The 144179-nt window shown below is 39.6% G+C and overlaps 7 protein-coding genes, 1 long non-coding RNA gene and 1 other non-coding gene across 31 annotated transcripts in view; 7 read left to right on the top strand and 2 right to left on the bottom strand.

Annotated features, from left to right (window-relative positions):
- The window catches only part of LOC131248301 (uncharacterized), a 20533-nt gene extending 19947 nt beyond the window's left edge, over nt 1-586 (top strand). Inside the window, exons 2-3 of one of the 3 annotated variants that reach the window (XR_009172201.1) lie at nt 184-279; nt 374-586. Coding sequence is in view for 2 of the 3 variants with exons in the window: in XM_058248530.1 (XP_058104513.1) it covers nt 1-55 (55 nt within the window). In the remaining variant the exon portion in view is untranslated. Of the gene's footprint in view, nt 137-183 lie in introns of those variants that run through there. The other 2 variants (XM_058248531.1, XM_058248530.1) reach the window with 2 other exon arrangements.
- Nucleotides 587-11399: 10813 nt separating this feature from the next.
- LOC131248299 (uncharacterized) lies at nt 11400-19061 on the top strand. Of its 13 annotated transcripts, none has more exons than XR_009172192.1 (4): nt 11410-11494; nt 11664-11986; nt 15623-15690; nt 15830-16539. XR_009172192.1 is itself a non-coding variant. In XM_058248529.1 (4 exons), the coding sequence occupies exons 1-4, from the start codon at nt 11873-11875 to the stop codon at nt 17974-17976; spliced, it is 333 nt and encodes a 110-aa protein (XP_058104512.1). In that variant the 5' UTR covers nt 11501-11872; the 3' UTR covers nt 17977-19061. The 13 variants fall into 13 exon arrangements, 3 of the variants coding, with proteins under 3 accessions (XP_058104512.1, XP_058104510.1, XP_058104511.1); XR_009172195.1 differs by lacking the exons at nt 11410-11494; nt 15830-16539 and adding exons at nt 16554-16633; nt 17768-19061 and having other exon boundaries at nt 11501-11986; XR_009172196.1 differs by lacking the exons at nt 11410-11494; nt 15830-16539 and adding exons at nt 16554-16633; nt 17551-17761 and having other exon boundaries at nt 11501-11986.
- Nucleotides 19062-39169: 20108 nt separating this feature from the next.
- LOC131248298 (uncharacterized) lies at nt 39170-41976 on the top strand. The gene is made up of 4 exons (XR_009172190.1): nt 39170-40035; nt 41197-41308; nt 41379-41468; nt 41553-41976. It is a non-coding gene; the product is annotated as an uncharacterized LOC131248298 (long non-coding RNA).
- Nucleotides 41977-74237: 32261 nt separating this feature from the next.
- Nucleotides 74238-89734, top strand: LOC131248297 (uncharacterized). Its single transcript, XM_058248526.1, has 5 exons — nt 74238-74419; nt 74531-74626; nt 81732-81835; nt 87206-87342; nt 89385-89734. Exons 1-5 carry the CDS (start codon nt 74360-74362, stop codon nt 89465-89467), a joined length of 480 nt encoding a protein of 159 aa, XP_058104509.1. The 5' UTR covers nt 74238-74359; the 3' UTR covers nt 89468-89734.
- Nucleotides 89735-106846: 17112 nt separating this feature from the next.
- Nucleotides 106847-108607, top strand: LOC131248296 (trihelix transcription factor ASIL2). Its single transcript, XM_058248524.1, has one exon. The coding sequence runs from the start codon at nt 107359-107361 to the stop codon at nt 108331-108333; it is 975 nt and encodes a 324-aa protein (XP_058104507.1). The 5' UTR covers nt 106847-107358; the 3' UTR covers nt 108334-108607.
- Nucleotides 108608-111993: 3386 nt separating this feature from the next.
- On the bottom strand, nt 111994-118075 carry LOC131248295 (vesicle-associated protein 1-1-like). Of its 3 annotated transcripts, none has more exons than XM_058248521.1 (8): nt 117845-118073; nt 117665-117735; nt 117488-117569; nt 116589-116704; nt 116344-116511; nt 116191-116223; nt 114106-114183; nt 111994-112333 (listed from the first exon to the last, which is right to left on the bottom strand). In XM_058248521.1, exons 1-8 carry the CDS (start codon nt 117894-117896, stop codon nt 112226-112228), a joined length of 708 nt encoding a protein of 235 aa, XP_058104504.1. In that variant the 5' UTR covers nt 117897-118073; the 3' UTR covers nt 111994-112225. The 3 variants fall into 3 exon arrangements, with proteins under 3 accessions (XP_058104504.1, XP_058104505.1, XP_058104506.1); XM_058248523.1 differs by lacking the exon at nt 111994-112333 and adding an exon at nt 114272-114376 and having other exon boundaries at nt 117845-118075; XM_058248522.1 differs by lacking the exon at nt 114106-114183 and having other exon boundaries at nt 117845-118074.
- Nucleotides 118076-122490: 4415 nt separating this feature from the next.
- Nucleotides 122491-131541, top strand: LOC131248293 (conserved oligomeric Golgi complex subunit 7). The gene is made up of 10 exons (XM_058248520.1): nt 122491-122872; nt 125799-125888; nt 126021-126140; nt 126252-126353; nt 126539-126795; nt 127841-127986; nt 128507-128705; nt 129006-129690; nt 129930-130262; nt 131030-131541. The coding sequence occupies exons 1-10, from the start codon at nt 122582-122584 to the stop codon at nt 131309-131311; spliced, it is 2505 nt and encodes an 834-aa protein (XP_058104503.1). The 5' UTR covers nt 122491-122581; the 3' UTR covers nt 131312-131541.
- Nucleotides 131542-134180: 2639 nt separating this feature from the next.
- Nucleotides 134181-134253, top strand: TRNAA-AGC (transfer RNA alanine (anticodon AGC)). Its single transcript has one exon. It is a non-coding gene; the product is annotated as a tRNA-Ala (tRNA).
- A 1470-nt stretch (nt 134254-135723) lies between these two features.
- On the bottom strand, nt 135724-143650 carry LOC131248292 (uncharacterized). Of its 7 annotated transcripts, none has more exons than XR_009172187.1 (9): nt 143214-143650; nt 142991-143119; nt 142863-142902; nt 138293-138368; nt 138008-138208; nt 137704-137916; nt 137156-137620; nt 136753-136791; nt 136446-136586 (listed from the first exon to the last, which is right to left on the bottom strand). XR_009172187.1 is itself a non-coding variant. In XM_058248518.1 (8 exons), the coding sequence occupies exons 1-7, from the start codon at nt 143254-143256 to the stop codon at nt 137201-137203; spliced, it is 1122 nt and encodes a 373-aa protein (XP_058104501.1). In that variant the 5' UTR covers nt 143257-143650; the 3' UTR covers nt 135724-135988; nt 137156-137200. The 7 variants fall into 7 exon arrangements, 5 of the variants coding, with proteins under 5 accessions (XP_058104501.1, XP_058104500.1, XP_058104499.1 ...); XR_009172188.1 differs by having other exon boundaries at nt 136446-136479; XM_058248518.1 differs by lacking the exons at nt 136446-136586; nt 136753-136791 and adding an exon at nt 135724-135988.
- Nucleotides 143651-144179: the final 529 nt, after the last annotated feature.

The raw sequence follows: 144179 nt of genomic DNA, 5'->3' as shown, positions 1-144179 counted from the left end.
TTGCCTAGGGTGGGACTCATTTTGTAGGAAGTTCATTAAAAAGAAACAATTGTAATTTCAGTAATGTGGATGCACCTTTGGAGAATCCTAAAACCATGATTGAGGTGTTTTATTGAGAGCATTAGGGTCTCTTCTTTCCCTGCAAGAAGATGAGAACTTGACACAATGTTATACTTGGTGCAGGGACTCTTTTAGATGAGAAGGTTGTTGCAGGTGGCATGTTTGCACAAATGGCTTGTTGGGTTTCAGCCCATCTTTCCATTGGATGTTGTGGATATGGTAAGTCATGTTTTCTGCTCAATCGTATATTGATTATTGCCACAGATGGCCAGTACTGAATGTTTTTCTTCCCCACTGTCATCTTGATCTGAAGGTGGAGATCAGATACTGGAGGAAACTATTTTGTAATATTTTCTTAACAAATGAGTTTTTTTTTTCTTCTTCCTCTACTTCTCCTGTTCATCTTCGACTTTGTCTTTAGAGAGATTTATCAGATGAAATCTTTTGTAACATTTCCACAATACTAGATGTGGAGCATTAAATGTGTTCTATTTTGTAAAGTGAAATTATATGGTAGGATTTGTCAGAGGGTGAGCAGAATGGTGAGGACCACCTGGCTCCCGCTGGGAACGGGCAGGAGATTTTAGAGGCCACCGTGATGTATGGGTTTTATCCACACCGTTCATCCATTTTTCCATATCATTTCAGGATATAAGCCCAAAACTGAGGCAGATCCAAGACACAAGTCGGATCACACAATGGGGATTAAACTCTTACCATTGAAAACTTCTTTGGGGCCACGGAAGTTTTGGATCGAGCTAATATTTGTGTTTTCTCTTCATCCAGGTCTATCTAACTTTATGAATAGGTTGGATGGCAAATAAACATCTTGGTGGGCCCTAGGAAAGTTTCAATGGTGAGAATCATTATCACTGCTGCTTCCTGTGGTGTGGTCCACTTGAGCCTTGGATCTGCCTAAATTTTGGTCCTATCTCATAAAATTCCACAGAAAAATGGATGGACAGTGTGGATAAAACCCATATATCACGGTGGCCACTCAAAGCTCCTGCCCTATCACCGGGCTACAAGTAAAACAGAGACAATGATCAAAGGTCCGAATCTAAGAATATTGTACGTTGAACAGGACAAACTCAAAACTACCTTCAAATACTTCATTCTCTTGTGTTCGACCTGCTAGATGATTAGACCTGGCCAATGGTCTGGGCTAAGCCATTGAATTATTGGCCCTTGCCCGTACTGAACACCTAACCTGGCCCTACAAGGCGGGCCCAGGACAGCTCGACCCGGTGCCAGCCCCAAGTTTGATGCATGGTCCACTCGCTATTCCCCACTGAGATACATTAATTAGTCTGGGTTACTGGACCGCACAATACAGACCATGTACCCACCACACGTGCCAGCATGTAACGTGGGTGCAACATCCAACGTTTGTACATGTTTTCCTAAAAGCATATCTGGTCCGTTCAGCAGTTGGGTCCCAATACATGAACCAGTTAGGTGGATTAGAAAACTTGAGCCAAGTTTTTTAGAGCTTTAGAGCCATACATTTCTTTTGCAAAAGTGTGGCCAGAACGTGTTTGCTTTGTACATCAGCTTTATTGCAATCTTATCATTGTGAAGAAATAAAGATCATTTTCATGTATCACTATCAGAAGGATCCGCTACCCTAGTTGGTAGGCACGTGGAGGCCTGACTTGTGTTATCTAATAGTTATTTGGGACAAACATCTATCAGATCAAATCCGTTCATCTGTAGACATCCCACCCAGGCTACCAATTTGATAAGGCATGGATGCTCCTTAGGAATTGAACCTGAACCCCAAGCCCTACCTAAAATCATAACAATTCCCCAAACTTGATCCAAACCCTAGCTTTAAGTAAAACTTGTGTTATAATGACAACAAACCTCGCATCCGACGTGAACCCATTTAGTAAGTGGGCATTCAATTTCTGCAGATAAACATGGCACATTGGTCCAGGAAGCAGGAGAACGGGAACCTTCTCATGCAGGAATTATCTTCTTCTCCTTGTTCAAGACAAGAAAGGGAATGTCACCTTTGATGACCGGATGCATCTGGGCAACCAAAACGAATTGGATTCAATCACTTTTCCATGAAACCATAAAAAAAGGAAAGTGACATTGTTTTAGCCGATGAAAATAAATTGAAGTGCTACATAGGGAGAGATCATCTTCAGCAAAGAATGACTCAGATGTGCCCAGGAAAACATGTTTCCTCCTTTTTTCATAACCACAAGGAAAAACACATTACACATTACAGAATGGACCAATGTTTTAAAACGTGGACCAGACCAAGACCTGTTTCTTTCAGCCTTTCAGTCAAAAACAGCCCAGCCGGGGTTCTGACCATCCAACCTGTGATATGTACTTAACTAAATATGGAAAATGGTACTCAAAGTGCAGCAAAAGCTGAGGTAGTGAAGCGGCCAGGAGCATGATTTCTAAGGAGATCATTGGTTCGACTTTGCCTAGGTCTAAAAACAGCTGACCAGTTGACCTGCCTGGTCCACTGCCTCACCTGGATGCTTGGACCAGCTAAACTGCGTGGTCAGTACAGATTCTTTCCCAAAACAGGCCTCCAAGTGACCCCCATTATCCTGCTCAGTTCCGGTCTAAACCAGTCCAAATGGCAGCCGGTCCAGTCTGGTTTTTAAAACAAAATGAGAAATATGTACTTTATTTGATGTCAGAAAATGAGTAGGGAAATAAGTATAGAGGGGGAAATGTTGCATCTGCTGTTGGAGTTCATCTGGGTACATGAGCATCTGAATGTTCCCTTAATAAACAGCACATAAATGAATAGGGAGAGCAAATATCACCTTCTTAATGAGAAAACATCAGGTTATCCAAGAAAACACGATCCTCATCCATTTTCCACAAAATCAACACTAAAAAAAATAAAAATAAATAAATAAAGTAACAAATCCAATTTTGTGATGAAAAATGAGTATAGGTATGATATTGTAGCCTTTTCTGTTGGAAAGCATTTGTATACCCAAGAAATCATCGATTTCCATGTTTCCATGACTAACTGTAAAACAAAAGGGGAAACACAGCCGATGATAAAAGAATCTCATGAAACCTGACACAATATGGAAAATCAAGACCTGGGTATCGTTATTTGCATTGGGAAGTAGCAAAAGGGCATCAATTTTATGTGATAAAATGACTTTAGATACTATACACGCTATATTTTTTTGGCAGGCGGAATGCATTCATACCCAAGAAAGCATCAACTCCTCCATTTCTCCAAAAATAAACTCAAAATGATATGGGAAAATGTCCTGGATGCTTGGAGCAGCTAAACTGGGCAGTCTGAACGGATTCTTTCCCAAAACGGGACTCTAGTTTTGGAATGACCAGGCGGTCTAGTGTAGAGAAATAATTACACATGGGAGATGTTACATCTAGTGTTGGAAACCATCTGGATACACCGATAAATATGAATTTATCCATTTGTCCATAACCAATCCCAGGGAAAATCACCTCGCATATGCATGTTCCCCTGAATTAATAGAACATGAATGAATAGGGAGATACAAAATAAAGCCTTCTTCATGAGAACGCGTCAGGGTATCGAAGAAAACACAAACCTCATCCATTTCCCACAAAGTTCACTCTGAAAAGCGCGCACACAAAAAAAAGGCAAACATGAATCCAATTTTCTTCCATCAGAAAGCATTTGGATACCCGAGAAATCATCAATTTTTCCATCTCCATTACTAATTTAAAACGAACACGCAACTGCAGCCGAGGGTGAAGGAATCTCAAGAAACCGGACACTGAGAAAACATGAATTGGGTATTGCTATCTACATTTGAAAGTATCAAAAGGGCATCTTTATAAGCTTTCACAATCAAAATGTTAAATGTCATCACTACCTCTTTTGAATATTTCGGAGTCTTCCGGAAACTTTCAGACATTTCTGAAAATTTCTAGAATTTTCTAGAATCTTTCAGAAACTTATAGAGTTTTCTTGACTATTCCGGAATGTTCCAGACTATGCTAGAATCTTTCGGATTCTCTTAGAATGTTTCAGAATATAATAAAATCTTATAGGATATTTGGAAACTTCTAGAACTCTTTAGAGTTATATTAATTCTAGAATCTACCATAAAACTCTATAAATATGGAGGGAGCCTTATTATGTAAATAATACACATAAACAACAAATAGTGAGTTCAAGAGTGAAAGCAATGTGTCCAAGTATTAAGACTTCAAAAGAGTTTTTCCTTGTGTGTGAGAGTTGTCATTCAAGAGTGATAGTTTGTGAGTGTTGTAAAGCATACCCTTGTTGTATACAAGTATTTGTAATAAATAAAAATTACATTTACTTATCGTGTTCAACTCTTCAATTTGGTATTAGAGCAAGGTTTGGTCGGAATCCGTTTTCTAAGGTGATCGTGCATAGTTCGGAGACTGTGAAGTTTGTTGGCTTGCTTGATAAAAGGAGTGATAACCACACCAAGTCACGATGACGGATCTTGTGAACACAACAAGTGGAATTACGAGGCTTAACAACTACAACTATCAAAGTTAGAGGAGTCACATTAAGTCCTAACTTGAAGGGCAAGACTTGTGGGAGGTTATTAATGGGAATGAGATTATCCCACCTCCTAAGAAAAATGCTTAAGCACTCCGAAAGTGAAAGATTAAGGTCAGGAAGGCAATGTACGTGCTCAAGTCAACCATTAAAGATGAGTTGCTCGGGCGAATCAAGGATGACGACACACCCAAGATGGCATGGGACACCTTTGCATCATTATTTTCAAAAACAAATGATGCTCGACTTCAATATTTAGAGAATGGGTTAATGTTCACCATCTAAGGAGATTGTTCAGAGAAGGAGATAGATTTTGATGAATCACTCAAGCAGTCTAACACAGTCACTGACAAAGTAGTTGCTTCCTCAATAGTGATAGAGACGGGTGAAATAGCCATTGCCGCAGTTTCCAATCAATGAGCTATCAACTACAGTGATGATTGGATCGTTGATTCAGGGTGCTCAAATCACATGACAGGTGATAAGAAGAAACTGTCAAGTTTATCTACCTACAAAGGAGATCGGGTGGTGGTAACAACTAATAATTCAAGGTTGCCGATAACTCACGTAGGCACGACTACTATCACACCTCGATTTAGCCCTAATCAAGTAAAGTTGCAAGATGTTTATCACATACCAGAGATGAAGAAAAACCTGTTGTCAGTATCACAACTGACATCTTCCGGTAATTATGTGGTATTTGGACCAGAGGATGTTAAGGTGTACCGAAACCTTAAACCGTTAGGTACACCTATCATGGAAGGATGACCTTTGAGTCAATTTACGTAATGTCAGCTGAATCGGCTTATGTAGATAAGACTCGAAAAAATAATACTGCAGATCTCTGGCATGCACGTTTAGGGCACGTGAGTTATCATAAGTTGAAGATAATGATGAAGAAGGCTATGCTCAAAGGTCTTCTCCAGCTGAATGTTCGACAGGGTGTCAATATGGCAAAGCACACCAATTGCTATATGAAGAATCAAAGTTTAGAGCTAAAGAACCCTTGGAGCTTATCCACTCAGACGTGTTCAGATGGGTAAAATAGGCATCGGTTAGTGGCATGCGTTACATGGTAACCTTCATTGACGACTTCTCAAGGTAAGTTTGGGTTTACTTCATGAAAGAAAAGTCAGAAACTTTATTAAAATTTAAAGAATTTCGGGAGAAGGTCGAAAGTAAGTTCGATAGAAGGATCCGATGCTTGTGAATAAATAATGGTGGAGAGTATACGTCGAAAGAGTTCTCAAATTATCTAAAGGAGTGTAGAATTCGACGATAATTGACTTGTTCGAGCACTCCACAACAAACGGCGTTGCTGAAAGAAAAAATCGTCACCTTACAGAGATATGTCGAAGCATGCTACATGCTAAGAATGTGCCCAGCCGATTCTGGGCAGAGTACATGCAAACGACAACTTATGTGATCAATAGGCTACCACAGGTAAAACTAGGCTTTGTCTCACCCTTCAAGAAGCTATGGAACATAAAGCCCAAGGTGAGTCACTTCCGAGTCTTCGGATGTGTATGCTATGTGTTTGTGCCTGATCACTTGTGTAGCAAGTTCGATAAGAAGACGATTCGTTGCATCTTTTTGGGTTATAGCAATGAAAAGAAAGGGTGGAAATGTTGCAACCCTGCAACTGGTCGGTGCTACATATCCAGAAATATTGTCTTTGATGAAGCCTCATCATGATGGTCGCCACTGAAGGAGGAGCTGCCAAACTCTCAAGACTTAGAAGATGAACTGCATGAGAAGATGGGGGAGACAAGGGAAAGAGAAGAATCTCCTAGTTCAACTAAGGAGTTGACGCCTACAGCACGAGATGGTGAGCAAGTGCCTAATTTGTTTGGAACACCAGATAAATTGATGAGTCCATGGCAAACTGGAGTACATCAAAGTAGTCCAGAAGAGCTTTGCCCAAGTCAACAGGAGGTTGCGGTAGACAACCTACCACTTAAGAGGACCACTAGATAGAGAAAATCTAACCCAAGATATGTGGATGCTGCCTTAGCAGAAGAAAAGACCGTGAAAGAGCCAACGACATTTGAAGAAGCATCCCAAGACATAAAATGACAGAAGGTGATGGAAGAAGAAATTAAGGCATTGAACCAAAATCAGACTTAGGAACTTGTTCCAAAACCCAAGGATGTGAAGCCGATATCATGCAAATGGGTGTACAAAGTCAAGACTCGCCCCGATGGATCAATAAAAAGGTAGAAAGATCGACTAGTGGCTAGAGGATTCTCACAAGAATATGGGTTGGACTATGATGAGACTTTTACCCAATAGCAAAAATTACAACGGTGCGAGTACTACTAGCACTTACAACGAGCAAATCTAGGAAGCTGTGGCAGATGGATGTGAAAAATGCCTTTTTACATGGAGAAATTGATCGAGATATCTACATGGAGCAGCCAAGTGGTTTCCAAAGTAAAAAGGCATCATGATTACGTCTGCAAACTAAAGAAGGCCTTGTATGGGCTTAAACAAGCACCAAGGGCATGGTATTGCAAGATAGGGAAATTCCTAGTGCAAAGCGGGTTCTCGGTGGCACCTGCGGCCTCTAGTCTCTTTGTAAAATTTCAGGAAGGTAAACTAGCAATAGTACTAGTGTACGTGGATGACTTGATCATCACTGGAGATGATAACGGTGAGATTGAAAGGACAAGAGAGAACTTGTCCATGCGATTCCAAATGAAGGAACTTAGAGAACTGAAGCATTTTCTTGGGCTGGAGATTGACCGAAGCAACAAAGGCATATTCCTCTGTCAGCAGAAGTACGCCAAAGACCTATTAAAGAAATATGGGATGCTCAAATGCAAGCCAATTGCTACACGTATGGAGGCTAACGCTAGGCTATGTTCAGAAGAAGGAAAAGACTTGGAAGATGCAACTATGTGCCGACAAATAGTTGATAGTCTAATCTACGTTACATTATCGCGACCAGATATAGCTTACGTAGTTGGTGTGGTTAGCCGGTTTATGCAAACACCAAAGAAGCCGCATCTTGAAACAGTACGTCAAATACTGAGGTATGTGAAGGGTACAATAGACCTTGGTCTATTGTACAAGAAAGGTGGAGCATGCAAGATAGTTGGGTACTGCGATGCTGACTATGGTGGTGATCATGATACATGACGATCAACTACTGGATACGTATTCAACCTTGGCTTAAGAGCAATCTCTTGGTGTAGCAAGAGACAACTTACAGTAACTTTATCAACCACGGAGGCTGAATACAGAGCAATGGCAATGACAACACAAGAAAGCACATGACTTATGTAGTTAATGAGGGATCTTCATCAACCAGATGATTATCCAATGATATTGCGCTGCGACAATCAATCAGCAATCTGCTTGGCTGAGAATCCAGTGTTTCATGTTAGGACCAAGCATGTGGAGATACACTATCACTTCGTGAGAGAGAAAGTACTTCAAGGAGAAATCGAGATGAGTCATGTGAAGACCGACGACTAAGTTGCAGACATACTCACGAAAGGACTTAGCAATACTAAGTTCACCGAATTCAGAAAGCAACTTGGCGTGATTACCAAGGCAGAATTGTGAGAGTTGGTGCTGAGGGGGAGTGTTAAATGTTATCACCACCTCTCTTGAATATTCCGGAGTCTTCCGGAAACTTCCAGACATTTTTGGAAATTTCTAAAATTTTCTAGAATTTTCCAGAAACTTCTAGAGTTTGATAGAATTTTCTTGACTCTTCTGGAATGTTCCAGACTATGCTAGAACCTTCCAGAATCTCTTAGAATATTCCGGATTATAATAGAACCTTATAAGATATTTAAAAGCTTTTAGAACTCTTTAGAGTTATATTAATTCTAGAATCTTCCATAGCTCTCTATAAATATGAGGAGAGCCTCATTATGTAAATAATATACATAAACAACAAAGAGTGAGTTCAAGAGTGAAAGCAAGGTGTCCAAGTATTAAGACTTCAAAAGAGTTTTTCCTTGTGTGTAAGAGTTGTCATTCAAGAGTGATAGTTTGTGAGTGTTATAAAGCATACCCTTGTTGTGTACAAGTATATGTGATAAATAAAAATTACATTTACTTGTCGTGTTCAACTCTTCACAAAAAGCATTTGTACCCAAGAAAACATCAATTCTTCCTTTTATCTAAAAACAAACTCAAATAAAGCTGTGAAAATGGTAATTTGACATTGCTCACAGCCGACGATAAAACAATATCATGAATACGAGAAACAACACGAAAAATCAGGAACTCAGTATTGTATCTGCACTGGGAAGTAGCAAAGGGGCTTTCTATTTTCCTATAATGAAAACCAACTATAGATATTATACATTATCACCATATCCTCAGTTAGAAAGCATCTGTACCCAACAAGTCAACGTTCTTCCATTTTTCCTCAGCTAATTGCAAAATGAAGAATCCTCAAGAAAACCAGATACAACAGGTAAAAATAGAAAATGGGTATTATTGCCTGCATCAGAAAAGACAGTACAGATACAGAGAAGAAGAGAAATCAATACCTCTAGAAGATAAGAGAATCTCACAAAAACCATAAGCAAACAGTAGAAAACAGGATGTGGGTATTGTTAAAATAATAGTAATAACAAAAGCAATGCAGCAATAAAGATTGACACGTAGAATTTGATACCAGGCCACTGTCAATCCAAAGGCAGAGAGAGAAGGGACCTTCGACTCGGTCAAGGCCTATTTTGACGTCTTGCAGCGCCGAATAGTCATTGTCGGTTTCTGCGACGGCAGTCTGAGCAGCCATGGCTGTTCTTTTCTCTCTTACTGATAGATGAATCGAGGTGAGCGGGGAGCTTAAACTACGCCTCTTTGGAGCGGAGAGCTTAACCTACGCACCCCTGGCGTGTTGGATGGGAATGGTAGTTGAGAGGGTCCGGAGGTTTTGCGGGGAATCAGGAGAGGTTGGTGTTCTCTCTCTTGACGACTGTTAATTAACGGTCTGTCATACTGTATAGGGCTGAAAGTTAGGCAGGTTGGGTTGGGTTGGTGCTCAACCCTAGCCCAACCCAAGGTTCCTATACCTTAACCCTAACCCAACTCAACCCAGGCTCAGGTTGAGAATTCTCAACCTAAGCGGGTTCGGTCGGGTAGATATATGCTAATATTTTCATTATTACATTAGTCTATTATATTTTTAATACAAGTTTTATTTTTTATACCTATAATTTTATTAATTATATATGTAGTTATTTATCATAAAGAACATTTTTTCTAAACAAACGAGCTAAAATACAGGACAATTACTCCTTTAAAAGCCGTATTGTGTATCAAGCAATCTATTTGGGAAAGAGATATCCAGTGTATCTTGTTAGCTTGAGTCATTGGAAATGACGTGGACCATTGAAACCTGACAGCATTGGAATTTCCCGTGCCTTCAACATAAATGACCCGCATTCAATTATAATTAATTTATAAGGAACTTATATATTGGTCGGGTTCGGGATCGATTGGGCAACCCGAGACCTCAACCCGAGTCCAACTCAAGTTTTATGGGGTTAGCATTTGTATGGCCCATGCCCAGGACCAAACCCTGTACATCCTGTACAAGCCCAACCCATTATTGGGTAGGTCACCGGTCTGTTGGGTTGAACCCGCCCAACTTTCAGCCCTAGTACCGTATATACGGAGTAGGGTACCTAGCTTCGGTATTTACATACAGTAATGTTGTCACCTGACATGCACGTGTGGTAAGGTTTGGTGTTCCATGTGTCGCGACTCACGGCCAACATCAGTATATACCGCCCCGTTGTGGCAAGTTTGATGAAGTTATCTGATGATCGGAACCGTTAATTTTGTGTGTGATTCTTTATTAGTCTATTTATGGAAAATTACGCTGAAAGAATGGTTCTAAAAATTGAAAAAAAAAATCAGTGGATCACATTCAACTTGAAAAATCAAAGGCTAAGATCAGTCTCGAAGTTCATTACTGCAAAGTAGTTTATCGATGGTAGCGATGAGAAGATGGATGGTTCTAGAAATCTGTCCAGCCATACACATTAGCCCCAAGAGGCAACGCATGCGGACGATCCTACATCGCGACATTCGCAGAACGAACTTATTTCAGTGGAAGAGAAATTCCAGGTGGGCCATCCTCAGGCGGCAAACACAAATGCACCGCGCGTGCTGACGTGGCATATGCATGCGGGATCTATTTTAGAATGGACGGGCCCAGTCATCAAGGCAGCAAGGTATATAGAATTAGAATCCACGCCGTTGGTTATTAATTTTCTGTCCACTTCTTCGTGTGCGCGTAAAATACTTGTGAATGAACCACACACGTATTTTGGGGCAAGGAGCATTCATCGTCGCTCAACCGGAATCGGATTGTGTACTGAGTTGAAATTAATAAACCACAGGAAAAACGAAACACCACCAAAAAAATGAGGAAAGAATACGGAGTATATAGTTTTTTAGCTACGGATATAAACCGTAGCTATAGCAGATGCTCAAAAGGTCAAATAGACGGTCTTGTAAGGGACTTTTTGAAACCCACCACAACATATGTGTTCTATCTAATCCGTCCATCTGTTTTAACATATAATTTTAGTGTAATAACCTAAAAAATGAGGTATATCGAATGCTCAAGTGGACCACATGGTAGGAAACAGTAGAGATTAAATCACACATGATTTCTATGGTGTGGTCCACTTGGAATTTCAATATATCTTTTGGAATAATTCCTTAAATTTATTTATAAAAATTAATGGACGGAATGGATAAACCATATACGTCATGGTGGGCCCCACGTAGGTACCCAATCCACGCCCAAAATAATTGGGCGCGCGCTCAAATCAATATCCGGCCATCTCTCTCTCTCTCTCTCTCTCTCTCAATCATCCCATTTTCAGAGCCCTGGCATTTTCTCTCCCTCGCTATCTCAACGAACTTGGAAAGGTGAGGGATTTCTCCTTTTCTTTTTATTGATTTCCTTATGTTTTGCGAATCTTCTTTGATTCTCTCGACCGAAGATCTCGATTATCAGAGAAACTCATTCAAACTTTACTCTTCTTTTTCTTTGTTTACATCTGCAAGTGAAATTGCTGATTTTATAAATGGGTTGCAGGTAAAGAAGGGCCTGCACAAGCCCATGAGTAGGGGCTGTAAATGTGTAGTGTTTTTGTGTTGATTCTGTATTGTAATTGGAGTGTTTTTGTGTTGATTCTGCATATGGATTTTGATTGTTAGCATTTTCTGACGATTGTGGATGTGGGTTCATTGGCTCTTGCAGTCGTACGGGCTTTTGCATGGGTGTTGCCTATTTTCAGAGAATCCATGAAAAATGTAAACTTGAAACCTGAAAAGATGCGATCTCTAGCAAAGGCCCTTCCAGATTCTTCAAGGCCCTTTGATGATGGGCTGTATAGAGCACTTGATATCTATTTCAAGGTTCGAATCCATTCATCGATATTTACTGTAGCTTGGATTTGCAACTTGCTTTCCTTTTCACAATGTTTTACCTTAGCAAGTTCTAACTTGCAGAAAATGTCTTGTCGAGCTTGTTTGTTTTTGTGCCATATAGAGATATATCATTAGGTGCTAAATGACTAGTTCCAGATATGCAATGAAATAATCTTGTGCATGTAGCATCACTTCGATAACATTTTTTTTTTTTTTTTAACCCAGATAAATTATATCTTGCATGCCAAAGATTTTCATTTGTTTCAAATATTTAGGGCCCAAAAGGACGTGGGTAGAGGTAGTAAGAAAAGACTTGATGACCTATGGTCCAACTAAAGTTATGGCCCCTGATAGAGTGGAATGGGGCGGGACAGGATTCATTTGGCTTACCCCAATTAGCTGTGAGCCTAGGGTAATGCTTAGAGGAGGATGATGTAATGCAGGGGCATTTTCACACTGGGCTCGAGTGGGTCGCCTGTGAGATGCAGGGGCACACTAGGGGTAGGTGACCCATGCGATTTGGGGCCCACAGGGGAGGTCTCGTGTTCGAGACTCTTTACTAGGGGTGATTAATGCGCATTTCACACCGGGCTCGAGTGGGGTAGCCCGTAGGATGCGGGGACACACTCGGGGTGGGCGGCCCATGTGATTTGGGGCCCACGAAGGGGGTTCGGCCGAGGTCATAAACCCATGAGATGTGGGGCCTGGCTATGAGATAAAAGAATTAATTCGTCATACTCTAACAGTTTGAGCTTTTAAAGCAAGTGGTTGATTGTCCTGCATCAAATTGGTATCAGAGTGAGAGGTCTCGTGTTCGAGACTCCTCACCGGAGGTGATTAATGTAGGAGCATTTTCACACTGGGCTCGAGTGGGGTCGCCTGTGAGATGCAGGGGCACACTCGGGGTAGGTGACCCATGCGATTTGGGGCCCATGGGGGAGGTCTCGTGTTCGAGACTCCTTACCATGGGTGATTAATGCGCACACACCGGGCTCGAGTGGGGTAGCCTGTGGGATGCGGGGACACACTCGGGGTGGGCGGCCCATGTGATTTGGGGCCCACGAAGGGGGTTCGGCCGAGGTCATAAACCCATGAGATGTGGGGCCTGGCTATAAGATAAAAGAATTAATTCGTCATGCTCTAACAGTTCGAGCTTTTAGAGCAAGTGGTTGATTGTCCTGCATCATGATGATGATGATAAATTTGATAACATGTTTCTTTTTATCTCATTTGTTTCAAATATTTAATTATTCTGTTTTTGTGGTTCATAATGATACAAGTTATCATCTTAGTATATGTTGTTTTCTTAACTGTCCAAGGGCACATCCTTTTTTATGAACTTGGAATTCCAAAAACTACAAAGACTGCATTAGGCTGCCCATCTGCAAAATTGATAGCTGGTTGGACATCCATTGCAACAAGGATGTTTATTTGTTCCAGAAAAAAATTGAAACCAGTAGAGCTTTTTCGACCACAAATTGAATGAAAAACAGAATTGACTTGCTTTTCTATCATTATTATTGAAATTCATCCTCCCTTTGATTGTTTCTTTGGACGTCCAAATGGGCCTTAAAATCAGCACTGTGAAACAGATGAATGTTGACAGAAAATGGATGGTTTGACTATATTCATGTCTCCCACATTATTACTTGTTCCTTTTCAGTTCTGAAAGATGCATACAATTCTTATAGTACATGGAACCATTCTGTTGTTACTTCTCCATTGTCAAATGCCGCAAAACCAAAACCTTTTTTCAGAGCATTAGGCAAGATTTTGCTTGAGATTATTTTTAAATGGTTGCAGTGTTGCCTATAGATTCTACGTGTAGTAGGTTTTGGTTTTGAGCATTTGGTGAAGATTATGCATTACATGTTGTTTCTGGTTCTTCAGGGTGCGTTTGGATGCAATTTTAAATTGGATTGCAATTCTGTTGTGTAATAAAGTGGAGATAAATAGATTGTAGTTAGTTTTCCTATCGAGGGTTGAGCTCCTGATTGCAGTCCCGTTCCTCTCAAGTTGGACTCAAATGAAACATGACTGCAAGTTGAGGGCTTCTTTCCCCTTATGAATACTAGAAAACATCATTAGTTTTTCTCATTTCTTCTTGATTAAACTAAATATTTGTTGTAATTCAATTCACTTGATTTTTTAAATTTTTTTAGTTGATTCTGGATAAAGGTTTTGGTTTTCGAAGTTTTCGTGTCGTTGTTCCTGCATATTGTATTTGATTAATTCCACCTCGTTATGACTCGATTGCCTTGATGGGTTTTGGTTTTGCGGCATTTGGCATGGATTCTCCTTGGTGAATTTTGATTCTATTGTGTATATTTTTTTGTTCATAAATAGTCTGGAGTATCTCCTCATTCATTGTGAGTTTGATTCAGCAATATGAGCTGGTTCTTGTGGCTCTCAATTGGTAAGAGAAGGAAACTTCTTTGGCGGCCCACCATGTGGGCTGTTGTGTTGTCGATTTGGAAGGAACAAAATCTTAGGACCTTCAATAACAGATCTGATAAAAGAGACACCGTTTTTCTTAGGGCCAAAGGAGAGTCATTTCTAGGGCGTTGGCACTGAACCTCTTTATGGGTGATGATAGGGTAGATCCTTCACGGGACTTGGTAAATGCGTTGTAAATTCTAGGTATAGTGAGGTTGAGGGATGGCCCCTCACCATCCTTCTCTTTGCTGTGTGCTTCTCTATGGTTGTATCTTTTGCTTATTTTAATAAATTTTCTATGTTACTTTTCAAAAAAAAGAAAGAAAGAAAGAAAGAAAGAAAGAAAGAATCTTTTGGATTCTTATATTGTCGTCTTGAATCTGCAATTGGTTTTTATTTTTGGTGTGTTTTGTTGAGATTCTTAGTTGGGTTTCGTTTAGTGATGTCTTTTATGCTGCTTTTGATTCTTGATTCACTTTGTAGTTATTCTGTTATGGGTATTTGATTCCTTCCACCTAACCTAGATTTGGTCATATTGATGGTTATGGTTATTATTTGGATTTGGTGTGTTTTTAAACTGGTTTTGATTCTTTTGCAGAATTTTGTAATGTTTTGTGTTGATTTAGCAAATGGGTTTGGGGTTCTTGTGGTGTTCCATGTTGATTCTGCAAATGGATTTTTTTTTTTTTTTTTTAAATAAATTATTTTATGATTTTATAAACGTGTATATGATATCATTCTCCGTCCATTGGTTTTCACTGCCTAAGGTTTGGTTTGGGCTGATTTTTGGTCCCAAGGGCTAATGTCAATAAATGTACCTGGTGGATGGGTAGATATGATGTATGCATAGAAGTCTTTCTTTGTGTCCCCTTAACACTACTTGAGGAATTTGGCATGTAACCCAATTTCTATTTGTTCCTTGCTGCAGTACCTTGTTTTGGCATGCAACCCTTTGGCACTTAGCAAACTAGATTTCTGAAAAGACAAATACTAGTAAAGACTTGCAGTTAATCTTTTGTTCAGCTAAGAAAACTGAAAGGGCATTTATTCATCAATTGTTAGGGACTGCCAGTTCCAGCACTAGTAAAGACTTGCAGTTACTCTTTTGCTAATTTATCTTCCCAGATTTTGATCGTATTGGATCTTCCAGTTTCACAATTTAGATAACCATCCTGGTTTTTGGGCCAGGTTATCTACTGTGGGGCCAACTGATTTTCGTATGTTCCACATCCTCATCTGCATGTGAAGATGTACATGTGAGCTAGCAAACATCCGCTTTTTTGTTTTTCCATCTTTAAGTAATTCTAAGTTCTTTTTTGTTATCTTCTCCACATGTTTCATTTACTACAATCTGCAAGCAGGTATTGTATTTATCGGGCTTTTCGTTTCTTTCAGAGCTGTCCCGCATCTATTTCAGAGCTGGTCAGCGAGTGCATGGGGAGCCTATTGGAAGATGTCTGTGGCATGGAGTCTTCTTTGCTGTCATTTGGGGCATATGGAATGAGAAAAATAAGAGAAATTTTCAAGGGAAACAATTCCCAGTCTGTGGCATCCTTAGCAGAATCAATGGAGGCCTACATTGGGCGACAGCCATCCAGCACTTTGGAGGATTCTCAAGGGGGATGATCATGCATAATTGGGAGAAATCTTCCTGAGCCTCTAAATGCCTGTGGGCCATGTGTCGGATGACTTCAGTTTCAGGGCTGTGGTCTCATTCAGGAATTAGAGTCCTGTTTGTTACCGTTTTATCTCAAATTGGGGTTTCTATATAGTTTTCTTTGCTCTTGGAGCCTTGTATGTAGCTGGCTAGGGTAGCAAAGCATGTTGTCTTTTATATTTTCCTATTCAATAAAGGATAGTCACCCATGAAAAAAGCTAAACGCTCAAGATTACCAGGTTTAGCATGTTTAAACTTCAGCCACTAGGGTCGCCTGCCGATTCTTGACTAAATATGTTGCTAACTAATTGTGATTTCCTGTTTGTTAGTGTTTGTTGCCATTTCCTTTTTTATTACTAATTTGATTATTTTCTATTCTTTTTCATACAAAATCTTGGAGTTTGCAACCCAAAATCTATGTTTGGGGGATCAATAGAAATTCAATGAGTTTTCCTTTTGCAGGAAGTTCTTGGGAGATCCGTAAATGGTACAACGTATGCAGGAATCCAGGCCCAAACGACAGGAGCTCCACAGAACCATTGGTTAGTAAGATCCTTCCTGACTAACGTTTCCTCAGGATGTGAATGAAGTAATGATGCATCCTTTTCGTACATGGTGTCATGAATCAGTGATCAAGATCATTGAATGATGGGTCCCAATTGTATGGGGAATTCCTAAAATATTCCACATTCGAGGATCCTAGCGATTTAATCTTTGGCTTTTTTTTTTAAATAAAAAATCTGGACCATGGCTTTTTGTTTTTAATCTGGACCATGGCTTTGTTTTCCTTCATGACCATCTATTTTGTAATCCACTTATTTACGGGTTAGGATCTTCTAATCAGGAAGAATTTGGGAGCAGCCACAACTTTCCTACAGGTGGCAAATACACATTAAATCTGACCCAATGATTGAGCTGGCTGTATCATAAATTAGACAACTCATACCAGACCATATGCTCTTCTTCTTCAAAATTTAATTGGCTAAAAAAAATATGGCTCTCTTAATTAATCTTGCCAATATAGGGTTGTTGCCTATGGTCTGGCATGAGTATATACTTATTGGACATCGAAGTAGCTGACCATGAGCCCTTTTAGCCGTCTTGGCCATTCATTACCATAATTATGTTTGTGATTCATGACCTTAGTTAATTGAACAATCCTGACTTGCACCAACCGCATTGTTTGCTGCAAGGGCACTGGCTCTTCCCTAATCACTAGTTGATTCTAAGGAACTGTGTATAGGATTATCACCGCCCAATCCACTATTTGAAGTCATGGACTTGATGAAAGGATTCACTTTAATATTAACTAGTGTGGCGGTTCTAATACTAATTGGCATAGCGGTTCTATTACTATGATCTGTTGTCGATATATCAATCAGTAATCTTCTTGGTCAAATCAAGTCCAAAATCTGATGTGCAGAGATGTTTGTGATTTACATTTGATTTTTGCATACAGATCAAGGAATGGACCAAAGCACAACATATCAATGATCCAAAGACTAGAACTTTGAATTCATACTCTCTTTGTTTGCTGGTTATCTTCCATTAATAATGGTCTGAGTGGACTGTGGAGCACATAACTCCATAGTTAAATACATGAAACCTTATTGCACTTCACGATATGTACATGGGCTATGTGAAAAACAATTTTTTTACACTTTTCTCGTCTGTAGGTCTGCTTGTGGAGCTCCCTTTATCTTTTATCATTGTAGGACTGTAAATTCCTTGATGAGAGCTGGTTGCCAAAGTTTACAGTCATTGTGGCTCAAAAGACTTCAAGAAAAGGTGGGTGCTAGTAAATTTCTTCTCATTTCTCTGTTTTTGTTATAAGAAACTTAAAGAAATTTTTATGCAGGCACCTTTCCAAACTTCCCTTGGGTGAATGTATGGGATCCTTACAAGCTCTCGGTTATAAGCTCCAATGTTTCCAAAGAAGAAATAGGAGGTGCATAGTGGATTTTTGCAACTATGTTTCTACAACTATGTTTGGCTTAGAAATGTATGAAAAAGCCTGAAATCAGTAGCTTTTTTTGTTTTCTTTAGCAATGGAAAGTGGCATTTAATGGTTTGCTAGTGTCATCCAATCTAGGCGACTGTTTGGGCATGGTCCACTCATGTGATCAATGGTCTAGATTGCTGCACTGTAGTCCACACTGGTAGGAACTCAGGGCTTGAGGACTCTAAACTTATCTGCGAGCTGAAGATATCATATGGTTTTCTGAAAGTTATTTAAGGTACCATTTTGTTTGCTTCTTTTTTTTTTCCTCCTGCTTTTCCTTGTGTCTCAAATCTGTAAATTTTTTGTCCATTATATAACCTTTCATTCTCAGGATGCCTGTAAATGGGGCTAATTGTAAATGATTTACAGGTTGTGTTTGAATGCTGATTTAAGCCTGTAAATGTCTTCTAATCTAGAAGATTCAGCCTAGCAGAATTTTTAATTGTTTCTTTTTTCTTTTTCTTTTTTTCTTTTACTTTGTTAGGCATTGACTGATATTCATAAGAGACTATTGTTCTCTTAAATAGTGATCCTCATTCATGTAGATCATCTTTGAGTCTCTTAGCAAAGTTTAAAAAAAAAAAAAAAAGATTGTTGATTATGAAAGATGAAACTTTCGTCTCACACACACACACACACACACACACACACACACACACATATATTCATGACACACAAGTGCATATTGAGATATTAACTAGCTGACATGATAAAAATCACCTTGGAACAACACAAGGCAGAGCAGACAGCTTTGCCCCTACTACCATTATGACAGTGGCAGCAAGGAGCAGAGAATTGCCCAGATCTTCAATTGCGGGTAATCCCATAGGCCAGACCATCTACAAACACACAAAGCGAAGGACAGAAAGAGCAGACAACCTTCCCCTACTACCATTATGTCAGTAAAAGGGTAGAAAGTTCAGCTCAAACCTGGTTGAACCTTTTACTTTCATTCCGTTCTTTCTTTCTTTCTTTCTTTCTTTTTTTTTTTTTTTGGAGAAAGATTTCATTAATTGAAAGATTTCATTAATTGAAAGATTTCTTTCTTACTTATTTTGAGAAAGATCTCATCTTGTCCTTTGAAACAAATTCTGAATATGCATCTAGTCTAGAAGTGCCCTTAGCTAATAATACGGTTTTCAGAACCAAAACACTATTGGAAGTTAATCTACAGCAACCACCTTAGTTAGCGTATGTTTTTTTCCTGAATAAAGTGTTGACTCATCCTTCTCTCCAAAAAGGCAAAAAGCCTTCTGTGCACAGAATTTGTTTTGCCCATTTCAGGCCACTGGATAGCCAGCATGTGTCACCCTGGTGGGGCCCACATGCACTGATTGTCGAAACTGTCCACCCTCCAGGTGCTTTCATAGATGTGCTACAGTAAGAAAATTCCATGAAATGATGATTGTGATCATCATATCTAGCTTAACATGGACCATTGAAAAGAAATTTTCATTCAACTCCACCAAACAATGGTCTAGATCATGTTATAGTGTGATGATTGGACCAGTCTCCTCAAAATTGAAAGGATGGTTTTGATTTTTGAACCTCACGACATGTTACACATGCTGTTGATCCTAAGTTGTGGCCTTGGCAAAACAAGCTCCTATGCAGTTGTGTGGGATCTGTTTGAATCTATCATGCCTCATGGCATATGGTGCATCGCAGGATATGTTATCTGATGGTGTGCATTGTGATACGAGCTCATGGCCTAAAAGTCAGGCCGGTCCACTCATATGGTAGATCACATGCATATGTTGAATATGGATGGTTGTCATTCTTGTCTATTTAATATCTTTTGAAGTTTGAAATCGAGGAGTGTGTATTAATTAAGTGTTTTGTGTTTAAATGTAAATCAATGCAACCGCTCCATATGGGCTGCTGTTGCTAGTTGGTTCAGGTATTGGTTGCAGATTCCTTTGTTTGGACTGGTTTTAGCTGATGTTGGTTGGAATGGGAAAGTTTTTTGTTTTTTCCTGCTTATGGCTGCTTCCATTGGATTTGGATGAATCTGAATTCAGGTTTTTAGCTGAAGCATTTTCTCTTCAGATCCAAGTGCTAGATAATGAAGTCTTAATGGAGAATCGGAGTTAGAATGTGCTTGGTGTCACCATGTAGTGGTTATTCTCAGAGTTGTGTTCCGGCAAACCTGCTAGCAATTCTGGATGGTTTTGGGTCTGATCCTCTAACTTGCTCTATTTGATCATCGTCCTTTGCTCCTATTATAATTACAACTGGCGATCTTTTGTATTATGAAATTTGTTTATTTAGAAATGTGAATGTAGGTTGCTTTGTATGATTTGATTGCTATTCGTAATATGAATCATGATTTGATTACTATTTGTAATATGAATGCATTGTTTTCTTTCCTGATTGTATTTTATGTACTATTCCTAGCAGCATTAACTAGGAAATGATTGTTTTCTTTCCTGGTACCTATTGTTTTAATGAGACAGATGCCCCACGGAAGTGTCATGCTAGTGGGAAAGATGGTATGTCACCAAAAGTATTAGAAAATGAATTGGATGATAAGTTCAAGGGTGCGTTTGGATGTTCAACCGTACGTACATCTGTCTCCACAATCTCCACCGCAATATCAAAATTTTCGCAACAGTTCCGGCGGAACCCTAAATCCCTAAAATTTCTCAAAAAAATCTCCAAAATCCCACGATTTTTGGCAGATTTGTTGCTGAAATCTCCCTTTCGTAGGAAATCTACTATTTATTTGACAAAAAACAAAAGGAGTTCGAAGTTCTTTCGCCCTTACGGCGCACCACTAGCTATCGATCGTGTGGCCCACCAAATTCAGCTTCCGGATCAGGCAATCTTCTTCCACAGGTACCGAAATCCCCTCTAACATGGATTGAAAGATTTCCCCCTTTTTTTATTTACGATTTTCCGGTAAATATGCCGATACAACATGATAGTATAGCTAATATCGGTGATTTCGCAAAAAAATCATATGGCATGATAAAAAGAATTATGTTTTTTTGATACAATAATATCGGCCGATATAGTATCGATATTAGGAACATATATAACAAACATACTTGAGGTTAGAGAAAAACCGGTCTCAAAATTGTTTCTTTATGCATATTTGAGGTTATAGCATACTTGTTAAGATAACCAACATAATACTCTCCCTATTTTGTAAAATTGGGAGGAATTCTTTTGTGAAAAAATCTTGATAAAGTTCTGATGGAGAGCTGGTTACGGATAATTTTATGGCTAAGATGGACTAAAAAGGTCTGGTCGGATATGTAAGGAACATACATCTCAGTGGCCCCAAAGTTAGGGATCCACCCAGACCGCGGCCAGTCCCGATGGGGTTAGTACGTAATCCGCGTCATCGTGAATGGGTTTACTTAAAAAAAACCACCAGCAGTTTATACATTCATATATTCACGTATGTCACACGACTCACACCTGGTGTTTGTCACTTTTCTTTCTCATATTCACGTATTTCACACCTGATGAGTGGTAGGTTTACACAGGGCACGTTGCTCCCATGACACCTGAGAAAAGATGGCATGTTTGCATGTTTTTGGCACCTGAGCAAAGATTGCATGTTTGCATGTTTTTGGCACCTGAGCAAAGATTGCATGTTTGCATGGCAACATCATCTGAAATGACTGAGCAAAGATTGCATATATGGGCTCTTGGCCACGTTATGTTTCTTGGACAACCATAGGGGAAGCAGACTGTGCTTCTTGGCTGGATTCGTGATTAGTACAAACGAGGGATTGATGTTTGTGGTTTTTGGATTTCAATGGGATGTTGTACGGTGGGAACGGGGGTTTAGGAAAAACGATTGTATGATGGGAATGGGAGGTTTAGGAAAACTAGGAATCGGTAGAGAGGAATTACAGAGAGGAGTGATAGAAGCTAAGGCCTCAGGTGAGGCCGGTGAGGCCTCAGGTGAGATGCATGTGTGAAACCGCTGTTCTTCAGGTGGGAGTGGCCTCATGCAACCTGATCTCGTTGGAGAGATACATAAAGATCGTCCAAAGGCACTCATCGGAGAAGGACCGACCCATCGAGCCAGGCCTCCAACCCCTCAAGATCCTGCAGCCACTGCAAAGCCAACATCGCCAGCATCCGCACCAACTCCTCAAGATCCCGCGGCCACAGTGCCAGCATCCGCACCAACACCTCAAGATCGAATGACAGAAGCTAATCAGATGATGGCTCAGGTGAGGCCTCAGGTGAGATGCATGTGTGAAACTGCTGTTCTTCAAGTGGGAGTGGCCTCACACAACCTGATCTCCCAATCTCGTTGGAGAGAAACATCAAGATCGTCTGATCATGCTAAAGCCACTCATCGGAAAAGCAGCGACCTGTCGGTGTGGCAAAGCCAACATCTGACAATCCATCCCCACCAACCCTGTAAAAATTTCCAACATTTTCACGTCTTTCTTTCTCTCTCATCCGTCCATGATGGGCCACCATGATCTGTTTAAAAAAAATCCAAGCCTTTGGCAGGTCGGGGCCATCGTTATATTTGTCAGGAATCCACTCCGTCCATCCGTTTTGTGACCTAATTTTGGGAGATTAGACCAAAATTGAACAGGATCCAAGACTCAAGTGGGCTGTATAAAAAGGGTTTTAATGGTAGACGTTTCATCCCCCAAGTGGGCTGTATAAAAAGGGTTTTAATGGTAGACATTCCATCCCCCACTGCTTTTTGCAGTGTGGTCGACTTGATAGTTAGATCTGTCTTAAAGCCTTAATACGAGCTCCACAAATGGTGATCAGACTCACAAAACTTGCTGACGTCAATACAGCCGATATATAGCTGGTGTGAGGTACACCAGCCAATCCGCTCCTGGGTTTTGCTTCTCCTCTTGGTGGGCCCCACGTTGGTCATAACCCTGGGGTGGGCCATCTTCCAAAGTGAATATTCCGAGGCCACGGCTTTTGCTTTTGGGCCACACGAGCGAAGGTCATGGACCAGATGCGCCATTGGTTCGATCCAGTTCATGTGTGCTTAGTGAGCCATTGACGGTGCTGTCTGATCTGAACCCGATGGCTCGACCATGGACTCTGGAGCTGGACCCCACTCCAGAGGATGAAAGGTGTTTTTTTGTTACCCTTTTGACCAGAGCCGAGATCATTGACTTCTTTACTCAGTAAGTAAATAAATGGCGTGACTTGTGAGTTTGACTACGTTGACTGTAGTGTTTTTCAAGAACGCGACGACGCACGTGCTAGCTCACATGCATACTAAGTTGACTGTAGTGTTTTTTAAGAATGCAACGCCCCTAGCTCACATGCGTGTGTGAAACTCACATGCTGTGAAACCGCTGTTCTTCAGGTGTGAGTGGCCTCACGCAAGACGGTGCGGCCCTTGAAATGGGACCCACCGTGATATATGTATTTTTTATCCACACCCTTCATCTCTTTTTTTTTTTTTCTTTTTCTTTTTTTTTTTTCTGTTGATTTTAGGGCATTTAACAAAAAACAAAGCTGATCCAATTCTCAGATGGACCGTACTAAAGGAAACAGTGGTGATTGATCATTAAAAACTTTTAATTGGCCACAAAAGTTTGGTATAAAGATGATATTTGTTTTTTAACTTCAATTAGCTTTGTGTGACCTTATAAAAAAGTATTACTACAATGAGATCTAGGAAGTTTTGAATGGTGGGGTGTTTAATCACCACTGTTTCCTATGATATGGTACACCTGAGTTTTGGATGTATCTATTTTTGAACTGGAAAAAAAGATGGACAGCGAGATATAGACATACATCAAGACTGGTCAGCAGTAACGGCTGCATTGTCTTCGATGAGGCCGGGCCTCACCTAATGCGCTCCCCCTTGAGTAACTCAAGCATACTAAGTAAACTCTGTGGGGTCCACAGTGATTTATATATTTTATCCACTCCTTCCATCCATTTTATCATATAATTTTAGGGCTTAAACCCAAAAATGAAGCATATCCAAATCTCAAATGAACCACACCGGGAGAAACAGTGTGAATTGAAAGTCTACTATTGAAAAATTCTTGGGGGCCACAGAAGTTTTGGATCAAGCTTATATTTTTATTTTCCCTTCATCCATATCCGTATGGTCTGAGGATCATCACATGCCATCGAATATATGTCATTCGCCGTGCATTTGAGCTTACCTGGAACCCAACATGACGTTATTGTGGAATCTAAACCGTTCATCAGGTGCAATGCCTCATTTTCACAGTACATTCTATAAGTAAGGCTGATTTATATCTCAGGTAGGCCACACATCAAGGGACGTAGTAAAATCATGTCTAAAACCTCTGAATTTATGTGGTGTGGCCTACTTGAGTTTTTGAAATGAGCTGATTTTGGGAGTGTACGGTCATCCTGTTTGGGGCATGTTTGATAAATGAATTTAATCTTTCACATACTCATACAAAATTACTCGTATTAATAAAAGCATACCCTATAAATATATTTTATACATACCAATTTTTAGTTCACTCCAATATCTTAGTTGGCCTAAATACATCAACTCTCGGATAATAGAAATCATAGTATGTGTTGTAATCTCATAATGCTAAAATAAATAGTAAATCATTAAGTGTGAAAAAAGATATATATGAAACAACTACCAAATGAACTACTTGCGGTTTATAAGTTGTTATGTCACATAAATTTCATGAATAGATCCTGTTATGCTATGTAGCATGAATGGGCATACAGTCAACATGATACACTAACAAACATGTTGTCTAGTTAGGAATAATGTAATATGGGTGGTTAATAAAAAATTGCACAATTGTTATGTTAGTTGGGACGAGAGAAGTCAAGGTTTTGTTATGTTAGTTGGGACGAGAGAAGTCAAGGTTTGAAGAACAAAGGGCAAGGTGTCTTAATGATATGAGGATCATCACATGCCATCGAATATATGCCATTCGCCGTGCGTTTGAGCTTACGTGGAACCCAACACGATCTTATCGTGGAATCTAAACCGTTCATCAGGTGCAATGCCTCATTTTCACATTACATTCTATAAGTAAGTTTGATTTATATCTCAGGTGGGCCACACATGAAGGGACATTGGAAAATCATGTCTAAAACCTCTAAATTTATGTGGTGTGGCCTACCTGAGTTTTTTAAATGAGCTGATTTTGAGAGTGTACCGTCATCCTGTTGGGGCACGTTTGATATATATATATATATATATATATATATGTGTGTGTGTGTGTGTGTGTGTGTGTGTGTGTGTGTGTGTGTGGACGGTCCCGATCATCAGACTATCTCTGCATGTGGACCAAACTTTGTGTGGCATGAAGATGAGGGTGAGTCAAGTTGGTATGACGGAGAGTCACGGAGGCGAGTTCCTCTACAACTGTGTGTAATCAGTTGACGTGGCTCACCTTAGTTTTTGAGTGATTCTATCTGGTTTGTAGCATCTTTTGAATGGATTGGATTGCGTATACAGATTTATGGTGTGCCCCACGCACACAATTTGGCAGGTTTTAATTGTGGCCGTCCACTCCCCATCTCAACTTTTCCTTGTGGTACGACTCGACTATACTTTTGATCGACCTGATTTTTAGGTTAGTGGGGTGTACCAGAAGGGCCGCACCTTATGGATGGAGTGGATTTGGGATCTGCATTTCAGAAGACCCCTCTCACGTAGTTGTAGATGAGCTTATTCTACTGTAGGTGTAATGGGTTTGCTGCACACGTGGCTATCTGGGACCGGCTTGCAGACTGGAAGCGGATTGGCTGATGTACCACACACCAGCTATACAGCTGATGTAGGTACGTGTCGTGCGAAGACGAGATAAAAAAACACTTAGGTGGGTCATACCATGTGTAATGGTGCAAAATCATCCCTAAAACCTCTTAAGTTAACGTGGTGTGGCCCCGTAAGGATTCGAATATTCTGATTTCAGAAGAATCCATTCATCCTTATGCGGCACATTAGATGAGTGTATATTGTATATCATCCTAGAGTCATGGATGTGCTTTCAAATCTAAAATCCTTTGATTATTTATTATAGGGGACAGTCTTCCATGACATGCAAGAAAGAGTCTGTTTGGTTATCCAAACATGCCAAAAACGCTAACCACGACTCTTACCTCATTAAAATAAAGAAGAAAAATTCCTATATGGTTTACTAGCTCATTAGTGCACCTTATAAATTTGAACCCTATTTTATTTTAAAATTCAGATCCTAGGTATGCTACATTGTTGATGTTGTCAGCATTGTTGCATTAAATACCGGTCGAGATAATGTATCCCAATAACATTACAATAAACATATTTTTTTAATTTCTGTCTGTAGCAAACAAAATATTCAGAATTCTTTATTTTATACACTAAATTGTGGCTGATTAGGTAATGATCTAACTTACAAATTTACACTAGGGTCGAGCTATGTGGGGTCCACTGTGATGTGTGCATGTCCTGTTCACGTGGTGTGCTGCCGCAACTTCACTATAGAACTTGAAAACTTCTGTACATCTGAGACACCTGTTGCCGGAAACGGATTGGCTACTCCCCCTGCCAGTAGCCCGGTTGCTGGTGGTCAGTGCTCTGTGGGATCCACCATAATGTATGTGTTTCATACATGCCGTTCATCCATTTTTAAAGATCATTTAAGGGCATAATACTAAAAATGAGATGAAAATAAACTTCAGGTGGATCACACCACAGGAAAACAATAGTGATTGGATATCCACCATTAAAATCATTCTAAGGTCCACTGTACTGTTTATTTGACATCCAATCTGTTGACTAGGTCATACAGACCTATATGAAGGGAAAAAACAAAGATAAGCTTGAGCTTCCGATGGGGATGATTTTAGGCCCTGTTACCTAGCATTGAAGTTTGCACTTGGACGGACTGGATCTGATGAAAACGTCAGGGTGGACCCACCGAGGTCGACACTACCATAAGTTACAGAACGTTGCACTTGTGGAAATTTTCCTATTAAAATATGGAGATGAACATGGCTTATATAATTCCTCATCACATATGGAAAGTCAAATTCGATCTTCATTTGTTTCAAAAGAGGAATCATATCATCCGCAGGATATCTTCCGGTTGAGTTTCTACAAGTGGGGCCCATGTCTCAGTGATCTGGACCATTGATATGATGGTTCCACATTGGATAGGGATGCAACCTAATTACACATGTGGATCTCTGTCCATTAGGTGTGCACGGGCTGCCATGCAAACATCACACCGATTTGATAAATGTTAACCATTTGATCAATGGTTTTTAAAATGAACGGTTAAGATTGTTTAGTTTCAATAAAAATTGATCCAACTTTTTGTTAAGGCCAATCGTGAATTGCTTTTGATTCTAAAGTATCACTTTTGTAAGGCCATTAATGGATTGGAAATAGGATTGCCGTAGAAAATGAGGCCATATCAAGGATGGATTGGATCATCCGATCAGAGCGGTTTTTGCATGGTACGCCGTGAGTTGTGTTCCGGACTAAATGGACCGTTCAGATTAATAGATTGGACTGTCCATGTGACGGATGCAACTAGGAGTACTGTAACTTATGCTTTGCGAGCGCTGGAGCATTTCAAACTTATGGGTGCCCCGTCGCGTGAATTTCAAAGGTTATACGAATGATTTTACACGTTTTCCTGTGGCGTGGCACTCGAGTCTTGGATGATCTTAAGTTTTGGGATCGACGGTGAAAATAAAGCCATATTACTGATGGACGGAGTAGATCTGATGCACGTTTCCCCATATTCCGTGCGGGTGAAGCTAGATGAATTTGTACAAGTGAGAAACTGGCGACTTGATGAGCCGGTTGTCGGTTTCTCGTGAACTAATCCCACTAAGTGGCGGTTGGACAGCTAAGTCACGGAAGTAGGATTGGGTGGTTACACCATCAGCACCCTGCAAGGCGGCATTGTGTGCTGTGGTGCCCATTATGATCCATGTGTTTTATCTCAATCATCATGTGGATCCCATCATTGGATTTTATAATCGTGACCCATTTTTAGGACTTTGGATTTTGGCTATTATCATTATTAAGAACATAATGAACGGTTTAGATTGCATTAATTAGTTGTTATTTTTGTTACTTCGTCTCTAAATAATAGCGTGCGCATATGGCGTGACTTTTGAGATATAGAGTTTTCTTATAAAGAGGCAATCCCTTGTAAGCTTTTTCTCATTGAAGATTATGAATAAAATTTTGTATTTTCCCGCTTTTCTAATTCTCTGACTTGAGGAACTCATCCCAAATCGCCCCCACTTTCTACCTTCAATATTCATCATCTTCCACAGCCATCCCAAAATCAAATTCACCCCCTTTTGCAACTGATCCTTCCTCTACAACAGATTTGCAGAATCAGGCCCTCCAGGAGGGCTGAAACTTCGGCGAGGCACCGTGCACAGACCGGACGTCTGATTGACTTGAGATTTGGTGTGTGGGTGGCCCACCCCTAGCCGACCAAACCCAAGGTGTCCTTTTTTGGATTCATGGGCCCCACACACGTACGGGCAAGATCCCACGCACGTGCGTCATGGCCAGATTGTTGTCCACATGTGTGGACTATTTTAAGGTTCTCTTTTTCCTCTAATCCTCTCCTTTCTCGCCTCAAATCCCTAACCTTAATACTAGATAATCCTAAATTTCAAGTTTTATTCCACTTTTGTAAACCCTAGATTTTTCCGATTTGACACATGGTGAATCCCTTGGATTCGAGAATAATCCTTTACATGTGTGGATAGATCTACTCTCCTTTGAGTATTGTTTGGTTTATAATTTTTAATTGATTCAGCCCTAACATGTGTATGCTTGGACCCTTGTAGATTCTCTTTGTTGAATGCTTGACCTTATGTGGGATGTGGAATTTTTTGTGATTGCTTCTAAATTAGTATGATATAAAGCCTGAGATTTTGCGTATCATATTTAATTTTCATGTCCTATCATCAATCATGCTAAACTAGACTTTGTGCAATGTTGATGGATGCCTTATTATAAAAAAACTAGCTTTGTAAGAGAAGTCACCATGATTCCCAAATCACGTAACTGAATTTTCACTCATAGTAACTCTACTACACCATGAGCCATAGCCCTGCACTCTGCATCTGCTATAGACTTAGCCACTATAGTCCGTTTCTTGTTTCTCCACATGACCAAGTTTCCTCCCACAATAGTACAATATCTTGTAGCTGACCGTCACTCATCTGTATCACCAACCCAATCTGCATCAAGATAGGCTTTTATGTGGAGATGACCATGATTTGCAAATAAGAGGCCCTCCTTAGGAGATGTCTTCAAATACCCCATGATTCTTTTAATAGCCTCCGGGTGAGGAACTTGTGGTGCTTGCATAAACTGATTCACCACACTTACTACATATGCTATATCAAGTCGAGTAAGAGATAAAGTAATCTGCCAACCAATCTTTGATGCATCTCTTTATTAGGTAACAACTCCCCTCACTTAGGCTCAGTTTATGATTCAATTGGAGAGTCTAACTAGAGGTGTACACGAGTTGATCCAAGTCGAGCTTTGCCCAGCTCAGCTCGACTCGGCTCGGCTCGGCTCGATCCTCGAGCTCGACTGGCCAGGTCGACTCGGTTTGGTTAGCAGCTCGGGCCAGTGCGAGCCGAGTTCAAGCCAAGATCGAGCTGAGTTTGCTTGTGCAGCATTTTCATAAACACATGGACTGCACCTTCAAAATCTCACTATATGTAAAACAACAGCAGTGGTTTTTATAGGTATTTCATCAAACACCTTGTAAGCAACATAAAAATCAAGAAAAAAAAGGGTATTTGTTTCATGTACATACCTTCCTTGCCACTAGCCACACTTCCTTGAGTCATTTCATCAAATACTTGGTGAGCAACATCATTGTCGAGCGCTAGAGAATGACGAGAAGTTTGGTTTGGATTACGACTGAGAGGATTTGGGTGAATGGGTTAGGGTTGGGCGAAAGGGGGAGAGTCGACTCGAGACGATTTGGGCGCTGGCCATTGGGGTTAGGGCAAACAGGTAATGGGGTAAGGGTTTTTTTTTTTATATAAAAAAACTATATATACTTGACTCAAAAATCGAACCCGAGTCGATTCGAAGCCAAACCGAGTCGAGTCGAGCTCAATACTGAGTCGAGTCGAGTCGAGCTAGGTATAGCTCGGACTCGACTCGAAATGTTCCGAGCTCATTAAAACTGGCTCGACTCGGCTCGAACACAGTTTCGATCCGAGTTGAGTCGAGCTTTTCCAAGTCGATCCGAGCGAGCTAACGAGCTAACTCGACTCGTGTACACCCCTAAGTTTGAGGTCCGCGGGTCAAGAACTTAGCTTGCTAGTGCCCTTTAATAGATCTAAGGTGTATTATCTGTTTGAGATAAATACACCTTTATTTGATTGAGCCACATCTATACCAAAAAATACTGAAAATTTCTTAGATCCTTGATCTCAAATTCTTTCGCCAAAAAATTCATTCAAGTCTTTAATTTCTTGCTATCACAATATCATCCACATAAACAATCAACACTGTTGTCAATTGTCCCCATCTCTTTACAAAGAAAGTGTAATCGACATGACTCTGGGCATAAGCAATCCTCTTCATTGCCTAACTGCATCTCTTGAACAAAGTCTGGGGAGATTGTTTAAGACTATAAATAGAATTCCTTGAGTGGAAAACATTCCCTTCATTGTTGGGAAACTTGAAACCAGGTGGAGGAGCCATGTACACTTTCTCCTTCAAGTCTCTATGGAGATGCATATCCAGTAAAAAGGTTATCATTGTTAAATTTATTTTCCTTGGATACTCACAGACACAAGGAGGTTATCATTGTTACAATTCTCTTTTCCTCTCTCTTCATAACTCTCTTTTCTCTTGTTATTTATTCTTCTCTCTCATACCAAGCATAAGATGAGGGTAGGTGCTATGACCGGAAGATTGGAAGAGGAAAAGAAGAGAGAGCGACAGCAAGATGAGAGAAAAATGAAAAGAGAAAATGAGAAGTTAGGGCCGACTGCCCTGATTTCATTATTTTATGAAAAGCTTATAACAAAATTACGAATAAGCCCCTTACATTCCTTTTATTATAGTTAGGCCCTTATAAACTATATCTCAATACCTGCATTTCTCAGTTTCTTCTTAATAAAATTTACTTTGTTGCTTATGGTTCTGAATGACGGAATCGACTGCTATATAGGCCCCCCGGAAAAATGATACAATATGACGTCGCATATTGGAATTGGGGCCATATCGACCTGTATTGGCCTATATCGGTCAAAAAAAAATTTTTGAAGCAAAAAAATACGTAAAATTATCAGAAAAATAGGAAAAATAAGATATTCAAGAATATATATATATATATATATATATATATATATATATATATATATATATATATATATATATATATATATATATATATATATATATATATATATAGTGTGTTTTGACCCCATATTCAATGGTGTATGAAATCATTCTTTGATGAGAATGTTGTCAATCGATTTGACTTGTTGAAGGTCAACTAAATGGGTCCTAATCCTAATTGAACACAAATTAAACACGATTTGGTGAACAATGGCCCCTAACATTGGAAATACAACAAAAAGAAGATGAAAATATAAAAAAGAAAGTGAAGGTTTATCATTCTTTCCGATTTTCCCATAATGGTCCACTTCACTTCGATTTGTCGAATCTCATTCAAATCATTTGTTTTGATCCCGAAATAAGTCTAGATCTAACCGGAAATGAGCTTTTAAGATTCTTCCATGGTTTAAATAAAAAGAAAAAGTGGAGACATAAGTGAATTTTTAGAAACAAACAAAAAAAAAAAAACAAATTTGGGGTTTTATGGGTGTATTGGCACTGTATCGGCATTGATATGGTCCAACCGATTCTGATACGGCCAATACAGCCCCATATTACATATCATATCGAGCCGATACGGACATGATACACCCGTATTGGCTAATACGATACCGATTTTCAGAACCATGTTTTTTTTTTTTTTTTTTTCTTTTCCCCGAAGGGTAACACAATTTGTATTATAAGAAGGGGCAAAAAAACAAGAGAAATGGGAAAAACAAAAAACATTGGTAGGGCTGCTGAGATAGCAAACCAACTAGAAGCCAAGAAACAAAAGATTACATCCTTTTAGCTTGTCTACACTACACGCCCATTCAATAATGAACTGATTGACTCTGCGAACTAGGGATAGAGCTGAATGCGATTCATTTCTAAAACATCTGCTATTTCTCTCTTCCCAAACAGTCCACTAGACCGCCAGAAGGGCTAATCTCCAGATAGGGGTTCTTTGAGAGCCGATGCGGACGTCGTGCCAAGCTTTCAGAACCATGTTGTTGCTTTAAAAAAAGAAAAGAAGGAACCGAAACCCAAGCTGATTATTTGGCAGCCAAATGTTGCCTTGAAGTACTCTCAAAGCTCCTGTTCAAGTCCATGAGTCATTGGTTCTGCCTAACTGCAACCTCAAAGATCAATTTGAATCAGTAAACTGATTTTTGTTCTTGGATTTTTGTCACATACGCAAATTGTTTTATTGACAGAACTCCACTAACTAGTAACTTCAGTGAGCCACTTAAGTTTCTCAATGGTTACATTCAGTAACCACATATTTCTACACTTATGTACTTCTGATGGACCAACATGTTGTGTTTTTTAGAATAAAAAATAAATTTTAAAAATAAAAGTTATTTTTAGAAAGTAAATAAATATATTAATTATTTAAACTTTTCATAAATAGTGTGTATAGCCAGTCGGTAAGAGAAAGGGTTTTTGCTTATGCAACCAGGGTTCAAATCTCCTCAAGGACGGTGCGAAGCACCGTCTGTGCGCGCGGGTGGCGTGGGCTGTAGGGCTGCTTGGGCGCTTTCTGGCGCTTTATTAGGCGCACTTCACACGTTCGCATCGTCGCAAGGAGCAATAAGAGCCTTAGTCTTTTTGGCACACGATTCAATTTTTTGGGCCATGGTACCCTGATGTTTTATTACCTTTTTTGCTAATTGAGAGTAATTGTGACATGATTGTACACGTGGCACCTATGCTATGTGTCGCTTATGTGGATATAGTTTTTCCTGTTGGATAACTGCTCCTGTCTGAATGGATACAGAAATAGCTGTCATATGACATAAAGTCATATCCTTTCATGGAAAGGCAATTATTTGCTGTGAATGAGTATGAATTTCTTGAATAGGCTCTTTAGCACCTCTTCAGGAAGAAATCCATGACCCTTCAGTTGATATAAATCCTGGATACTATAATCCAGAAGTACAGATTCTAAATTCTTAACATTATATCATCTTCTGTGCAATTACTCTCGATCTAATCTCTTACTGAGTTTTTTCTAAACATCTTAAGGCATATCGGTGTCAAAACTAGAGATCTGTTCAACACTTAAATGTGCAAATTTTCGTATTGAAAGTTGGATTGAGAGTTTATTGTATCCTGAAGACAATTTGCAGATTTCCTTCGTTTGCACTTGCTGGAATTTCCAGAAAAAGGGTAGCAAATCTGTCTTGAGAAATCGACTATTCAAGTCGAGCCTTGAACCCGATAGATCTGATCGTTTTCTTCTATCCTCCGTTGTGTATTGGTTTTCTAACATTCAAGACAGATTTTAACTATAGTCACAATGGAGGCAATTCATTCCATTCAAGTTATGAATCAAGACTTTGTACAACTGGATTGTTTCGACGGTCAATTCTTCTCAAGATGGCAGCAGAAGATGCTTTTCTTTCTTACAACTCTGAAGTTATCTTACATCCTAGATGATGATCTGCCTTCTCTGACCGAGCCAAAAGACGATGACTCAGAACAAATGAAGACAGAACAAAAGAAAAGGAAGGAAGACGATTTTCTATGCAAAGGTCATATCTTAAACGCCCTCTCTAATTCCATCTATAACTCATACCGTAAAATATCCTCTACTAAAGATCTGTGGACAAAATTAGATGAAAAATATAAAACTGAAGAGATCAGTACTCAGAAATTTCTAATCGACAAATATGTCCACTTCAAGTTTAAAAATGATTAGCCAATTTTCTCCCAAGTAACCGAACTACAGAACTTGGTTGATGAATTGAAGATTGGTGGTATAGATCTTCCTGAAGAATTCTTAGTTGGTGTAGTAATTACAAAATTACCCTCATCATGGTTTGATTATAAAAAGAAACTGAAACATGATAAGAGGAAGTACAATCTTGAAGGACTTCAACGACATCTTTGTATAGAAGAAGAGTTCAGAAATCGAGACAAGAAAGAAAGTGTTTCAGAAAATCATTCCAAAGCAAATATAGTAGAAGATGACAAGCCAAAAATTCAGAACTCCAAATCTATTCCCCCAAAGAAAGATACAGAGTTTAAGAAAAAAGTAAAGAAAAAGGGCAAGTGTCACTTATACAATAAATCAGGACACTACATAAAGGAATGTCGACATAGGAAGAAGCAACTGAAAGCTCAGGCTAACATGACAGAAGACCAACTTGTAATATCCGATGGTGAATGGTGGCTAGATACTAGTGCAACCATTCACATATCGAAGGACCGAAACATCTTCAAGACCTATGAAGGTATTACAACTGGACAAGAAGTGAATATGGGTAATAACGTTCGTGCGAACGTTGTTGGAAAAAGAACAGTCGAGCTTCAGTTTACATCAAGCAAAAGACTGACACTAACAAATGTATTGCATGTACCTGACATGTCTAAAAATCTAGTGTCAGGCGATCTTCTCAATAAGAGAGGATTCAAAATAGTGATTGAGTCTGATAAGTTGGTTATCATCAAGAATGGTATGTTTGTTGGTAAAGGATATTCATGTAATGGTATGATTAAACTAAATATTAATAATAATAATGATGTTTCCGTTTATATAGTGGATTCAATATCTTTATAGCATGCTAGACTAGGTCATGTTAATTATCATTCAATAAAAAGAATGATGATCCTGGAACTTATACCAAAATATGAAATACAACAAGAAGGAAAATGTGATTTGTGTGCCCATTCTAAAATAACCAGAAAACCATTTGGGATTGGCATGAGAAAATCACAACCCTTGGAGTTAATTTATTCCGATATCTGTGATTTAAATAATACCTTAACTTATGGAGAAAAAAGGTATTTTATCACATTTATCGATGACTTCATTAGATTTTTCTATGTATACTTGATAAAATCTAAAGATGAAGCCTTTGAAAAGTTTAAGCTTTATAAGACCGAAGTGAAAAATCAGTTGAATATAAAGATTAAAGCCCTCAGAAGTGATAAAGGGGGTGAGTACTCTTTTAATGAATTCAACGAATTTTGTGAATCAAATGGTATAATCCATAAATTTACGGCACCTTACACACCTCAGCAAAATGGCCTAACGGAACGCAAAAATAGGACATTAGTTGAGATGATTAACTGTATGATATTAAATTCTGGATTACCACTGAATTTGTGGGGGGAAGCATTGTTAACAGTAAACCGTATTCTAAATGCTATCCCACACAAGAAATTAGATATCTCCCCATATGGATTATAGAAAAAGAAGAAACCATATCTTCATTACTTCAAAGTGTGGGGAAGTATAACAGAAGTCAGGATTATTGATTCTAAGAGAGTAAAGTTAGGTCCTAGAGGAATTAAGTGTGCTTTTGTGGGTTATGGGATTCATAGTCCTGTATATAGATTCCTGGTTCTAAAACAAACTTCTTTTGCTGACAAAAACATGATTATAGAGTCTAGGGATGCTATATTTTTTGAAAATACAGTATACAAAGACTATATGAATAATCATACAAAAAGGCATGTTGATGAAAATATAATAAAACCAATGAATGAAGAGCCTAACAACTTTCATGATAAATCTAATGCTCATCCAGAAGGAAATGAACCGAGGAGATCGAAAAGGGCAAGAAAAGAAACATCTTTTGGCCCAGATTTCTATATGTTCCTTATAGAAGGCAATAGAAATAAAATACGCAAGGAGATTACTCTACCACTAAGTATTGAAAGTGATCCATCAACGCTTAGTGAAGCTCTCTCATCTCCTGATGCACATTTTTGGAGGGAAGCCATAGATGATGAAATGGATTTCATAGTCTCAAATAACACTTGGTGTTTGGCCGATCTTCCTCCAGATTCAAAGCCTATAGGATATAAGTAAATTTTTTAAAAAAAGTTCAATCCTGATGGAACAATAAATAAGTTTAAAGCTTGATTGGTAGCTAAAGGATTTAGACAAAAGGAATGTATCGATTTTTTCGATACATATGCTCCTGTTGCTCGAATATCTACCATTGGGACTTTAATTGCTCTTGCAGCAATTCACCACCTAGTAATCCATCAAATGGATGTCAAAATGGCATTCTTAAATGGTAATCTAGATAAGGAAGTCTATATGCAACAACCTAAAGGGTTTGTTCAACCCGGGTAAGAGAAGAAAGTGTGTAAACTGGTCAAATCTCTCTATGGGCTCAAGCAAGCTCCTAAACAATGGCATGAGAAGTTTGATCAAGTAGTACAATCTAATGGTTTTAGAGTAAATCAAGCAGATAAGTGCATATATAATAAATGTCAAATCATTATCTGCCTATACTTAGTTGATATGCTAATATTTGGACCAAATGAGGACCGTGTGAAAGAAACTAAAAAGTTTCTAAGTACCAACTTCAACATGAAGGATATGGGCAAAGCCTTGTAATATTAGGTATTAATATTTATAATCTTAATGATGGAATAGCCTTAACACAATCTCATTACCTAGAGAAAGTGTTAAAGAAGTTTAATCATTATGATAATAAACCGGTTTCAACCCCATTTGATCAAAGTATTAAATTGATTAAAAATACTGGTAGATGTAAAGCACAACAAGAATATGCGAGTGCTATTGGGAGTTTAATGTATGCAATGAATTGCACTAGACCCGATATAACATTCACAGTAGGAATGCTAAGCAGGTATACCAGTAATCCAAGACAAGTACACTGGAATGCGATTTCGAGAGTTTTAAAGTATCTAAGAGGAACCATAGACTATGAACTGCATTATAAATCATATCCCGTTGTACTTGAAGGCGACAGCGATGCAAGCTGGAATGCAGATAGCATAGAATCTAAATCTACAAGTGGCTGGATATTCACTCTTGGAGGAGGAGCAATATCATGGATATCTAAGAAACAAACGTGCATATCTCACTCTATAATGGAAAGTGAGTTTATTACACTTGGTGCTACTTGTAAAGAAGGTGAATGGCTAAGATACCTACTGTTGGAAATCCCGTATTGGCCAAAACCTACTCCTGCCATTTGTATCTTTTGTGATAGTCAGGCTACTCTTTGCCGTGCAATGAGTAAGACTTATAATGGTAAGTCTAGAAATGTAGGTCTAAGGCATAATTTTGTTAAATGATTGCTCAGAGATGGAATAATCACAGTGGAATATGTTAAATTCATCATGAACTTAGTAGATCCCTTAATAAAAGGTTTATCAAGAGATCAAATAAGAAGAACCACTAAAGGAATGAGACTAAGATCCATAAAGATGTAACTTTCACTCTTGATGGTAAACCTACCTATGTTTTGAAATATAGGCTAGGTTCAAAGAAACAAACAAGTCAAGTAAGTGACTGAAATATACACTAGAAAAAGAAATTTTGAGCCTCATTCCTAAAAGTCTAGTGTTTGATTTCTGTATTTCATTAGAGGCTGAGTACTAACTCTTAATAGATCTATAAGCAGACTTTGCTGAGATGAAGCAGAATCATCTTTGATAGATCTACCTATATGAGTAGAGGAGTGAGGCCGCTTTTGAAGAGATTGGGATCGTCTCTAGAATACTCATGAAATAAGGATACGCACAAGGCCAGAAATGTGCAAACTTTTAGATCTCCAGTTATATATGAATAGATGTGTGTTATGTGTCCGGTAAGTCATATAAGGTCCTTAGTTCAAGACTAATGGGTCACTAAGTACCTGACATAACTTTGATACATATACACTAAAGTAAAGGTTCAAATCCAAAAGATACATTTACTTATGCACCTATTTATATTGATATGTCATTCGTTCTAGAATCTGATTTTATTTTTGAAATTGTGGGGGATTGTTGTGTTTTTTAGAATAAAAAATAAATTTCAAAAATAAAAGTTATTTTTAGAAAGTAAATAAATATATTAATTATATAAACTTTCCATAAATAATGTGTATAGTCAGTCGGTAAGAGAAGGGGTTTTTGCTTATGCAACCAGGGTTCAAATCTCCTCGAGGACGGTGCGCGCGTGGGCTGTAGGGCTAATTGAGCGCTTTTTGGTGCTTTATTAGGCGCACTTCGCATCATCACAAGGAGCAAGGAGCATTAAGAGCTTTAGTCTTTTTGGCACATGGTTCAATTTTTTGGGTCATGGTACCCTGATGTTTTATTACCTTTTTTGCTAATTGAGAGTAATTGTGACATGATTGTAAATGTGGCACCTATACCATGTGTCGCTTATGTGGATACATTTTTTCCTGTTGGATAACTGCTCCTATCTGAATGGGTACAGAAATAACTGCCATATGACATAGAGTCATGTCCTTTCATGGAAAGGCAATTATTAGCTGTGAATGGGTATGGATTTCTTGAAGAGGCTCTTTAGCACCTCTTTAGGAAGAAATTCATGACCCTTCAGTTGATATAAATCCTGGATACTATAATCCAGAAGCATAGACTCTTAATTCTTAACATCATATCATCTTCTGTGCAATTACTCTCGATCTAATCTCTTATTGAGTTTTTTCTAAACATCTAAAGGCATATCAGTGTCAAAACTAGAGATCTATTCAACACTTAAATGTGCAAATTTTCCTGTTGAAAATTGGATTGAGAGTTCATTGTATCCTGAAGACAATTTACAAATTTCCTTCGTTTGCACTTGCTGGAATTTTCAGAAAAAAGGCGACAAATCTGTCTCGAGAAATCGACTTCAAGTCGAGCCTTGAACATGATAGATCTGACCGTTTTTCACCTATCCCTCCATTGTGTATTAGTTTTCTAACATCATCTGCACGTGAAGATGTACAAGTGAGCTAGCAAACATCCGCTTTTTTTGATTTTCCATCTTTAAGTAATTCTAAGTTCTTTTCTGTTATCTTCTCCACATGTTTCATTTACTACCATCTGCAAGCGGGTATTGTATTTATCAAGCCTTTCGTTTCTTTCTGAGCTGTCCCGCATCTATTTCGGAGCTGGTCAGTGAGTGCATGGGGAGCCCATTGGAAGATGTCTGTGGCATGGAGTCTTCTTTGCTGTCATTTGGGGCATATGGAATGAGAAAAATAAGAGAAATTTTCAAGGGAAACAATTCCCAGTCTGTGGCATCCTTAGCAGAATCAATGGAGGCCTAGATTGGGCGACAGCCATCCAGCACTTTGGAGGATTCTCAAGGGGGATGATCATGCATAATTGGGAGAAATCTTCCTGTGCCTCTAAATGCCTGTGGGCCATGTGTCGGATGAGTTCAGTTTCACGGCTGTGGTCTCATTCAGGAATTAGAGTCCTGTTTGTTACCGTTTTATCTCAAATCGGGGTTTCTATATAGTTTTCTTTGCTCTTGGAGCCTCGTATGTAGTTGGCTAGGGTAGCAAAGCATGTTGTCTTTTATATTTTCCTATTCAATAAAGGATCGTCACCCATGAAAAAAGCTAAACACTCAAGATTACCAGGTTTAGCATGTTTAAACTTCAGCCACTAGAGTCGCCTGGCGATTCTTGACTAAATATGTTGCTAACTAATTGCGATTTCCTGTTTGTTAGTGTTTGTTGCCATTTCCTTTTTTATTCCTATTTTGATTATTTTCTATTCTTTTTCATACAAAATCTTGGAGTTTGCAACCCAAAATCTATGTTTGGGGGATCAATAGAAATTCAATGAGTTTTCCTTTTGCAGGAAGTTCTTGGGAGATCCGTAAATGGTACAACGTATGCAGGAATCCAGGCCCAAACGACAGGAGCTCCACAGAACCATTGGTAAGTAAGATCCTTCCTGACTAACGTTTCCTCAGGATGTGAATGAGGTAATGATGCATCCTTTTCGTACATGGTGTCATGAATCAGTGATCAAGATCATTGAATGATGGGTCCCAATTGTATGGGGAATTCCTAAAATATTCCACATTCGAGGATCCTAGCGATTTAATCTTTGGCTTTTTTTTTTTTTGTTTTTGTTTTTTTTTTTTTTGTATATAAAAAATCGGGACCATGGCTTTTTGTTTTTAATCTGGACCATGGCTTTGTTTTCCTTCATGACCATCTATTTTGTAATCCACTTATTTACGGGTTAGGATCTTCTAATCAGGGAGAATTTGGGAGCAGCCACAACTTTCCTACCAGTGGCAAATACACATTAAATCTGACCCAATGATTGAGCTGGCTGTATCATAAATTAGACAAGTCATACCAGACCATATGCTCTTCTTCTTCAACATTCAATTGGCTAAAAAAAATATGGCTCTCTTAATTAATCTCGCCAATATAGGGTTGTTGCCTATGGTCTGGTATGAGTATATACTTATTGGACCTCGAAGTAGCTGACCATGAGCCCTTTTAGCCGTCTTGGCCATTCATTACCATAATTATGTTTGTGATTTATGACCTTAGTTAATTGAACAATCCTGACTTGCACCAACTGCATTGTTTGCTGCAAGGGCACTGGCTCTTCCCTAATCACTAGTTGATTCTAAGGAACTGTGTATAGGATTATCACCGCCCAATCCACTATTTGAAGTCATGGACTTGATGAAAGGATTCGCTTTAATATTAACTAGTGTGGCGGTTCTAATACTAAATTGGCATAGCGGTTCTATTACTATGATCTGTTGTCAATATCTCAATCAGTAATCTTCTTGGTCAAATCAAGTCCAAAATCTGATGTGCATAGATGTTTGTGATTTACATTTGATTTTTGCATACAGATCAAGGAATGGACCAAAGCACAACATATCAATGATCCAAAGACTAGAACTTTGAATTCATATTCTCTTTGTTTGCTGGTTATCTTCCATTAATAATGGTCTGAGTGGACTGTGGAGCACATAACTCCATAGTTAAATACGTGAAACCTTATTGCACTTCACGATATGTACATGGGCTATGTGAAAAACAATTTTTTTACACTTTTCTCATCTGTAGGTCTGCTTGTGGAGCTCCCTTTATCTTTTATCATTGTAGGACTGTAAATTCCTTGATGAGAGCTGGTCGCCAAAGTTTACAGTCATTGTGGCTCAAAAGACTTCAAGAAAAGGTGGGTGCTAGTAAATTTCTTCTCATTTCTCTGTTTTTGTTATGAGAAACTTAAAGAAATTTTTATGCAGGCAGCTTTCCAAACTTCCCTTGGGTGAATGTATGGGATCCTTACAAGCTCTCGGTTATAAGCTCCAATGTTTCCGAAGAAGAAATAGGAGGTGCATAGTGGAATTTTGCAACTATGTTTGGTTTAGAAATGTATGAAAAAGCCTGAAATCAGTAGCTTTTTTTGTTTTCTTTAGCAATGGAAAGTGGCATTTAATGGTTTGCTAGTGTCATCCAATCTAGGCGACTGTTTGGGCATGGTCCACTCATATGATCAATGGTCTAGATTGCTGCACTGTAGTCCACACTGGTAGGAACTCAGGGCTTGAGGACTCTAAACTTATCTGCGAGCTGAAGATATCATATGGTTTTCTGAAAGTTATTTAAGGTACCATTTTGTTTGCTTTTTTTTTTTTTTCCTCCTGCTTTTCCTTGTGTCTCAAATCTGTAAATTTTTTGTCCATTATATAACCTTTCATTCTCAGGATGCCTGTAAATGGGGCTAATTGTAAATGATTTACAGGTTGTGTTTGAGTGCTGATTTAAGCCCGTAAATGTCTTCTAATCTAGAAGATTCAGCCTAGCAGAATTTTTAATTGTTTCTTTTTTCTTTTTCTTTTTTTCTTTTACTTTGTTAGTCATTGACTGATATTCATAAGAGACTATTGTTCTCTTAAATAGTGATCCTCATTCATGTAGATCATCTTTGAGTCTCTTAGCAAAGTAAAAAAAAAAAGATTGTTGATTATGAAAGATGAAACTTTCGTCTCACACACTCACACACACACACACACACATATTCTCATGACACACAAGTGCATATTGAGATATTAACTAGCTGAGATGATAAAAATCACCTTTGAACAACACATGGCAGAGCAGACAGCTTTGCCCCTACTACCATTATGACAGTGGCAGCAAGGAGCAGAGAATTGCCCAGATCTTCAACTGCGGGTAATCCCTTAGGCCAGACCATCTACAAACACACAAAGGGAAGGACAGAAAGAGCAGACAACCTTCCCCTACTGTCAGTAAAAGGGTAGAAAGTTCAGCTCAAACTTGGTTGAACCTTTTACTTTCATTCTGTTCTTTCTTTCTTTCTTTCTTTCTTTCTTTTTTTTTTTGGAGAAAGATTTTATTAATTGAAAGATTTCTTTCTTACTTATTTTGAGAAAGATCTCATCTTGTCCTTTGAAACAAATTCTGAATATGCATATAGTCTAGAAGTTCCCTTAGCTAATAATACGGTTTTCAGAACCAAAACACTATTGGAAGTTAATCTAGAGCAACCACCTTAGTTAGCGTATTTTTTTTTCCTGAATAAAGTGTTGACTCATCCTTCTCTCCAAAAAGGCAAAAAGCCTTCTGTGCACAGAATTTGTTTTTCCCATTTCAGGCCATTGGATAGCCAGCATGTGTCACCCTGGTGGGGCCCACATGCACTGATGGTCGAAACTGTCCACCCTCCAGGTGCTTTCATAGATGTGCTACAGTAAGAAAATTCCATGAAATGATGATTGTGATCATCATATCTAGCTTAACATGGACCATTGAAAAGAAATTTTCATTGAACTCCACCAAACAATGGTCTAGATCATGTTATAGTGTGATGATTGGACCAGTCTCAAAATTGGAAGGATGGTTTTGATTTTTGAACCTCACTACGTGTTACACATGCTGTTGATCCTAAGTTGTGGCCTTGGCAAAACAAGCTCCTATGCAGTTGTGTGGGATCTGTTTGAATCTATCATGCCTCATACCATATGGTGCATCGCAGGATATGTTATCTGATGGTGTGCATTGTGATACGAGCTCATGGCCTAAAAGTCAGGCCGGTCCACTCATATGGTAGATCACATGCATATGTTGAATATGGATGGTTGTCATTCTTGTCTATTTAATATCTTTTGAAGTTTGAAATCGAGGAGTGTGTATTAATTAAGTGTTTTGTGTTTAAATGTAAATCAGTGCAACTGCTCCATATGGGCTGCTGTTGCTAGTTGGTCCAGGTATTGGTTGCAGATTCCTTTGTTTGGACTGGTTTTAGCTGATGTTGGTTGGAATGGGAAAGTTTTTTCCTGCTAATGTTTTTTCCTGCTTATGGTTCCAGCTGGAACCATAAGCAGCTGCTTATGGTTCCAGCTGCTTCCATTGGATTTGGATGAATCTGAATTCAGGTTTTTAGCTGAAGCATTTTCTCTTCAGATCCAAGTGCTAGATAATGAAGTCTTAATGGAGAATCGGAGTTAGAATGTGCTTGGTGTCGCCATGTAGTGGTTATTCTCAGAGTTGTGTTCCGGCAAACCTGCTAGCAATTCTGGATGGTTTTGGGTCTGATCTTCTAACTTGCTCTATTTGATCATCATTCTCTGCTCCTATTATAATTACAACTGGCGATCTGTTGTATTATGAAATTTGTTTATTTAGAAATGTGAATGTAGGTTGCTTTGTATGATTTGATTGCTATTCGTAATATGAATCATGATTTGATTACTATTTGTAATATGAATGCATTGTTTTTTTCCTGATTGTATTTTATGTACTATTCCTAGCAGCATTAACTCTATTAGCTTAGATTAGTTGATCAATCATACTTGCAATGGTAATAGACACTATTATTATAAGTTTTAAAAAACATTAGCTACAAATATTCGCCGTAGATTTTGTCCTTAAAACCGTAGGTATTTCTAACTTAGTATTTTGCTACGGATTTCGTCTTTATGCTCAGATAGTTTTTTGCCAATTGCACGATTAGGCTACGGATTCTAACAGTAGAAATAGATGTTTAGCTACGGTTTTTATAGCCTTTGCCCCTTTTTCTAGTGGTGAAAATTTTAGATGGTTCAAATTTAATAGTAGAAATCAAAAGGTTAAGATCACTGCTTGTTGTACCCTATTTTCGATTGTTCCTAAAATGGTTATTGTGAGATCGACATGGATTATTTCACTGGAAAAATATAGCATGCAAAAAAATTTATGAAAATATTATTGGTAAAAATGAACCGACCCCAAGGCAACCAGTGTAAGAGAATTTCTTCGTTCCCAAGGAGACAGCCCAGTGTAATTGACTGAGCACGACCTCCACGAGCAGGTTAACGACCTAACCTCAAGCAGAGAGTCCATCTGTGCTGAGCTCTCGAATTGCTGTACGGATCAATCTGACCTGCATATCAATAGTGGAGTTGACTCCAAGCGAACACCCAGCTTTGGAAGACCTTCGTCGAGACAGATTCGGACCCCAGACCTAGGGCTCAGCCTCAATTGCTCGAGCTTGGCTATCTGTCTTGATCTTCTCAAGGTCCGATCACTCAATCTTATTGTGAAGATTGTTTCAAGATCTCTGCCGAGGATCTCAAAAGACAGTCGTGATACGTGCCTACCAAGTAGGGAACTCTCCGTCTACGTAACTCCTTTCATCCCACCTAATCCTATTTAACATTGTGAGCCAAACACCTCCCAAGGATCCAACCCATCCATCAAGCACATTGCCCCTAGTTTTGCCTTGATCAAAAAACTAGGCTGATTCAATAATGAGCTACCTAATAAAATTATACCTAAAAACTTTTTAACTTAACATGGTATGGGCCACCTGAGTTTTAAGTACTATGGTTTCAGGTTAATTCTTTCATCTAATGAGGTACGTATAATAAATGAGCCATAAGATGAAACTTTAGTATGAAGATTTTATTATTTTATTATTATTTTTATTTTTTAAGTAAGGACAATACTAGAATAATATCATTAACATAAATAAGAATCATGATGAAGGTAGTTCCATCGTAGTGAGTGGAAAGAGAATAATATTCTACTAAATATTAGTGATATCCAGTGTTTGAAATATCGGTATGGTGCAATGTATTGCACTCTTGGGATACAGATACATATCGGTTATCACAGGGGATATATCGTTTGTATCGCATAATTTATCGTACTTTTTGGGAAACGTGAGAAAACATTAAGAAAATGATTGAATTTTTCAATGAAGCTTCAAAGATGGTTAAAAAAAGACTTTAATACACACTTTGAAATTATAATATCTCAAAACAAAAGTGCACACAATAGGTTTCTTTGTATAGGGTCATAAGTCATGCATTGTCTGGTTGAACCAAAACAACTATATTCAACTATAATGCATAACATTTATAAATGTATCAAAACACGTATGAAAACACAACTAAGTGGACCCCACCACAGAAAACAGTGAGGATAGTGATGTCGACCATTGAAACCTTCCTAGGGCATCCATGATATTTATTTGACACCGAACTTGTTCATAAGTTCACACAAACCTGGACGAGCTTTCAAAATGGATGGATAGTGTGGATGTAAGGCACATCCCCTACAGTGGCCCCCAATTGTTAGGGATGCACCAAGTGGGATGCAAGTTGCTTACTTATGCCAGGGGTTGCGTATTGCTACTGCCATCAGCGAGGTGGCTATTGGATAATGCTTTGTGAGCTCCACCGTGATATCCATTTTATCTGCATGGCCCATCTATTTTTTCAGGTCACCCCATTAATGGGATACAAAACTCAAGTGAGCCCACCAGGGGATAGAGTGGAGTTTCAATGACCACTGTTTTAACTTTCGGATGGCCATGAAAGTTTCGTATCAAGCTTAAGTTTTTTTTTCATTTTTTCACTTCCCGGTGGAAATGACCTTATAAACTGCTTGGATGGCATATAAACATCAAGGTGGAGCCCACAAAGATTTCAACAGTATAAAACTGTGTGTAGTTTTCCTTTTCCTATGGCCGTCTTGAAATGGTCTCACGTACTAAAACAATATGTACAAACGAATAGATGGTGTGGATTTTTCAGAAACATCACGGTGGCCACGTAGCATCCCAGCATGGGCATTCACAGGCAAATCTGCGTCCCGCCGCAAATTTTGCGCCCAACGCTCTACGGAACCAACATGTGCGTCGGACCCTGACCGTGGCCCTCATAATTATGTATGTGTTATATCCACACCGTCCATCCATTTAGAGAGATCGTTTTAGGGCCTTAACCAAAGGATAAGGCCAATCCAAATTCAAATGGAGCCTACCACAGATAACAGAGGGGGCAATGATGCTATTGTTGAAACTTGAAACCACTTTTAAAGGGTCCACCATGATGTTTATTTGAGATCCAACCTGTTCATAAGTTCATAAAAACATGGGCAAAGGTAAAACACAAAAATCAGCTTGATCGAAAACTTCTGTGGCCCTCACAACTTTTTTAACGGTGGGAGTTCAATTCCCATTGTTTTGTGTGGTAGGGTCCACTTGAGCTTGGATTTGATCTATTGTTTGTCTCATGACCTAAAATAATCTCTTCAAATGGATGGACAGAATGGATATATAATACATACATCTATGTGGGCCACACTGTAAGGGCCACACCGTCTTTAGTTCAGCGAAGTCGTACCCAACCTATTTCCATTATTTGAATGGGCGTGGATCATGTGTTACGCTGGTAACGGCTGACCGGGTGTTACCTTACTGAAGCCTGTAGGGCCCACCTTTGATGATAGTTTGTATATCCCCTCCGTCTATTTGTTTTTCCAGATCATTTTAGACGTTTTACCAAAAATTAAATACATCTAAATCTCAGGTGGACCACACCAGATGAAACAGTGATGATCGAACGTTCACCGTTGAAAATATATTAATGCTTGCTTTAAGTAGATTCGTAATGTCTATTTGTCATCCAACCCGTTAATAAGGTCAATAATAACCGGATGAAGGGAATATACAAAGATTAGCTTAAACCAAAACTTTCCTTGCCTATAAAATATTTTTAACGGTCATTCAACACTTTTTCTGGTGTGGTCCATCAAGATTTTCATCTTCTTAATTTTTGTGTTAACGTCCTTAAAGGATATGGAAAAATGGATGGACGGTTTGGATAAAACATATACATCAAGGTGGACCCCACAAGCCCGTAATACACCAACCGCACGTACGTCTGTCTCCACCATCTCCACCGCAATATCAAAAATGGCTTCCGAAGCCATTTTCGCAACAGTTCCGGTGGAACTTTAAATCCCTAAAATTTCTCAAAAAAAAATCTCCCAAATCCCACTATTTTTGGCAGATTTGTTGCCGAAATCTCCCTTTCGTAGGAAATCTACTATTTATTCGACAAAAAACAAAAGGAGTTCGAAGTTCGGTAAATATGCCGATACAACATGATAATATAGCTAATATCGGTGATTTCGCAAAAAAATCATACCGCACGATAAAAAGAATTATGTTTTTTTGATACGATAATATCGGCCGATATAGTATCGATATTAGGAACATATATAACAAACATACTTAGGTTTGAGAAAAACCGGTCTCGAACTTGTTTCTTTATGCATATTCGAGGTTATAGCATACTTGTTAAGATAACCAACATAATACTCTCCCTATTTTGTAAAATTGGGAGGAATTCTTAAGTGAAAAAAATCTTGATAAAGTTCTGATGTAGAGCTGGTTACGGATAATTTCATGGCTAAGATGGACTAAAAAGGTCTGATCGGATATGTAAGGAACATACATCTCAGTGGCCCCAAAGTTAGGAATCCACCCAGACCGCGGACAGTCCCGATGGGGTTAGTACGTAATCCGCGTCATCGTGAATGGGTTTACTTAAAAAAAACCACCAGCGGTTTATACATTCATATATTCACGTATGTCACACGACTCACACCTGGTTTTTGTCACTTTTCTTTCTTATATTCACGTATTTCACACCTGATGAGTGGTAGGTTTACACAGGGCACGTTGCTCCCATGACACCTGAGCAAAGATGGCATGTTTGCATGTTTTTGGCACCTGAGCAAAGATTGCATGTTTGCATGTTTTTGGCACCGGAGCAAAGATTGCATGTTTTTGGCGTGGCAACATCATCTGAAATGACTGAGCAAAAATTGCATGTATTGTTGGTTGCAGAATCAAAATGTGGTTCTTTGGTGGGTTCTTGGCCAGGTTGTGTTTCTTGGACAACCATGGGGAAGCAGACTGTGCTTCTTGGCTGGATTCGTGATTAGTACAAATGAGGGATTGATGTTTGTGGTTTTTGGATTTCAATGGGATGTTGTACGATGAGAACGGGGTTTAGGAAAACCGATTGTATGATGGGAACGGGGGGTTTAGGAAAACTAGGAATCGGTGGAGAGGAATTACAGAGAGGGGTGATAGATGCTAATCAGATGATGGCTAAGGTGAGGCAGGTGAGGCCTCAGGTGATGAAGATAGTCCAACTCCGTCGAGCCACGCCTCCAACCCCTCAAGATCCCGCAGCCACGGTGCCAGCATCCGCTGGTCTCACGCAACCCGATCTCGTTGGAGAGATACATCAAGATTGTCTGACCATGCTAAAGCCACTTATCGCCTGGCAAAGCCAACATCCGACGATCCATCCCCACCAACCCTGTAAAAATTTCCAACATTTTCCTCCCTTTCTCTCTCATCCGTCCATGATGGGCCACCATGATCTGTTTAAAAAAATCCAAGCCTTTGGTAGGTCGGGCCCACCGTGATATTTGTCATGAATCCAATCCGTACATCCGTTTTGTAAGCTAATTTTAGGAGATTAGACCAAAATTGAACAGGATCCAAGACTCAAGTGGGCTGTATAAAAAGGGTTTTAACGGTAGACGTTCAATCCCCCACTGCTTTTTGCAGTGTGGTCGACCTATCTTATTTTTCGTATCAAGTCTTAATACGAGCTCCACAAATGGTGATCAGACCCACAAAACTTGCTGACGTCAATACAGCGGCTATATAGCTGGTGTGAGGTACACCAGCCAATCGGCTTCCGGGTTTTGCTTCTCCTCTTGGTGGGCCCCACGTTGGTCATAACCCCTGGGGTGGGCCATCTTCCAAAGTGAATATTCCGAAGCCACGGCTTTTGCTTTTGGGCCACACGCGCGAAGGTCATGGACCAGATGCGCCATTGGTTCGATCCAGTTCACGTGTGCTTAGTGAGCCATCGACGGTGCTGTCTGATCTGAACCCGATGGCTCGACCATGGACTCTGGAGCTGGACCCCACTCCAGAGGATGAAAGGTGTTTTTGGTTACCCTTTGACCAGGGCCGAGATCATTGACTTCTTCACTCAGTAAGTCAATAAATGGCGTGAGTTGTGAGTTTTACTACGTTGTTTTTTAAGAACGCAACGCCCCTAGCTCACATGGATGTGTGAAACTCACATGCTGTGAAACCGCTGTTCTTCAGGTGTGATGTTCTTCAGGTGTGAGTGGCCTCACGCAAGACGGTGCGGTCCTTAAAATGGGACCCACCGTGATATATGTATTTTTTATCCACACCCTTCATCTTTTTTCTTTTTTTTTTCTTTTTCTTTTTTTTCTGTTGATTTTAGGGCATTTAACAAAAAACAAAGCTGATCCAATTCTCAGATGGACCGTACTAAAGGAAACAGTGGTGATTGATCATTAAAAACTTTTAATTGGCCATATTTGTTTTTTAACTTTAATTAGCTTTGTGTGACCTTATAAAAAAGTATTACTACAATGAGATCTAGGAAGTTTTGAATGGTGGGGTGTTTAATCACCACTGTTTCCTATGGTATGGTACACCTGAGTTTTGGATATATTTATTTTTTGAACTGGAAAAAAAGATGGACAGCGGGATATAGACATACATCAAGACTGGTCAGCAGTAACGGCTGCATTGTCTTCGATGAGGCCGGGCCGCACATAATGCGCTCCCCCTTGAGTAACTCAAGCATACTGAGTAAACTCTGTAGGGTCCACCGTGATTTATATATTTTTATCCACTCCTTCCATCCATTTTATCATATAATTTTAGGGTTTAAACCCAAAAATGAAGCATATCCAAATCTCAAATGAACCACGCTGCGAGAAATAGTGTAAATTGAAAGTCTACTATTGAAAAATTCATGGGGGGCCACAGAAGTTTTGGATCAAGCTTATATTTTTATTTTCCCTTCATCCATATCCGTATGGTCTGAGGATCATCATATGCCGTCGAATATATGTCATTCGCCGTGTGGAACCCAACATGATGTTATTGTGGAATCTAAACCGTTCATCAGGTGCAATGCCCCATTTTCACAGTACATTGTATAAGTAAGGCTGATTTATATCTCAGGTGGGCCACACATCAAGGGACGTAGTAAAATTATGTCTAAAACCTCTGATTTTATGTGGTGTGGCCTACTTGAGTTTTTGAAATGAGCTGATTTTGGGAGTGTACGGTCATCCTGTTGGGGCATGTTTGATAAATGAATTTAATCTCTCACATACACTTATACAAAATTACTCGAATTAATAAAAGCATACCATGTAAATATATTTTATACATACCAATTTTTAGTTCACTCCAATATCTTAGTTGGCCTAAATACATCAACTCTCGGATAATAGAAATCATGGTATGTGTTGTAATCTCAAAATGGTAAAATAAATTGTAAATCATTAAGTGTGAAAAAAGATATATATGAAACAACTACTAAATGACCTACTTGTGTAGTTTATAAGTTGTTATGTCACATAATTTTCATGAATATAGCCTGTTATGCTATGTAGCATGAATGGGCATACAGTCAGCATGATACACTAACAAATATGTTGTCTAGTTAGGAATAATGTAATATGGGTGGTTAATAAAAAACTGCACAATTGTTATGTGAATTGGGACGAGAGAAGTCAAGGTTTGAAGAACAAAGCATAATACATACATCTCTGCGGTACATGCGGCAAGGTGTCTTAATGATATGAGGATCATTACATCCATCGAATATATGCCATTCGCCGTGCATTCGAGCTTATGTGGAACCCAACACAACGTTATCGTGGAATCTAAACCGTTCATCAGGTGCCTCATTTTCACATTACATTCTATAAGTAAGCCTGATTTATATCTCAGGTGGGCCACACATGAAGGGACATTGTAAAATCATGTCTAAAACCTCTAAATTTATGTGGTGTGGCCTGCCTGAGTTTTTTAAATGAGCTGATTTTGGGAGTGTACCGTTATCCTGTTGGAGCACGTTTGATATATATATATATATATATATATATATATATATATATATATATCGACGGTCCCGATCATCAGACTATCTCTGCATGTGGACCAAACTTTGTGTGGCATGAAGATGAGGGTGAGTCAAGTTGGGATGACGGAGAGTCACGGAGGCGAGTTCCTCTACAACTGTGTGTAGATTATACTAGGAACCTGTAAAATCAGTTGATGTGGCTCACCTTAGTTTTTGAGTGATTCTATCTGGTTCGTAGCATCTTTTGAATGGATTGCGTATACAGATTTATGGTGTGCCCCACGCACACAATTTGGCAGGTTTTAATTGTGGCCGTCCACCCCCCATCTCAACTTTTCCTTGTGGTACGACTCGACTATACTTTTGATCGACCTGATTTTTAGGTTCATTGGGTGTACCAGAAGGGGCGCACCTTATGGATGGAGTGGATTTGGGATCTGCATTTCAGTGGACCCCACTCACGTAGTTGTAGATGAGCTTAATCCACTGTAGGTGTAATGGGTTTGCTGCACACGTGGCTATCTGGGACCGGCTTGCAGACTGGAAGGGGATTGGCTGGTGTACCACACACCAGCTATACAGCTGATGTAGGTACGTGTTGTGCAAAGACGAGATAAACAAAACTTAGGTGTGACATACCATGGGTAATGGTGTAAAATCATCCCTAAAACCTCTTAAGCTAGCGTGGTGTGGCCCTATGAGGATTCGAATATTCTGATTTTAGGAGAATCCATTCATCCTTCTGCGGCACATTAGATGAGTGTATATTGGATATCATTCTAAAGTCATGGAAGAGCTTTCAAATTTAAAATCCTTTAATTACTTATTATAAAAGGGGACAGTCTTCTATGGCGTGCAAGAAAGAGTCTGTTTGGTTGTCCAAACATGCCAGAAACGCTAACCACGACTCTTACCTCATTAAAATAAAGAAGAAAAATTCCTATTTGGTTTACTAGCTCATTGGTGCACCTTATAAGTTTGAACCCTTTTTTATTTTAAAATTCAGATCCTCGGTGTACTACATTACTGCTGTTGTTAGCATTGTTGTATTAAATACATATCGTGATAATGTAGCCCAATAACATTGCGGCAAACAGATTTTTTCTGCCTGTGATAAACAAAAGATTCAGAATTCTTTATTTTATATACTAAATTGTGGTTGATTAGGTAGCGATGCAAACGTTCAGGTGGACCCACGGAGGTCGACACTACCATAAGTTACGGAACGTTGCACTTGTGGAAAATTTCCTATTAAAATATATGGAGATGAACATGGCGTATATAATTCCTTATAGCATATGGAAAGTCAAATTCGATCTTTATTTGTTTCAAAAGAGGAATCATATCATCCGCATGATATCTTCCGGTTGAGTTTCTACAAGTGGGGCCCATGTCCCAGTGATCCGGACCATTGATCTGATGGTTCCACACTGGATAGGTATGCCACCTAATTACACATGTGGATCTCCGTCCAATAGGTGTGCACGGGCTGCCATGCAACATCACACCTATCTGATAAATGTTAACCATTTGATCAGTGGTTTTTAAAATGAACGGTTAAGATTGTTTAGTTTCAAGCAACAATTGATCCAACTTTTTGGTAAGGCCAATCGTGAGTTGCTTTTGATTCTAAAGTATCACTTTTGTAAGGCCATTAATGGATTGGAAATACGATTGCCGTAGAAATTAAGGCCAAATCAAGGATGGATTGGATCATCCTATCAGAGAGATTTTTTCAAGGTACCCTATGAATTGTGTTCCGGACTAAATGGACCGTTCGGATTAATAGATTGGACTGTCCATGTGAACCGATGCAACTAAGAGTACTGTAACTTATAGTGCTTTGAGAGCACTGGAGCATTTCCAAACTTAATGGGTGCTCCGTCACGTGAATTTCAAAGGTTATACGAATGATTTTGAACGTTTTCCTGTGGCGTGGCACTCGAGTCCTAGATGGTCCTAAGTTTTGGGATCGACGGTGAAAATAAGGCCGCATTACTGATGGACGGAGTAGATCTGATGCACGTTCCCCCAGGTTCCGTGCGGGTGAAGCTAGATGAGTTTGTTCACGTGAGAAACCGGCGACTTGATGAGCCGGTTATCGGTTTCTCGTAAACTTATCCTACCAAGTGGCGCTTGGAGAGCAAAGTCACGGAAGTGGTATTGGGTGGTGACACCATCAGCACCCTGCTAGGCGGCGTTGGGTGCTGTGGGGCCTACCGTGATGCATGTGTTTTATCCACTCCATCCATCCGTTTTTCCGGATCATTTTAGGGCAAAAGACAAAAAATTAATTAGATCAAAAGCTCAAGTGGACTACACTAGAAACAGTCGTGATTGAACCCTCAACATTAAAAACTTCTTAACGGCCACAAAAGTTTTGAACCAAGCTGATATTTGTGATTTTCCTTCATCCACGTCCGTGTGACCTTATCAATAGGTTGGATGGCAAATAAACACTGTGGTGGGCTCTATCAAGGTTTCAACGGTGGTGCCATTATCCTCGCTGTTTTCTATGGTGTGATCTACTTGATCTTTGGAACTACTTCATTTTTTTTTTGAGTCTCACTGTTTTCTATGGTGTGATCCACTTGATCTTAGGATCTTCTTCATTTTTTTTTGGGCCATGCCCTAAAATGAGCTGGAAAACGGATGGACGGCATAGATATAAAACAGGTACATCATGTGGGCTGGTCACCACCCAATCCTCTTCCCACAGTCAAACCGCCAACTGAAAAGGACGAGGGTTGCGTCGTGACCCCGCCACTACGGACCTCTGTGGTGCCCTGACGTGGTCTGACTTGACTGACCTACATGCCCCCAACGGAAACGGATTGGCTACTCCCCCTGACACCGGCCAATGGCTGATGGTCGGTGCTCTGTGGGGCCCACCATGATATTTATGTTTCATCCATTCCGTCCATATATTTTTATGGATCATTTTATGATATGAGATCAAAAATGAGTTATATTACAATCTCAATTGGACCACATTACAGGAAACATTGTTGAATGAGCGTTGACCATTAAAAACATTTTGGGAGCCATAAAAGTTTTGGATCAAGCTGATTTTTGTTTTTTCCCTTCATCTGGGCCTGTATGACCTAATCAACAGATTGGATGTCAAATAAACATACAGTGGGCCTCAGGAGTATTTTAATGGTGGATATCCAATTACTATTGTTTTCATGTGGTGTGGTCCACCTGAGATTTATATACCCTAATTTTTGGGATAGAGCCCTAAAATTATCTTTGAAAATGAATCAACAGAATGGATGAAACACATACATCATAGTGGGGCCCACAGAGCACCGACCACCAGCCCAGGGCTGGTGTCAAGGGGAGTAGCCTATCCGTTCCCGCCCCCAACATGGTTAGGCAAAGCATTTTTGAAAGGGGAGCTGCTTCGGTGGATCGAGGATCCACCGAGGCAGGTGAAATTCCTGAGGGTGGGGCCCTCCTTGATGTATGTTCTTTGCATCTACGCCGTCCAATTGTTTTGACAGCTCATTTTAGAGGAAGAACTCAAAAATGAAGCAGATCCAAATCTTAGTTGGACCATTCCATAGAAAACAGTGGTGATCGACCATTAAAAACTTTTCTGGGGCCATACAAATGTTGGATCAAGCTGATATTTGTGTCGATCCTTCTTCCAGGTCTTTGACACTTTATCAAAAAATTAGATGGCAAATAAACATTTTGGTGGCCCCAAGAAGTTTTTAATGGTGGGGATTCAATTTCCATTGTTTCTTGTGGTGTGGTCCAACCTAAGATTTGAATTTCCTTCATTTTTTGAATGATGCTCTAAAATAACCTGTCAAAACGTATGAACAGCTTGGATGTAAGGGACATAAATCAAGATGGGCCCTACAGGTAACGAGCCACCCACCTATGTGTATCCGGCAATCCGCCGAACCCATGCCCGTTTGAAATTTTGTTAGGTCGAGTGCGTACTCTAGTGAACCAAAATGGAATTGCATCCAGTAAGATCCACCGTGGACTATGGCAAAGGAATATGGCATCAATCCTTCACTCAAAACAGTCTTATTAATGGCCAGAAAATGGGTAAAAATAGGCAACGGCCCACATTAAACGGGTAAAAGTCCATTCACGAGATGGGTATAACTGTCCAAGTGGGGTCATTTTCGAGCCACATATCATAGTCAGTGAGGCTTAATAAATGGACGATATGGAATTCACGAATTTCTATACCAGATATGTGAGAGAGGACTCATTTTCTACTTTTGATGCTGGATAGAAAGCGACTTTTAACAACACCAACAATAAAAGTAATAAGATTCAACGATCGGTGATGCCTTGCTTAGGAATAAGATGCATGAGCCATCAACATCCGATTCATGAGGATGAGACGTCTAACCTACCATAATCCTGTCATCTCAGGAGAAAACCTTTTGTTTCATGGGACCCACGTTATAGATGATATCCTACAAAAGGTATGGACGGACGGAAACGGACTGGCTACTACCCCTGCCACCAGCCCGATGGCTGATGGTCGGTGCTCTGTGGGCCCCAACATGATGTATGTGTTTCATCCATTCCGTTCATCCATTTTTATAGATCATTTTAGGGCTCATTCCAAAAAATGAGAGGATATAAATCTCATGTGGACCACACCACAGGAAAACAATAGTGATTAGATATCCACCGTTAAAATCCTCCGAAGGCCCACTGTACTGTTTATTTGACATCCAATCTGTTGATTAGGTCATACAGACCCAGATGAAACTTTTATGGCCCCCAAAAAGTTTTTAATGGTCGACATTCATTCAACGCTGTTTCCTGTAATGTGGTCCACTTGAGATTGTGATATACCTCATTTTTGGTCTCATACCATAAAATGATCTAGAAAAATAGATGAACGGCATGGATGTAACACATACATCATGGTGAGGCCCACAGAATACCGACCACCAGCCATTGGCTGGTGGCAGGGGGATTAGCCAATCCGTTTCCTGGACAGACAACTATGATGGAGCCCATGTACAAAAACGATGGATGGACACCGTTCATCTTTTTCATACAAGTTATCAGGAATACCTGATTGCTAAACAGCTTAAGCTCTGACCAAATGAACTAATGTAGTGGGTCCCACTCCCAGTTCTAGTTGGGTAGGTTAGGTCCATCAACTTGGACCTGACTATAATATGGTCTAGTTGGGTCCGGTAAAGTCTAGTAGCTTGGATCTAACTAAATAGGGTCTAGCTGGGCCTGGGTTCAGGACAAGTCTATCAACTCGGACCTGGTTAAAATATGGGTGAATCAAGTTGATCAGTAGATTTAGTTTTAATATTAATATTATATATTAAATATGTATTAATTATTCAAATGAAGGAGGTTGCTTAAGGCTCATGCAAGAGAACCCATTTACACGCAAGCACGTGTGTGTTGAAGTAATAAATGTGTAGAATAGACCAACATAGCGCATCGGAAGGGGATGTGAAAAGAGGATGAAAATGTTTCATGAAGTCAAGTGAGATGTTATAAAACTATGATGACCCATTGTTAAAATATTTTGATTTCATAGTTCATGTTTACGGATTTCAAATGAGGGTGTCAATTATGAGAAAGGAATGTATGAGACACTCAATTCTATTTTATAGGATTTACATTATTTGAAATTTTAGCTTTAAAATAAATAAATGAATAAAGATGAAGTGTATATGATATATGAGTAGTATACAAGAAGAGTAATGCAGACTATGACACTCTATAAAAGGAAAAAAATAATCAGTACTCTTAAATATTTAAATCTACTTTACAAAATATTTGACTGCAAGATTCCCCAATCGAATCGAATATGAGGGTGAGGAAAGAAAACCCTAATACTTTTTTTAAATTATTATTAAAGATGATGTTTTAATCCGTGCTCTACTCCTAAGACCTTCTCACATGAAGCTTGAGAGAGTATTGATCTTTAAAAAAAAAAAAAAAAAAGAACATTTTACCATTTTCTCTAAAACACTTTCACTTAATGTTCAAGGCTTATGTTGCTGTTTATTGGAAATGAGGGAGAGGGGCACTCATAGTGGGAGGTGATAGGGCTTTAGTTATTTTAGAATAAATAAAGGGTAAAGTGACGTGTGGCATGTTTTAATTGGCTCTTAGGTGCCCTTAAACATATTCCACTTTCCCAATAATTAATTGAGATGATAAGACTTATAATTTAGGTGAGATAAAACTGAGAAAATGATATAATAACTAAGTCATTACTAGAAGCGGAAATCTTTAGCCAAATCTTAATTCTTATTAATTGCCCATTAATTATATGGATACTTGGCAAAGAGGAGACGATTTTGAATTTTCGCTACCACCAAATGGGGAGCCGATTAGGTAAGACCCGGATCCACCTGGTGGGTGGGACGCCAGTTGTGGGGCCCAACATGATGTGTGTGACTACCTTCAAACCGTCCATCTGCATTGAAAGTTCATTTTAGGGCATGATCCAAAAAATAAGCAATTCCAAATCCCAATTCGGGTCATAGTATAGGAAATGGTGGTGATTGACAACTAAAAACTTCTTATGAGCCACAAAATTTTTGGATGGAGATGATATTTGCATAGTATCTTCATCTAGATATTTGTGACCTTATCAACTGGGTTGGATGACAAATAAACATTCTCAGAATCCATCAAGTTTTTAATGGTGGGGATTCAATCATAACTATTTCTTGTGGTGTGATCCACCTAAGATTTGATTCAGCTTCATTTTTTTGGATCATTCCGTAAAATGAGCTTACAAAATGGTTGGACAGTGTGGATTTAGGACACATACATCACTGTCAGAGGTCCCACCCACCTCGGTGGATATGGGGTCTCACTCAATCCAATCCCTACGAAATGGCCAATTTAACCCCATTTCTTTAATGTGGATGGCTCGAATTAGGCTCTAGGTCGATCGCTTTGGATTGTATTGGATTGAGAGTAGTTTGGATGAGTTATGGTGTTTACAATGTGTAATTAATCTATCAATAGAGGGCCCACCCAAGTAATTGATCTCATTTAACTACCCATCAAGACTCAAACCTACATCCAAAGACCCGATGGATATTCAACCCATCAGTCACATGAACCGGACCAGAAAGGACTTGGACCTAACAAGGCTCAAACCCAATTAACGTGGATACTATAGGACCCGAACCGAACCGGTTGACAACCCTAACTACTTGATAGCCTTAAGGGCCAGGTTAGGTGAGGATTCAGGCGTCAATTACAGAATCAAAAGAAAGAGTCAATGGAATTTTAGATGAGGTTTTGGTCTAAACATATACAGATAATGAGAAAGACAGGGGCGGCTCTCTTCTTATTACAATATTTCAAACACACATTAAACATATATATATTTTTATCTTATAATTTTATAATTTTATATTTGAAGAAGCAAGATCTCAATTTCTTCAACCAGCAATTCCACAACGGAAAGAGAGAGAGAGAGAAGTCTCTATAAATACCGAAATGAAAGGAGAGATGTATTGACGAAACGATGGCTGGGATGACAAAACAGGCACTCAGATTGGCTGAAAATCTAACACTTCCCACTGTAAGTTTTCTCTTTATTCATCTCTTTCTTTTCACTTTGGGTGCGTTTGGATGCAAATCGTGTTCTGAAAATCTTTAGTTTGTTTTCTTTAATGAACTGAAGAATTGATGATCGGTTTTGGGGTTTCGAGGGCTGTTTCTTCTGCTGTTTGGGAGTTTCTCATGGGATGATCCTGTGCAATTAGGTGGAATTTAATTACGGTGCAAATGAGTTGGTTTTGGAGATCTGGACTGTTCGAGACATTGATCTTGACCACTCATGTAGTCGGGCCAACTCTTCTTGGCTCACTATTTAAAAATCATGCTGATTGGATTATCATAAGGGGGGGAAACTAGCCGTCCTCTTTTATAGCCTTCAGTTTTTCGGTCCATTGATCAGATGGTTGGGATATTCGTACCGAAGTCAGAAACATTAGCAATCCAAGGCAGTATCCACCATATGGACAGTGATTCTGGATTAATTTGGTCATTTGTGTGGTAACTTATCTGCACCGTGCATTTTACAAGCCAGCGATCGAATGGTTAGGATCGTCTTATCAATGTGTTTTTGGCATGGTGGCCCACCGTGATGTTTTATTTTCCATCCCACCTCTTCATAGGGTCACACAGGCTTGGATGAAGGGAAAACACTAATATAAATTTGATCCGAATTTCCAAGGCCCTGAGAAGTTTTCAACGGTGAGCGTTCAATCCCTACTGTTTTCTGTAGCGTGGTCAGCTTAAGCTTTGGAACTGCATCGTTTTTGAGCTTAGATCTGAAAATATCTGGCAAAACAGATGAACGGCGTGGATAAAACACAGACATCACGGTGGGCCCCACAAAGCTTTTGCCACGTCGTGCCATAGGAATGTAATGTAAGTATCCCTGTGGCGTGTTCCACAGGCAATCCGCTTCCGTCGACTAGGTCTAGGGTGTATAAAGACTAATATGCCCCTGAAAATTCTATTACGCATGTGGGTACTTTTGGATTCTGCCCAAAATGCCCTGACCGGTTGGATTGCTGAATGAAATTCTATTTATGCCGTTTATTACCAAAATGCCCCTATCTGTTGTTGCAGCCATTTTCAATCGAGAAATTATTCAAGACCCGATGCTTCCGTTCGCCAATAGTAGTTTCCTAGTGAACCAGTTCGCACAAGTGGGGTCCATGGTTTTGGTGATCCAGGCCGTTGATCTGATGGGCTCCGCCGTGCAAATTCTCAGATAGGAAATTTTTAACACTTTGATGAGTGACACAAAAGTGGTCCAAAAAAAGAAATATATTTAACGGCTAGGATCTTCGAATGTGGAAAAGTTTGAGGATCCACAAGCCAAGGAGGGCCCCTTATGGTTTAACAAAACCATGGCCCAAGCTTTTATTTTTCTTTTTTGAATTATTTTATTCTTCTTAGACGGGCTAGATTTATATATTTACGCATGCCTGGAATTTGTTTTGATGCATCGCAGGTTCAAGTGATTGTTATGACCGCTAATATGAGTTGCAATCATTGCCGCCAACGAGCTTCTCTCATGATGTCCAAGATGAACGGTGAGGATTTCATCTCCACAGATACAACATTTGTACATATCATGCAGTTGCGATGACGCCTTTAGTCAATCGCGGTGAACCCATGCGAACTCTTTGCGACTCACCACCGCTGTGAGTGTCGCTGGGAGTCCGTGAATCCAGATCATCCATCTGGTGGACCCTACCATGGATGGCCCTACAGTATACAGACCGAACTGGTTGGCGTTCCTAACTGGATCCGATGATGTCGTTTTTTTATCATGGCCGTCAACATTGGAAAATCTACCGGATGGATGATCTGGACCACACGTACGGTGGTGATTCTGGATGAACCAAGCCAGGTCCATCGATAGACCCGAAAACTCTTATGACTCCGAGCGATAATCAGTGATATCATGACCGCCTTTCTCTTGAGCCATCTCGTCACAGAACGCGTTTCGGGGGTGACGCATCAATTAGAGCCGTCCATCTGGTTTACTGCATTGCGAACGGCAAATCTTTCAAAATACGCATTCGTCAGGTGATCCTAGCCATCTGATCAGCGGCCATCAAAGCCACGATGGTAAACAAAAATAGTAAACAGCAGCATTCACAGATGGACAGCTCTGTTTCATGCATCAGCCTGACACGTGTACTGTAGAGAAGTGGACGGCTCCGTTTCATGCATCAGCCTACCACGGGTCAGCTTGCACGGTAGCTTTAGCCCATCGTCCCGGATACAAGTTCTGACCCAGAAGATAAGTAGCCGGGCCCAGGCCCGCCCCGATTTCAACATGCCTGACCCGAGCCCTCATGTTAGGCCTCCACCTGATTTTAAAATTTTAACGCCCTTGGGACCATTATTTCAGTCCTGGGGAACGATCACATCCGTTCAAACGCACAGTAATTACAAGCCTATGATCTCTGTGGGGCCCACCGTGAGCTGTGATTTCCATTCAACCCGTCCATTACATATCTCTGTTAAGCATAGACCGCAAAATACATCCTGATCCACAACTTAGCTGGGCCACATCAAGGAAAGTAGGGTAGATTGGTGAGGGTGACGCTGGCCATACAATGCTCCAGATGGAATGTGGGGTCCACCGTGTTGATTACATATTATCTTACCCAGTCAACAGGTATGATCTGCCGAGAAGAAGGGACCCACCAAAACTCAGGTGGACCACACCACATTAATAGATAGGATTTAGGCATGATTGTACATTTCTCCTTGTAGTGTGCCCCACTTGAATTTTTGACGAGGATGGTTCTTGGACGTATGTTTGAACATGAGAAAGAGCACCACATGCACGGTTTGGATTCCATATAAACATCACAGGTGGGGTCCACACAGCTTTAAAGTATGGATGTATGTAATCATTACTCACCGCTCCTAAAAAAATAAAAAAGTGCAGTTCCAAACGCTGCGTTATTTTGCTAACTACGTTTTTACCGTTGATGTATGGCAGGATTGCTTGATTTTGAGGTGGATGTCCCGAACAAAGAAGTAATCATGAGGGGGGTCGTGGATTTAAAGAAAAGGAAATCCTGCGTGGAATTTTCGGAATCCATGAAGAACAGGAAAAAGTTTACGTGTTTTTCATGCTTTAGTTCATAGTTTTTTTTTTTTTTTTTTACATTGTATTTTCCGCTCCGATCTCTAGATTCTGTAGTGTACATGTGGCATGTGTATGATGATTTGAGGTGTATGTACGGTGGATTCCTTCTTGGGTGGGCTATGGCGCAACCACCTCATTGATTGGATGAGCCCGATCATCTGATGGGTGGTACAATATATGATTGTCAGGGGTAAGATTGATAGAGGTTCATGTTTGTAAGGCCGTGAAGATTTACTAATAATAATAATAATAATAATAATAATAATAAATATTTTATTTTATTTTTATTTTGTATTTATTTTAAATTAATCTTATCTTCTATCTTAAATCATATACTTTAAATATATCTCTAACCTTCCTCGCATTCAAACACTTAGTCGTAAAAAAAATTCTAGTCAAATTTAAATATTAACAAAAAAGTTACCTGCAATAACTAAGAAAGAAAGAAAGAGAATTTTATAGTGCTTAGATTAGGTATGTATATCATCATTTTTTTAGGTTTTTTTTATATATATTTAATATAATTTGATTCGGTGTATGCAATGAACGGTGTGGATTCGTCACACGTTCATTGTATTGAATTATGGGTAGATGCTATTTAAAGGTGAGGGGAATTTAAAATTATGAATTGTAGTTGGTGTCTATCTGATAAAATTAGATTAGATCTATACGGATCATATAATCTCTAAGGCCAAAATATACAAGGGCCCTAATATTTAGATCAATCTAACCATCAGATGGGCCACATTAGTTAGATCTAGAAATGTTTAATAAAAGAATCTTAGATATTTTGCGCAAGTGTTGGTATCCCTTGGCATAAAAGGTCGAGATGAGCCATTGGTGTATGTGTGGTTAGATCTACACCATTCATCTAATGCGTAGAAGCAAAACATGACAGGACCTCAAAAATCTGAACGATCTAACCATCCGATAGGCCACCCTAATCAAGTAATTTACATTTAATTTTATAATCTTAAAAAAGAAATAAAAGATAGAATAGAAATTTTAATTATTTGATTATTTTGGATTTAGCCATGTAAGATGTTAATCAAAGGTGGGCCCCCACCATGTAATACAACTAAATAAATAATAATATCGTTAATATATTTGATAGGACCTCGGAATTCAAATTAACCTAATTATATTGCAGAGTTAATACTACCAAATTCAGGTGGGTAACCCAATTTGTCTCATAATTCATTAAAATTAAAATAAATCTTTTGTGATTGTTAGATTGATTTACTATTTGGGTATTTTAATATGATAATTGTATGCTAAATTCATATGTGAATATTCTGATCAAGACAACTATGCTAAATATGAAAAATATGCATTTATATATCATCCATCATTCATTGCATTGCATAATGCATGGTCGATTATAGAGTTCCTCATTGGAAGAAATGTCGATCCTGGTAGAGCGTTACTAGATGCGGGTTATGCCCACGCCTACCGAAAGGTGGAAGTCTACCCAACGGGTGGATGCGGGTTGACGACCTCCAACTCAAGCAGATGAATAATCATCCTATCTAATGCATTTATACATCATTTTACATTTATATCATTGTATATGTATTTTTTATATTATTTTAATTGTTACGATTATGAACTATGCTGGGTTATATCACTAAGCTTGCCCAGCTTACATCTTTATTGATGGAAAAACCATATAAAGGAGCCATTAGCAGATGATGTGGTGCAAGAACCGGAAGGATCTACCATACCTGAACACGACCTATGTGAAACGTGTCCATGCTTATTTAAAGATGAAGTGGCAGCATTAGATCATTTCTAATTATGTGGTTTATTTTTTAGCATTTTGAGACTTTAAGAAATTATTTAGATTTATTTCTTTGAAACAATGTTAATAATATGGAATAAACATTATTATAGTATAATGATATAATAAATGAATGATTTTAAAGTTTATTTTATTTTAAGGGTCATCAAAAAAAAAATATATATATGATTGAAATTATGGTGGATCTTATATGAAATGTAATTATCAGATGCAATTAAACCGATTAAAGAATTAAGTTAGTACAATTTGTGTATGGGGTATAAACCGAAACTCAGGTCTAAGGGTGCACACTCTATACCCGGATTTTGGGGCCTGACTAGAGCTGTACACGAGTCGAGTCGAGTCGAGTATCGCCCTACTCGTACTCGGCTCTTAACGCCCGAGTGCTGCTCGTACTCGGCTCTACTCGGCCGACGAGCAAGGACTCCCTACTCGTACTCTACTCGCCCGAGTACAAGTCGAGTCAAGTCTGAGTTTTCGAGGTGAGTTCGAGTACGAGCAGAAATCGAGTCGAGTAGAGTGCGAGTTTTCGAGGCGAGTTCGACTTAATTGGAATTCGAAGTTAAACTAAACAATAAAAGATATAAAATGCACATAATTTATGATTAAAAAACTTCGATAATTACATTAACATATTTACATTACATTGTTCACTTCAAAATGACAATTTATAACTAATAACCTCTATAAGAGGAGTGTCTTCCTGTATTGTCATCTGATCCATCGGAACTGCTATCTATTTTTTCATATACAAATTGGTTCACTTCCTCTGAGTCAGAAGGCGAAGAGATTTTTCCTTCATGCTCTTTTACACTTTGAACTAGATTTTTCAAACTTGCTTTATGTGAAGAATTGTATGTAGTACCCAATGCCCTATAAAATTCACCAAGACGAGTCAGGAATTTGAATCTGTTACTCTTTTTCTTCTTCCTGTTTATTATACTCGAGTAACTCGACCCTGCTTCAACATCGTATTGTCTTTGACTCGAATATCACTGAAGTCTATAAACATCTTCCATACTGCGTTTTAAGGCGAGTTGGAATTATTCTTCCTCCAAACCTTTTAATCTGGCTTCCTCCTCTGCATCTTCTGTAGAAAGTTTGAATAGAGTGAAAGGTTTTCTATTCGAATCTAACAGAGCTTGAAAAAGAATTTAGACATCCTTAAGGGCATTGGGGCATGATTTTGCATCACCACCTCGACATGACAAGTGTAAGCGAAAGCGATTAGTCTTGTTTACAAACTTTGCGCCACACAAACCACACTTAATATTTATTTTTCCAGACCTTGGCGGTGATTCAACTAGAGAAGCATAGTCCCAAATGTTTGTCGATGGCTCAGATGACGACATATCTATATTCAATTTTTAATTAAAAAAACAGAATATTGATAAATAAATTGAACTTGATATAGGAACGAAAAAAGCAATATAAATGTATCAAAAGTCAAAAATAAAAGCAAATGAACAGGCATATGTAAATAAATATCAAAGATTAAAAGTTTTCCAAACCACATTTCAAAAGGACCAACACTTTCGTGTTTGCAATTGCAGTGAAATAATATTACAGATCATTCAACATTCAACCAAAAAAAATTGCAAAACTGAAAATAATTACTGATCTGTAGGTAGAGACTCGTCACGAATCTCAATCTCCTCTTCTTCATCATCATCATCATTCATATCTCCTCCCCATATTGGGTGCAATCAATCTTGCGTACAAATCAACGCTTCAACTATATTTGGCGAAAGTGAGCTTCGATACTTACTCACAACCCTGCTCCCTGTATTGAATGCGGATTCTGATGCCACTGTTGAAATTGGTATATATAATATGTCCCGTGCCATCATAGATAATGTAGGGTATTTTGATTCACTAACCCTCATCTTCTACTATTCCAACACATCAAATTCGGATCGCAATACGATTGGCTCCTTGAGGTACATTTCTAACTCTGATTCTTTAGTATCAACTCTCATTCGTGCTTGTGTCAAGTCTGATATGTATTCATTTAGCATATCCGGATTACCATGTACAAAAATATCCGCATCTCTAATTTCTTCAACACCCCCTGCAGGTAAAGTATTAACATACGATTTGTACAAATCTTCAAGGGCTTGACGAACCTTAGACGTTTCTGCTGCCGCTCTTTCAGTAGGATAAAGCTTCATGAAAATAAAGCTAACCAACCCCATATTACAACGAGAATCAAGAATAACTGCCAAGGACATCAACAAATGATATTCGTCCCAGTATTTATCGAACTTCGTCTTCATACCAACTGTCATCTGGCGTATGAAATCTGGACCCGCACTGGCATTTTTCTGTAGAGCATTCTTAATCTTCCAAAGAGACGGAAGAAACAGATTCGCGGTTGGATACTGATTCCTAGAAAAAATCTTCGTGCAATCATATAAAACTTTGAGAAATGTGTAAACTTGTTTTGCTTTGGCCTAATCATCTGTGCTCGGCAATCAAGAATACATTCTGTCACGTGCAACGTATTCAGGAAATATAAGCTGTAATTCCATTGCCACATCTAACATTTCATAGGTTGAGTTCCAACGTGTACAGATATCCAACTTCAACGTTTTTTTAGATGGCACATTGAAACGTTGGATGATATCATTCCATACACTCGATCTCAATGGCAACCCCCTTATATATTTCATACTTTCTCTTATGTTCTCTATAATGTTGTCAATTGCTTTCAGCTCTTCTTGTACAATCAAATTTACAATATGGGTATAACATCTGACCTGGAATATTTTTCCTTCAAAAAATAAATTTCCTGTAGCCCTGAACTGGTTACGTAAGCATAAAATGACACTGTCATTTGCTGAAGCATTGTCTAAAGTTATTGCTGAAATTTGCTTCTCAATGCCCCAGCCTTCTAGACAACTATAGATGCAATATGAAATAAGTAAACCAGTATGTGAAGGAGGAAGGTGTTTGAAGTTCAAAATTCTCTTGCATAGTTTTCAATCTTTATCAACATAGTGAGCGGTTAATGAAATGTATCCTTTTCTTTGATTAGACGCCGTCCATAAATCAGAAGTCAAAGGTATTCTGGTCACTGAAGCCAAAACTTCTTTCAGTTTCATCTTCTGCTTTGCGTACATCTTCATGCTTTCTCTCTGCACTGTGACGCGGGAGACATTCTCGGCCCGAAGGTTAAGGAATTGACAGAAAGCCCTAAATCCTTTACTTTCAATCATTCTGAAAGGTTTTTCTTCCAAAATCACTAATCTAGCAAATCACTCATTCAACTTCTCCTTGTTAAACTTATAAGTGGACACTATGCCTTGGGAGTCGTCCCCTTCTGACTTCGTAAATGACAGCGTCTGTTGGTCGGGAGGAGGGAGTCTTGCTTTCTTAGGACACGTCTTCAAATGTCTAATTAAATGTGTCGTAGATCCTCCTGGAATCTTGCTGAATAACCCTTTGCAGTGATTACATTTTATCTTCTGTACACCGTTAACTGTCACATCTTCAAAATCATCCCACACTGCTGATCTCTTCTTCTTCCATTTGCACACGGTTGACGTGTCTGTGTCTCCTTCTACTATTAGAGGAGATGTGGCCAATGCACCCATTCAAGGGGTATTTGGGCTTTCGTCTTGATTAACCATCTATAAAATAAAGTTCTCAATATGTTATACGGATATACCTAGGGTCCTAGATGGCTAAACCGCTAGACGGGCATAATTACTTAACTGTCTAAATCAGTCACCCATTCAAAGTTAGATAGATTGTAATGCCTCATTTTTCAATTTAAATGCTACGCTGAAATTCCGGCAGCATCTCCCCTTATCTCTCCAGAATATATTAATCTTGTATTTGATTCCCATGTCAATCATCAACACAAAGTATGGACATTTGACGACGGAAATAAATACATGAAATATATCCAGAGAGAAAAAGAAGAGACGAAACCAGAACAGGCATATGGATTTAAATTGGAATAAATGAAGACATTACAATCTATCTAACCCTGAATTGTCCAAAAAAGGACAATTTGAGAATTTCTATGCATCGAAGAACACACTGAATATATGTCTAACAACATAGAAATCCTCAAATGGGCAACTGATTATCTTATACTACAAGTCTACAACTAAAACAATACAAATAATTCATATCTATGCAAACAAAGGAGCATGCTGAAATTGACATTTATCATCTAGCTAACTAATAATAAAATGTAAAATGAAAAACCAAAGGCATCTTAAAGTGGTAGCATTCAACACTAACAAAGTAACAAGTAAACTGTCATTTATAAAGTAAATTAAGAAACATGGAAAACATAACTATTTTAAGGCATGATATCAAGGGAAAATACAAATAGTGATTGCCCTTTTATTCCTTAAAAAACCTAAGACCCAGCTTAATAGATGGCTAAAAATGAATCCATCTCATTTTATTTAATAGTAATAACGCATTAGAGATATGAATATTTAATACATAATTAGTTTAATAACCCATGATGGGAAACACTTTGTGAAAAACTCAGCCCTATTCACTTATTAAGTAGATCACATTTAAAGATCTTTATAAACAAAAGCTACTCTGACTTTGATAGGCCCACCATGATATTAATTGAAGACCCACGATAGGCTTAGAAACAAATAAACAAACAAAATGATGACTTGTAATTCAGGTGGGCCACACTAAAGTAAATAATTGGGAGTGAGATGTTCACCTTTGATTAAACAATTTCTAACATATATTAAACAATTTATATATTAACATATCAGGTTAATCCCAAAACTATATTTTGACCATAGAGGATCAAATTGAATATTTTGACCTGGGCCCACATGGCCAATTTGAGACCGAGGGTAGGCTAGGAATTTTGATGGCTAGCTAGCTTGAAGCCATTAAGATCCATCTAGATCTTCAACTCCCATCACCTTTGATTGGGTTCATGTTAGTTGGCTACTTTGTAAGTGTCACATGGGACTTATTTACTACAGCCATGTGAAATCTCTCACCCCACCTGACAAATGATGTACACATTAGGTCTGTCAAGCTCACCCAAATGCTTACTTTTCTTCCGACAACATGTGATGACCCAAACCGCCCATTTAGAACAACTAAATAAAGTTGGTATATAAATAAAAATCTCATTAATTAGACATGTTCATACAATGTTTCTTAGGATCAGTGTTCCATAAATGCAATTTCTAACTCACCCTTGTAGGATGATCTTCAATCACTTACAAGCATTTCAAGCGCCTAATCTACTATTAGGAGTCATGGTTTGGTGATCCAAAATGTTAATATGGTGGGACTTACAATGGATGGTCCATGCACAAAAATTTCCAAGAGTGTTTGGTCATTTTCTTAGTTTAATGGCTCTTTTGTCAGCGTGGATTTGAAATCATGCAGAATAGGGGTGGATCTTATGGTTTGTGTCGAATCGAGCCCATTTGAAATCATGATCTTTTGAAAGATTTGGATCACAAATCCCTCCAATTCTTTGTTTCTAAATGACCAAAAAACAGTATATTTGTCGCCAAAAATACATTGGATTCCATGCTTCCAAATAAGCCTTAAGTAGTTCTTCATTGATGGTTGTGGACGGATATCATGATTTTTACATCCAGAAGATGTGCCTAGGCTGTTGGCAGTATACAATAAGATGATTCAGCCCAAAGGTTGTATAGCTTGTTTAATTGATTTTCACTTTGTACACTGCAGGTTTAGTAATCCAACTAATATAACTTGGTTGAAAAATCCTAGCTATAGAATATTTACATTTCATGTGTAAATGGAAACTGAACTTAGCAATTCACTATAATATCAAGAGAAAACACAAATATCAGGTTAATTTTAAACTATATTAACAATTTCTAACATATATTAGCAATAAAAAATTAAAAAAATCAACCCCACCCCTTACCGGGCGAGCAGAAGAGGGACGACCGGCAGCTGAGCCTGGCAGGGACGAGCTGCGGCACCGGACGAGTGGCAGGGCGGAGTTCCGTCACCGGACAGGGGCACCGGACAGGCCGTAGGGACGAGCGGCACCGCCGGATAGGGGATAGGGGCAAGTGAGAAAGAGAGAGAGAGAGAGAGGGAAGAAGAGGGACGGCCGGACGGGCGCTGGGGGAGAGAGAGAGAGAGAGAGAGAGAGAGAGAGAGAGTTTTTTTTTTTTCGAACGCTGGCTAGGAGGGAAGGGTTTGGGCACTGCTTGAAAAGGACGGGTGGGGCCGTGGGGGTAGGGTTTGGGCGTTGCTGGAAAATGACGGGTGGGTAGGGTTTTTTTTTCAGGCGGACTTATATACACAGGTATGAGTCGAGTATGAGTCGAGTACTTCTAGACTCGTACTCTACTCGTAATCTAAACGAGTCGTGGAAACCCGCTCGTACTCGGCTCTAACTCAGACGAGTCGAGTACGAGTCGAGTATTTCGAGTCGAGTCGAGCGAGTACTCGAGCCTTAGTCTGCTCGTGTATAGCTCTAGGCGTGACAATGTCCAATAAAGCCATGTCATTTTATTTATTTTTAAATGAAGATTGAATAAAGCCAAAGTTATATATGAATGTATTAATACAATTTGCTTTTGATTTTTTGACTGCACAAGCAGAGTCATCTATACGTTGGTATTATGGGCCCTACTATGAGTGGGTATATGCATGATATAAAGCTCTCTCAAGCAAGATTTTAATACTTAGTGACTGACCCGTTAGGTCTTGACTCACAGGCTCTTTTTAAATCATAAGAACTTTTTTGAATTCACGAGTAAATGAAAAAATATTCTAAGAAATTGGTTTATTAAATGATTCATTCTCATAAAAAACGAGTTTAATCTCTTTCAATAATTCTAAACAAACTCTATAAACATAATCAAAGAAATCTAATTAAGTTAGAAAATAAATTTAGAAGATCATGCAAATTTTCCGCGTTTATTGACCTATTGTCCACCGGTTTGGTGGACAGGTCAAAATAGTAAAAAAGTTTTTAGAGATTTAAACTAAAAATTCTATGATTTCCGACTTGTTAATCAAATTTATTGATATGTCAAATTGAATTTGGACCTGTCGACAAGATTTGTTAACCTGTCTAAACTGACAGAAATCAACCAACAAATGATCTAGAATTTCATATAAAATTTTGACCCATCAATCAAATTTGTCGACCAATTGAACTATGCTGAGTGTGGTCAATTCTTCTTAACTTCTTTTCTTTGGTCCATCTTATCCATGAACGAGCCTGTGAGCTATTTTACATTATGAACTCGAATCCCACTATAACAAATCCCTATTGAATCAGGAGATCTCCTTTACACCACCGCCTCTCCTTACCTATAAATGGGAGCCCCTTCTCTAGCTTTAAATTTTTTATTTGACCAAACCCAGATTCTTTACCTAACTTAGGCACGTGAGATTTCAAAAAATATTTTTACATTGAGAATTCAATCATCTCGGTGGGCCTCATGGAACTTGAACATTGAATGTATTGATCGTTCCCTATTCAATGATGCTTAATGGAAAAATCGACATTTTTCAAGGCAATTTTCCAGAATCTCCCCCATTAGATATTCTACCCTACGAATGAAATCTCTGATGCAATTAACGGCCCAGCTTATTAGAGTCTCCATAAGATGATCCAATCCATTAGATCTTCGTGGATATGGTCCATTCCTTCTGTCCCAAAAGATCGATTGGGTGGATCCCTAAACCAAGGTTACTCGCAGGCCAAAAACGTGAGTATAATGTGCATATCCTCAGGTCAACAACCTTATTACCCCCTTGCTTTGTACGGTGACAATCCTTGAATGGCAGCCTTCAAATCCACCTTCAACAATAGAAATAGAGTCCACGATATTCAAATGGGGGAGATTTTTTAGAGAGTGGTTCATCCACAGTGGGCCGGGCAGATTAATGATCTAGATCATTATAGGAATTATGGCTAATGTTTAGCAATCTGGACTACCAGAGATCCCTACATGGACCATTTCAATTTTTTAAGAGGAAGCAATGGGCCAGGACAGGCTCATGGCCTAAGCTAGCCTAGCTCAACATGGGGCTACCACAAAGGCTTGAACTCAAGCCCAGAAAAAAAGGCTGGTTGTGCTGGGGCCCTGGGCTTACTTGAAAATTAATAAGTTCATATTTCCCATCAGAATTTCTAATCTATCCATTGGTTGAGTAGGCTACACGTGTATAAAGAGATAGAGACTTTTAGGCCATGTTTGGATACACAGGCATAAGTTAGCTTTTTTCTTAACAACATCAAATCAGCCACTTGTGCTACAAAATTAATTTTATAAATTGTTGTTGAATATTTTAATATTATTTGAATCTTTAAGAGTACAAAAGATATTTTTTGTGATATGTATGTTAACTGAATGTCTAGAAGAAATAGAATTGAATAAGATAAGAGATTAGAGTTGAGATCGGGGCGATACGGGAGAAAGATTAGAATAGAATAATTAGATGATGTGAAGGGATAAGAAACTAGACAAAAATAAAAATAGCTGTTATTTATCTACTTTTCTTGGAATTGTATTGCATTCCATTATATGAGCATTTCAATAAAGTTTCAATTAAACAATAATAATTATAGAAGAGTAGCTGAAATTTTAAAATAAATAATTAAAAGCATAAAATTGAATTAAAAATGGTATTCTTAAATTCAATTGATAATTGAAGATTGAAATTTGAATGAGACCTCATCGTCTTGCTTTTGCTAAAAACCATTTGTCCCTACCGAGAGAGAGAGAGAGAGAGAGAGAGAGAGAGAGAGAGAGAGAGAGAGGGCTCTTTTTTCATAATGCATATGGTGAGTCCTGAGAAACATTAACTTCAATAATGTCCTCATCGTCGGGCCATCTCGATGTGTGTTGTAAATCCACGTTACCCATCCCTTCTATGAATTCATTTTTGGACGTACCAAAAAATAAAACAAATCTAAATATCATGTAGTCCACACCACAGGAAATAATGGTGATTGAACACCCACCAATTATAATTTCCTAGGGCCATCATCTAAAACTTCCTAGGATCCACCATGATGTTTATTTGCCATCCAACTGGCAAAATGAACTTGGATGAAGGGAATAGAAAAATAATAGCTTAAACCTTCTTAACGGTAAGCATTCAATCACTATTGTTTTTTACGGTGTGGTACTCTCAAGAACATAATCATCTTTATTTTTTCTTAAAATGAGATGGCAAGGCAAATGGACAGTGTAGATATATGCTCAGCCCAGCGAGCCCAACTTAGCTTTGGACTAGGCTGGACCTATTAGCTTGTATAGGCAGGGTTTGGGCTTAAAACCATAAGGCTTAGGCTCAAGTCATCTTAGGGCCCGTTTGGCCAATCGGATTGGAAGTTAAATCCCGGGATTGACCGGGCGTGCCAAACAGAGTCGGTGATCTGATCCCTATCCCATGGATCTTAAGACAATACTCTGACAACACCATCATTACCTTTAGGGCGCGTTTGACCGGGCGCTGGATATAGGATAAAGACGTTTTACGAGGGTTATACTGTTTATATCCCATTCCCTTTTCTGTTTGGGATGGCGGGATAAAAACCATTCCACCGCACCCTCGTAAACAGCGCCTAGATTCCACCAATCCCAAGACATAGGTTTTCACCGCTATGTAGGGCCCACCAAGATATCAATGAGATATCTACTCCCTCCATCATTTTCACCTGCCTACATTCAGTCATGAAGTTGTTTTGAGGCAGCTATGAAGCTGTGAGTGAGACACACCATGAGAAGCAATGGAGATGCAAACCCATCCATTTGTGACCATCTAAACACCCTATCCAAACACCCTGCTGGATATCTCATGGGCTATCCCAAACCTATGAGATCAACAGACAAACACTGACATGACCATCATTACCTTAAAAACCATTCCATCCCACCTAATCTCATGGGATCGGCCCGGCCAAACACATCCTTAAGTCCCATCCAATCCACCCTAAATCGGTTCAAATTTGCGTGGGACGTGTTTGGTTCGAGGGATTGGAAGGGATGGGAAGGTTTAATCCGGGGATTGGCCGGGCGTGCCAAACAGACTGGATATAGCAATCCGGGAATAGAGCAATCCCATGGATCTCAAGACAATCCACTGACAATACCATCATTGCCTAGAAATCCATGCCATCCACCCTAGTGCCATTCAATCCCTTCCCATCCACCCGGCCAAAAGGGCCCTTAGCGCTAGACAGCCTGACCTTGGTTCCACATGTACGTCTCATATTCCGCAATTGTACAACTCACTCATCGTGAATGCAGATGGACGGCGTGGATACAACATCACCGTCCGTCTCTAGCGAGATCCTGGTGGGGTAGTACCCAATCCGCGCCCTTCCCCCGACTCAGCCGAACAGAAAATGAGTAAAAGCCCGGGTCGAGTACATGTAATTACGAACCCGAGTATATTAGATCTCAAGGATCCCAAAACCTCTTTCCTCTTCTTCCCTCAAACACCCTCCTAAAACCCTCGCAAGGGAGAAGCTAGCTGCAGCAGAGCCCAAGAGAGAAAGACAGAGAGAGAATGGGATGGAAAGCAGCGCAGAAGCTGATTCAGAACTGGAGGATCCTCAGAGGAGATAACGTATTCGAAGACTCTCTCTCTCTCCACCTCTGTTTTCATTTTCTCTCTTTGTAATTACATTCATTGATTTTTCCCCCACTTTTTTTATTTTTTATTTTTCCTTAAAAAAAGGTGATGATAATAAGGGGCAAAGACAAAGGAGAGACGGGTGTCATCAAGCGCGTCATTCGCACTCAGAATCGTGTCATCGTTGAAGGCAAAAATCTGGTATCTCCCCACCTTTTTCTTCCCTTTCCCATTTTCCATTTCTCATCTCTTCTCCCCATTTTCTTTGATTTTATTACAAGTAACTTCCATTTCTCAATTACCAAAATAACGCATTTCTTTTTTCCTGTTCTCCTTTTCGTTTGCATCGTGAAAACAAACGGGAGGTAAACGAGTTGGGTCCCAATGGGTCCGGCACCATGTTTGCGATCTTAAGCCTGGAACCAGCCAGGTACCCATCTGGTCGTTGGATCTTTGGCCATAGCAACAAATCTCCTTCTCGGGATATTAGTAGGAAAATCTTGCCGAAAATGAAGATATTTATTGTGAATTAATAAATAATTAAACATATGTGGTTATATAACAAATTCCTTAATGTTTTACCATTTTTCAAGTTAATATCATGGTGAAAGCACTATATTTTAAAATGTATTGATAGTTTGGAAATACATTAATGAAACTAGACCAAGGAAGACACTAATTGCAATAAAATTCAACGTACCATATTGAAGTTTGAATCACAAAGAGAAAAGAATGCAATGACCATGAGCAAGCTCAACAACCCTCTAGTCTTATACTAGATATCACTTCCCCCCTTTTAACAACTATTGTAGAGAAACAAGAGAATTTGCTCAAGAAAATATCATTCAACTGTACCTTATTCCATTGGCCTAAGCCTTATTTATAATGAGGGCTTACGATCTTCAATAAGATCTATGGAATCTAAAAATAGGATTCCTGGCTAGCCAAGATCTGTAAAATAAGAAAAGCTATTAAATAAGCAGGCATTCAAATAAGAAAGTACTTAAATAAGAAAAATACAAGATTACTTATTTTCTAAGAGAAAGATATGAAAGAAAAGGAAATTAGAGATACACTAAAAAGGGAAAGTGGGTATTTTTCTTTTCCACATGTGTGAGCATTCGCGTGTGGGATGTGGGGCGATTGCATTAATTCCCCCTGGCTTGGAAAAACTCGACTTCGTCAAGTTAATGGTAATGTACTCCTCATATAGCTCTGGGTTCATATGCTAGAAATCATTTGTTGAGATGCATGTGTTGTCGGATCTCGGTCGACCCTTCCATTTGATAAGAAACTTTTGATATCCTCCTTGGCTTGTGGAAATTATTTGATCATCCAACACATCTTCAATGATTCCTTTGAGCTGGCGTAGCACTTCAGTTGTTTGGATAGATTGTTCTTCCGTGCTCTCATCTTCATGATGTCCTAGATAAATTGTGAGATCTACGACATTAAAAATAAGATGATCTTCATTTTGGGTGGAAGATTGATTAGTTATGCATTATCTTCTAGCTTCTTCAAAATAAGATAAGGACCTGCCTTTTTGGACTGGAGCTTTATATATTTGCCTTCTAGAAACATCTCAGGCTTGAGCTGCACCATAATTCTATCTTCTTCTTGAAATTGTGCAAAACGTCGTTGAACATTTGCATCCCCCTTGTAATTTTCATTACTAAGCGTGATCTTGCACATGACTCCTTCATGTATCTCCTTAATATATTTTGTAAAAGCTTCGATGTCCTGGCTTGATTGAGTCACAATAGGAAGTGAGACTAAATTAATATGTTGTCGAGGTCGCATGCCTATTGCAATTTCGAAATGAGAGTCCCATAGAGCGGTTCACAGAACTGTTATAAGCAAACTCAACTTATGGTAACACGATGTCCCATGAGTTAATATGATTACCATCCAAACATTAAAGTAGATTCCCAAGATTGTAGTTGATGGCTTCAGTTTGCCTATTTGTTTACAAATTATAAGCACTTGAGAACTTTAATTAGTTCCCATCTTAAACTACAAGATGTGCTAAAAGTAACTTATAAACTTAACATCACGATTAGATACAGTTGTTTTGGGTACATCATGTAAACGAACCACCTCTTTGAAGAAACATTGGTAATTTGTAGAGCATTTGACATTTTCTTACAATGAATGAAATGGGCCATCTTCGAGAACCTTTGCTTAGTTGGCACACTCGACATTGACAAACAATGATTCCGACATCTTTCTTTAAACCTGGCCAATAGAAACAGTCCTCAATTAGAATTGTTGTTTTATCACCACTAAAGTGACCACTTAGGCCGCTTGACCGAAGTTCCCATACAACAAGCTCTCGCAAGGAATCTTTAGGAAGACAACCTCATATCACAGAGTATGTACCCATCGTGCAAGTAGAATCATGGGTATTTGGTGCTTGAGCTAGCGGTGAGTATTACCATCCCAAAATCATAATCTACTACATAGCCTCTTTTAAACTTCTCAAACCAAACAATGGAGACCGATAAGGTATATAATGAATGTGATTTTCGGTTGAGGGTGTCCACTACCTCATTTTCAATACATGTCCGACATTTTAAGTTGAATGTGAACTCCTGGATACAAGCACTCCACTTAGTGTGCTTTGCGCTCAACTTCTTCTAAGAACTCAAATAATGTAACACCTTGTAATTAGAATAGAGCACAAACTCCTGACGAATGAGGTAATGACGGCAATGTTCCAAAGCTTGCACAATAGCACAAAACTCCATCTCTTATGTAGAATACTTCTTTTGTGCCTCATCGACTTCTTCTTCTTCTTCTTCTTTTTTTTTTTTTTTTTTTTTTTTCTGCTGAAGAAGGCCATTGGATGTCCTTCTTTGCTAAGGGCACCTCCTGTGCCTATGCAAGATGCATCACAAGTCACTGCAAACACCTTTCCAAAATTAAGAAGCCTAAGAACTAGAGCTTCCATCATTTTTCTATTGACTTATTGAAATGCATTTGTTGCTACTTTGGTCCACTCAAATGAACCAACCTTCATACAATTTGTAATGGGCGCCATGATGGAACTACAGTTTTGAACAAACCTTCGATAAAATGCCACTAGCCCATGAAGACCGTAAACCTCATGAATGTTTGTGGCACTAGGCAATCGATAATGGCCCTTATATTTTCAGAATCAGTCTTCACACCTATTGAAATGATGAAACCTAGAAAGACCACACTGGAGCTCATAAAGGTACATTTCTTCAAATTGATGTAGACTTCCTTGTGGCGTAATACTTTCATTACTTGGCAAAGATGACAAATGATCTTCACGTCGAGCGGCTATAGACGAGGATGCCATTGAAGTACACGACATCAAACTTGCTTATGAATGGCCATAGAGCTTGTAGCATCACCCGCGTGAATGTACTATGTGCATTTTTCAAGCTAAAAAGCATGACTAGCCACTCACATCATTTATCTTAAAAGCAATTTTTCCATTCATCTCCAGGATGAATCCTTATATGGTGATATCCGCTTCCTAAATCGATCTTCAAAAAGATTGTAGCATTCGCCATCATGTCTGGCATGTCATCTAGGCATGGAATGAAAAAAGGTACTTTACCATTGTTTTGTTGATGGCGCAATTGTCAACACACATCTGCCAACTGCCCTTTTTTTTTTGTCAACAATGTTGGCACAACACATCGGCTGAGGCTAGCACGAATGAAACCCTTAGTTAGCAATTCTTCCACTTGTTGATAAAGTTATGCATACTCTATCAAGTTCATTTAATATGCCGAAAGATTTGGTAATGGCACCTTAGGTATCAAATCAATCGCGTGCTGAATGTCATGCATGGGTGGAAGCTCATTTAGTAGCTCATTAGGGACCAAACTCTAAAATTGGGACAAAATATCCTAAATCTCAGGTGGTTAAACAACAACATCATCAGCTGGATCGGTCTTATATTCTACCAAAGCATACATGATTCCCCACTCACTACTTTCCTTCATGAATCTGGCCATACTCAACGCTGTTGAAGTCGGCTTTGCCTCTTCGAGTTTGTCATCCTTTATAGGGTTAAGGGTAATGGGCTTCCCTTTGTACATAAAGTTGTATGTGTTCTTGTAGCCTTTATGAGCTATATCTCTGTCGTTTATCCATGGCTGCCCCAATAATATATGTATAACTTTCATTATAATGATTTCACTCCAAAGTGATTCTTCGTAACGACCTAGGGAGAAGTTTACTAAGCACCTCTTTTTCACCAGGATGAACATGTCATTCACCCACACAATCTTGTATGGCTTAGGCTTCTTGTGAGGTTCTAGCTTTAACTTGTTCACCATGCTTTGTGAGGCCACATTTATACTACTGCTTCTGTCAATAATGACCTTGACAACCTCTCCACCACATAATACTTGTGTATGGAAGATATTGGTTCTTAACTAGTTTTCTTGGCCGTCCTCTTTTAGGGTCATTGGAATCCTTCTGACTAATCAACGATAACTTATTTTCATTAAGGCCATCTAGGACTTCCTCAAGTTTTTGCACATCATCTTTTGGGTTGCTTTCATGTTTGCCTTCCACTTGATCTGAATAAAGTTTTCTTTGCACCATTCACTATCTTGCCCCTTGCAAAACTGGAGATTGTGAGTGGAACGTTCAGTCCTGTAGTGTTCATGACCACCACACTTGAAGCAAGTGTTGATCGACCTTCCCTAAGTTGCTGCAAAAGACTTTCCCTCTGACCAGTTTTGTGATCCCAAGGAAAGTTCCTGCGGGATGCGACTGGTTACAGATGCGCTGTGGTGCTACCAGTAGTGGGATGGGTGGATGCATGGCCCCCGGCTTGAGGATTACCTTGTCTTATCACTAACTCCCGCTTTTGCACTTTTCGGGCCGTTTGATACGCTTCGTCTGCACTTGTGGGAGTTTTCTGCTCTCATTACTAGTCCCAAGCCTGGATAAAGGAGGGTTGTGTCAGGTTGGTAGCTGGTGTCAACCTAATGCCATTACTCCCATCATGCATCGAAGAATATAATTGAATAGGCTACAACATCCCCCCCTTTTCTTCTTCCCGTATGTTTACTCTTGATTCCCAGCTCTCAGTTTTTTGTTGGGTTTACCCTACATTGCTGATCTCTCCACTCACAGCCATCTTTTCTCTCAGTTAGCTGTCACTCGCCTAGAGGTGATCTACTATCCCCTTTGAGATGCAATCATGTGGGTTGCAGGATGACTCTCTTCCGGTAAATTAATCTCAGATCCTAGCACCTGGAGTTGATTTTCACATGAATGCACTTGGGATGGACAGTCCTCTAAAGGATAGTTGTGTCCAGAGATACTATTTTCCAATCACTCAGGTCATGGAGATGTTGGTGATGCTTCTAGTTTTAATGCATGTCAAAGTTGTGCCGCAGATATCTTCCAGCAATTCGTGGAAAGGCCAGCTGGTGGAGCTTGGAGCCTACCACAGTAATTTTGGAGCAGATAAGTGGATCATGTTCAATCTCGGAGCATGAATGTTCAGCTTGCTGCTGCTTATGCTAATCATCATAGGCCAAATGATGGGGCTTCGGCTGCAGATAAGCGGGATAAGAGAGAGTTTGTTCGCTTTTGTTTGTCTTTGCAATTGAATGGGCTGCAGTAGGATGCATCTTTACTTTTGTACAGCTGGACCTGTGCTACTCCTCCCTTGTTCTCTGTCTCGTCAGGCTGTCATCGGCAAACAATTAAGAGGGAGTGTTGTAGATGTCTTCAGTGCAGGAAATCCAATAGCAACAGAGAGGGTCCCTGCTAGTGCTGTTGCTGCAGATGCTATGAAAGGAGGGCAGGCTGGTTAATTTTAGATCCATGATGGTACTACTCAATCTGCCTCTGGCCTCTGATATTCAAAGTCACTGGTATTAGTGTTGAATTGGCTGTCAGGCAGCTTTGGCTATGTAGTCAAGTGGGCTATTTGAGATTATCATCTAATGCTCAAGGGCAGCCGTTTATCGACCATTGCTGCATTTTTAGGAAGACTATTGATGAGCAGGGCTTTTGGTTTCCATATATGGTATTACAACATTAGATGAAAAAAGAAAATTTCTAGAAGGTTGAATGCCTAAGAAGAGAAAAGAATATTCATGTGGAATGATGGGCTGACATCGTAGGTGGCTTTGGGAGAATACTTGATGCCCTAGCAAAGGGGGAGGAATGGATAGTTGCCACTATTGGATGGTAAAGAGATGTGTGCACCAACTCCTGGTGCTTAATGTGTTGGCAAAGTCTTCTTCCTATATCTTTTATAGTCCACTCTCGTAAATTGGGTAATGTTGCCGATTATGTTCCATGAAAAGTTAATATTCTTATTTTGGCCAGCTCTTGCTTATTCTCTTTCTAGCAAAAGGGCCTGTTTGGATGTCACTCATTCCACATATTGAACTGGTGGCATATCCAATAGTACCTGAAGCATGAAACCCCCCATGTTCTCCATGCCAGATCAAGCGATCCAGATTATGGGTCATAAGCGATCCACATCACTATTTTTAGTGACCCGAATTATGGCTCTATATTCTTACTATTAGTTAAGTCAACGTGCATTTATATTTACAATGTGGAGATTTATTTAGTTAGTTATAATATAACACTAGTTGGGATAATGGGATAAGGCTAACCCTTCAAAATAATAATAATGGGATAAGGCTTAGGTGATGATAATGCGTTATAATATCACACTAAGCAGCTGGGTGTGTAATAATAACATTCATCATTCACAGATAAATTGCAAATATGTAAAGCTATATTACATACACAATGAATGTATTGGAGTGGCGGACCAGATCCTACCCCTAATGTACCAGGTATTGGAGGAAGTAGCATACCGCATACCTGTTCCGTACAACATACCAAAGTGACCTGGGATCCAGGTAACCATGGGCATATAATCTTGTCCATGGATTGTGAGAGGAGAATGTTTGAGTGGACAGGAAAACATTAGCAGAAAGATCTGCCATCTTGTTCTGCGTGCATTTTCTGCCTCACCTCATAGATGGGACAAAGTTAATGCAATCTAGCCTAAGAATCAGGTAGTTGCTGATGGTTCAATCCAAATAAGTCCTAAAGATTTCATGGTGTTTGCATCTCATGACATACATACTTTGTGGAATTTTTAGTATTTGTTTTCATCCAACTATTGAACTAAATGACTTCCAGATATCTTTGTTGGATTTTACTCATGATGGAAGCATTCATTTTAGCAAAAGAATCTCTCATTTTGTTTGCCTCTGATTGTACTCTTGAGATGGAAGATCGAAGATGTAGCGGAAATGAAATGTAAGTTATTTCTGTACAGGTGAAGAAACACATCAAGCAAGGACAGGGTCACGAAGGTGGAATTTTTTCCGTGGAAGCCCCTCTTCATGTTTCGAACGTTCAAGTGCTTGACCCAGTCACGGGGTATGCATATTTCTTTTTGTGTCTCTGTGCGCATGCGCGTGTGCATGCATCTGTGTGTGTGTGTGTGTGTGTGTGTGTGTGGGCGCGCCCATGCATGTGTGTGTATGATGGGAGCTACCCATAAAGCCAAGCTCTGTGGACCCCATCACGACTGTGCATATGTTCAGCCCCCTCTAGGTTATGAGATGTCTTAAAAAACAGCTGTAGCTGGAACTCAGGAGGGCCACACCTTTAGGAACTATGTGAAATTATACCCAAAACATCTAAAATCACTTGGTGAGGCCCACCTGAGTTTTGGAATGGCTTGAAATTTCGTGTGCATCCCACATCCAAGTGGGATGCACACTATGGAGAGGATCGGGTCAGCCACCCTAGGTTATGGGATGTCCCAAAAATCACCCGTATCTAGAACTCAGGAGGGTCCAAGGTGTTCTGTAACGGTAACGGTGGCCGTAATGGCCACCACTGTTACCTTTACGATATGGGGCATAACGGTTGTTACGACCCAAAAACGGCTATTACAGTCTCTCTCTCTCTCTCTCTCTCTCTCTCTCTCTCTCTCTCTCTCTCTCTCTCTCTCTCTTTTTAATTTATTGAAAAAACCCCCGAAAAAATTATATCTGCCCCGTAATGTTGATTAAAAAGTATGAAAAACTTGTATATGCCTTGTAATAGACCATTACGGGGCTATTATGGCCTTTCTAGGGGACGTAACGTGCTGTTAACGGCAATTACAGGTCATTTTTTTTCCATAACGGCTGTTACGGCCGTTACAACCTCGTAATGTGTAATGGTTGCCACCGTTACCTTTACGTAATGGCCTTTATGGCCCCGTAACGGCCTTTACGGCACACCATGGGAGGGTCACACCATCTGGAATTGTGTGAAATCTTGCCTAAAACATCTAAAATCACTTGGTGGGCCCAGTTTTGGAATGGCTTGAATTTTGTGACCCCTCATTCTGGTGGGATACATGCAATGGATGGAATAGATGTCTAAACCATCTCACAGTGGGCTCCACGAACAATTAAGTTTTAATTGGTGTGCATCTACTCTTAACTATCCCATACGGTGTGTGTGGCCACCTAAGTTATGGATTGGCCCGATTTTTTAGCTGCATTTGATGTGTGGGGTGGATGAGACGCATCACAGTGAGGCCCACAGCCACAAAGCTCGACCTTATAGGAAACTCCCATGAGGTCCACCTCATAGTGCATGTTCCCAGGTGTGTATCTGTGTGTTTTGCTGACACCCCCACCTTCATCGTAACATCAGCAGCATCCTCTATGCTTTTAAGTGACACTTGAAGTGTCCAATCATTGATTCGGGCTGTGTCATTGATGCAATTGGGGGCAACCCATGGTGAAAGAATCACGCTGATCAGATGATTATAAGACCCACACCCAAGTTCCATAGCTTTGCATCTGCTATCCCAATCACGATTTTCCTAACCCCAGAGGTAAAGGAAAGGTCCTTCCCTTTCTGAACTGGTTGTCGTCAAGGAGGGATTGAAACCCCCGACACCCATGGTTCGTGGCCATGTACTCTAATCCTCTTATCTATGGGCCTCACCTTGTCTCCACTAGATATGTTCCCAAGAGAACCCTAAAGGAGGAACTTCTCCTCTCCTCAGCCATTTTGGGTTAAGAAAATATTAAAGCACGTTTCTCTCTATAAGATTGGTGCGTTCCGAGGACTGAAGTGCGAGAGAAGGGATGCCATAATTGAGTTTGTGAATGAGATGACCTTTTCATTTTTTCTTTCATTAGTAATAAGAATAAGAGGTGTTAAACTGTTTATCACCCTTTGAATGTGGCCAATTTGTTACAATTGTCAATCTTTTATGAGCTATAGATCCCACAGTTAGAATCATCAAACCAAAGTGCCACTTTGGAATCATAAGCAATACAATGTTGGATCTATCAAATAGATGTTCCAAGATGATGTTTGGACCTATGTTGTTTCTCTACTCTATCTTGAGTCCTTGACCATCCATTTTCCATGCTATGGTCGTGTGTTTAGGATCATCTGATCCGTGTGATTTTTTCACCATGGTTTGCTTGCAATTGTATGAATGACTGAATGGCCCAAATCAATGAGTAGACACTTTGCATGTCACTTAAAAGCATTGGGGACATTGCTAACCCTACGAACTGGTTCTCATGAGAATCCTTTGTGAAGTCCTCCCACATGATGTGTATATACAATCCAGGTCATATAGGACCTTCAAAAGGATCGGACAAAAAATCAGGCTATTTTGCAACTCAGGTGGGTCCTAGTGAAATCAAGGGTGGGTGTCCCTTCCCACTTTGTTTCCCTCTCTATGGACCACCTGCATTTTGGATCGGGCTGATTTCTGGGCCCAGAGGATGCATCTGATGGACAGATTGGATGTCATTAACACATCACGTAGGGTGAGCTCTCGAATGGCTCTCATGAGAACTGGTTCGTAGGAGTCTATGCATGTGTATGTGTGTGTACACACATTTCAATGTAATTCCTTATTCTTCTTTTTTTCCTTATATTAGCCTATCTATCATGAAAGGTAAAAAAGGGTACAATAAACCGGTTTTGATTGTCCTCTCAATTGAAGTCCTGTTCCTCCCCATGTAGAAAAGGAATAATAAATAAATCAAATTATGGGAAGCTTTGTGAAGTGCTTCATTAGAAGATTATATATATATATGGGAAATGGTACTATGAGGTTGACCTCATGGGAACTTCCCATGAGGTTGAGCTGTGTGGGTGTGTGTATATATATGTGTGTGTGTGTGTGTGTGTGTGTGTGTGTAGAGTGGTGGTCTCCTGCGCACCGTACCGTAGATGCCTTTGTGCGCACCTAGGCTGACTCACTTAGATGGGTAGGGCTGGGTAGGATGAGGTGTGCCTCACCATGATAAGTTCATGAAATATATTCCAATCATTTGGTTTGTAATATAAATTTAGCAGTAAGGGTAATAAAACAGGAATATTTGTGATTCAGGTGAGCCACACTTTGAGAAACAGTGGGAGAGTGAATGCCTATTGTCGAATCTTTATAGGGCATACCATGATATGTACATGAAATCCACTCCAACCATTAGCTGATTCGTGAAAATGCATGTAGAGGGGGAAAAAAATTTAGGCCCATGGGTGATTTATGTGGGCCACACCAAGTGAAAACGTTTGGATGGTGGGTGCCCCTGTGCACTGTTCTACTCATAGTACCCGCCTGGATTAGGGATTTGGGTGACTTCACATACTCATCACGACACCCCCCTCGATGTGGATTGCCTGCTAATGGACATGGATTGCTAGTTGGTGGTCATGGCCCCAAAATAACGTATTTATTTTATCCAAGCTGTCCATCTATTCTATCGTCTCATTTTACAACATTAGCTAAAAACTGAGCCAGATCCAAATGTTTGCTGGACTGCACCACATGAAAACAACGGTGATTGAACGCCCAACATTAAAAACTTCTTAGGTCGACTGTATTGATTAAGTTATACAAACCTGGATGAAGAGAAAACACAAATATCAGCTTTAGAAACTTGTAAGGCCTCCAGGAAAATTTTTAATGGGGGTCATTTAATCACCACCTTTTCCAGTGGTGTGGTCCACTTGAGAATTGGATCTTTCTCATGTTTGGGGTCATGCCCTAAAATGATATGAAAAAAGGGATGAACGGTGGGTAAAGTATACATATATTATAGTGGGGCCCACATTATGCTTCTAGCACCTACCGGCAGAAGTTTATGCTGGCAGGCCGTTTGGTCAACATGCAGAGATGAGTGGGAAAACTTAGGGAGGGGTGGGGGTGGCCTAATGTGATGTGTAAGTGAAATCCACTCCAAACATATGGCGTGTGATGACAATTTGGTAATAGGGCTCAAACATCATCCACATTTATAGCGGAAACAGTGAAGGGGATGCCTGCCATCTAAACTGTTTCACTCAGTGTGGTCCACATAAATCACTTATGGGCATAAAATTTGGTTCACATGTATGGATCTTCACTGGGTGGATACTGGTTGGAGTAGATTTCACATAAACATCATGGTAGGCCCAGTACAAATTCAATGGTAGTTATTCCCTTCTCCATTGTTTCCTTTGTTTGGCACACCTAAATCATGAATCTAACTGATTGATGAGCCTCATGGCTAATTTTAGCCTGTCCGACAATAATGGGCGGAGTGGATTCCATGAATACAATATGATGGAGCACACCCCGGCTCTACCCTCTAAGCAAGTCTGCCTTGGTGCGCATGGAAGTCTCTTGCCCTTTTTTTAAATTTTTCTTTTTTTATATGTGTATATATAAATATATATATATATATATATATATATATATATATATATATATATATATATATATATATGGGAAATGGTACTATGAGGTTGACCTCATGGGAACTTCCCAAGAGATCGAGCTATGTGGGCCCCACCGTGATAGGTGTCAAACATCTACCCCATTAGTCAGATGCACCACTCCTTGATGGGCCACGGACTTAAAAATCAAGTCAGTCCATGACTTGGGTGGGCCACACCACATACAACAGTTGAGAGGGGTTACCCTCCCATTAAAGCATTCATAATAATTTATTGGGCCCACTGAGATGTGGTTCACAAATCCAGGCCATCCATTGTGCGTGTCCCACTTGGATGAGGGGTCAGACCAAGTTTCAGCCACACCCAAAACTCAGGTGGGCCCACCAAGTGTTTTTATATGTTTTAGGCATGTCTTCACATGGTTTTAAATGGCATGGCTCACTTGAGTTCCGTATACGGCTGATTTTGGGGATATCCCATAACCTAAAGGGGACCCATCAAATGCACAGTGTTGATATTCGACACACATCACGGTGGGGCCCACACAGCTCGACCTTATAGAACCATTTCCCTATATATATATATATATATATATATATATATATATATATATAAGGTCTCAATTCCAACCGGTTGGACCACAAGTGACAATCCACCCATTGGATAACATCCAACTTTTCACATGCGTGCAACATCCAATCTGTTCAATAGTTTCTGCATCATGAGAATCACCTCTTGTAAAAATCAGTCACATCCAGTCCTCAAGTGGACCACATTTGTATTTTCTTATTTATCAATGGGTATAAATTGTTTTCCATGATATAGTCCACCTGATGAGTGGATGGGACTGAATTTTGCACAAGATGATCCCCATGGTTGGTTCAACCCATTGGAAGGGCTGATATCACATGCACAGACTGGAAGTGATTTGTTGGGTGGACTGTAAATTGTGGTCCAACTGGTTGACACACACACACACAAGACTGTTAATGGAGCTTTTCTCCTCTTGTATGCATTGTTTGTCTGAAAAGAACTGTAGCTGATTTTTCTCTCATGCAGGAAGCCTTGCAAAGTTGGAATCAGATACTTGGAAGATGGAACTAAAGTAAGAATTTCTAGAGGGATAGGAACATCGGGATCCATAATTCCTCGTCCTGAGATCTTAAAAATAAGGAAAGCCCCAAGGCCTACTATAGGTATTTAGTTAACTGTCTAAAGGCTTTCAGTACACATGACTTATGATATAATGCTATTTCTTCTTTCTACAGTAGTTGTCTTTGATATGTTTATATAATTTATCAGTTTACTTATGTGGTGTATAATCAGTCTTAATGGGATAATAGTAAACGTATGGAGGATTGCAGCTGATGCTGATTAACATTAACATGTGAAAGTAGATATGGTTTTAGTTTGTTTGTTAGCTATTCTTTCACTATTTGATTGTATGTATAACTTGATTGTTGTCTCATAATGCACAATTTTCGATGCTGTCTACTGAGTATTAACCCTTATCTGGGAGGCTTTTTTTTTTTTAAAAATGTTGAAAAGTGATATTTATTGAAAAGATTAAACATGCAAGGCAGGTCTACCAAACTAAGCAAGCTATAACATGTACGAAATTTTGGGTATAAAATGCCATATTTTCTGACTATTGAACCGAGCACTGAAATTTTCTAATTTATCTACCAGTGTTTGCTTCCAGTGACTGTTTGTGATCAGACTGACCATGAGAAGAGAAAGGATGTACTCCATGTCTTGACATTTGGAAAACTGCCACCAAAGGAGGGAACTCGCTAGCATAATGATAGCATTTGTAGCATCAAGTCAGTATCATTGCATAGCATTGCATATGTCACTTCCTACGGAACCTTTATTTTGTTCCACAAAACAAAAAATCTTTACCTTGATCTCATTTATGTTCCTAAAATTCCCCATAAGTGGATCACGTTGGTTGCTGAGGCGGAAAAGGTAACGAAAAAGCTGTGGGAAATGGAAGTCCTCAACGATTCTCTCAAACTCAACATTGATGGGAGTTTGAGTGAAGCCCATGGCCGTTGCACAGGTTGTTTCGGAAGGGTTAAAATTTTTTGAGTAAAAACATCTCATGGTCTATTTATTGAAGACAGCTCTCTACAAGTCGTCAAAGAAGAGTCTCGAGTCCATGGCATTTCTTGAGTATTGTCAATGAGACTTCAACCTTGTCTGGTAATCTTAGAGGGTTTGTGCAGTCATATCTTGATTTGAATATCTCTGCAAAAGGAGCTGTAAGACCCAACCTTGTATTGGGCGACCTCTGCTCCTATTGTAGAATGTGTCTTTCTCACAATGCAATCGTTGAATCACCACAAATCTACTCCCAACATGGGTGCACAGTCATCCCGTCAATAGGTTGTTCATCTTCTGTTATTGTTGTTTTTGTTAATGTTAGGCATTGAAGTTTCCATATACTAAATCGTATGGTACTGATAAGCTGGCTATGTAAATTATACACTATTTAATCGCTAATTGAAGTTTTAATTCACTTACCAAGGGTAGGGCCTTAGGAACGATTGTTTTTCTTATTATTATTTTGGAAAGATGAAATTTTATTAGGCAGAGCCAAAAAATAATAATAATAATAATACAGCACCCAACCCCCAAAGGAGGGAAACCCAGACTAGGACAAAGGGGTGCTAGGAATGATTGTTGAGACAAGGTTTCTCAAGCTGACCCCGAACAGTTGAGATAAGGCTATCAAGTTGGCAGTGGTGGCCACCACAAATCAATCTTGTAGCACCATATGATTCTGATCAAGTTAGGCTGAATAAAGGGTAGGATGAGTCTCGTCTTCAATTTGACCAACGTCACGACTACCGACCTTGTCTCCATGACTCAATTTTAATTTGGCCCTGCTTTAGCAAGCCGGGCTCAACTTGTGAATGATTCGGTGCTAAAATGGGGCTTATCATCTTCAATTTGTCTGGAAGACCGTTATGTGAATTGGTGATATGTATGATATAAACATCATTTATGCTAGTATGTGTTTTCTTCTTGAAGCATGCTCCTGTACTGTTCCACAAGCCTTATTCAAATTCATTTCATGCAGAAGCAGCTCCTCTTTAGTGAGGGAAGACAATGGATAAGAATGTTTTATGGAACACATACATATACTGCTTTTCTGTTCATAATTATGTGGTTCAGTAAATAATCTTGTAAATGGGCACACGAGAAATGAGTATGCGTGCTTTGCTTTGTGCAGTTGGCCCAAAAGACACACCAATGGAAGTCGTATTGGAAAGGACGTATGACGCAAAAGCTGGAAAGGGCATGCCGGAACTTTAGATGTGCTCTGCGGGAACTTCAAGATCTGTGGTGTGCTGGACTGATTTCACGGGAATGGCAGTAGCAGTTCGTCCATCCATGGAAGGACTATGGGATTTTGATTTCCCTTTTTGCCAAATGGTAATTGTGTTATTAGAACTATGGCATCAGCAGGCATAATTCCTACTGTCTGGTAGTTGTGCTGTTTCATTCCATCACTTCTTTGATACAATGGATGGTTCACACACATCATCATTTTCGAAATGTTGGAGACTTGTCCACCGTGTAGATGGGCATGAATCCTGACCAAGGTGTTCCGTGTCTGTTACAATACATCCGTAGATGCCAATACGTATAGGTAACGGTCATGACCATTACGCGATACAGGGGTGAAATGGGGTGATTGGTTTTTTGGGACTGTATCAGCCATTACAGCGCAACCCGAATAACAGAAAAAAAAAATGACCACTTTTTTTTTTTTCCTATTTAAACCAATTTTTTTCCCTCATTTTTTCGCTTTTCTCATTCCAAAAAAACTCTCCTAGATCATTTTACAACAAATTATGACCACCCTTACTATATTTTTAAAGATTAAAACCATAAATTGAAGTGATTTGAGCAAATAGAAGCTCCAAGGGCCTTTTTTTTTTCTTCGAAAAATTGAAAAATAGTCTTTTTTTCTGATTTAAGTTCTAATGCTTGATTGTGATTGTGATGTGTAAATATTAGAGATATATAATAATGTTCACAAGTTCACTAAACAAGCTGATACAACACTATCACCAAAGAGTGGACTGTTATTAAATTATAAACATGTTCAAAACAAAAAATGAATACATATTTGGAATATTTACATTATTACAAATTTTAAAAATATTTTTTCATAATTTTTTAAGCAAGACGAAAAATTTTCAACTGTTACAGAGGGTCACAGTTACGCCCCAGTTACAGCCAATACCCGCATCAGTAATGGTCACCATTACGGCCACTCTTACCAATACAGATTACCTTAATCCCAACCTTTCAAATCATTGATCTAATCTTTTTTAGATCTTTAGCCCAAATATTGCAGAAATTGGATGACTGTAGCCTTCCTATTTTGAAGGTCGAAATGGTGGATTAATTAGTTCTCCATTTGATGATCACAGCCATTAGGATGGCCTAATCAATGCTTTTTTTCAAGCTACAATCAATCTGCTAGTGTCTTTCAATAATGTATGACCTGGGCTGTTGTACACATATGCCATGTGCACTGTGGATGAGGTGCCACCAATCCGAAAATGGTGGGGAGCAAGAACAAATCTTTCAATATAGAGGTTTTCCAGGATACATGAGGACGAACTGCTGTAGGATACATAGGGACTTTAGCCTCTGGATCTGGGGTCATATTTCGATGATCCGAACCGTTTATATAGTTGGCGTCACCTTGAATTGGGAATACCCAAAAGAATAAAATCTCTTAGCGTGGACGGTTCCTTAATCTTTGCATAACCAAAGGGTTGAAATGCTTCAATCTTAGAGATTTCTTAGGCATACTCCATCCACCTTGGGTTCCATCAAATTAACGGTTTGGATCATTGAAAAGGACCAGTCCTTATGGGAGGAAGACCTTTGCTAAGCCCACGTGTGTAAACCCCATGAAATGTGCCATCAGGGCATGTAGTACAAGATCCAATCCATCGATCATGGGGGTCCCAGTATGTTGATGTATGGACGCAAGAATCAGGCCGACACACGTAAAGGTGGGCCACTGTTTCTAAGCTCATAGCCCACCTGATGAGTGTACCTACCTGATTTTTGGGTGAGAACATCTTCATGGTTGGACATGCCTAATAAGCTAGTGATTGTTGAAGAGACTTGGTCAGCTGATGGGTCATGGGACCCAATCTGACTAGCAGACCAGGATCCAAAATTTAGACCCATGGTGTATGTCTGGGTCCAGAAGTTCAATCCGAATGATTAAATGGGCAGTTCTGTGTCCTCCAAAAATGAACCCTACTCAACTTGACATGGACCCAATTTTTAAATGTATCCAATTTGGGTCATGCTAAAATGCACCCAGACTCGTCTAGACCGGACCGACTTCAGACCTAAGAACATGTACTTTAGATTATATGTTTTTATTTTTCAAATCTCGAAAATTATACTAATTGAACTACTCTACCATTCACTTTTATCTGTTGTATCAAGGCCTTAGCCTTTTTTAAATCTTATTATTATTAAAATTGATACCACAGCCTTATAAGATAGTTTGGAATATTATTTGTGTAAAAACTGATGGTAGTTTTTACAACCCACACTCAGACCCATCACACCTACCAGACCCAACCTATGTTATAAACAGTTAGGTTTGGATGCCTTTGGAACCGGACCCTACCCATTAAATTATGGCTTGGCTATTTTTTATTTGGACGCTAACGAGTCCCGATCTGAATTTTAATGGGTTGTGTAGGGCCAAAATTCTAACCCTACTCTTAAATTGGTTGGGTCAACCTGATCTAACCCATTTTCACTAATCATCCAAGAGTTTCATTTGGGCCCCAATATAAACAAGGCCAGAACTAAAATTGGAATAGAAAGCCTACGATATATATGAGACGGCAATCGAAATTCAAGTGAAAGAAGACCTAAGATCGATGGCTGGAACTTTTAATCTTGAGATTTTTGGGGGCATCGTTCATCCAGTGGGCCCAACAGACAAACGGTATGGATTACTGAAACATGGGTCCCACTTGTACACCATCAAAACTGGTGTAGCTGTCCACATCCTTGAATCAAGGTCCCGTAGTTTCCCTGAACCGCTGTACGTCTGGACAAGTATCATGTGAAAGGAAAAACTTCGAAATATCTTTGAGTAATTCAAATTAAAGCATCCGAATTATGGGCCTTTGTTCAATTTTTCCATAAACCAAAAAATATGTTTATTTGATTATCTGACTGGTGGGTTGGCGGCCATCATCCGACGTCAAAACTGAGAATTATCCAACAATCGTAATATATAAGTAGTTTGCATAGTGACTATATCACTTATGTCCCATCTTTCATGATTTGATGTGGCAGGATTTGATTAGACCAGGTGAACACGCTCCCATAAATAAATGCCGTGAAGTGGATAGAGATTACCTGCCACCCTAATCATGCAATAAGAAGCTAAGTGATGTTTGTGAAATCCTCCATTTATCCATTTTGGCAGCTAGAACATGATGCCAAAAATGATAGTTCCAAACTCAAGTTGGTGAGAGTAGGTATGGTGCTCCTTGAAACCTTCACATGGTCTACCTTGATGTTTATGTACCATCCAAACCGTTCATAAAGTCATTTCCATTGGGATTAATTGAAAACTAAAAATTTAGCCTGATCAAAAACCTATGTGGTAGGGTTTGGATTTACTTATTTTTCGTTAATGTTCTAATGTGAGTTGGAAAAATGGACGGATGAATTTCATACAAACATCACGGTGGGACCCACTTAGCTTCTTACTACTGGGTTAGGGTCGCAGGCAATCTCATATGCCAAACAAATTTCAGCAGGGCCCACATATTCGGTCACCAGTCACCGGCTCTTATTTCAACAAACACTGTGCCTGAACCACATGGGCAACATTGTTTCGATGAATCTGATGGGAGTGGATTAGGTGTTACTCCGTTTTAACACTTTAGTGGGTGTTACCCTGACCGTGTGGGGCCCACCTTAATGAATTTGATGTATATCTGTGCCGTCCATCTGTTTTTACATCTCATTTTAGTATGTAATCCCAAACCTTAACTAGATCCAATTCTTAGGTGGACCACACTATTGGAAACAGTGATACATGATCATTAAAATTTTTTTGTGGGCCACAGAAGTTTTTGGATCAAGCTGATTTATGTATTTTTCCTTCATCCATGTCTGTTTGACATTATCAACAGGTTGGATTGCAAATAGACATTACGAAAACCTTAATATGTGCACTTTGAAACTTTTTAATGATGGAGCAATCAATCAACCCTGTTTCTTGTGGCGTGGTCCACCTAAATTTAGATCTATTTAATTTTTGGAACCACGTTCTAAAATGGGCTGGAGAAAAGGATGGACGGAGTGGATATACAACAAATCATCAATGTGGGCTCAAGGTAAGGGTATCACCTAATCCGCCTCCGAATCTAATACCGGACTGACTTGAGCACGGTACGGCCCTAACCATGGGGCCCACCTTGATATATGTAATCTGCATCCGCCCTATCCATCCGTTTCTTCATATCATTTTAGGACATTTATCCCAAAAAGAAGCAGATCCAATTATCAGGTGGACCATTAATGGGCTACAAAAGTTTAGGATCAAGCTTATATTTATTTATTTATTAAACATTATAAGACATTCAATAACCACGGTTTCCTATGGTATGGTGCAGCTGATTATTGAATCTGCTTCATTTTTGGCATAATACCTTAAAATAATACGTAGAAACAGATGTACGGTGTAGATACAGAATACATACATCAAGGTGGACCCCACGGTAAGGGTCGCAACGTCTTGGGTGAGGCCGGGGACATACCTAATCCGCTCCCAGTTGGTATGTGTACAGTTTTTTAATGCCTGCGTATCATGCACGGCCAGAGCAAGAAATTCACTCCTGCTAGATTCTAGAAGGAACCATAAGACACCACACAAGATCCTCGTGCTTTGTACAAATGGGGTCTGTGGATCTGTTATCCAGAATGTTAGTTTACTGGGATGAAAAATCTCTGTAACAGAACAATCCCAACTCTTCTTTTGCTAGCCTGAAAACAGACGGTTGAGAAGAGAATACATCAGTGATTGGATGGAGAAGGTCATATATTGAATGGCTAAGATCGTCAGGAGGAGTTTTGAAATGGCCACCGCCAGCCGTTGGATCATGCATCGATGGACCATACAACTACAAAGTCCAAACTGAAGGCACATGATACTGGCGTATCATCAGTTCAAGGTTGCGTAATGCTTTCATTTTGGTGGGAATGCTTTCGTACCGTCCGAGTGTTTGGTTGTTCCTTCTCACGCGCTTTGTAATTGTACACGTGGAAACCATGTAACTGAAAATAAACCGTCCAATATGAGGGCCCCACTTGGATTTGAGGGCTCGTTAAAAAAAAGTACTAGTTTCCTAAATGGTAGACGGAAATGTAATGAACGGTTTGGATGAAAACCAACAAACAGACTTTCATTGATCAGAGGTCAGGACACTCCTATAGATGTAATCTCATGGTTATGACCTATCCTCGGTGTGGCCCACGAACTGAACGGTTCATAGGTACATATATACCACATCAGTATGTACAATTTCTCAGTGCATGCGTATGAACCCTCCGACGCTGCTTTGTCTCGATGGCAGACTGTGGCTTTTACCGCCACCCACCCGCCGTCGGACGCAATCGTGGTCCATGCGTCGGACCGTACCCTGTACAACAATGGTTAGGATGGGCTTTAACAAGAGCTACCCTTGTGTGAATGGAATATATCAACGGCTCAGATTTCCTTATAGGTACGGCTTTTTCCAACTGCGGCCCATCTGCATGAGATCCCACCAGCGTCGAGTCAGTATCAGTACGGCCCCATATACGGTGCTGAATGACGACCACTAAAGCTTGTTCATCGCGATGAACCATATACCTCTGGAAAACGAGGTGCACGGAAATTCCGCTCATATCATCACGCATCCTGAGCGTGACGGAGATGACGTCGCAAACAGGAAACGCGGAAGGAGAGTAAATCGATGGCGCTGGAATGTACGAACATACGTACGCATGCAAACAGATACTGCACACGTGGCATATATTACCTCAATCTGAACCGTACAAACAGTGGACCGAACTATATTTCACTGGTTCGAAACGAGGGAACGGAATCGATAATCCTAATCATCTGTCGGATGCCATCAAATAGAAAAGTAAAATGTAAAAATTCAACGGTCAAAATTTAACAGAATGATTCCAGTCGTTGGTGATTATTATCTCATCTTGGATGTACTTCCAAATCTAAGAAAATCCTACAGTTTTCATTAATGAAACTTTCTGAAACTGTTCAGCGGTGATGTGCAGGCGTACTGATGGTCATGCTCTGGCAGGGCATCAATGCTTTTTCTCAACGCGGAAAAGGGTTGCAGACGTAGATGGCAGGAAAAGAGCAGGGCGTCGCAGTTAGCCGATCGGAGTCGTTCCTGGCTTTCCGAGCCGATTAGCCATCTGAATTTCCGCCCCTTCTCGCAGATCTCTATGCACCACATACCGGCGCCGCACGTCCCTTCTTGGCAAGCATGTGAGATATCTGGATCGTTTATCGGGTCCACTATAAATTATATGCCGTCCCCAACAAGTCGAGCTGATATTCTGGTACGGTCGTTGTGCATGTGGGAGCCACCCTGTTGAAGCTAACGGACGCTGATTGCGTCATGTGATACACGCCACCGACCATGGTTGTGGGCGGCGCGGATTGAGTACTACCCCCGCCAGCACGGAGCTAGAGACGTCAGCAAGTCCTGTGGGTCCGTAAAAAAATAACACTGATCCAAAGATCAAGTGGACCACACTAAAAAAATACATCATTTTCGGGCCATGTAACTTAAATTCCTCAACCAGTCAAAATAAAGCGCCCACACGCGTGTACAAGACAGTTCAGGTACAGCTCACCGTATACGCTCGCGAGAACGGATTGGCTACTCCCCCTGCCACTAGCCCCGTGGTTGGTGGTCGGTGCTCTGTAGGCCCCACCATGATGTACATGCTTCATCCATACTGTTCATTCATTTTTTTAAAGATTATTTTAAGGATTCATCCCAAAAATTATAGGAATATAAATTTCAGGTACACCACACCACAGGAAAATAGTATTGACGCCATTAAAATACTCCTAAGGTCCACTGTACTGTTTATTTGACATCCAGTCTGTCAATTAAGTCATACAGACCCAGATGAAGGGAAAAAACAAAGATCAGCTTCATCCAAAACTTTTATGGCCCTCAAAAGGTTTTTAATGGTTAAAATTCATTTAACATGGTTTCTTATAATGTGGTCCACTTGAGATTGTTATATAACTTATTTTTTGTCTCATTTAATAAAATGATCTATAAAAATAGATGGACGGAATGGATGAAACACATACATCATTTTGGGGCCCACATAGCACCGAACACCAGCCATTAGCCCGTGGCAGGGTGAGTATCCAATCCGTTTCCCGCTATATCGCTGATGTGCGGTACACCAGCCAATCCGCTTCCAGAGACGGGCGGTCCCCCAGGTAAGGAATGGGATTGGCTACGCCCCCTGCCACCAGCCAATGGCTAGTGATCAGTTCTCGGTGGCCTCCATCATGATGTATGTGTTTAATTACCCTGTTTATATATTTTTCTAGATCATTTTATGCTATGAGAACAAAAATGAAGTACATCCAAATCTCATTACAGGAAACAGTGTTAAATGAACATTCACCATTAAAACCTTTTTAATGGCCATAGAAGTTTTAGAACAAGCTTATCTTTATTTTTTCCCTTCATATACGTCTGTATGACCTAATCAACAGATTGAATGTCAAATAAACAGTACAGTAGGCCTTAGGAGGATTTTAATGGTGGATATCCAATCACTACTGTTTTCCTGTGCTGTGGTCCAACTGAGATTTTTATCCCTCTCATTTTTTCCGATCAAGCCCTAAAATGATCTCTAAACATAGATGAACCACATGGATTAAACACATGCATCATGGTGGGCCAACAGAGCGCTGATCACAGCCACTGAGCTGGTGGCAGGGGGAGTAGCCAATCCGTTTCCACCTGCAAGGAGTTCTATGGGGCCACTGTGATGTATATTTATTATACACGCCGTTCATTCATCTTGAATGATCATTTTATGGCATTATCCCAAGATGTATAGTAAAAGCTCAAGTGGACCACACTATAGGAAGCAGTGGGGATTGAATACTTACCATTGGAAACTTCTTAGGGCCACGGTGGTAGTACCCAATTACCGTGGTAGTGTGGTGACGTGGCTAAGTCATGTGACCCTACCGTAATCCATGTGTTATATCTGGAGGTGGATTACGTCCGACCTTGGTCTCACCCTTAAGCCTACGGCTGGATATGCATGGGGCTACTGTGGTGTATCTGTATATCCAAGCAGTCCATTTCTTTTCTAAAGTCAATTAATATACAGGCCACCGTGATGCATGTGTTTATCGATGTCATCTTAAGTTATAGACAAGGGGCAGATCCAACGCTCTAGCGGACCACACAGAGATGACTCTTGAATTTAATGCAGCTTGCATTTATTGCAATCCAAGCTTAATATCTGGTGCGGTCCAGTAGAGTGTTGGATCTACTTGTGCGTTTTTTTTTTTTTTAAACCATTCCTCGACAAAATATTAGAAAAGGGATGTACAGCGTGGACAAACAGATACATCATGGTGATCCCCCATGTAGATTCGGTGAGACACTTAAAGGTCGGACACAGTCCACTTCCTTCAACCCCACTGCTTTCCATGTTGTGGTCCACTTTAGCTTCCGCATATGCCTTGTATTTTTTTTTTTCTCACACCCTAAAATAATCTCACAAAATGGATATATAGTATGTGTGTGCACACACACACACAGTATGGTGGCCCCATGGAACTTGACCACATCAACATACCATTGAGGTGGGTGGTAGGTGCCAAGTGGACCACACCACAAAAAAGTAATGGGAATTGAACACCCACCATGGGAAATTTCTACATGAACATGCATTCAAATAGAGAAATTAAAGGTAACAAGCAAAGGCGCATAATTCTCAAGCTGTAAAAATTCAAGATGTTACATGTTATTAGCTTCGAGTTGGCTGATGATATATGAAAATCCCTTGAACTTCAACATATTACTAGATCTCAGTCTCAAATTAAGGTCATTCTGTATCTATAACTTCAAACACTGTAAAAAGGAATGTTACCTGTGATGGATCTCTTTCATTATGCTAATACCATTGCGGATAACCTAACATCAATTGGTTATCTGGTCCTAAAGAAGGATCTTGTTCTTTACATCCTTTGAACTCTCCCCAAGGAATATGGTGCTCTTTATATTCTACCTCCAAGTGACTCCATCACACTCAATAAACTCCATGCTCTCCTTTTTAAGTTAAGAATTCGGTATTGAAACTCAAAATGAATAGATTGCTTCTATTAAATCTCAAACAATGACGTTCTTCACAACCAACAATCAAGAAGGTTATCGTGGCCATGGTGAATTTTCTTCCATCAATTGAGGTCGTGGACATGGTTGTGATGAACCGGCTATCACAAATTCCAACAACTCCAATATATTCAATACTACACATTCACCTTGCTAGATTTGCAACAAGTTAAATCACTTCACATGAGATTATTTTTATTTAATAGATTATTTCTACTAAGGACATCATCATCTAGCTAAATTAATCATCATGGCAGCCTGTCATTAGTCCCCATCCACATGGTACATTGACTCCAGGGCCATTAATCATTCTAAAATGATTAACAAATTTATTTATACAATACAAATATCAAGAAGGTAGTCATATTTTGATGGGCAATGGTATGACACTTCGATTACTCATTTTGACTTTTTCATTCTTACCTCGCGAACTTATAACTTTAAAGTTAATAATGTCTTGCATGTACTCCAAATGTCCACTAACATCCTTTTTGTTCACCACTTTTGTAAGGATGATAATTGTTCTTTTATTTTTATTGATTCTTCTTATTTATTTATTTATTTATATCAAGGAAAACATCTCGAGGAAGGTGATCTTGGACAAGCAAAGTAAAAGTAGCCTTTATTCATTCCATATTAGCAAAAATCATTTTTTTCGACCGAGCCTTAAAATGATCTATAAACATAGATGAACCGCATGGATGAAACACATACATCATGGTGGGGCCCACGGAGCACCGACCACAGCCACCGGGCTGGTGGCAGGGGGAGTAGCCTATCCGTTTCCACTTGCAAGGAGTTCTATGGGGCCACTGTGATGTATATTTATTAAACACGCCGTTCATTCATTTTGAATGATCATTTGATGGCATTATCCCAAAAAAGATGCATAGTGAAAGCTTAAGTGGACCACACTATAGGAAGCAGTGGGAATTGAATACTTACCATTGAAAACTTCTTAGGGCCACGGTAGTAGTACCCAATTACCGTGGTAGTGCAGTGACGTGGCTAACTCATGTGGCCCTACCGTAATCTATGTGTTATATCCAGAAGTGGATTACGTCCGACCTTGGTCTCACCTTAAGCCTACGGCTGGATATGTATGGGGCTACTGTGGTGTATCTGTATATCCAAGGAGTCCTTATCTTTTCTAAAATCAATTAATATAGAGGCCACCGATGTATGTGTTTATCCATGTAATGTTAAGTTATAGGCCAAGGGGTAGATCCAACGCTCTAGCGGACCACACAGAGATGACACTTGAATTTAATGCAGCTTGCATTTATTGCAATCCAAGCTTAATATCTGGTCTGGTCCGGTAGAGCGTTGGATCTACATTTTTTTTTTTTAACCATGCCTTGGCAAAATATTAGAAAAGGGATGCACAGTGTGGACAAAAAGATACATCACGGTGATCTCCGTGTAGATTTGGTGAGACATTTAAAAGGTCGAACACAATCTACTTCCTTCAACCCCACTGCTTTCCATGTTATTGTCCACTTTAGCTTTTGCATATGCCTTGTATTTTTTTTTCTCACACCTTAAAATAATCTCACAAAATGTATAAATAGTGTGTGTACGTACACACACACACATTATGGTGCCCCATAGAACTTGACCACATCAACATACCATTGAGGTGGGTGGTGGGTGCCAAGTGGACCACCCCACAAAAAAGTAATGGGAATTGAACACCCACCATGGAAAATTTTTACATGAACATGTTTTCAAATAGAGAAATCAAAAGGTAACTAGTAAAGACGTAGAGTTCTCAAGTTGGTAAAATTTCAAGATGTTACATGTTGTTAGCCTCAAGTTGGTTGATGATATAAGAAAATCCCTTGAACTTCAATATATTACTAGATCTCAGTCTCAAAAGGCCATTCTCTATCGATAACTTCAAACACTAGAAAAAGGAATGTTACCTGTGATGGATCTCTTTCATTATGCTAATACCATTGCGGATAAGCTAACATCAATTGGTTATCTGGTCCTAACGAAGGATCTTGTTCTTTACATCCTTTGAACTCTCCCCAAGGAATATGGTGCTCTTTATATTCTACCTCCAAGTGACTCCACCACACTCAATAAACTCCATGCTCTCCTTTTAAGTTAAGAATTCGGTATTAAAACTCAAAATGAATAGATTGCTTCTATTAGATCTCTAAGAATGACGATCTTCACAACCAACAACTAAGAAGGTTATCGTGGCCATGGTGAATTTTCTTCCATCAATTGAGGTCGTGGACGTGGTTGTAATGAACCGGCTATCACAAATTCCAACAACTCCAATAAATTCAATACTACACATTCACCTTGCTAGATTTGCAACAAGTTAAATCACTTCACGTGAGATTGTTTTTATTTAATAGATTATTTCTACTAAGGACATCATCATCTAGCTAAATTAGTCATCATGGCAGCCTCTCATTAGTCCCCATCCACATGGTACATTGACTTCAGGGCCATTAATCATTCTAAAATGTTTGACAAATTTATTTATACAATAAAATATCAAGAAGGTAGTCATATTTTGACAGGCAATGGTATGACACTTCGATTACTCATCCTGACTTTTTCATTCTTACCTCACGAACTTATAACTTTATAGTTAGTAATGTCTTGCATGTATTCCAAATGTCCACTAACATACTTTTTGTTCACCATTTTTGTAAGGATGATAATTGTTCTTTTATTTTTATTGATTCTTCTTTTCTATTTATTTATTTATGTCAAGGAAAATATCTCGAGGAAGGTGATCTTGGACAGGCAAAGTAAAAGTAGCCTTTATTCACTATGTATTAGTAAAAATCACAAAGTAATAATTTTTTAAAAAAAAAACTTCTATGGTTTCTCTCTTCACTATTCATCTCTCCACTAACATTCAGTATTATCAATATGGACATCTCTCGCATGATGTTATGAGCCACAATTTTTTATTTGCCTTTAAGGCTCATATTCAAGTATCTCTTAGTGCTAAAGCTGTTAATGCACCCATTTATGTACCTTATTTGTCAATCACATGAGACCTTGTGTTATGTAGTCGGTTAAGCCCTTGCAAGCTGAAAATCGAAGACACAAGTGAAGGTGAAGTATCAAGGAACAAAATACAGGTAAAACGTGGTGCCTTGTGACCCTAACCCTTGACCCAAAATAACTTAAACCTTTAGATGATCTTAAACCCAATACGTAAAACCATTATTGATAATCCTTTAAGCCATAAGAGTCTAAATTGACCACCCTTAGATTAGATTTAGAGGTCCATTGTTGCTGAGAAAACTGCACAATGTCAACAACCTTCGGTCTGACCGAAAACTATTAAAACAGGATAGCATGCTAGGGCAGAATTTCGGATAATTCGGTTACAACCAAGTACCACCTTCGGTCTCACCGAAGACTACTTTCGATGTAATCAAAAGTGCCCAAATCTGTCCAACGGATTTCCTGTCTAATTCGGTTTGATCGAAATTCAAATTCAGTGCGACCGAACATAACTCGGTGTGATCAAACATGCACTCAGTACGACCGAAAACTAACTATTATAGATCTGTTGGAGACTTTTTCTTATAAATCTAGCAACTGGATCTTTATGAAAATGAGAGCTTTACCAAACCTCATAGGCTCTATCACAATGAGATCCACACTCTCTTCTTAGTGATTCTTCACTCTAATGATCATTCTAAGCTCTTATATAAGAAAACCATAATCTCAAACCCTATTTAGAGTTTACACACCATTTTTCTTGGCAATCCAAATGTCTATCAACATCTAAAATGTTCATAAAGTATAATCTTTAAAAAAATTTATTAGTTGTAAGAGATTCTACCCAACCTTCCATCACTTTGGTCACCGTATTAGAGCATCACATGCAAGTTGTTTGATCTTGGAGCTGAAATTTAGCGAAACATCAACAATATGATCGAAGGAGCAAATGGGAGTTGATTGAAGCACGAGAGAGCATCAATTAAGCGACTCAAGAAAGCACTATAAAAGAGGCTCAATCTGATAAGTGATCATATGTAAGAGTCTATATACATTGCTTCATTGTGTAGAATTGTGGTAAGAGTTTAAATTGTCAAACTCAATTAGATTCTTGTGTAGGACACTGACTCTTGTATAGGGCGCATAAATCAAAGTCCTTGTGTAAGTCACCAGACACGGGTGTGTACGTGTTAGTCTACATGGGAGTCTCTGATGCGTGTAAACGTAGATCCTTAAATTAGTGCTAAGGTTGTTGGTTAGCTTATAGAAAATCAATTAAAGCCTCTTGCGGGAGCATTCGACAGGAGTATACATCAGCAAATTTTTGTGTATGACCGAGGTTTGAGGAGAGTCTATAGAAAATCATGTAAAGTCTCTTGTGGGAGCCAATCCTTTTGTAGGATTGTAAAAGTTAGAGATGAAACTGATTTAGAACCTCCGATATTGAAATCCAATACACTCATTGGTTGAGTGCATCCATCAGGAGTGGAGTAGGGAAACTGAATTACTACACATGCTTGTGTTTGAGATTGTTATTTAAGCAGTTGTTTAATTATGCTTATTTGGTGAATATTTAATTATATATATGCATGATTAGATGAATTCTGTGTGTTAATAGTTAACACATCCCACACACACATGTACACTATCATATTTATAAACTAGTTACTTAATTGTTATATTCTTCATAATCTATGTGATTGGACCTTTTAATGGCTTGGAAGCCTCAGAGTTAATTGTTTTACTTAATTTAAATTGCACATTAGTTTAAGTATACAATTGTATTTAAAAGATATAATTTTTATTTGGTCCAAAGTAATCCCCCCACCCACCCCCCACCCAAGGACAATCATCATTCTTTTGCTCTGCCAAGATTCTACATGTAGTCGTAGTTTTCATTTCATGAAATTTCAAGAGCATTTCTTGCTATTAATCATTTAAGCAAATGTAATGTTATTTAAAGCTAGAAGCATACAAGAGAAGTCATTTGTACCAAACTATATCCAAGTATAATTGTTATGGTTTAATTTACATTTATACCTCACACCTCCTCATTTTTTGTTTCCCGCCTACCACATACCGCCCCTTTCTCCTTTCCAATTATTGAGACCACATCTATCCTTATGCCTAATAACCCACCCCCACCCAAGGCTCTTGCCCCAATGCACTAGGGCAAAGGATGATATCTTGAAACCCAAAGCTTTAATTCATCACTAAGTACCTGTTCCCTGAAGCTCTCCGAGTACCTTTACATCATCAAAGCCTACTAGGTATACCTAGGCCATGAAATCCTTGATTGTTATGCAGCCAAGGCTCTTGAATTTGATGCCCTATAACGACAATAAACATGGACCTCAGTCCCTCCTAGGTCTGGACAAAATGTGGTGGGTGGCAAGTGAATTATAAGGTGAAAAAACGTTCTTATGGCATTATTGACTGCTATGAAGTACGTCTTATTGCTAAAGGCTTCCATCAACAACACGAGGTTGACAGTGGCAATACCTTTATCCCTATTGTCAAGCATACTACAAGTAGGCTAGTACTCTTCGTCGCCTTTCGTATGGGTAACCCATTTGGCAGTTTGATATTTAGAATGCATTTTTGCATGGGGTCCTTACAAAGGAAGTTTATATGGAGCAACCCTAAAGTTTTGTGAATCCATCTTATGCCCATCATGTGTTTAGACTCAACAAAGTCTTCTATAAGCTTGGCAAGATACACGTGAGTGATATCTTCGGCTCACTATCTTCAAGGCCTTAGCATTGTAGCCTCCACTGCAAATACCTCTCATTTTGTTTGGCACTCAACTGAAGAATTAACTATTTTTCTCATATATGTAGATAATATTGTTCTTACTAATAATCACTAGGAGGCCATTTCCATACTCCTAACTGATCTCAGTCAACTTTTCACAATGAAAGATTTAGACCTACTTTATTATTTTCTTAGTAATGAATGTATTGTTCTTCGCCAAATATTGTCCTCACCCTATCCAAGTACATTCAAGACATCCTACATCGCATGAATATACGGGGTGCAAAACATTTATGCTCTCCGCTTATTTTGGGCTATAAATTTTCCAAGCACAATAGTGACCCCTTTGTCTAATCTTCACAAATATTGGAGTGTCATGGAAGCTCTAAATATATTACCTTAACAAGACCAGACATTACTTCTGTTGTTAACAAAGTATGTCAGTTCATACATGCTCCTCATTCGGCAAACTGGTTGGCAGACAAATGTATCATTTGCTTTCTCAAGGGCACCATCTCGCATGGCATCCGATTTCGCCAAAGACCCACTTAACATCATAACTTATCCTGATGTTGATGAGGCCGGGGATCTTGATGAACAAGGTTCCACCTCGAGGTTTGTGATTTTTTTTTCCACAACTTGATCTTGAGGATTGTTAAGAAACAACCCACCATTTCACCCTCTAATACTAAATCCGAGCATCGTTGACTTACCCTAATAACTATTGAGTTGTTTTGGATTTACATGGTGTTCTATGATTTAACAATTTTTTTTAAAAGATCCACATCTTCTCTAATGTGACAATATCAATGCCATTTGTCTCGCCTATAACCTGACTTATCAAGCGCGCACCAAGTATGTTGAGGTGGATTATCACCTCATCAGAGAAAATGTTACTTGAGTGATCTTATTGTCTGCTTTATCGACACAATTAATCAAGTGGCTAACATCTTCACTAAAGGCTTAAGTACTATTGGGTTTCACCTATTACAAGACAAGCTTCACGTCGCCAAATGACCATTTAGCTTGTAGGAGTATGTTAACATGTCTTTACTATCTGCTCTACTATTATTTCCAGACAGATAGAAAGATGGTCACGTGAATTTAAATTTTATTCAAAATTTAAAACTTTGTTGTAACTAACAACTATTTTAAGTACACATTTGTATCCAAACTCTACAAGAGCTTGTTTGGTTTTTCAATTACAACAGTAAATGGTTGTAAATGGGTAATGATCATTCACTTTAATTATGTGGTCACATCACTTACATGTAATTGTAATGATGACTTTGCATTGTTTTATAGTTTGATTTTCCAATTACATCATTAAATTGTTGTGGCTATAATGATGATTTTGCATTGTTTTACAGTTTGATTTTCCAATTACATCATTAAATTGTTGTAAATGGGTAATGATTGTTTACTCTTGTAATTATATGATCACATCACTTGCATTTAATTGGAACAAAGATTTTACATTGTTTTCACCCGGGGAATGGCTGTAACAATTGTAGGCTTTTACGGCATAAAAATTGTAGTGATTATAATATTCTTTACCAACCTTTACAAGTGTTTTTGACACTTAATTTAGGAGTTATAAATCCTGCGTTTTTCTTTCTTTCTTTTTTACACACACTCACACCCGCACACGTAGGCACTCACACCACAATCGGGTTTCACTACGATGGGTACTCCCATGACCTCATGTTAGTCTACTACCAAGTCATGAGTAAAGACCCCGTTTAAACAAATACTTAGAAGTAATAGTGATTGATTATTTACTTTAAAAACCAAACAAGCTCTGAATGACAATAGGTCCATGAAATTCAAAAAAGAATTGGCTTTTCATACACCAAATGGCTCTTTAGGCCCAACCATGTAAATGCCTTATTTGATGTGGGTCGGATAGGTCCAAAGATAGGTTCCAAACCCATTCGAACCAGGGTCCCGAAAGACCGAACACAATCAGCCCGGGAGATGTAGGAACTAACCCGGACCTAACCCAGGCAACGGTTCATAAAACGCGTCAAAATAGTGAACCGCTAGGATCTTTCAATCTGCTATTTTTCTGGATCACGGTCTACTGAGACCGGGCCCACGACGTGCACACAACATTCTCCATTCTGAACCCACATCTCAACTAAGAGGTACTTTGATACTCAAGCAGACTGTGATGGATGATACACAGGCAGTTGGAAATTACTAAAAAAATTACACACGTGAACTACAAGTAATTTAAAATAAACCGTCCAAATTAAGAATACTATCTTAGATGTATCATGCCAAAAAAACTACTCTTATTTGGTTATTTAATTTCTAAGTTGTTGGATATTATTTCACGACTAAAAATGAAAAAGACCCAACGGTCTTATCTAAAAGAATAAGTGTCCATAAAGCAGAGACTAGGATTGTGTAAATAATTTTATTTTTATAGTTTAACTTTGAGTGATTGGATTAAAAAGTTCAGTCAATTGAGTTTAATTAATTCTTTGCCACACGTATCATTTCTAAGTGCCTGCATATCAAGTGCCATACGCAGCAAGAGTATCAAATAATTATCCGTTCTAATCAGCTTAGCTTGGCTGAAGCCGCTAAGCCAAAACGAAATGCTCCCTGTATGAGGAAGTACTCAGGCCAGAAAACCGACCTGCAAGAAGCCGGCATCTATGCCACCGTGCCGGTACCAGTTTCCTCACCCGCCAATGTCAACTGGCCACGTAGCAAATCGCACCTCGTCTTCCCTCCACGTGTCCATTCCACTCCCGGATATAAACGGGAGCCGTCAAACGCCCGGTCTCCGTCAAACACCCAAAATAATAAAATAATCAGGCGTCAAAACGCCCGTCAAGATTCTCCGGTCGGCAAACCTCCCAATACCTTCATCGTCCTTCCATTCCCCCCAAAACCCATCTGCCTTCTCTCTCTCTCTCTCCCCTCCCATCCTCCTCCATTTCCGTCCATCACCGTTAGAAATTCCGTCAGCTCTGTTATCACGCCATCCCAATGTCCCCAAACCCGATGGAGGAAGAGGAAGAGGAAGAGGAATCCGAACCCGAATCGTCTGACAACGAAGAGATCCAATCCCACCCTAACGGCCGTCTAACGGCATCGTCACAGCCAGTAACGGTAGCTGCCCCGCCCTACCACCAGCAGCAGCACCACCACCATCAAACCCTAACCCTAGCTCTTCCCATTCAAAATCCTTCTAGGGCTCCGGCGGCCACGAGCGGCCGTGAGGACTGCTGGAGCGAGGGCGCCACCGGCATGCTAATTGACGCCTGGGGCGAACGATACCTGGAGCTGAGCCGGGGAAACCTCAAGCAGAAGCACTGGAAGGATGTAGCGGACATCGTCAGCAGCCGCGACGACTACACCAAGCCCCTGAAGACCGATGTCCAATGCAAGAACCGCATCGACACCGTTAAAAAGAAGTACAAGATCGAGAAGGCCAAGATCGCCTCTGGCTCGGGCCCCAGCAAGTGGGTCTTCTTCACCAAGCTCGACCGCCTCATCGGCGGTCCGCCTCGCAAGCCAAACACCGCCGCGGCGCCCATGCCCACCACGCCCACAATCCCGATCTCCGTGTCGAAGCCAGCCATTGGAATTCCCGTCCAGCGGCCCCCACTGCAGCAGCAGATGCCGGGGTCCTCCAATTCCGCCGGGCCGGATTCATCTGACAGCTTCCCGCCCGTGACCGTGAATGGGAAGAAGCGGCGGATCGAGAGGGGCTCGGCTCAGGCCCGGGCGGGTAATTCTGTTAGGGAGCTGACGCGGGCTGTCCTGGAATTTGGGGAGGTTTATGAGCGCGTGGAGCGGTCTAAGCTGCAGCAGGTGATGGAGATGGAACAGCAGCGGATGGTGTTTGCCAAGGAGCTGGAATTACAAAGGATGCAGTTCTTTATGAAGACGCAGTTGGAGCTCGCCCAGATGAAGCATGGGAGGACTGGGATTAGTAATAACAGTAATAACACAGGTTAGGGATTTTTATGCTTTTCTTTTGATTTTATTTTATTTTTTTCCTAGTTAGAGACAGCTGGGAGAGGATCTGATGCTGTTATTGTTAATACCCAGATGAGATTTTTAATGAAAATCTCTGTTGGATGGATAAAGATCTGTTTTTTTTTTTTTTTTTTTTTTGGTGAAATGGGGGTTTTTAGATTCAGAACAGAAGATGGTAACAGTGCCGGATTGGATTAATGTATGATTAGTTTGGGTTCCTTTCTTATAATTAATAGAAAGGGTTAGATATTGATCTTGTGGGAGGATGCGTTTGGATGCACTATCGAATTGAATTTTTAGTTACAATTGGAAATAACCAAATTGAGATCTCCTTGGCATTCATTTAGAGGATTTGAGCTCCAAATTGATTTGCTTTGCCTTCAAGTTGGACTTGAATTAAATGTAGTTGCAATTTGAGGGTTACTCCCTCATTTTGAATGCTGGTGAACACTGATTAAACTGGATTTTCACAAAGCCCTAAGGCCTGTTTGGGTGCCACTTAAACATGAAATGTGAGTTCATCTCTTGGATGCAATTTGTGTGCTACTTCCTCATTTTTATACTGGGGAGCATTGATTAAACTGAATTTTTGCAGAGCCTTAGGGCTCGATTGAACGCCAACTTCTGCAAAAGGGGTTCTCCCACAAAAGCAAGTCCGGATTGACTTTGTTGGTCGATTTTCTGAAAACTTAGCATCTATTTCGATGGGTGGGAGATCAAATGGGGTTTGTGAAGGTGCATCCAAACGCTCAACGGGTTTGGCTCAAAATGGTGCTTAGGTATCTAACTGGCCCTTAAAGTCCTATTTGGGTTCCACTTAAAAAATGAGTTCATCTCATTTTACTTAATTGTAATTGTGTATTAGAGTTAATATTTCTTTTTTGGTAAGGATTAAAAATAGCCTTGATAACCAACAATTGTGATCTCCACTACATAATTAATATTAACTAAAATGGGAGGAGCTCGTTTTTTAAGTGAAACCCAAATGAACAGTTGGCTGGAATGGAGAGATCTTGGAAATAAGGAATTTTCCTTTTAAAGCAGTTCCAGAGTAGTTTGGAGATTTAATCCGAAATTAGAGTTTATAGAATGAGAGGAACTGATTTTTAAGTTAACCGCCAGCATCCTCATTGATTCATTTTGGAACTCTCTCTCTCTGTCTCTCTCTGTCTCTCTCTCCATCGCTCCCATGCTTGGTCCCATGCTTATTTTAATGTACAGTTTGAATGAAGAGACCTTGAGGTCAAGGAGGAATTTTCCTTGTAAAACAGTTCTACAGTAGTTTGGAGATTTAAGAGTACACAAAACACAGCATCCAATCCATGAAAGCAGTGACCCCATCTTACGGAGGTCATCACTATAAATGGTAAAAAGCATCCATAGCCTAATAAGGAGATTAGTAATGTACCTTGCAGCTGTGTTAATATGGAAGGTGGGCCCACCCATCGTATGACATGCCAGTGATTGTTCATCATTTAGGGCGATTGGTTTCTGACTGACTGAGGTTTCTGACTAACTCAACAAAGACATGTATAAGGACCGTGTTTGCTGCTGTATCGATCCAAACATCATCTCCCTGTTGCAGAAGAGAGCGGATGGAATTGTAGAGCTGTGGTGAAATGGATTTCTTCCAATTTGGCAATGTCCTCATCTTTTTCCATCTTTGTTGTAAGAAATGAGAATTGGAGCCGGCTCCCATCTCCATCTTCAGAGTAACATAATCCTGGAGTTGTATGGATTATGGAAATGTTAACAGCCTAAATTCATGACTGTCATCACAATTTTTAGTAATGGCTGAGATGTCGTAAGGGAAGTGCATTGGGAAGGAAAGAATGAAACTATCAAACCTGTTTTTGAATTTATTATTATTATTTTTTTCCATCTATCAACGGTTTTTCAACCACAGTTGGCATGAATCTTAATAAAAACAAGCTGAGGGCTGCCCAAGAAAACTAGCCGTTACAACCTAATCCTTCTCACATGCATCACACATGTGCCACATGTGAATGTGCCATAAGCGAGACTGTCCATCTTCAAGCACCCAACAATGTCCACATGCGCCAACATGTAATGTTCAACTGACATGTGGTGGCGCTCTGAAACTTCTGTCGACCAGCATTTTGCACATGCCACTAGCAAACAGCAGTTAATGCTGCAGAATAAATCCATTCAGACGACCAGCATTTTGCACATGCCACTAGCAAACAGCAGTTAATGCTGCAGAATAAATCCATTCAGACAGGCTTAGGCCGAACAAACGTGTTCAGATTAGCTTAAACCAAGTAGAGCTTTGATGGCTGTTTTATTTTAACCGTCCATGTGCGTATCACCAATTAGATGATTAAGATGTTGACCATGCATTCTGGGGGCCTACTTTGAACCGTTCTAGTCACCGTACACAGGCAAGATGTGCTGTGGCAGTTGAGGCAAGCCACAAATCTCGGCAAGATGTTCAGCGGCAATCAAGGCAAGCTAGAAATTCGGTGGCATGGCAGGCTACCAAACCAATCTCAATCTCACACCTACTAGTGGGTCTGACACCTTGTGATCATTTCTCTAAAAATGGGTTCCACTAATTGGACCAACCGCCTGCAAAAACTCCAAAAATAAGGCCGATTGGAAGTTCATAGCCGTCCAGTCCAATTCAATCTCTCATTTTGGGACAGTCACATGTGGAGCAACAGCCATTAAGCATTCTATTTTTGGACGATCACATGGTTAGAAATTGCCCATCTGCTGCGAAATTTTATCCACTGACCCATCCATGAGGTGGTCTATCTATCAGTTGTGCAATCCAGACCGCACAGATTTGGTAACCATGTGGGTGGCATGAGTTGCTAGCATTTGCTAAATGGGGATGCAAAGATACACCAATCCACCATCACAATACACAGCAGGGCCCACCTGCATGCAGGTCGGACCAACCGTACAGAGAGAATGAAAGTGCATATACTCTGTTTTCCTGTGAGATAAATCATAACCCCATGGTTCGTGGCATGGCCCCCATGTTTGGCACAAACAACCTACCCCCTATTGAGAATTACATCAATTGAATCGAAGCTAACAATAACAGAAGTCGAAAATGATTACACATGTTCCAGTGTTTATGGATTGCCATACGTTTGAACTTCTTTGGGGTCCACCATGATGCTTTTGAAGAATCCAAACCCAGAATCAGGTGCGCCGCTTCATGTTTGCCATGCATCCAAAAGCTGGACTGATGCAGAACTAGGTGCATCCCAAAAACTAGGTGATCCAAACCACACCACAGGAAACATGGTAAAATCATGCCAAAAAGCTCCAAATTCACATGCTGTAGCCCAGCTGAGTTCTGGACGGGCTGATATTCGGTGTCCCGTCATTCTTGATGGCATATATAGATCAGGTTGGACCCCACACAATTTTGAAGTTTCTATGGCCAGGTGCCCCCCTCCCATTGTACCATGTACCCACCTGAGTCTTGAGTTCTGCAGCTAACATGGGGTGTCACATCTGATGGTCAGTTTGGATAGAATAAAAACGATACAGTGGACCCCACAAAGTGAATGTATGGCAACTCCCATACAACCGAACACATATGATCATTCCACATCCCAAGTAAGAGCGATAGATATTTAAAAAGAGGAAAGAAAGAGGAAAGAAAAAAGTGGGAACAAAGTTACTAGAATGGGCCCTTGACAAAGCAGGCATTACACATACAAGCTTTTTGCTTAACAATTACAAAGTCTCAAACCCCTTGAAATGTCTTCTCTATCTGTGCAAAGACTCCCAACACAACAAATAACCATGATCATCATTTTCTTCTTTCTTGGTGTGGGAGTGATTAGAGAACGGAAAAAAAAACAAGTAGGAAAACATCCAAACTGGCGATTCATGTCCTGAAAAGATACCCGAAGAGGAAGCCTACCAAGCCAATAAGCATCACATACAGGAAGGAGAAACCGCCACGTCTCTTATTGCCTTCTCGCCTCAAAAGTTCCTAAACAAAGTAGTCACAGAACAATAAACAACGTTTTTCTTCGAAGAGGAAAAAGAAGTCCATGGGAATACGATTGGGAAGTGCATTTGTACTACCTGTGTATGAATATGCAAGCCTGTGTGCGAATGGTTATATTTTTTGGGCCATGAGTGGCTTCATTCTGTAGGGTGAACTGTTCTGCCATCTAAACAACCCACTCCCATTTCTCACGTTCTTTTGATGGATTAAGGGTGCACAGGCATTGGCCCAAATGGTCTCGCTTGGAGCCAGTTTGACAGACTTTCACCCTTCCGCTCAATGTGCAAATAGAGTTTTCACATTTTCCAAATAAAATGCAATTTTCCAATTAAGGTATCTGCCATTTTTTTGTTACCAAAAAAGAACAGGATGATGATGATGTAACTGTTTTCAGTTGTTTTCACAGTCTAGTATGAGCCCTTTTCACATTTTGGCCCTTGATAGAGTGGAATGGCGGAATAGGATTCACGTAGTCAACTCCAATTAATTGAGATAAGGCTTATGATGATGATGATGATGATGACAATGGAAAAGTACTGCCATTTGGTTACCAAAAAAAGGGCGTGCAATTTGGCTACCCAAAAAAAACGCATTTGCCATTTGTGACCTTCTAATGGGAACCTAAAGTAGCTTCAGCAGTGTTGTTTTACTATCCGAGTATATCAGTTTGATTCTAGGGAACACAAATAGTCTTCTCAGAGACAAAAAAGTAATGAAAAAGGGCGGTCTTAAGCATCTGTGAGAAATTCAAAGTACCCAGCAAAGTAGCTTTTCATATTTTTTATACGGGAAATATCTAAGCTATCTGCTTTAATAAGTATTGATGATTACCACTAAGTGCTGTCGCCTAGTAAGGATAGTGTCATGTTTCTTTAGTTTATGTGCCATAAAAGAGAAACTCAGCATGAGGATAGTTGTATATGGCGCCAAACTATGAGGTGTCGCACTGTAAGCAATAGCAATTACATCATGAGCAGTTGTACTGGATCATCATCATCATCATCTTAGCTTTATCCAACTAATTGGGGTCTGCTACATGAATCATTTTCTGCCATTCCACTCAATCAAGGGCAGCAGATGTACTGGATGGATGTAGAAATACCGAACTCTCAGCGTCGGCCACAAGTTTAAGAACCACTTTTTCAACTTCGTGATTTTTATTTTATTTTTTGAAAGGTGAGAAACACACACACTACCACCCCACACGCATGGGTTCTCAAACCCTTGACCTCGGATATGAAACAAACAATAGGATAGAAGCCAATACATATGATAAAAGACACAGCAGAACAAAGCAGAGTATAGTAACTAAAAGTCCCATTAAGAACCAAACAGTCAATATGGTAAAAATAATATAATCCCCCAGTCTTCGTTTTGTATGGTTCACTTTTTTTCCTTAATGAAATCCTCTTTGTTTGCTTATCCAAAAAAAAAAAAAAAAAAACCCCAACATGGTATAAATAATATAGTCCAAAAACAGCTTCCAAGAATATAAAGCATGAGAACTGACAACCTACAGGCAACAGTACCCACCTTGTGGTACTGTACCATTTTTCCACCAATATGCCAATTGGTCGATGTCCTACACAAGTGGCAGGTTGGCAGAAAAATTGGTATGGTACCACAAGTTGTGGTACCGTGTTGGTAGGTGTTCAGTTCCCATAAAGCACAACCTCCATTCAGTCATTTACTTAATCAATGGGTTGTCCATAAATATAAAAAATTTCATGAGGAATTGGGAAAAACTTCCTCACCAGTTCCTGACAAAGTTTATTATTCACTCGAATGGCAGAATTTTTCTCATCTGTAAGGCTTGAAATCACAGCCTTCACCTGGAAAGGAACTTTAAATATTATATTTCTTTACAATACAATGTACCGGATATGCATCAAACACTCAATTTTAAAACAGAATGCTCACAGATAACTATCCTGAATGAACCATATATGTAGAAAAGTGTATCAAGAAGTTCATGTGCACAAACACAGAGAATCTGGTCCCAGTAGAATTACAAGTAGCCCTTTTCTAAAGGACAAACAATAAAACAGTAAGTGAAGATCAACAAAGCAGAAAGACAACTGAAAATGCAAAACACACAGATAGACACGAATTCAACTCTCTCAAACAAGATGCAATCAATATTCAATGTCATTGGATAAAACTACCTTTGCAGCTATCAAGACATTGCCGTTCTGAAAATTTGAACAGGTTTCAGTAGTTATTGCAACAGTTCGGCATTTTGCACCAACAACTGCAGCATCTTTTTACAATTATGAATAACTCAGAAACTCAAAATATAAAAACTGAAAATTTTCACATCTGTCTGCTGTTAAAAAGTGGAGCAATTAGAAAGGTCGCCCTCTGAGATTAATTTAGGGCGATGATAGTTAGCAAGCAAAAGAAATGTATGAAATGAAATATGCATGATGGTTCTTCATAATTTCAACATAGTTTCATTAAACATAAACAAATGATGCTAACAAAAAGCAATATTATGATGCTAAGAAAATGGAATACAGTCAAACCTTCTTACTGCCTCTTAGGCAGAAACAAAAAAGTGCCAAATGCATTGAATACTAAGGCACAACATGTGTATATTGTTAATTGTCTTCATCATACCCATGCTAGGCACTCCATGGTCAAGAAATGTCACATTCACAGGATGAGCATAGCTAAAATGAGGATGTTGAGATAGATGAGTTGCAAGACAAGGATTTAGTTAGAAATAAAGGCATCGAGGGAATTGGGAGTAGCACCAATAGGTAATAAGATGAGGAAAAGTAGACTAAGATGGTATGGTCATGTGAAACAGAGACCAAGAATTGTGACAGTTAGGAGTGGGAGGCTCTAAAAGGGCAAGGGGAAAGCCCAAAATGTCGTGGGTGGAGGTAGTAAGAAAAGACTTTATGACCCATCATCTGACTAAAGTTATGGCCCTTGATAGAGTGGAATGGCAGAGCAGGATTCGTGTAGCCAACCCCAATTAATTGGGAATGGGGATAAGGCTTAGATGATGATGATGAATCCAGGAATCCAGTTTTAAGACTCAAACTACAACCTTAGAAAAATGTGTAGAGACTGAAGAATGAAAAGCCCAATAAGTTGTATTTGATCTACACTATAGCATATTCAGGGTAGGGTTTCTAATGACTAGACTAAACCAATGGAAAACTTAGTTGCTTTAAAACACATCATCTTTCCACTCTTCGTAGCTTTCCACAAAAGACAAAACATACCAATGACTATTTCAGGTCCACACTTGGCTAACCAGTACCACATTCAATACAAGTTTCATGATTCACAACTAGAAAAAATGCCTATCCAATAAAAGAGAGTATTAATCTGAAACTCGCATGTCAATTGGAGGGAAAATGGATATGGTAAGGAACAAACAACCTTATAAGTGCACTTCTCCGAGTTGCAACATGTGCAGTCCATGAATCACTTGAGTATGTAACCTCGCATAAAGACTTACATCCTAACTAGGAGGATGTTTCTTTGTCCATGAAAGATGTTGCCCATAGATAATTGTTCTCAATTTTCAAAGGTACTAAAGCTTTCAAATACCAAAGACCAAGTTAAACTAAGTTGCTTAACCAAACATGTAATGGGCCTGGCCCATTTGAATACACCTGGCATGTTAGGCCCAACAGTTATAGTTCAAATTTTGGGCCTGAAACCTCTCGTGGCTCAACAAATGTGTATCCTAACGTACAAGGTCAAGCAAATGTCCACTGTCATGCAGTCACAATTTCACATCAGGTCATCACATGCTTATAGTTATACACTCATAATTCATGATTATTTAAACCTTTCTCCTGAAATCCAACAAAACTAACCTCTGAAGATTTGTCTTGAGGCTCAAGTGAAACCTACAACCATAATACATGAGCATGTGAGCAAGGATTTTTTAAACTAAAATATTAATACAAATATAAATAAATAAATAATATCTTTGGAATCAAGTAAACCGGGACACCTCAAACACTCACATGAGAAAAATCCAAAGCATTTGAATTCCTGTTATCCAATGAAGAAGCCCTAGGTGGTGATGAATCTTCATCGGATCCTTCCATAACTGGTGAGGGCAGTTGTAGTGGAGCAACGTAAACGACTCTTAATTTGCACTCCTCAACAAGATTCCCTGACTCCTTGTTAAACTATTAGAAAAAAAATGACCTAAGTTAAAACCAAAGCCATCCAATTCTCAAATATGAGCGTGCACTCTAAATACTACCATTTCTGGTGTAATGTCCTTTGCAATCATGCCTGGATTTGCAACAACACTCTGAAGGAGAAACTTGTCTTTGCATCGCATGTCAGGGGGCGCCTCTCGTTGCCCTTGCATCACAACTGTTTTTTTTTTTTTTGGAGAAAAAAGATACAGAATTAGGAACGAGGGTTTATACATGTGTTCACCTCAATTCACTGCATTGTGTGAACTCATCACATTACACGTTGCATGCATGCACAACCCAGACCATCCAAATCATGGGTCCCATTGAGATACAGCATGGCCTAAAAAAGAACATACTGATTCAACTATTTTTAACACTGATTTGTCGGAATTGAATAGGCAGTTGAAAATGAAATTGTCAGTCGTCTAAATTTGATGGGCAAAATTATATGCCTAGGATCATCCAATCAGTCATTTCTAATCTATGCTCCATCAGTGATGGGGTCCGCAATTTTTCAGGTCTAGATTGGCACGCACGTACACCTTGTATACCATGGATTGGTTGCCACAATTTTCTTGAGGGCCTTAGTCCAATGAACATTTGCTACAAAGCAGTAAATGATGGCTAGTTATCAACAACACGAGTCGCATACATGCACCCTATTCCAGGCCATCAAAACCATGCACCTGTTGTGGATAGAGCACACATACAATTCTGCCAGTAGAGTCAGTGTCAATCAAATGGATAAGAAAATGGTCAGCGGCCCAAGTTCAACAGTTGAAATTGGATGGTTATGATCATCCAATCAGTGTGATTTTCAGGCTCGATTTTTTAAGATGGCCCACGAATTTAACTTGACATTATTTCAATGCAGTCTATCCCAGAACATAAAAAATAAAAAAAATAAAAAATAAAAAAATAAAAAATAAAAAAAAACCATACAGATGCAGATGAATACCAGTAACATCACATGTAGACTGAGGCATGACGATTCCGGCGTTGGGTCGGACACAATACTTCTTCGGATTCGTCGTCTTGACCTTAGAAAATCAAGAAATTCGTCATGAATTTACAATCTCTATCAGCAAAATCACTCTTTTTTTAGTGAAAGAAAAGGCGGGAACGGATTGTATACCTTGAAAGCCACATAGTTATCTGTCTTATTTGATAACTGAAGAGGACATGAAATCTGCTTATTCAGTTCAACTTCTCGAAATTTTTTAAAAAAGAAGAAGAAGAAGAAGAAGAAGAGAGAATTAGGGCATAAATCCAAACCGTATAAAAATAAAGAACGGATCTAAGAAAGGAGAGTTACAAGGAAATTTGAGTTCTTGAGGTTCGATGCCGAGTAGCTCTCCGAAAGCCATGTCGATGGCTCTGGAAATCCCGAGTCGAAATCGGTTTTGAAAAACACCGGAGGGAGGCGGATTCCGGTTTGCGGACGTTGGAAAGCGGTTTTCTAAGAGCTTTTCGCTTTCCTATCGATCCTTCTATCTGTTTTTCCTTTGGAAGGGCGCTTTTAGAAGAGAAAGCATAGCTGCAGAGCATATCAGTTGGGACGGGGGACCGGTCAGGTGTTTGCGCCTACGGCACTCGAACTCTGTGTGGCCCACCGTATTGTACGTATGAAATCCACCCCGTCCATCAAGTGCAGTCATCGGGGTTAGATTCTGGGACGAAAAATAAATGGGACCCAAAACTTATGTGAACCACACCACATGGAACGGTGGGGATGGGGACCCACCATGAAAAATTCCAGACCCTGTGTGGGGTCTACCGTTGATTTTATATGCCATCCAACCCGTTCATCAGGTCCTCCTCACCACGATGAACGGAAAATAAAAAATCACCCTGATAAAAACTTAGGTGGCCCACCTGATTTTTGGATTGGGCTATTTCTTTTAAAACTAACAGTAAACTCACATGGATGCACCTGATGGACGGAGTGGATGTCACACACGCAACATGGTGGGCCCCAAGAGCTCGGGTTCTGTAAGCGCTGGCTACAACACCTACCGGAGAAATCTCCAGTACCACCAGTTGGGCATCCTTTTAATATTCTAGAGATGGCATCCTTTTAATATTTTAGAGAAGAACTTTGATAATCTGGAGCGTGATGGATGATACGCAGGCATTTAGAAATGATATATAAATTGCATGTATGGCATACGATTAATTCAATTCAAACCGTCCAAACTGTGGGTCAATATTTAGATGTATGATGAGCAAAAAGTTACAATTATAAGATTATCTGAAGGAACATTTAGTGGACGGTCATACATGAAAAAACTCAATGGTCCTATTTCAATGAGAAGTGTCCAATAATCAGATTTTAGGATTTCTCAACGAATCTAACACTGAGATTATGAATTCGATACATTGGGCTTCACAATTTATCGGTTTAGTTTAAGTATGCAACTTTTGAGTGCCTGCGTATCAAGCATTAGACGCTGCTGGAGTATCAAATAACTCCTCTTTTATATTGTTTCACAAAAAATTGTCGTTGCGCTGCCGGGAATGCCTTTCCGGTACGCGACGGATGATTTTCATTAGTATCCGCGCGGGATTATTAGTCTGGAAAATGGGTGCATGATTAGCTAATCCAGGCCACTGGATTGTCGTATCCCACCACGGATGGAAGATGTTTGTAATCCAGGCCCTTGGGTGTTGATTTCCATCCCACCGTAGATAGATTAGATCCATGAATCTCCCACTTTGGAAGATCCAGCAGTCGAGCATGAGGCTTTTCAGTTCATGTGGACAGCTGCTGTATTTTGGTACGGTACTGGCTGGTGCTGTGGGCCACACCATTATGTATGTGTTTCATCCATGCCGTCCATCTATTGTTTTTCAGCTCATTCTAGGAAACTATTCCAAAAACAATCCAGATCTAAATCTCAGGTGGACCACACCACAGGTAAGAGTGCTGATTCAATGCCCACCACTAAAAATTTCTTAGGTCCACTGTAATGTTTATCTGCCATTTGACACGTCGATTAGGTCACATAGACAAGGTTGAAGGGGAAAAGAAATTTTGAAGTTTTTTAATGGTGTACCAGTGTTTCCTCTGGTGTAGTTCACCTGAGATTTGAATCTGCCTTACTTTTGGGTCATGCTCTAGATGAGCTGAAAAAGTAGATGGACGGCATAGATAAAATGCACTCATCATAGTGGGTCCCACAGCATTGACCAGTACTGAGATTTCAGTAGTGGAGTGGTCACTATCGAATCCGAATTCAATGGGGACACATCCATGTATGGCGCAGCCCAATCACGCCTTTAAACGGGGCAACATGTCCCTACCCACCGTACCTGCATTTCAAGTTTGGGTCCAGCCCTCGGGCCTCGGGCTTGCCTTAGACCCTTGTCACTTCTCTAACGTGGGGAACGATTTAAAGTGCATGAAATCCACCCGTCCATCAGGTGCATCACCCCTCGTTTAACCTTGAATCCAAGAATCAGGTTGATTCATCACTCAGATGGGCCATCTTATAAAATATACCTGACAACCTCTAAATTCACGTGATATGGCCCACTTGATCGTGGAATAACATGATTTTTTTTGGGTAATTCTTTCACGTAGATGAGGCACATCAAATGAATGGATTAGATGGGATAAATACCACAGTGCCCTTCACGAAGATAATGATAGACATCCTATCTCAACATTTTTGTATGGTGTGGCCCACCTGACTTTTGGATGCGTAGAGCGACATAATTGATGGATGTGGTGGATCTCTTGAAAGTTCAACCCATGTGGCTCCCAATAGAAGAGCTACCTACCGCAGCTCTTCCGGCATTGAGAGCCTTGGGTATCAGGGCTGAAGTCAGGCGGCTTTGGTCGCGTTGGTGCTTAACTCTAGCTCAATCCGATGTTCCTACACCTCAACTCTAACCCTACACAACCTAATCTTGGGTTGAGACTTTTCAACGTAAGCTTGACTCAAGTGGGCTCCACCAGGTTGATATATGCTAATATTTTCATTATTACATTAGCTTAATATATTTTCAATCCACATATTTTTTGTGTATATATATATATATATATTATAAAGAAGTTCATTTTTTCTAAGCAAACAAGCTAAAACACATGATAATTATTCTTTTAAAAGTCATACTATATATGAAGCAATGGCAGAGAGAAATTTGGCATATCTTGCTAGATTGAGTCATAAGAAATGATGTGGACTAATGAAACCTAACGGCATTAAAACTTTATATACTTTAAACATAGACATTCTTACACTCAACTATAACTAATTTATAAGAAACTTATATATTAATTGGGTCCAATTTGAGTCATGTAGCTTGAGACCTCAACTCAAGCACAACTCAAGTTTTATTAAGTTAGTGTTTGTATGGCCAAAGCTGGAGACCAAACTCAATGTATCATGCCCAAGCCCAACCCAACGTAGTTAAACCGGCCCAACTTTCAGCACCATTGGGTATAGTCCAACCATGATGGGTACAAAATTTCAAACAGTCTCGAGAGGTACTCTTTATAAGTGACCAATGGGAAAATTTCGTACGGCCATTCTCAGAATGCTGTTCAGATGATCCTTATATCTTTCACGTTAGGCACGTGTGCTGTGTGCGGAGCCAGCAAACTGCTAATCGGAATATCCTTACATCCGTCTGTTTGGCACGTGTGTTGTGTACGGAACCGGCAAGCTGTTAATCCCGTAATCCCTCTAACGACCTACACAAAAAATGTATGAATCCATTTCGGTCCTTACTCATGCCTCAGTGTTAAATCACAAGAGTTTATGCAGGAGGTCATGTGTTCTGTTGAAAACTTCCACAGAGGGCTGCAGAAGTGAGAGTATCAAGTCCAATCGGTTGGACCACAGGTTATGGTCCACTTAATAAATAACTTCTAACTTGCAAAGTGTATAGGAAATCCAACCCGTTCAATAGAGTGGGGATTGCTATGAGCAACATTCATGAAAAAATCAAGCCCATCTACTTTTCAACTGGACCACACTTGTATTTTTTCTATTTATCAATGATATGCATTGCTTTCTATGGTGTAGCTCACTTGATGGTTAGATAGGGTTGATTTTTGTAGTAGGTGATCCATGTGATACGGCTAACCTATTAGGTGGATTGGATGTCACAAGTTCTTGACAGGTTGAAATATATGTACCAGGTGGATTGTAAATTATGGACTAATTAGTTGAATTTTAGACATTCACATATATACATGCACGCCCACGTATATAAATACATCCATACACACACACATGCCCCTGCCTCTTACTCTGGTTCTTCTTTTCTTTTCTTTTTTAATTTTATTTTTTAAATACATGTAATTACCTTCAATATTTTATTATTCTTAAGGAGAATGAAAATAAAAAATTATTAAATAAATAAAACAACTTACTTTCTCCTTTCTCTAAAAAAGAATAAAATAAAATAAAAATTAATTAATAAACAGAAAAATATTCTTAACCTTCTTCCATAAAGCAAGAGAAAATGAAAATATTAAATAAATTATCTTCGTTTTTCTTCTTTTTTTTTTTCTCCTTAAAAAATAGACAAATAAATCAGAAAATTAATTAATGAACTGAAAAAAATAATTCTTAAAATAAAAAATAAAAATAAAAATATCAAATAAATAAAATAATTTATCTTATTCTTCTTATTTTTCCCTTTTTATAGAAAGAGACAAATGAATAAAAAAAATTAATGACAGTGATTCGTGAACATTTGTTTGTTGAAAATGGACCGCTGAATACTATTTCATCTTAAACCGTCCAATAAAATATTCATCAATTCCATTGCAAAAAATCATCAAATAAGCTTAGTATTAACTATTTAGTTCATGATACATCTATATTGGGTAATGTAATTGGACGGTTTAATTTGATTACTTATGCTCCACGCATTCAGTTTCTAAGTGACCGCGCATCATCCATCAGAGTGCCAGAGTATCGAAATTTTTCATCAAACAAAACTCCCCGGCGCACTCTAGCCGTCTTCCCATCCTTTCTGTCTCGCGCTCTCTCACTCTGCCCCAGAGCTCCTGGATTGAAAGAGAGGATTTTCGAAGATGATGGTCGATTTGGGAGCGTTCTCTGACGAGAAATTCGACCCGAAGAAATGGATAAATGCGGCCTGCCAATCTCGCCATCATCAGGAAGACGAGTCCATCGACAGGCATCTCGCAGATCTGGAGATGAAGCTCCAGCTTCTCTCCGAAGAGATCTCCTCTTCCTTGGACGAGCAGAGCTCCGCCGCCCTCCTCCGCGTCCCTCGCGCCAGCCGCGATGTCGTCCGCCTCCGTGACGACGCCGTCTCGCTCCGATCCGCCGTCTCCGGCATCCTCGTTAAGCTCAAGAAGGTCAGATTCAATCCCCATTCCAAGATCTCCCAGGGTTTGTGAAATTAGGGCCTGCCCTTCCGTCTCTTTTCTTTTTCTTTTTCTCAATCCGAATAAGTAATTCGAGTCCGTCTTTCCGCTTTCTTTGCATTTTTATAGCTTGAAAATGGTAGACTTTGGCGGAAAGAAGTGAGAAACACAGGGGCTACTGTCTGTGTGTGAAATCTGGGACGTTCAGTTCGGGTGGGCCCGAAAATCAGGTCCATCTGGTCATCAGGTGGTCTGAGGATGCAGAAGAAAGATGGATGGTCGAAATGGCTCTACTATTTATCTGCAATCCACATTGGATGCACAAATGATGGTTAGAATTAATTGCAGTAGATCTGTGAATGCACTGCATTCTTTTGTGAATTTTGTTTGCATATTCAAACCGAACAGATCAGTGTTGTTTTAATGAAAAACAATCATGTAATGAGCCCCAGCACCCCAGTTTCTATGATCTGATGGATCTGATATCATGATGAGGATGGTTTAAAAAAAGGTAAGTAGGATTTTGTAGCGTCTCAATATCCTGGATGTATATGCTCGGTGTGGGATGCTTGGGAGAATGCATTTGATACTTGAGAGACTTTGAGAATTATGTTTACATTAAGGAATTGTAGGTGAAGGCAATTTAGGTTATGCTAAATCACAAGTAAAATTACAGTCGCTAGTTGTTACCTTTGTGAGGGTGTGTTTGGTGGTCCAATTGAATTGAGTTTTAATCAATCAATTCCATAAAGATATAGTGAGTAAACTGGGTGTGGCGCCATTTTTTTTCCCTGAAAGATAACGGCAGAATTTTATAAACAGAAAGCATAGAAAGGTGCAAAAAAGTATACAACAGGGAGCGGACCAGCCAAACTCCCAAAAATTTACCAAAAGAGATTACAACCAAATCCCCCTTTCGCCAGCCCAAAAGATAGGAGCCAATAGAACTTGGAGAGGCCCAATGGATAGACGTTGAACTTGAGTAAAAAATAGCTCCACAAACTGCCAGCAAATGGGCAATGAAGAAAGAGGTGATTAACTGACTCCAAATTAGCCATGCACATCAAGCATACATTTGGAAGTACCATCCCCGTTTCTGGAGATCATGCGCTGTCAACGCCCTTTACCTTCCAACAGGCCAAGTGAAGGCTGCAACTTTCAGGGGAGCACCATAAGAGTAAACATACTTGGCACCATTTTTTAATTCATAATAGTGAATTAAACCTTAATTCCGATTTTCATCCCTTTCAAGTTGGACTTGAAGCGATCATAATGGAAATTTAGGAAATTGTCCCTTATTCTGAATGGAGCGAGGCTAGTCCTAAGATGTTAATTTCTTCTTTATTGCAGTCTATTCAATTGAGCACCCGAAAGCAAGCTAAATTATTATTTATGGTCCATGGTTCCCAAATTGAAAACTGCATAGAAGCAAGAGTGGAGATGAAAGATAAAGTGGCTAGTCATTTACAAGAAAGTAAATTGTTTTAGTCCAAATACCAGTCATCTTGTAAGAATCAACGAATATATATGGCTAGAACTGTCATCTCAATGTTTTGTCTCTTTTCACTTTTTATTCAGTGCTCTTTTCTTTTTTTCTTTTTTTCTTTTCTTATTTTTTTTGTCCTCAGCCTCTCAATATCTGGTCACTTTTATTCTCTTTTTTTATTTCTCCTCCTCCCACATTTGGTCTCTTTTTTATTTTATTGGTGTTCTTTTTCCTCTCATTATTTGGTCTCGTGTTTATTTTATATTTGGCACCTTTTGTGTTCCTGCTGCTCCTCTCCCACATAACTCTTATCTAGTTGAGTCCTGCCAACTTTCCAACTTACCATCTTTTCTCTTATCAAGTCATGTAACCTTTGATGTACGCACTCTTTCCTCTTATCAAGTCATCTTTCCTTTTCAAAGTCCTGACCAAAGTTGCAAATTATTCTTCAAGTTCATCTTTGCATGACTCTTATAAAGTTGACTCAGCGAACCTTCCAACCTACCATCTTTGCTCTTATTAAGTCATCCTTCCCTTTTTAGATCCTAGCAAAACTTACAAATATGCTTGAAAAATCCAGAGAGACTTCTTGTGGGAGAAATGTTGGAATGTGCACAAATTCCATTTAATGAATTCAAAAGATGTTCAAAAGCCTAAAACTGAAGGGGAATTGGGATTGGAAGAATTAATAGAAGAAATTGAGCTCTGCTCAAACTAACAAATAACCTCAAAAAAATATTCTACTTAAAGAATTGGAAAGATGTCCAAAAGCATAATTCCGAAAGAGGAATTGGGATTGGAAGAATTAAAGAAAGAAATTGGGTTCTTTTAGTGAAATGGAAGATGTCCAAAAGCCTAAAGCTGAAGGGAGAATTGGATCAGAAGATTAAAGAAATAAATTGTTCTCTTGTAGCCAAATGGTGGTATAGATTTGGCAAAGAACAAAATGCTTTGTGGAGAACAGTTGTGGCCTCTATGTATGGTGAGAAGGAAAAAGGATGGGAAGAGGTTGTGGTAACTAGGGGGAAAGGATCATTTGTTTGGAAAGCAAATGTCAAAGTTTGGAGACTACTTAAAAGGTGTCAATAAATTTATTTATTTATCTCAAAAAGCATGAGATTTAAAACGAAATTATAACTCTCTGGTTAATTCTAACTTGTTGGAAATTGTATTTTCTGTTGTAAATTGAGAGACCATCTGTCCGACCTATTCATTGGCAAGGGAAGGGATCCATTGATCGTTCTCATGTCTAGGGGACTCTTATGTGGTTCTTGTCTTTCTTGCTTATAAATGAACGGATGCTGTTTGTACTGTGTTTTGGATACAGAATTGCTCTTACAGGTATATAAAATTATGTATGATAAATGTTAGTGGGATTTTAAAGCTCAGAAGCATAACCCTTGAGGTTTCTAACTTAGTATAATTTTGCAGGCAGAGGGCACCTCATCTGAATCTGTAGCTGCTCTTGCTAAAGTTGATACTGTTAAGCAGAGAATGGAAGCAGCTTATAAGACATTGCAGGTCGTAATTCGTTTGGGTCTTGATTTCTTGAATCCTTTGGGTTTCACCATTTTGTTTGAGTGAGAAGAGGAGCATTGGTCCTTTATGGGTGTAAATTTACACAATGTTACTTTACCTTTCTCTTGAAAACAGGATGCTGCAGGGCTGACTCAGTTAAGTGCAAGTGTAGAGGATGTTTTTGCTAGTGGAGATCTTCCCCGAGCTGCAGAAACCTTGGCCAACATGAGACACTGCTTATCTGCTGTTGGCGAGGTAATTTCCTTTTCTTTGGCTGCTTTCAGGTTTCTTGCAAGGTTCGGTGTTCATTTTTTTTTTTGGCTGGAAATTTATGCTTTTTTATGTATACATTTTTTTGCTTTTCAGGTTGCAGAGTTTGCTAATGTCAGAAAGCAGCTTGAGGTCTTAGAGGATAGGTTAGAAGAAATGGTTCATCCTCGTCTATCAGATGCCCTATCTAATCGAAAGGTCATACAATAATCTTAAAACATATTATTATTTCCTAATATGTTCAGCCCGTATGAGTATCAATTTGATTTGTGTTAATGATTTTATCAAATAGCTTTGTGTGATGTTATGTATAATCTATGTTTATTACCCCCTTCATCCATGTGACATGGTTGCATGATGTTCTTTTATTTCCTAATACACAGATTGATGCTGTTCAAGATTTACGGAAAATTCTTATACGCATTGGGAGGTTTAAGTCAGTTGAGCTGCACTACACAAAAATTCATTTAAAGCCAATACTTCAACTCTGGGAAGGATTTGACTCCAGGCAGCAAGCTAAGCATGATGGAGAAAGGCTATCCAGTACTACCGGTTCCAATGTTCCCTCACTTTCATTTTCTAGTTGGTTACCACATTTCTACGATGAAGTTCTACTTTATCTCGAGCAGGAGTGGAAGTGGTATGTTGATTGCTAGTGTTCATTTTTCCCATTCTTGAAGTTTATTTTCTTATGACAACAGAGGATTTGATATATGTCATGAAAAAGGGATGTGAAGGCTTTTAAACTTTTGGAAGACAGGGCCATAGATCAGAATTTTTATGAATGATCTGTAAAGCTGACCTGAAAATGGTCTATTATTGCTTTGTCTGTTGACCAAAGTGCACTTGTCTTCCATTGGTATGCCTTTTTGTTTTTAGATGTGGAAGCTATGATTGGGCTTTTTAATTAATACTGCAAATCCCTACCCTGCATTCATCACCTGATATGGTTGTAAAGGGTTTTGCTAATATCCCCACCTTCATGGGGATGTAACAATTCCGCCAAGCCTTTTAAATGGCACATGGGGTGACCTATCATTGATATGAACCATTCATTCATTCATACAACTAGGATCAAGCCATGGTGCAAGAATCTCACTAATCCAATGATCCTAACCAAGGTATTCAATAACGGTTGACAGTGGCCATAATGACCACTGTAATTACTGTTATGATGCGGGCCGTAACGGCCATTGCGGGCCTCTTTTTTTCCATAACAGCTGTTATGACCCCATAATGTGTAACGGTTCCCACCGTTACCATTATGTAACCATTTTTTAATACCTTGATCCTAACACTTCGAATGGGGTCAATTGTTACAACTGTCTGTCGTTTACAGCAATAAGTCACATGGTTAGGATCATCAAATCGAAGTGTTGCTTTGGAATCATAAGAAATAGAAAGTGGGATCTATCTTCTAAATGTTCAAGATGATGATTGGGCCTAGTTTGTTTCTCTAGTCAACTTGACTGTCCATCTTCATTTGATCAGAAGCTTAGGATCGCCCAATTGACATGATTTTGCACCATGGCTTGCTCCTAGTTGTATGAATGAATGAACAGTTTGGAACAACACTAGCTCATCCCATGTGCCATTTAAAAGGTTTGTGGACGTTGCTAATGTCCCCATGAAGTCGGAGATGTTATGGAATTTAAGCATCTACCTTAACTCACTGATGTCTGCAGGTGCATGGTTGCTTTCCCCGACGACTATAGAACTCTTGTACCAAAGTTATTGATCGAGACAATGTCTGCATTGAGTGCTAGTTTTGTTTCTCGTATCAACCTTGCAACTGGAGACGTCGTTCCTGAAACAAGGTCATTGGCAAAAGGTTGCATCTTAAAATCTTTCCGACTTAAATTAAGGAACATGCCAAGCTTTTAGATATCCAATCTTCTTTGTTTTCCACGATCTGATGGTTACATGCTTTTCTGGATTACTATTTTCTTTCCTTTGCCATAATTTATTCATCACATATTTTGAAGACTGATCTCATTGTAGCGTCCTCTATATGGTGAAGCCAAATGGCTGAAAGAGTAGCAAATATTTCATTAGTTGGCCCTATATGTGATGAATGAATTATGTATACCTTTACCATTTTAAAAAGTTTTTACAAAATAAAAAATTGACTAGGAACTCTGTCAATCCCCAACTAAGGTAGGACTCTGCCAAGTCCATAGTTGAGATTATGCGTCAACATATAAAACAAATAATTAAAAGAAAATGAATTTTCTAAAACTCGAACCAAGTGGAAAATCAACTTGATTGATTTTTTTTTAATATTATTTTTTTAAAAAAAAAATCCTCAACCTTCTTATCCAGAAATCTTATGTTTATCTGGAAAATTCTAGGTGTACTCGATGTCTTATCTGGAGATGTGCCCAAAGGTACAAAGATTCAGACTAAGCATCTGGAGGCGCTGATTGAACTACACAACATGACGGTTGCTTTTGCAAGGAACATCCAACACTTGTTTTCAGAGTCTGATATTCAAATTTCATTGAATACATTAAAGGCTGTCTACTCTCCATATGAATCATACAAACAGAGGTGAGAAGATAAACCTGACAGATTTGTTTTTTTTTAATCATGAGCTGAGCTTTTAGCATGTTATAAATGCTTTTCCTTTTTGTTTGATGATTGCTTGATGGCATTGCCTTAAGATGCCTTGCCTTTTACATGAATAAACTATTGAGGCAAACTATTTGGTTTCCATATGCAATGAGCATGGAATAAAGACTACTTGATCTGTTTCCATCTCAGATTCATCATTCCATATTGTATTTGCAAATTAATAATTGAATCTCATGCCATGAATAACTCCAGAGACTATATAAACTTCATTTCCAGGTATGGTCAGATGGAGCGTGCAATTCTATCATCTGAGATTGCTGGAGTAGATCTTAGGGGAGCCGTTGCCCGTGGTGTGGGTGCACAGGGAATTGAGCTTAGTGAAACAGTTCGAAGAATGGAAGAATCCATTCCACAAGTTATTGTGCTTCTTGAAGCAGCTGTAGAGAGATGCATCAGTTTTACTGGAGGTTCTGAGGCAGATGAACTTTTAACCGCACTTGATGAGATCATGTTACTGTATATTTCTACACTTCAAGAAACCTTAAAATCCTTGAGATCTGTATGTGGGGTGGATGGTATTGGACATGGTGACAGTATTGGTCCAAGAAAGGAGATGGGGTTGGACAAAAAGGAAGGGACCCACAATACACACATGGCTGATATGGTCTCAGATGAAGAGGAGTGGTCCATCGTGCAAGGGGCATTGCAGATTCTTACTGTTGCAGACTGTCTAACCAGCAGATCCTCGGTATTTGAAGCTTCCTTACGAGCTACCCTTGCTAGGCTCAGCACAAGCTTGTCGCTTTCAGTATTTGGTTCTAATTTGGACCAATCTAATATAGCCAGTGATGATGCAAATAGAGAATTTTCGCTGGCTGGAAGGACACCCCTGGATATTGCAACTATGCGCCTTATTGATGTGCCTGAGAAGGCCAGGAAACTCTTTAATCTTTTGGATCAGGTAGATCTGCACCCCTTTCTCTATTCTCCTATATGTCTGTTGATGTGTTCCTTCCTCTCATCAGCTATTTATTACTTAATGTAACTCACAAGTCCTAGCCCAGACGGCGGCTTACCAGGGTTGACTAGGAAGGGCTTTTGGATTGAGTTTGGGCCTGGAAAGAGGCTCATTTGTGATATCATACATGACAGTTTGCGTTATTATTTAATAAAATAACACTTTCTTTTGCTACCATGCAGTCGAAAGATCCAAGGTTTCATGCGCTACCACTCGCATCTCAAAGAGTAGCGACATTTGCAGATATGGTCAATGAACTCGTTTATGATGTCCTCATATCAAAAGTACGGCAACGCCTGAGTGATGTTTCTCGCATGCCAATCTGGTCTTCTGTAGAGGAGCCTACCGCTTTTCCACTCCCTAGTTTTAGTGCCTACCCCCAGGCCTATGTAACCAGTGTTGGTGAATATCTTCTTACTTTACCACAACAACTGGAGCCACTTGCAGAAGGTATCTCTAGCAGTGATCCAAACACAGATGAAGCTCAGTTCTTCGCAACCGAATGGATGTTCAAGGTAATAGTCATCTTCCACTATTTTAATTTTATAATTTCTGATCTTTTCATGATGAGGCCCATTTTTCAACTTGGGCTGCATTGTTTCCTTTCTTAAGATAGCAAGAATCTTCAAAAGGTGTTATAAATCAGCTATTTATTCTAGGCCATAATGACTAATGAGTCTTAAGATGATTATGAGTCTTTCAAAGTATGAATCTTTTGTGTTCCTTCTGCATTCCCAAGGGAATGTTTAGTCAGATATTCACATATTTCCTACAAAAGTTGAAGAACTTGCAGTTGCTTCATTTTCTATGGCCTCTTAGTGATTGAAAGAGTGCTAGGACAATTCTTGGAAGGAGAGATTGAAGAGGCAACTTCTGGCACACACACCGACATGGTACGCAGGCCCATTCATCAGGTGGGGCCCTGCCATAAGTGATCTGATGAACGGACCTTGATTTTGTGGCCTGGGCATGCTTCCTGTGGCCACCACCTGATTAAATGGTCCAGATCTTGCACGTGTTCCTTGAAATGCCACTTCATTCTCCCCCGTGTGAATCATCCCTTCAATCTCCTCCATGCCAATCGACCGAAATCTTCCAACACAAGTCACCTCTTCAATCTCCCCATGCGGATTGCCTCCACATTTTTGTAATGAAATGTCAAACCAATGTTCAGAAAGTGCCTTGATTTTAGATCTCTCAAATTTCTTTCGGCAATTATATCAGTCAAATAACTGACCCATTCATGCATATTTGGCCTTTGTTTCGCCTGTTGTGATCAAAGGTTGCAGAGGGTGCCACAACTCTATACATGGAGCAATTACGGGGCATTCAGTATATAACCGATCGAGGTGCTCAGCAGCTGTCAGCTGATATAGAGTATTTGAGCAACGTGCTCAGTGCTCTATCAATGCCTATACCCCCAATCCTAGCAACATTCCACACCTGCCTTTCTACCCCAAGAGACCAACTTCGTGATCTCGTGAAATCAGATGCAGGAAACCAGCTTGATCTTCCAACTGCCCATCTCGTCTGTAAGATAAGGCGTGTGACTTTAGACCAGTGATTTTCTTTGTTCTTTTTTTCCCTTTTTTCTATATCTTTTATTTTTATTTTTATTTTTATTATTTCTGTGAAAATGTGGGGAACAAGCTTACTTTTCCCATTTACTAGGGGCGTCTGTTATCTTTTTCTGTGCCTTTCCTTCACATTGCCATTTAGACTGTACTATTGTATTGCCGAATACATGTATGTGTCATATCACAAAGAGCTTCATGCGTTGCTGGTCACAGTAAATTTGGACTTTTTTTAAATCATGATATTTCATGATTAATCAGTCTAATTTGGTGCAATATTTCAAGATATTTCTTGAAATTTGGTGCAACCAAACACACCCTTATAGATATACCTTGCCATTCAATATAAATATATATATTATCTGGACTTCCGTTACAGAACTTATCACAGACTCTGTAATGTATTGTGCTTCACAGTTCACACCCAAGACGTAATGGCACTCGTGAATCGCAGAGGCAGCCAATTTATGAGTTTGGATGTACAGTCGAACTGAATTACAATAATTAGTTCAATCAAGAGGAATTGCCATATTTTTTGTTACCTTAAGCAATTGATAATTAGGAAGTAGCCATCAAAGCGCTGACGCATTCATTTCATATCCAGACTGCAAAAAACATAATTGAGATCTTGGAGTCTTCATGCCTATGGGAGAATACGGAGGAAGGTGGCTACAATTTCAATCATTGCCACGTTTTGTGCGGACTGATCTGATTTTTGCATCACATGTCCTTCACGGTATTGGATGTCTCATGTACCCATGCGACATCTGAGTGCTAGTTGAGTGATCATATCATTGTACACGTTAGGATTTGATTGGGCCATGTGCTGCTGTGAGGCTCTTTTTCTGATATGGGTGAGGCACTTGGCCCAATCAAATCCTCCACCAGGCAATCTGTGAATGTTCTGTGGTGAACAACGACAGTTTATATGCCTTTGATGGCGCAGGGCGGGGTTGGAGTCTCATCCTTCATAAACGTTGTTTAGATGATGAAGAAGAGGGATTTGATTCAGTAAAGGGAATGCTGAATAGGGGGTGGCAATGGGTTAGGCTGGCAGGTCAGGCCCACCATGACTTAAAATCTAGGTCCGTGTTGGGCCAGGACCAGTGATGAATAGAAAACTTTTGAGTTGATATTTGGCACCCACATGAACAACTCAATGCATGCGTATCAAGTGTCATACACAGCCAGATTATCAGGTAACATACAGCTGTATACTAACTTCGCTTACATATTAGGAGTTGCCGGGTTTACTTAATCATATGTTGGATATGTGTGGGGCCCATTGTGATGTGTGAGTGGAGATTTGACATCTAACCCATCCATTAGATGTGGTTGCCATGTTAGGCATCTGGCTACCAAATTCGAGTCTCATCCATGGTTCACGTGGGCCACACCAAAGGGATCAATTACGAACATTGGGGAGGGTGACTCTCACCGTAGAAACTTCGCACGGTGGAATGGGGGGTCCACTGTTGTCAATATACCATCCAACCATGATATTTGGTGTGCCAACCCAACCCCCCCCCCCCCCCCCCCTAACTGGATGAAGGGTCGCACCAAGACTCGGACCATTCCAAAACTCAGATGGGCCGAACCATGTGAATATATTATGTGCTACACGTGATTAGACATTTCTTTCTGTAGATGGTGTCCCACCTTGGTTTTGCATCACGATTATTCTTGGGATGTATGGTAAACAGAAGAGGTGTATCAGGATTATCCTTGGAATGTACGGTAAATACATACGCAGGGGCGAAATAGATGCACGGTTTGGATTCCACAAACATCGAGTGGGCCCCGCACAGCTTGAACGTTTGATAATTACAACGCGTGTGCATGTGATCAATAACGCTGGTCCTCTTATTTTTCGGAAAACACAAATAATGCATATATTTTCAGGGAAGAAAAAAGGGCCAGAGCTCAGTAGGCCAGGGTCAACTAGGCTGGCCCAAGCCCAGCGCTTTGCCACCGCTAGTTTTGAAGGGACTCGTGGAGCCGTGGAGGTGCTTCTCTTTATCATCACACATGCAGTATTGTGATCTGATGATTCGGACCGTTCATCTATATTGTGGACGACCCACAGTGATTGCAGCCCAAGCTCCTCATGACACAGGTGTTCAAGATCTGAGCCATTCGTCAGGTTGGGCTGCCAGTCGTGTCCTGACCCAAAATCAGTGAACATACATGTGGTCCAGGCCATACGCGCAACTGCCTGATTTTTGGCTGGTGATGTTGAGTGGCCTCTGCATGCTCACACGTGTGTCGCGTGTGCCACGGGAACACCCCTTCAGCACTTCAAGTAGGAATGTGAAAGGGAAAGGAAAGATGGTGAAGTGCAATTTATAGTTACAAGTACAAGTGTGAATGGCGTGCAAGATGGAAGTCTTCATCAGGTAGGGGGCCTGATGCATACACGTGTGACATAAATCAGACCGTTTGGCTCGTCTGGTAGGGCCACAGTTGTACATTTGAGTAGGGATCCTTGGTCATTATGCCTCGATTGTCCATTTGTGTTGTGCACGTGCAACTCACCTGATGAGCTGGGCCTGAATTTTGGAACAATGGCATCTGTAAGGTGCGACTGTGGGCCCGAAGGTTATTGATTGTGCACACATTCATCTTCCAGTTTTTACTGGGGATCCCACGGTGGAGTGATCTGAACCGTTGGAATGATGGGCACCGTAGTCAATACACAACTGCACAAAAATTCCTCTCGATTTGGATATTCGGAAGATTTGGCCATTTATTGGTTGAACTTGTATTGTTTCTACATTTTATTTCTTCACGGTTACTGATTTCAGGAAATTGGATCCATAATTTCAAGATATAATATTATTTATCAAAACAAATATATGAGGGGATGTAGCTCAGATGGTAGAGCGCTCGCTTAGCATGCGAGAGGTACGGGGATCGATACCCCGCATCTCCATGACAATTTTTTATTTATCAATGATCCACAGCAAACGTGTGGCCCACCTGATTGATGATCCAGATCACCAAACCTTTGGCACCAGACGTCTGGGATTCAAACAAAGCGTCTGGGTAAACTGGAACCGGACCCACCAGCTCTTCTAGAATCAGCACTGTTCAACTCCCGAGATCTCTCTCTCTCTCTCTCTAGGGCCACCGCTGGTAGGCACTCGTTGCTGTTCTTAATTGAAATGGGTACAGCACATGCAAGGGGAGATGTCAGATGAAAAGGGAACCGCTGCACATAGAGGAAGAGCATACGGTCTTCATGCAGATAGAGGAAGATAAAATGCCCTTTCATGAGGAGGTCCCATACCCATTTTTTTCACATGGTGGTTCACTTGAGTTTCAGATCTGCTTTTTTTTTTTTTTTTCGCTTGCGTTCTAGAATGAGTAGATGCAGCTTATGGATAATGTGGATGTTACACAGATCATGGTGGGCCCGCATCATATGCTGGCTCCACGCAGAGTAGAGTGTCTGTGGCCCACTCTCATGAAAAAATAAAGTAAAAAAGACGGATATACCCCCAGTTAAAAGGCCAGACACATTTATTATTTTCAAATATTTTAATGACTAATAGCAGTATAAAAATGTCCACCACCACTGGCGACTTGTACACTAGAGATATTTATCAGCCTCAAATACTATGAATGAAGATGAGGCAGCGTTGGAGAGCATAGAACTCCAAAGGAAAAATATATTTAAAAAAATAATCTAGCCCGAGCAAATGGGCTGAGCTATTCAGACCGACTGGCTCCAGCCTTGTGGGGCTGAGAGTCTAGGCCCGATAATTAAGTGGGCAGAAACTGAGAGTCCAAAATTGTAAAAGGTGATGAAATAGTAGGCTGAGTTGGTGTCCAACCCAATTTATTTAACATGGTTGGGTTTGGCATCTGAATCGTGGGCCGACTCACATCCTCTTTGGTTGCACATATGCCTAGCATGTGAATCTCTCTCTCTCTCTCTCAAAAGAGTGCCTTGCCCATCAAAGGCAATCCGGGGACGTGATCAGCTCTGTGGAAGCAATGGTGTTTTGCACTGCATTCATTTTGTGCGTACCCATTTATAATTTTCACCTTCTGTGTTTAACCGATAATAGATTTCATTGAGAGCAGGGCACCTGCTAACCTAACTTACAAACTCTTTTCTTTTCAATCATTTTACCCTTGAAATTGTACGATATTTTCAACTTTAACTGATAATAGATTTCATTGAGAGCAGGGCACCTGCTATCCTAACTTACAAACTCTTTTCTTTTCAATCATTTTACCCTTGAAATTGTACGATATTTTCAACTTTAACTGATAATAGATTTCATTGAGAGCAGGGCACCTGCTATCCTAACTTACAAACTGTTTTCTTTTCAATCATTTTACCCTTGAAATTGTACGATATTTTCAACACGAAAAATTACCAAGGCACAAAAAATTGGGTTGTAAACACCATTTGTATGCGATTTGACCCATTACTGCTTGTAAGAAGAAAAATGATCCAAAATCTTCACATAAGAATAGTAAGAGCAACTGAGCATCTCAACATGACTGCTTTCTGGTATCCAAACTTCAAAAGGGTTGTCCAAAGACAATCACAGGCGGACGGTCAACCTCCATCATACTTCAGCTTCAAATACCTGGGCCATAACAGAACATGCAACGCTTCTCTTTTCCTTGATGAGACTGGTACAGTGAAGATCCTGCCATCAAAATGACGTGGTAGAGAAGCAGCAAACATGTGCAGGGGGCAGAAATGTCTATCTATGCCCACCAAATGGATGGGCTATGGGCCAAAAAATAATAAAAATCGCAAAGGTTGGACGAAACTTGGAACGTCCAGTCAAGACTTGGAAGTGTTACCAGTTGAATGAGGACAATTGTTCTAACCATTCCTTCTGAATGCCTCTGATCAGATGGCTACTACATAACAATCCTCCTGTCTTTTGGGATACAGCCTATCCACATGGTCCACCACTAGATGGGCAATCCTGATCACTACATATCTGTCACCTACCATAGCTGAAGCTTCAAAGCACTTCTTAGCACTTCTATTTCTTTCCTCTACTTTCAGCAACAATTTCAGATTGGCAGAAGTTAAGCAAAAGGGTATATGCTTAAGATGTACACTGCATAAAAAGTTTCAACTTTCCATCCACATTCATCTGTGAAGTAGAACTCAATAAGCATCTTCCTGTAGTCAATGGATAAACACTAACACCCTACAAAGGAATGGGAATGTTTGGGAACGCAGGGAGAATTGTACTTGTTCTCACAGCCAAATATATATGTCACTGGCCTCTTTGAGTATTACAATTTTCAGTCACATCCCAAAACATGCATGAAGAGAATCAAATAGCAAAAGCAATAGGAAAGAAAAGGCCGGTGAGAATAGGAAACCCAAATACATACGACTTGGGGAAATTCCAATACACATTATGCTGCAGCGAAGTTTGGGTTATGTTACCTTCTGAAAGTTGAAAATTAACCATCATTTCCCTTGGCACTGCAGCATCATTCGTGCAAAAGATTTCAGATGTCTTAATTAACACGGGAAAATAAAACTGAAATCCACATTGACCCCAACTATAGATGTGCTCTGAAAACAAGGGTCCGGAGATGGGCATGAAAGAATCTTAATCTATGGATCATGTAAATTCAAAACAAGCCTAAAGAAACCAAGGTCAAACAAAAAAGGAAAAAAATATAAAATTCACCTACCTCGACCTTTCTCCTCTAAAATCATCGATATGGGAAATGGTAGGATCTCAACAGAACTGTTTGATGAAAGAAAGAGTATATCATCCATGATTATACTTTAGACTCAGACAACAAAGGAACAATTCAGAAAAAGAGACAAAGAAATCTACCTCTTTGGATTCAAAGATTGGGCATCTATCTGCCCAGTACATCCATTAATATGGCCGAACCGGGCTTCTTGATGACCTCCTGTGACTATGCCTAGAAGGAGAACGAGACCTACTCCTCTCCCAACCCCTGTCCCTTGGCATGTCCATGTTCCCATTCCGGTCACGGTACCTGTCCCTACCCCAGTCCCTCCCATTCCGGTAATGGTTGTGCTTCCTATCCACCCCCCTGCCTCCATCCCTGATCCCTCTGCCATTCCAGTCTCGAGGCCTTTCGCGTTCCCAGTCCCGCTCTCGGTACCGATCACGCTCTCGATCTCGATCTCGGTCTCGCTCCGAGTGCCTTTCTCTCTCTTCAGTATCATGCCCTCTAGTTTTACTCTCGCTCTCTTTCTCCTTCTGCTTTCTCTTTTCCTCTTCTTCCTTCTCCTTTGCCAGTCTCTCCTCTCTTGCCTTCTCCTTGGCCGTCTGTCATATAAATTCATTGTTATACCCAACAAAATAGAGTAGTCAACTTCAACAATGAAGACATCCTCTGGATAGATAATTACCTTGAACTCGCTAATAAAATCCCGTACCATGCCATACCCAATATGCTGCTTTCCAGACACATGAGACTGTGTCCTCTCCACAGCATCATTGGCTACTAGGAAAGAACCACAGATCTCACATAGTGCCATCTTCTTCTCCTGTGTAAGCATCAACACTTTATCGTTTGATCCTTGTTGTGTCAAGGTTGTCTTCTCAACATTCAACATCTCCACCTGGTAAGAGGGACCCACAATATCCAAATTAGAATTTTACCGTGTGTAGCATGAACAAAGGAATTAACAGAATCCAGTGTCTACCCCGCACCTTCCTCATGAGTGCCTCTGCTTCATCCACCTTCCCAGCTTCACCAAGGGTCTCAACTTGCTCCAGCAATTTCTTTATCTTCTCTTCCAGGACCAATAGCTGCTCAGATTTCTCGCTTGAGATTGGAGCAGTTGGTGTAACATCCACCTCCTGGGCTATCCGCTCCCGACCACGCTTTACTCTTCTGTCCAAATCCATCACCTGAAATAAAATAACATTTTTTTAAAATCGACCATCATAAGTAGCAACCTTGACAGAATAAAGCCAAGGGGAAGAGGCTCTCACCAGCTTCTCACAAAATTGAGCAAGTTCCGCTTCAAACTTCGGCACATATGCATCATGTCTGGGGGATTTCTCGAAGCTAAACTCAACAAGTAAATCACAATTTCTGTTAAGACCCCATTAAATTGAGGGAAAGGCAGGCATATCTTACCTATGAAAGAAGTAATGAATAATATGTTGGAAGCACGACTTGAGCAGTTGCCTGTCACCAAATAAGGCTGAGGAAGAATCAACGGGTGTGTCTCCATGCACACCCAAACAAAAAATGACCAGTACCATTAGTTATACCTGGGAGTCCACACTTTTGACTTGCAGTGGCCAAAAACTAGAACTGATATCTAATTTTAGCTTCTGAGTCTTCAGTTCCAAAATGCATCCGCCAAACAAAATGAAATGAATTTGATTGCAATCCAGCTAATTCTATGGAATTACTTTGCAGCCCCGTTGTGTTTCACCTTTTGCGGTAAACCATAATCTCAATGTATATCTAACATTCATGAAATTCTAATCAATGTCAATTATGAGGCTAGGTCAGGAACAGGGATAATAAGGAGAAAGATTCTAGTGGTAGATTCTATAGCAGGGCTTCCGAATAAATGGATAACCATGAGCACGTCAAAATTAACTTACCTAAGAAATGCAAAAGAATATAAGGTTCACTATAGAAAAATAGTGAACTTCAATACAACTAATGCAGTCAGCCAGTTGAGGGTTGCGTTTCTGTTTCAATCAGAATATTAAATTAAAATAAACTCAAGCATTACGGTTCGTGCTCTCCTTTGTAACTCGAACCCATTTTTGGATTCTTTCTCCAGCCCACTTCTAGCAGAAATTGACTGTCCCATTGAGTGGATGGTGCAGAGCAGTTACCAACGAAATTAACTGATTCTATTTTGGGGATTCTAGATTTATGACCATTGCATGAAGTTTGATGTAATCATGTTCACTGAAAGGCCAAAGGAAGAGAACGTTGTTGCTAAGGGGAGATCCATCCTTCACCCTCATCTTTTGGGATGGAATTCCTTTAGCTTAGTAAGTTCTTGTCTGTATGCATCATCCCACTTCCCGAGAGAGGGGAAGAAAAAAGGAAGTCAGTATGCATCACTGCATAACTCTTCCAGTTTCTCTTTCGCAGTTCTTGCGGCATTATTTCCTCTTTTACTTGCTTATCATTAAAGTATTTGTTGCCAACAACTAACCACAATACGCATATCAAAGTTCGTGTATTGAGTTGTACATTGTTTGCAGCATGGTGCTATTTCTTCTTCTTCTTCTTCTTCTTCTTCTCCTTTTTTGAAAGGCAGCATGGTGCCATTTCAATTGGTGCTACATACGACTGACCAGAAGTTAGGCTGAATGAGTTCTGTTTGAGCTCTGAATAGGGCCAAATCAGAGAAGCAAGCCAACCTGGACAGAAATTAGAAATGCAATCTGCAAGTATACCGTTATTGTCATCTTCATGCACCATGTTATTATTTAAAGATGAAAATAAATTCAATGAGGTTCAACTGATGAACGTGATCCTTACCATAGACAACTATGATTTTACAGACTTCAGTTGAATGGGGGATGAAAATGAAACAGAGCTAGCTAGAAAGTGCAAATCCAGTCCAAAGCAGGCAAGGCATGAAATTTTGGGAGGCTAAAAACCAGGTGTACCTAATTGAAGCCCACACAGGACCCATACCTCACATCACTTTTTTCCTCTATGAACGTCCATGCAGGATGACTAGTAGTTGTTTTTTTTTTCCTCTCTCTCTCTCTTTTCTTTTTAGCATCAGGATGACCAGTTTTTACCAGAGCATTGAGGAAAAAGGTTGGGCACAGACATTGTTTCAATAAGGCTCCTTCCATTGCATAATATTTTTAACTAATTCTGAAAACTAAATGTTTCTAAGACATTTCAGAAGGATTTTATCTATAACTATAATTTCCAGTCTATAACAAAAATGCAAATGTAATTTTTGACCGTTGAAAGCTAAAAACAATTCCCATACTTCAAAATGAGGGTAGTACAGTGAATAAAACATGAAATGATTTGCTAAATTATAATTGCAAGCATTGAGTATGATGAGCCAGCTGGTCGATCCCCAGCCTGGGGAGAGGGGGGTTGCAGTCAAATAGACAGCTGATAATAGATCTTTGCAAAGCAAACGCGAAAGTTCCTTACACAACCCCAAATAACTGGGACAGAGCTATGATGATAATGAGAAGCATCAAGGGCCATATGTAATCTCACCATGTGCAAGTTAATGTCGAAAACAGCCTTAAATTCTTCATCATGAACTACAAATGAGTTCCTGCTTCAAAAATGTTTAGGCTAATTTAAGATACAATCACTGGATTTAGTTGCTTGTACGTGTTTTCCTGTGAAGGGAGGTTCTGCATATCCCACTATATCAATAAAACAGCAGTCTAAGCCAAGGTGTTTTACTCCTAAAAGTGGTTCACAGAACTGACCATTTGCTCCTAAAAATGAGCAAATCATCCATATTGGTATTTTTCTTTCTTTCTTTTTTCTTTCTTTTGGTCTGCGACAACTCCAAGCTATTGCTCATCCTAAGAACAGATACAGCACTCAGACATGAATTAGTGCATTGGGTTGAGCCTGCATGTAGGTGAAGTCTCATGTTACTATTCTTATATTGAATCCAGTCTCAATAACCATAAACAGTAACCATTTCCAGAATTCAAACATACTAATTGAGGGTGAGCAAACAGACACACAGCCTATGAAACTAGAAACAACATAGCCAGTGCTAACATAACATGCACCATTGATTCATTGCCTAGAGAAGTTCTAGAGATAGTAGGTCCCCTTCAGACTTCTAATTGCAATCACTTCACAAGTGGACCTTACTCTTCAAAGGAACTGTTTTTAGAAAAACTGTACCCGATCTTTGTAGCTGAATCACTTACCATTTTAACAAGACTAACAAGCATATCAAGCACGCACTCTGCAAGAAGCCCTACCATGGGAAGTCGATATTTCCACACAAATGCATCCTTGAAGACAATCTCAATTGTATGCATTGAATAACTTAATATTTGTCATCAGAATGAGTCAGACAAGATAATCCTTCACCATCTAAACTTAAACCATAATGAAGAGGTTAATCGAACTCATCATGTTACAATTATGTGTTGTTAGTTGTTGGACCATGACATCTTTGTGATACTGATACCACGGTGGGGAAATCTGAGGGCTCATTCGGATGCCTATAAAATCCTTAGTTGTAAAGGGGTTACGGGCAAAAAGCCATGTTTCATATTACAAGTAAAGTCTTTACAATTGAAAAGACATTATAGATGGTAGAACACAATGGTTGATACACATTCATGAGTGAGGGGCCTACCGTGATGTGTATAGTACAGTCAATCTATTCATTATGTGCATCCCCTGATGCTGTCCTACGAACCCAAAAAAAAACAGCCGCATTGATCATCAGATGGGCCACACGAGAGGGAACATTTGGGATGGGACACCCACCATTAAGACCTTCCTGATTGTGTGTGGGGCCCACTATGTACGTGCAGGATATCCAATCCATAAATCCTGTGTATACTTTGATGCTCTCCTAGGGCCCAAAAAAATAAAGCAATTTTTATGTGATTTGCAGATATTGGCAGGATTTACTGCCCCAAGTTCCATGTGGTGTGAATGCCTACTTTATACATTGTAAATCCTTTACAAGTTAGCCAAACACATGATCTGCTTACCTGTAAACACTTTACCACTTAAAAGACAAACAGAATTGCATGTAAACAGTTTACACCTGAAACTCTTTTCATGTGTAAAGGGTTTACAGCTTAAATCTTTACAAGCATCCAAACAACCCCCAATTAACTCCCTTCCATACAAGGATCTGATCAAAAAGCTTTAGATCAGTTACCTCCAAAGGAAAAACCTGCAACAGCCAGAACTCCAAAGGTCTTATTTAGCATAGCACGCCAGTAATTCATATTAAGTTCCCTCCTATTGTCCTACACATGTAAAGCAGGTAACTTACTCCCAACTTTTTTCCTTAAATGAAAATAACTGATAACATGAAAAGAAGGTCTAATTCTGAGGGGCGAGCATGTACGCCCACTCCAACTGCTAAACAAACCCACCCTTTCCAATTTTTTGATTATACAATAGTACGAATGTCCAATTGCATAACCAAAAGTAGAAATGGTGGCATGTCGTAATAACCAGTCAAAGTTGGTGCCAATAGCATTCCCTCATTAACCATTGCCGAATTACCACAAATACAAGATACATATACCCATTTTTATCAGAAAATAAGCGAAATAATAAAAATTATAAAACCATGAAAATTAAATTAAAAACATTGCATCACAAATTCATCCGAATTACATTACGTACCAACCAACCCATGTTCCACAATTTGCAAACAGAAGGGATAAACCCATGAAGATATGATTAGAGAAGTCACTAAAAGAAAGACCAAATTGCTAATATGTTTACAACCAGATTGCAAAGTAGCAATAAAGTGTATAAGAAATAAGAAGCACAAGCAAACAGAAACGAAACAGGACAATACAAAAGGTGATTAGGAAATATGACTACCTCTCTTTCAGCTTCTGATCATGGATTCTAGGGCAGGGTCCTGGCACAATACAAAAGATGTTACTACAAAAAAAATCCAAAGAACAATAGAAAACAAAAAATATTCAAGAGCAGTGGTCGAGACAAACCAAGATCACTCCGAGTATTTACAAAGAGATCATGTGGGCAAAACCGGACCATATAGAATCTGCAAACCTCATCATCATCCCAACGCACTTCCCTGAATCCTTTCTTCTCCTCTTCCGTGAGATTACGAGCTACAAAAAGGAAACCAAATGAATCAAAAAAGCTGGGAAAATCCAATTTCCAGACTCCAGCGGAAACGAGAAATGAAGAGAAAGTAAAGAGTACCGGCGCCCATGAGTTCATCGAGCAAGGCTCTCTGAGCATCCATCGCTGATTGCGGGGACTATCAGAACTGAATTCGACGGACGAAAAACAGAAAAGAAGTCGATTTTTCGTAAGTCTCGAATTTAATAAAGACGGGATTTGAGTGGGAGAGCAGAGATTGAAGTAAAACCCTAGCTCAAGGAGGAGAATGTGGAGAGAAGAGATGGGAGAAAGCAAACCCTAGAAATCACGGAAAGGATAAAGCAAACGGCAAAAGGAGAAATTAGGAGGGAGGATAACACGATTCAGGGAAAAAAAACAGGATATAAGGATGGCGATCCGTCGGGAGTATTACAATCCGTGGGGATTGTAATTTATTTTATTAGGATTCGTTTGGGCAATCGGTGAGATTTTTTTACAGAACTTCCTGATCTCAATTTCGCCCGCAAACCGCTTCTCCTTCGGCTTGGTTTCTTATAGCAACCCGAACCGAACTTATCCGCTTACGGAACTCGCGCGAGTGAGATTGATGTAGGGGCCTCGCCGCACACGTACCTACGTGTAACACGTGTATGTGATCGCAGCCGTTTAATCAGATGTCCTAAGAGAATAAATTTCCATTTGCTCGTTTTTTTTTTTTGGCTAGATTTGTAGAAGCAAAACCTACGGCTGGTAAGAAGGCAATGACAATTAACCAATTCAGCTTTAATATCCTAAATTGGTATACATACATAATGTTGGTAATAAGCATTGAAAAAAATATACTATAGCCAAAAAATAAATAAATTCTGAGCTTGGGTGGCCACAAACATAAAGAACACAGATGACCGATCCATCAACAATTTTTAATCATGCATTTAGATGGTTAATATTTGAACAATTTAAATCATTTTATTAATATAATTTTAGTGGTGCAGGTAATTACCAAATTATTTTAATTTATCATTAGCATGCATGTATACAAATGATTTAGCTTAATATGATCTT

Source organism: Magnolia sinica, chromosome 6 (assembly GCF_029962835.1).
Source record: "Magnolia sinica isolate HGM2019 chromosome 6, MsV1, whole genome shotgun sequence".
In the NCBI taxonomy this organism is placed as follows: domain Eukaryota; kingdom Viridiplantae; phylum Streptophyta; class Magnoliopsida; order Magnoliales; family Magnoliaceae; genus Magnolia; species Magnolia sinica.
Note: the sequence above shows the minus strand (reverse complement) of the source record. Positions and strands in the feature narration are given on the sequence as shown.

Excerpts from the sequence above, each read along its gene's own strand:
- LOC131248296 (XM_058248524.1), top strand. The coding sequence starts at position 107,359 with ATGTCCCCAAACCCGATGGAGGAAGAGGAAGAGGAAGAGGAATCCGAA.
- LOC131248293 (XM_058248520.1), top strand. The coding sequence starts at position 122,582 with ATGATGGTCGATTTGGGAGCGTTCTCTGACGAGAAATTCGACCCGAAG. Across the intron at positions 126,796-127,840 it reads CTCGAGCAGGAGTGGAAGTG|GTGCATGGTTGCTTTCCCCG; the intron begins GTATGTTGATTG and ends TGATGTCTGCAG. Across the intron at positions 127,987-128,506 it reads AACAAGGTCATTGGCAAAAG|GTGTACTCGATGTCTTATCT; the intron begins GTTGCATCTTAA and ends GGAAAATTCTAG.
- LOC131248299 (XM_058248527.1), top strand. The coding sequence starts at position 11,873 with ATGAAAAATGTAAACTTGAAACCTGAAAAGATGCGATCTCTAGCAAAG. Across the intron at positions 11,987-16,553 it reads CACTTGATATCTATTTCAAG|GAAGTTCTTGGGAGATCCGT; the intron begins GTTCGAATCCAT and ends TTCCTTTTGCAG. Across the intron at positions 16,634-17,767 it reads GGAGCTCCACAGAACCATTG|GTCTGCTTGTGGAGCTCCCT; the intron begins GTTAGTAAGATC and ends TCTCGTCTGTAG.
- LOC131248295 (XM_058248521.1), bottom strand. The coding sequence starts at position 117,896 with ATGGCTTTCGGAGAGCTACTCGGCATCGAACCTCAAGAACTCAAATTT. Across the intron at positions 116,705-117,487 it reads GTCTACATGTGATGTTACTG|TTGTGATGCAAGGGCAACGA; the intron begins GTATTCATCTGC and ends AAAAAAAAACAG. Across the intron at positions 112,334-114,105 it reads ATAAACTTTGTCAGGAACTG|GAACTTTTGAGGCGAGAAGG; the intron begins GTGAGGAAGTTT and ends TACTTTGTTTAG.
- LOC131248297 (XM_058248526.1), top strand. The coding sequence starts at position 74,360 with ATGGGATGGAAAGCAGCGCAGAAGCTGATTCAGAACTGGAGGATCCTC. Across the intron at positions 74,420-74,530 it reads GGATCCTCAGAGGAGATAAC|GTGATGATAATAAGGGGCAA; the intron begins GTATTCGAAGAC and ends CCTTAAAAAAAG. Across the intron at positions 81,836-87,205 it reads GTGCTTGACCCAGTCACGGG|GAAGCCTTGCAAAGTTGGAA; the intron begins GTATGCATATTT and ends TCTCTCATGCAG.
- LOC131248292 (XM_058248518.1), bottom strand. The coding sequence starts at position 143,256 with ATGGATGCTCAGAGAGCCTTGCTCGATGAACTCATGGGCGCCG. Across the intron at positions 138,369-142,862 it reads GATCAGAAGCTGAAAGAGAG|CTTCGAGAAATCCCCCAGAC; the intron begins GTAGTCATATTT and ends TGTTGAGTTTAG. Across the intron at positions 137,917-138,007 it reads CAGAGGCACTCATGAGGAAG|GTGGAGATGTTGAATGTTGA; the intron begins GTGCGGGGTAGA and ends CCCTCTTACCAG.